This window comes from Podarcis vaucheri (genome assembly GCF_965113315.1).
Source record: "Podarcis vaucheri genome assembly, chromosome: 6".
Classification (NCBI taxonomy): domain Eukaryota; kingdom Metazoa; phylum Chordata; class Lepidosauria; order Squamata; family Lacertidae; genus Podarcis; species Podarcis vaucheri.
In genome coordinates, this window is record NC_138764.1 from 60004174 (window position 1) to 60148352 (window position 144179).

General features: G+C 45.6%; 3 protein-coding genes and 1 long non-coding RNA gene across 11 annotated transcripts; 1 reads left to right on the forward strand and 3 right to left on the reverse strand.

The window, feature by feature from the left end:
* Window positions 1-429: 429 nt before the first annotated feature.
* On the reverse strand, window positions 430-2555 carry LOC309535319. Its single transcript, XR_014221180.1, has 2 exons — window positions 2487-2555; window positions 430-1657 (listed from the first exon to the last, which is right to left on the reverse strand). It is a non-coding gene; the product is annotated as an uncharacterized lncRNA (long non-coding RNA).
* An 11340-nt stretch (window positions 2556-13895) lies between these two features.
* Window positions 13896-58268, reverse strand: TBC1D22B (TBC1 domain family member 22B). The gene is made up of 13 exons (XM_082228223.1): window positions 58000-58268; window positions 54556-54612; window positions 51011-51312; window positions 49194-49373; window positions 48391-48461; window positions 47562-47690; window positions 46935-47000; window positions 36965-37079; window positions 18667-18773; window positions 17451-17526; window positions 16868-16995; window positions 16520-16615; window positions 13896-15993 (listed from the first exon to the last, which is right to left on the reverse strand). Exons 1-13 carry the CDS (start codon window positions 58053-58055, stop codon window positions 15865-15867), a joined length of 1512 nt encoding a protein of 503 aa, XP_082084349.1. The 5' UTR covers window positions 58056-58268; the 3' UTR covers window positions 13896-15864.
* On the forward strand, window positions 57549-63913 carry TMEM217 (transmembrane protein 217). 8 transcript variants are annotated; one of them, XM_082228262.1, is made up of 3 exons: window positions 57549-57570; window positions 59224-59319; window positions 62978-63913. In XM_082228262.1, exons 2-3 carry the CDS (start codon window positions 59317-59319, stop codon window positions 63569-63571), a joined length of 597 nt encoding a protein of 198 aa, XP_082084388.1. In that variant the 5' UTR covers window positions 57549-57570; window positions 59224-59316; the 3' UTR covers window positions 63572-63913. The 8 variants fall into 8 exon arrangements, with proteins under 8 accessions (XP_082084388.1, XP_082084387.1, XP_082084390.1 ...); XM_082228261.1 differs by having other exon boundaries at window positions 57570-57592; XM_082228257.1 differs by lacking the exon at window positions 57549-57570 and adding an exon at window positions 58432-58770 and having other exon boundaries at window positions 59220-59319.
* A 7454-nt stretch (window positions 63914-71367) lies between these two features.
* PIM1 (Pim-1 proto-oncogene, serine/threonine kinase) lies at window positions 71368-76245 on the reverse strand. The gene is made up of 6 exons (XM_082228548.1): window positions 75976-76245; window positions 75629-75735; window positions 75376-75426; window positions 74858-75224; window positions 73203-73379; window positions 71368-72728 (listed from the first exon to the last, which is right to left on the reverse strand). The coding sequence occupies exons 1-6, from the start codon at window positions 76055-76057 to the stop codon at window positions 72571-72573; spliced, it is 942 nt and encodes a 313-aa protein (XP_082084674.1). The 5' UTR covers window positions 76058-76245; the 3' UTR covers window positions 71368-72570.
* Window positions 76246-144179: the final 67934 nt, after the last annotated feature.

The following is a 144179-nucleotide window of genomic DNA, read 5'->3' on the forward strand; positions in this document are numbered from 1 at the left end:
CTAAGGGGGGGGGTTGTATATGTGTGCATCTGTGTATGTGGCTGCTTATGTTGTCCCATGGAGATCTGCTGCCTGCTGAAGGAGTGCCTGCTTCCCTCCACTGTGTCGTGCTTCTCTATAAGTAAACAAAATATACTCTCTCTCTCTCTAGCACTCAGTCACCCAAAAGAATCCAAACCCTGCAGCATGTCACCAGCACAGGGGTGCAGAACCCAGTGCTGGATTTACGTATAAGCTAAACAAGCTATAGCTTAGGGCCCCACTCTCTTGGGGCCCCCCAAAAAAATGAGTGTGCAAATGGCTTTAGATACCTATTAGGTCCTTAAATTACCATATGGCATATATTCAACACAAAAAAACAGTGACAATTTGTTGTTGACAAAGGACAGCTGGACATATAAAGGGCCTGTCAGTGTTTGTAAAAAAAAAAAAAGGAAAGGGTTCTGACCTCCCTTTGTCTCCTCAGCCTGGTCCTCAGACCCTTGTCGGCATAAAAGAGTCCACAAGAATATACTTGCAGAGTGCTTTCTGCTTTTATTCTTAAAAGTCTTTGTGCAAAAGCGACTGACCAACTGTACACACCTCAACACTACCAGCTTTCACTAACTAACTAACTAACCAACCAACCAACCCAACCAACCAACAAACTAACATTTCTCACTCTATATATACAACCTGGTGCAGGCCGCTGACTCATGCTGACCCAGCTTTATTCGCATTAAAGAAACAGCGGCCATTTTAGCCGTGACAGGGCTCCATTACCCTCAGTAGCATAGGGCCTCATCAAACCTAAATCCAGCCCTGGCAGAACCTGTTGCCATCCAGATGTTGATGGACTCCAACTCATCACCAACCCCAGTCAAAAGGGCCAATAGTGAGGCATGATAGGAACTGGAGTCCAAAAACATCTGGAAGGCCATAGATCCCACATCCCTTCCTGCTCTGTGACTTCTCACCACTCAGAAACCAGGGGGTATATAACACTGTTTAGATCCTAAACGTTAGGGCCTGTAAATGAGGAACAGACACATTTGGGAGCACTTCTGATGGAAATGATATGACCCAGAACATCTTTGTGAAGAGGGAGGTAAGATTCAAAAGCCATGAGTGAGTATTACTCAACAGGAGCCCATCAAGAGATGAAAAGTTCACCGCTCTGGCCTTTGGGACTCCAAGAAATCGAGGTGTGGGGATGAAATGGCATAACTTGTGAGAGGAGATGAGAAGCTTCTTGCATGTCCGGCGACAGGTCGTGGGCCAGGTCTGCAAGCAGAATGACCCCCCTCACCCCCCCCAAGGTGGCCACACACTGAGTCTTAGGGAGTGTCAGAGTTAGTTAAGCTTTCTTCGTAGTGCAGGAAAACAAACAAGCCAGTTTCCATGACAACCCAAGCAGAGGATGGTTTCAAATGACAACAAAACAAGATAAAATTGCTACCAGAGGAGAGTGGAAATATCTGAGGGAGGAAGAGTGAGGGGGAGTGAATCAAAGTATTCCACTAAACACACACACAAACGTACATACATGCAACAACAAAAATGGGGTCCTGTCAACTATGTCGATTGAATGCATGTTGAATTCTGTTGTGTAGCCGTCAGCTTTCTATAGCACTCCTCAGTTCCGGGGTTGCCAAAGGCCTTCACATCACTCATTTCCCTGTAAATGTGAGTCAGAGATAAAGAGAAATATGACAAACTCCCATTTAGGCAGCATTTCCCATTAGAAACTGCTTTGTTCTGAGTTGAGCACAGAAATGAGATAGGAGCTCTTTGCCAATTTGGCTCGCCGGGGTGCTTCCAGACAACTTCTTTATTGAGACTTCCTTCTGATTTGTTTGAAGGGAAGTTAGCCAACAGCACCCCACACTTTCCAGCATATTTCCCTGTCACTTTCCTTACAGCAAAAAGTCTGATCTTCATTGGGGAGTAAGTTTGTTGAGCAAGTTCTCCCCTGAACTAGAATTGCACAGCCTGAATTTGCTGGTATGTGATGGAATTCCACCCCAAACCACCAGCAGTCTGGAAATGCCCATAGCGTAATTTTCAAAACTGCAGGTCTATCTGTAGTGGATCTTGAGACTTGCAATGCCACACACTTTTCTAGTGGGATCTTTGTAGTTTGCCCTCCATTTCCCCCTAGCGACCTGAGCTGGGTTCCTCTGAGATCAGCTACTCCCTACAGTAGATGTTCTCTTCTGCAAATGCTACATACAACAAATGTGGGTGGGTGTTAAAGAATCCCTGCTCCCAACAAAAGACAAATGTGAGAATTTGGGTGATCTTGGGCCAGTCACTGCCTCTCAGCCCAGCTTACCTGACAGGGTCGTTGTAGGGATTAAGGGAGATAGAGGAGAACTATGCTGGGACACTCTGATCAGCCAAAGGAACCAGGAACACCACAGGCTATTCAGGCATGAGCACTGCCAAGGGAAGATTAGCCTTGCCTTGAATCCCAAGATGGATTTAAGTGCCCATTTATAGCTCACCAATGCATTCTGGCCTGAGTTGAACTGATCTCCTTCCTCTACCTATACTCTCCATTCTCCTCCCTTTGTGCGTCTCTTTCTCCTAATGGATCCGGGCCACTTTGGGAGACAATAATTGCCTGCAAAGCGGGAGAAAAGATTACACTAAATAAATAAACAAACGAGATCTCCAACTACCTGCTCCATCTCTCATTAGTAAAAACAAGCAGCTTCCAGGGCTGGAGCTCCCTGCGGCAGGAGCGCAACCCGGCTCTGCGCTGTGTTACACTAATTTGTGCTGACCAGACACTTAATCCGCAGTGTTGCTGTGAGCCTAACACAGCCTGACTCTGATGCAGTGGCTGTAAAACACATGTTGGCACCGCTCCCAGGCTAGAGCTCTATCCTTTGCTTGACAGGGTCGGACTCTGCGCAGAGGGGCGGACCAGGGGATTAATAGGTGTGAACAGTTATTTTCTCAGCTTGTCTCTTTCAGGAATAATTGACTTGACTCGCCTCCGTACAAAAAATGGTCCCTGCTTCATAGCATCTCTGGCACCACTTAACACAGTTGGGCAAGGGCTAATGAAGCAGCCTGACCTTCCTGCCCAGGAGGATTGCGGGAGCTTTTTTTGCCTGCAAGGAAGCTGCAAAATGGGGAGAACCTGGACAGTTGTGGTGTTCCCATGGAAACATCACTGCCTGTGCATAATGCTACCTCCACACACAACAAAGGTGTAACTCTTGTTTTAAAGCAGCGGTGGGCAACCACTGCCCCTTCAGAGATTGCCCCAGTTCCCATCGTCCCTGGGCACTAGCCAGGCCAGCTGGCACTGATAGGAGCAACATCTGGAGAGCCCGTCCTGTTTCTAAAGCAACTCCAAAGTTGCCAGAAAATAATGATGTTTCATTTCATTCTGCTACTAAAAATCCAGTTACCTTGTTTAGACAACATGGTTAACTTGAAAACCATGGTTAGCTTGCAAGTGCTTTGCAAGCTAACTATGGTTTTCAAGTTAACTATCTTCCTATCTTCATGAGAATCCTGTGAAGTATCATTCCTATTTCACAGATAGGAAAATAAGGCTCGGGGATGGTGACCAAAGGAACGCAGGAAGCTGCTTTGTGCTGAGTCTGACCATTGGTCCACCTAGTTCAGAATGGTCTGCTCTAACCGGCAACGCATCTCTGGGGTTTCAGGCAGGGAGTCTTTCCTAGTCCTGCTTGGAGATGCCAGGGGTTCTCCATGAAAAGCAGATCCCTTATCATTAGGCTACAGCCAGTCTCAGACCACACAATGACAACATTTGTGGAGGGTAGCTTTCGGAGTCAGGTGTGTCTCAGGTCTAAGCAGAACCATTTATCCATTGAAATGCACATGTAAGGCCTTCTGATTATCACTAAAAGTACGAAGCTACAGTGGTACCTCAGGTTAAGTACTTAATTCGTTCCGGAGGTCCGTACTTAACCTGAAACTGTTCTTAACCTGAAGCACCACTTTAGCTAATGGGGCCTCCTGTTGCTGCTGCACCGCTGGAGCACGATTTCTGTTCTCATCCTGAAGCAAAGTTCTTAACCTGAGGTAATATTTCTGGGTTAGCGGAGTCTGTAACCTGAAGTGTATGTAACCTGAAGTGTATGTAATCTGAGGTACCACTGTATTTGCTTGTTGCATTGCAGCCTGGACACTCACTCCCCCCCCCACCAATACACACACACACACACTCTCTCTCTCTATATATATATATATAAATGCATGATTTAAAATAAACATTAAATGTTTTTAAGGAACAATTCTCTGGCCATTTGGGTAACTGCCTTCTCTCAAGCCACAGACCTGCAATCCCTGGACCCCCAGTGCTTGCTGTGAGGTCTAATCATGAGATCTCAATCATTTTCTCCCCTGGTAAGTGATTAGCTTATTTTAATCAGTATTATCTTTCATAGCCTTCTTCCGCTAGCACTGCTTTTCCCTCCTGGTCTTTTCATATATTCAATTTTCCAATGAAGAAAATTAGCACTCATGTCATTAAAGGGGGAAGAAAATCTCACTGGGCACAATCTGACAAAATGCTTCACTTTGACTGGATCCTGCTGGTAATGCATTGCCAGAAAGCCAAGGCGCAAAAGAGACACGTGTGCGGCTGCCATTATCATTCACACGCAATCCATTTGTACATTCAATTGTAAACGCTTTTGCTGGGAAAAGTAGCATGGGAGGCAGGCATAAGTTGGGTGTGAAGCCCTTGGCAGTGGCTACAAGCCAAGACTGAGCTGTCCACTGAAGCTCGCTGAAATTGTAGCAGGAGCCTTCAGGGAGGGAAGAGCGTGAAGATGGCCAGCAGTTTGCTGAGCAGACAGAATATAGTCCTCCCTGCTGTGCTCTGTCAAGAGTGAGATCAGGCACTCTCAGCCAACCCACTAAGGCCCTGATGACTCTGTGAGGGTCCAAGGCATTTACGCTGCCCCCCCCCCGCCATGGAAACATCAGGTAGATGCCAGCATCATCCTGGGAGGGTGCCAGATAGAAGGGATGGCATTTGGAAACCCACCCATCAGGATCTGACCTTTAATAGAGAGCAAGGCTGACATTTTTAGCATGTCAGAAGATATCAAGCCTGCTTGACTAAGTGCAGGCGGGGAAGACGCGGGCCGAAATGGCAAAAGAAGTGATGCTATGGGAATGGAGAATGAAACGGGTGGGCACCTGCCATCTTTGGGCCCGGAAGATGAGCATTAGCTTACACAGCAGGGAATTTCAAGGCTATTATGACTTCTGGTGCCATGTAAGTGGGCTCTGATCCTGTGTTCTGCAGCGGTCTGAAGACAAGTGTTTGATATAGTATGAGCAGGCTCACCCTGGGTCCCCTTGTGCTTATTTATTTCTGATTTGATCGGAGTAACCTTCTGCCGAATGTCTCATTCTGCCCTGAAGTGCTCGTTTGTCCTGCGATGACACCTGGGTAGGTGGCAGGGCTGGCTCAGGATAATGCCAGTTTCCCTGAGGGATTCCCTTCCCTCTCACAATATGGATTTCCTGCACGCAAAACACTCCCATGTAGAAAACAGCACAGAACCTACCTACGTGCAGATTGTAAGAGCAAACGAAGAGTCCTGGTGGATGAGGCCACAGCTCTGTCTAGCCCAGCATACCCTCCAACATTTCTCTGCAGAAAATAGGGGCGTCCTAAGGAAAAATGGGACATTCTGGGATCAAATCAGAAACCAGGATAGCTTCTGTAAATCTGGGACTGACCCTCGAATATAGAGACGCTTGGTGGGTCTGCCATCACATACCGGAAAATTCATGTATATTAAAGTATTTGGGCATAACAAGTTGACCTTTTAATTTTTTAGGGAGTTTGCACGGTAAGGAAAATGGCAGGCAAATGCTCTAAAAAGTTCAGGATCATATAGCCACCACACCAACAAATCAGGATGCATGCCCAGTAAACAACAGATGTCACATAACTTCTGGACAGACTTTGTGTGAACCAAATCAGGATGGGTGTTCAATAAACAGGTCATCTGGAAGCTGACAAACAGGCATTTTAGCTAGGTTCAGCAGCACAAGCAATGCATAGCAGCAGGAAACCAATGAGACACCAACTGGTGAGGAACAAAGAAGCATCTCAGAGCCAGCATTCAGGATAAATGCCCATCGATCTGTCCGTGGATGGCCTTCCTGGCCCCTGTAAGTCGCTTTGATGCCTCTTGCTTTTGAATACAAAATTCCTTTGTCGGATGACGGTTAAAAGGAAAAAGAAAAACCCGCTGTTAGAATGCAGTTTATAACAAGATCACAGAAAAGCCAAGCAACAGAGCCAGTACATGTTTACAGCGAGGGTCTCGGAAGACCAGAGTTCAAAGTCTACTTAGGGCGCCATCTCTAAAGCACCACTCCCAGCTAGCAAGCCACGTCCACAGACCAACCTTCCATGGCAGCAGCAGCAGCAGGAGGTGGGGTGGAAGAGGATGACTGGCCCGATTGCTGGTAAACGGCAGGTGACGGCAACAAAACCAGCTCAAGATCCAGCAGATACTGGGCTGGTTTGGCACCTCCACCAGAATACCCAGTTTTGTAAGAGAGCCAATGGCCCATCCAGTCCAGCTTCCTGTTGTCACCATGGCCAACCAGATACCTGTGGAGAACCTGCAAGAAGGATGTGAGCACAAGAGTGTTGTCCCCTCCTGCAGTGTCCAGCAACTGGCTCTCACAAACAGACTGCCTCTGGCTGCGGAGGCAGAGCACAGCCATCATGGCTGGTAGCCTTTTATCTTCCATGAATTTACAGCAAGGACTTTTTTTCTGGAGTCTGGCTTAGCTGGCGGAGCTGAGTGGAAAGGCACGAAATGTCCTGTTGGTGCTGGATTGCGATACCAGCCATGAAACTCACTGGGTGGACCTTTCACTGTCAGCCTAACCTACCTCACAGGTTCCAGTTACAGATAGGTAGCCGTGTTGGTCTGCCATAGTCAAAATAAAAAAATTCCTTCCAGTAGCACCTTAAAGACCAACTAAGTTAGTTCTTGGTATGAGCTTTCGTGTGCATGCACACTTCTTCAGATACACTGGTATAACCTCACAGGGTTATACTGAAGATAAAGGCAGAGGGGAGGACTAGGCACATGACCCTGAGCTTCTTGGAGGCAGGCTGCAACAAGAGGCAGCTACAACAAAATGTTGTGGTGTGGAGTACTCCCGTTCCAGGTTCCAGCCAACCAGCCGTGGCATCTTCCAGGAAACTCCCTTTCTCCTCTCCCTCATTCTTCCGTTCCCCCACCCCTCCAACAGGCAACCAGCAGTAGTCACTGACCATGCTGGCCTTATTGGGCAATTCTGGAGAGTTGCTCTCCTTTAAGGTTTTATTGTCTAAAGATTTACAGTACTGTTCTTTTGTTGTTGTTGTTGTTGTTTTAAAATGATATTTATTAAGAGTTTAAAGGTTACAGAAAAAGAAAGAGAACAATAGAAAATTAAACAAAACAATACAATACCTTACAATATATCAAAAAAACAAAACAAAAACAAAAAACAATACAGTAAAACAACGAAAAAAAAGAACAAAAACATTTAAAAATACATCCAACCTTTCCATGTCTTTACCTTTCATATACTTGTTTCATCGACCTCCTCACACCTCCCTTTTTTGTATTCTAGTTCAATTAGCTATTTCAGCAAGTCCTTTCCATCTTTCTCAATTTTCGTTCTAAAATTTAACTTAAGACAGTCTAACCTTAAATTTTCCACTTTGGTCCATTAACAATCTATTTTTACTTAGTTCTTTATAACATTTCTGCTAAAGCCATATAACTTCATTCCAGCATCCTTCTAACATTCATTAATTTTGCAATATTTTTTTCCAATCTTCTTCCACCGACTCTTCTCCTTGGTCTCGGATTCTGCCAATCATTTCCGCCAATTCCATATAGTCCATCACCTTCATCTGCCATTCTTCCAGGGTGGGTAGATCTTGTGTCTTCCAGTACTTTGCAATAAGTATTCTTGCTGCTGTTGTGGCATACATAAAAAAGGTTCTATCCTTCTTTGGCACCAATTGGCTGACAATGCCCAGGAGAAAGGCCTCTGGTTTCTTCAGGAAGGTATATTTAAATACCTTTTTCATTTCATTATAAATCATCTCACAGAAGTTCTTAATCCTTGGGCGTGTCCACCAAAGGTGGAAGAATGTACCTTCAGTCTCATTACATTTCCAACATTTATTATCGGGCAAATGGTAAATTTTTGCAAGCTTGACTGGGGTCATGTACCACCTGTAAATCATTTTCATTAAATTCTCTCTTAAGGCATTACATGCCGTAAACGTCATACCTGTGGTCCATAATACAGTAGTGTTCTTTTGCAAGGTTAGAAGAACCTCCAGCCCTGCCCATAGCTTTCTCTTGTGCATTGATAGTTCTGCTTTTGGTTACATACAGACCTGTATTTGGAGAATGGATATATAAGGTTTCCTCTCGTTTCTCAAGCTTAGGACCAACCTGTCTTCTTAAGTCTGCCCCCTGTGGGCCAAAGACAGAGAGCACTCAAAGCCTGGACCATTGCCTGACAGCAAGCAAAGAGGACAGTGAGTTTTTCTCCCTGGGCAATGGAGATTAAAAATAAAGTTGGATACATATGACATCCTATCAAGTCTCATTAGCTGGAATGAGAGTGCTACTTGGGCTACATTAAACTGAAGGGTAATGCAGATTTGCTTTCTTTTCTGCCTTATTTTGTTCATTTCAACAGGATTTAAACTGCCTTATTACATTTTTATTTTGTTTTATACCATGCATTGCATCATGTTTTTCTCAATGAGAATCAATGGCTATGCAATCCCAATGTGATGGCAATAAAATTTCCATTACTGGCTATGTTTCATCCATTGACAACTGTTTTGGGGAGCAGTGAGTAGGGGGAATTAATTTAGTGGGGAGAATTTGTTCCATCTCCTAGAAGCCTCCAGGTTTTTCTTCTTGGCAATAAGCAGAATGGCAGCTAATGCACAAAACTAGATCGATAGAGGCTGAGTTGTTGTTGTTGTTGTTCACAAAAAATATACTGTACTGAAGTGGCTGTGTGATTGTTAAACCCTGGGCTGATTTATTTATTGCATGTATTTATTGCATTTCGATCCCACCCTTTACTCCAATGAGCTCCTCAATTAATCCCAACAACCCTGAGAGGTAGGTTAGGCTGAGAGGCAGTGACTGGTCCAAGTGGGGATTTGAACCCTGGTCTCCCAGATCCTAACATTCTAACCGCTGCATCAACAGAAGCCTAAGGGGAATAACTGCATAGTACAAGCAGTTATGTGTAGGAGAGCCCTAATGCAATTGAATTTGCTTTGGGAGAATTCAGAGTGAAGGAGTAAAAGGACAGGGGACCTTACTCCCTTTCCAACTCCCCACTGCAAACCACCATGGGGTTATAGCCATGGATATAGTGGAGCCTTCTCCTTGTCATGCTAGCTTTCTATGATGTCCTGCCCCCCCCCCATGGAGTTGCATTGCCCCATTTGCAATCTGAAATTCTACAGTCCAAGCAGAGGTTCACCACCTTTTCTGCATTTTGTGAGAATGGGGCATGAAAATGGTTTTGGAGGAAGTTTTCTGCAGGTACCTCCAGCAGTTGTCAGAACTGGTAGCTGCTACCGTCACCCAGAGACTCAACTGCTAGGGGGCTACCATCACCTGGAGGCTTCTTGCAACATGGTACATTGTTCAGCACTTTCCGTGTGACCCCACAAACTCACAAGTATTATATAAAACAAAAAGATCACCATGTGTTTTGTACCTAACTGTGTCCTTCAGGAGAAATATGAACATGTTGTAAGGTGGAGACTACTCTGTTGCACTCCCATAATACTTTTTTTGCGGGGGGGGGGAGAACGAGAGAGAATCACAGAATTGTAGAGTTGTAAAGGACCCCAAGGGTCATCCAGTCCAACCCTCTGCAATATGGGGATCCCAAGTAGATCATACATGACAGATGGCCATCCAACTTCTTCTTAAAAATCCCCAAGGAAGGAGAATCCACCAACTTTCAAGGGAGTCTGTTCCCCTGTCAAACAGCTATTACCACCAGAAAGTTCTTTATGATGTTTAGTCAGAACCAATAACTTGAAATCAGTGGTTCGGGTGCTACCCTCTGGAGCAGGAGAAAACAAGCTTGCTCCATCTTCTATGTGACAGCCCTTGAGATATTTGAAGATGGCTATCATATCTCCTCTCAGTCTCCTCTTCTCCAGGCTAAACATACGCAATTCCATCAACTGTTCCTCATAAGGCACGGCTTCCAGACAAACATGGGCTGAGTATTGATCTAGGTGTAGATCTCTGTACTGAAGCAAATACCAACTGCTGAACTCTACAAAAAATCTACTCAACTTGTATTCGCCATACATTATTCACATCACATGAATTAGCCTCAGATCTGCTTACATTACCTGAGGCATTAAGTGAGGTGATCCTTGAGAAATGGCCAACTCATTCTTGGGCATACCACATAAGAACATGATAAATTTGGTGTTAGACCACAGGCCCTTGGCCAGTCTACGCAGCTCAGCTCACGATTCTGCTACATGGTACAATCCCTTTTCTTCTCTACACGGAGTTGTCAAACCCACAACTAATGTCATCTGCCATGATGATCTTTCCTAGTAACACTTAACCCACTTTGTGCTTCTTTCCTCTGAAGCGACTCAATTTAAATTGTCACTGTGTCTTTGCTCCTACTTTGACTCTCTCAAATAAACAATTAATATTACATTGTTCTCTCTAAAGCATTCATCTCACTTCCTCTTTATCTGACACTGGCCTTGTACAAATAATCCTTTCTTTATAAAATGAGCTCCGCTCTGCCAAAGGAAAGCAGTGGCAGACATCTAATCAGTTATGAGATTAAAAGAACATGATTTGACTGGTCTTCCATTTTCTCTCTAAATAGCTCTATGTGCATACCTTATTAGGGTCCCATCTCACACTCATCAAATGTACAGCTGATGGGGGACAGATGGCAGTCAGGGGAGACTCAACTCTGCCTCAGTGTGTGATGGGTGTTTAGATGGAACACTCCTAATGAAAGTTCTATATATTTTTTAGGATCAACCAGAGTTCACAATGAGGTGAGCAAGTTTTCGAGTTACACAGTGTTCTCCTCCAGGTTACAGAGTGTTCCTTTCTAGGCTCAATGTGAAAAAGATTGTTCTGGAGGGAAAGCAACCTCTTAGTTATTTCCCAGAATAGCTGTCTCTGTAGTAAGACAAAAGGGACAGAAAGCACCCACACATTTTTCAGATTGAATGGTTTGCTACTCAGGAGCAAGGGATTTCTCAGCATCCGGTGGGCCCTTTCCCCCACATGCATGACCAACACTTGACAATTGCAGCATCAAGTGGAAGCTTGAAAAGATGTATGAGCACAGATGCTGCCAACTAGATTCACATCATTGCTCAAACACAATGGCGTCAGCTCACGGATTCAGCTGCACACTGAGTGATGAAGAATCAAGCTATATACATAAACATGTGAACTACCCATAGCTGGCAGACCTGGTAGTGCCTGGGGGAGGGTCACAGATTAGGTGAAATTCAGTAGGTGAACAGCAGCGCACAATCTTACCTAATTCCTTTCTCTTCGAACAGCAAACCTGAATGCTTGGGAAGACCAACCTTAAAGACGGAACTAAACAGTAATAGGCAAAAAGAGGAGAGTAGGCAACCATCGCCAGACAATGCAATTTGTGAGACCAAAGATAAGAGCAGACAGATGACACAGATATGGAATGAAATGGGTTGAAAGTGAGAAGGATCTGCTTTGCAGGAGAAAATAGAACACACCACCATTAGGCTGGCAAGGCAATCAAGCCTGCAAACTCAGAACACTCCAAGGATACATCTAGGTATACACAAAAAGATCCCAACAGAGGCACCCGACCAGCGACAATTGCAATCAGGGCTGCTGGGGGGGCGGGGAGAGCCATTTCAAACTGGAGCCTGATTTTTTCTGTGGGGGTATTAATTAGATAATTCCAGAGTGAAGCAGACCATTAGCAATCAATTACAACAAAGCACTGGCAATAAATGCAGATAATTAGGCTCCCAAAAAGTAATTATGTTTGTTCCACTCCACTGAACTTTTTATTTTAATAGTAATTAACTTAGGGTGGGGGAGAGAAAGTTTGAGTGACCTGCTGTGCCCGGCCCCAGCACACATGAAAAATGGAAGGATGGCCAATTCTAGCTGTGAACTCATCGGAATAGACCTCTTGGGCAAAGGAGGAAACTAATGCCTTTTTGGCTTTTAAACGGTGATAAATCAGAAGGGTTTGCCACAGTGTAACAATGACTTGCCTGGTTCATCTGTTCAAGCATGTTTAGATCTCTTGTTTGGCTGAATCATACTTTGTGTCATCTCTGACAACAAATGAGATCAATGGGAACTGCTATTCTGAGCAAGGAAATCCACGGTGAAATGAACCATTACTAACTGCTATGCTAAAGAGGCAACCCATCAGTGGCTTCATCCTTCCCATCAGATGCCCTTTGGAGACCCTACTGAATTAGGCCACAGTCAGGCCGCCAGTCAGGGACGCGGGTGGCGCTGTGGGCTAAAGCCTCAGCGCCTAGGGCTTGCCGATCGAAAGGTCGGCGGTTCGAATCCCCGCGGCGGGGTGCGCTCCCGCTGCTCGGTCCCAGCGCCTGCCAACCTAGCAGTTCGAAAGCACCCCCGGGGGCAAGTAGATAAATAGGTACCGCTTACCAGCGGGAAGGTAAACGGCGTTCCGTGTGCGGCTCTGGCTCGCCAGAGCAGCGTTGTCACGCTGGCCACGTGACCCGGAAGTGTCTCCGGACAGCGCTGGCCCCCGGCCAATAAATGTGAGATGGGCGCACAAACCCCAGAGTCTGGCAAGACTGGCCCGTTTGGGCAGGGGTACCTTTACCTTTACCTTTACAGGCCGCCAGTGCCCCAGAACTGTCTTTAGTAAGAACACTTTTCCGTTCTGCAGTAACGTCTCAGACCTGCCTGAGGAGCCAGTTGGCCTTTTGCTGCTGCAACATTATTGAAACTAGGCTGTGGTCCAGGATCACTTGAGAAGACCAAGCCGACTGGCTCAGGGAAGTGTCAGATAACACCTTGGAAACCCCCAGGCTATACTGAGTACTTCTTTGCAACATAGCCACCTCATTGGCATAATTTATGCTGACCTAATGCAAAGACAGAGAAACCAGACTTCCCTCTGGCCCCAAAAGACGCTATCCTCGCATGTAAATTGCCCTGGCAAGCCACCCGTGAGGGAAGACAATTTGAATTTCTACTCTCCTCGCAATTCTCTCCCTAATTATGTCCCACATCCAGACTGTGCTTTTGGAGTGCCCAGAATTTGAGCTCAAAGTGGTAATTCTAAAACAGGGGTCAGCAAACTTTTTCAGCAGGGGGCCGGTCCACTGTCCCTCAGACGTTGTGGGGGGGCTGGTCTATATTTTGGGGGGGAGGGGAATGAATGAATTCCTATGCCCCAAAAATAACCCAGAGATGCATTTTAAATAAAAGCAAACATTCTACTCACGTAAAAACACCCAGCAGGCCCCACAAATAACCCAGAGATGCATTTTAAATAAAAGGACACATTCTACTCATGTAAAAACATGCTGACTCCCGGACCGTCCACAGGCTGGATTTAGAAGGCGACTGGGCTGGATCCGGCCCCCGGATCTTAGTTTGCCTACCCATGTTCTAAAAGGTGACAGAACTAAGCATCATAAATTGGGGAAACCCTGCTTCAGGAGAAAGGGCAGAATTAGACTGGAACATCTCAAAAAGAAAGAGGAAAGCAATGGGAGATTGATTCAGGAATGCGAGGAAGTCCTCAAAAGGCTCATCGCTCCTCATCCACAAACCCACCAAGAATAAAGATCAGCAACAAGGGATGGTTTTCTCTTTTAATTAGTCATGTTAAACTAATGACCACCAGGTCGCTGTCTCGGAGGAAACAACAAAAGGCACACACACAAAAGAAAAAAAATCAAATCAGAATGCCTGAGAAAACAATTCCAGGTTAGGGAAGCAACATGAGAGACACTGCTGGGGGTTTGAATGGTGGAAAGGCCCTCACCCTTCTCATGCCTTCTGGTGCCTTCACTGGACGGCTTCTCTTTCTCGGCCCCAGGAGGAAAAAACAAACCAAACCAAACGGAGGTGGGCGCAGTCTGAAGCCTGATGAGAAGAACAGCAAAGGTTGGCCCAACACAAGGAGAGGACCTCAGCCTAAGGGAGCAGATCTGCCCCGAGAGGTCAAGGCTTGGCACTAATGAGGCTGCGCCTGCTGGCTGGAAGAAACGGTTAAAATGAAAAACATTCTCCATTTCCCCAATGAAAATCACATTGAGACAATGGTGGGGGAGAGACAGAGGAAGGGAGCTTAGGAGAGAAGCCATCTCCTACCTCCTCTGAACAGTTCGGAAGCCTTGCAGCAAGATGCCCATCTGTCTTCCCCGCTGCTCAAGCAAAGGACTAGATTCTCGCTAGGGCTGGAAGAAGGAAAGCCAGGAGGTGCTGGCAAGGACCCTTTTCCTCGCTACAGCAATGTGCAAGGGAGACTTGCTACAGCAATGTACAAGACTGGTCTCCGCTGCTGCTGCTGCTGCTGCTGCTGCACTACTTGAGAGCAGAGGGCTGCCATGCTTGTTATAAGGGCATGCTGGAGTGTGGAGGGGGTAAGGTGGGTGCCTTTCAGGTCAACTTCCACCTGGTCCAAGGTGCCTGTTCCAGCAGAATGTGCCTCTCTCTTCAAACCCTTCACTTCCTTGGCACTGGAGGTCGTGCAATGCTGCTTCGCTTTGGAGTCAAGTTTCCTGGACAGAAACAAAATGCTTATATTGGGGGTTGGGGGTGGAAATGAGCTAGTGCAGATGTGCCGACAGCTCTGACACCCTGGTGACCGGGGGACGCAGCAGGCCCACTGTTATTTGCAACCTAGGCAGCCTTTATATGCTTGGGACGCACTTTATAAATATAAAATCATATCTGCTACAAACAGAAGACTTATATTGTACATCTTTTACCCATATACACAAGAACACAATATACACATAATGCCTTGGAGGAATGTCATTGTCACAGAAAGGATTTCCTTTTCGAAGCACAGCTCCCCCACCCTGACGCCCTCCGGTTCAACACACACAGTAGATCAGTCAATCAATCAATCAATCAAGTCAATCACAGGAGGCGTCCTATCACTTGTGTCATTCCCAACTGTGCGTGGACAAGACAGCCTTGGAACACATACGAGCCCCCGTATGCAGAGGGGTGCGATTGCGCAGGAGTGGAGTGTTACGCGAGAGTGTGTGTGTGTGTCTCTTGTTAACCTTTTGAAATGGTGCACTTCTTCAGACATGTGGAGTGAAGCTAAGCCCTGAGAGCTTCTTGTGTCCAACGGCACTGCCATCCCCTGGGCAGGACTCTTTGTAAGGCATCTTCATTGGGGACTTTGATTGAACAGCATCTGAAGAAGGAGAAGAAGAACACAGGCCCAGCTGGGAGTGTGTGAGTGTGTCTGTGCTTAGGCGGGTTAACAAGAGGCTGCAAGGCTTAGATGACCCACGCTGGAGCTTGGAAAGGCAGTCAGAGGCTCAGTTTATTCTTACAGCCCCTGCCCGCCCACCCTGCACCCTGGGCTCAGGTCACCGTCACAGCACAGGACACAAATGGTAGTTTGAGTGGCACATCCACGCACAGAGTGGTAGGCAGGCACACGCAAAGTTAAGACAGAGGTCCAATGTGAGCTTTTTACAGCAGAGTGGCTCCTTGTCAGTGGCTCCGAGGACTCGGGTGATGCAATGCCACAGTGATTGGGATCGGGCCAGCATGATGGGGAGCAGAGGCGGATCCCTGGCCCCTATCGGCGGTAGTGATTGGGCGCATCTGCAAACATGTACTTGAGTCTGTAGGCTTCGGCGAGGAGGAGTCCAATCTCTTCGTTGCCCCAGTGTATTGTGGGAAGGTTTTGTAGCAACATTAGAAGGCCCTGAAATTAAGACAGAAACTTGGGTACCCAGAGAGAAGCAAGATGTGGCTCTTGGTTTTTTGTGTTTGGTTTTTTTTAAAAGCAAAAGCCCTTTTTGTTCTGTTGTGGTTTCACGTGTTGAGATCTCTACAGCTATGGCAGAAACCTATATCTGTGCAGTCTTGTTTCAATTAAATATGAATTACAGCTACTGATTTACTGATTTTCACTTTAGGGGGAAAGAAAAAGTGGTGATTTTGACAACAGGCAAGGGAGAATGTAGTATATTTCAAATATCCAAACACAGAATACTTGTGTCTTCCTCTAACAGGTGACGCACTAAGTTTACTAGATCCCCCAGTCAGGGAAAGCTTTTTTTTAAAAAAAGCCTGGATCTCTGGATTGGGGAATTTCATGCCCCTAATCACATGCCAGAGATATCGTTGCTCATGCTGCCATCTGTTGCCTTACTCTAGACAGATACATCCTCAAGCAGGATAATTATGCGGCATCCTTTCCCAAATGTAGCTGCCTTCTGAAGATTTACCTGGAAGTCCTCTTCATCCAAGATCTCTTTCCTCCACTTAATCAAGAATGCAGCGCAGACATATAAATGGAAATGAGAGAATCCCTCTGGCTCAGACTGGAAAAAAGACACTTGGGGTTAAAAAGAATGGAATTAGCATGGGTTTATTTATTTTTATCACGGCTTCTCCTCAGTTTTATGGGGCTGTATGGATGTGACAGAACTCTTTTATGTCTTCACATGAGTATACTGCCACGCAAAAGCTGGTTTGTAGTGCCTGCTCCCGTATAACTTTTTCTGGGAGAATCCCTACTGAGCACCATTCTCCAACCACAAGGCTGGACAGTAAACAAGCCAACCCACCCGTACCTGGTAAGTGTCCCAAAGGCGGATGGTGCAGCGAAGAGGAAGCTCCCGCATCAGTAAGTTGTTCATCCAGCGGAAGGCGAACTGCAGGTATTCCACTTCATACTTCCTAAAGTGATTGTGTACCTGCTCTGAAACAGCACATGCCATTTACACGGCTGAATATGGAGTGTGGCTCATAGGCTGCGTCTCAGGAAGCTCCAACCAAATCCCTCCCACATAACAAGCCCACGCCAAATGCCTCCCACAGGCACCATTCAGATGCTTCAGCCCCCTTCTTCTGATGAATCACATATTCTCTTGTGTGCCTCTCGGCTCATGGCCTCTCACCCACCCCCTTTCCCCAGCAGTGTCCCATTTCCAACATCCCTTAATGGCATCAAGCTAACAGATTTGACCCCCTCATCTGACTACCACCTAGCACTGCCGCCAGGCTAAAGAAGCTTCCAGAAGCCTGCTTTCCGCTTCGTGCATTCCACCCTCAACGCCGAGGTGAGCCCACAATCGCTGCAACTCGGTTGGAGATGTGAACAATTAAGAACTTGGCAAGTTCGACTTCCCCTCTGGTAGCTTGAATTTCACCTACCATCGATACGGCTGACAAGTTCCTCCAGTGCTTTGACTTTCTTTTGGATCCCTGGCTGTGCAAACGTGTAATTGTCCTGCAGCAAAACACATGGTGAGTTTAAGAGGAGCAAGTCCAGCAGATACATGCGCCATTGTTTCTCTTAGCCCAGGGTCGTACATGGTGGAAATGCCTTCTGAGGGCAACAAGAAATGCCAAGAGGTGGAACCTGGGACCTTAAGACATGCAACTTTTCCTCAGCTAGGAAACACAGGTGCTATAAATCTCCTGCAGGGTGAAAGAACCATTTGGATGGTAGCAGTGGTTCCTGAAGGAGGAAAAATAAAAGAGTGGGGAGGGCAGTGACAACCATTTTTCTCTCCAGTAACAAGCCCATTTTCTCAGGAGTTTGTTGAAGTAATACAGCAAGATAAAAGCAAGGAGAATGAGAGAGGCAAGGCTGATTTGGTTTGGGGGCAAGTCTGCCTGGAAAGCTCCATTCCTCATCAGAAAGTGAGGAAGCTCTTTTCTGTTGGCAAGCGACCTCTAGATCTACAAAGAAAGGGAACCATTACAGCTTCAGAAAAAGCCATTTTGAGGTGGAAACATGCCCAATCATATGGAGGAAATCTATGCCAACGTTTGTGAGAGCTTGAGGAAAACGACGCAGAGCTCACAGAGCAAAATTTCATTTGGATGAATGCATAAATAGGAAAAGGAAGCAGGAGCCTTTAGCTTGAAGCTTACTGGGAAGGGGGGATCCTCAATGAAAATAAAGGAGAAATAAAGGGAGGTGTCTTGGGCACTACTGAGAAGTAGGCTGAGGAAGGAAGGTTTAAAACAGGGATGGGGAATCTCGGGACCAGGGCTCAAATATGGCCCTTCAGACCTCTATGAGGCCCTTGAGGTTCTCCCTAGACCACACCCCTCACTGGCCCTATGGCAGACCCTCTTTGAGTGTTTTTGTCTGGCCTGGATGCATCCCTAATCATCCCTAAGCAATAATACTTGTTGCTTCCCTGGATGGAGGATGGGGAGTTGTGTGAGTGTGTATAGAAACTAGCTTACTATACAAAGGTAAAAGTCATGTTTGGATGCTCCTCCTGAAGTGTGGGAGAAGGAAACATGATCGGGATGGTTAGTACTAAGATGATAGGGAATGCAAAGACGGAGTTATCAAAAGTATAGAGAGATGCAGAGAGGCAAAATAAGTGGTGCATAAGAGGAAACTCCTTACCTGTATCCCATCTAGCAGTTTGCTCATACACCAAAAGCTGTCTGCTTCAATGCTCCGCATCACATCCTGAGACAGGTTTGTTACATCAAAATTTTCCACGTCTTCTTCTGAAAAACAAAGGGCGGCAGGCTTTGGGGAGAGAGCAAGGCCTAGGGATTTATTTATTTTTTAATAGCTACCCCACTCTTATTTATTTACATCTCACCTTTTCCCCCAAGGAGTTCACGGTGTCTTACATGGTTCTCCCCGCACGCCTCATTTAATCCCCACAACGACCCTGCGAGGTACGCTAGGCTGAGAGTAACTGGCTCAAAGCCCCCCAGTGAGCTTCATGGCTGAGTGGAGATTCAGACCCTAGTTTCTCTCAGGTCCTAGTCTGACACTCTAACCCAGGCTTCTTCAACCTTGGCCCTCCAGATGTTCTGAGACTACAATTCCCATCATCCCTGACCACTGGTCCTGCTAGTTAGGGATCATGGGAGTTGTAGACCAAAAACATCTGGAGGGCCGAGGTTGAGGAAGCCTGCTCTAACCGTTCTGTACCTGAGGTCCCCAGATGTTGTTACACTACAATTCCCATCATGCCTAGCTGGCAAGGCCAATGGTTGGGGTGGTGGGAATTGTAGTCCAACAACACCTGGGGATGCAAGGTTGAGAAAGGCTACACCACACTGGCTCTCTTCAGCTGCAAAGGCTTGAGGAGTGGCTTAAAGAATATATGCAGGGGGAAAGCAAACTCGGGTGCTTATGTTTTAAGTTACATAGAACCACCCTGGGATCCTTGGATAAAGGACAGTATACAAACTTGGGGGGGGGGAATAATCAATGCAACTGACCAGCTGGGATGGAAACAGTTCTGGGAGAGGAGCCAAAAGGAGCTGGTCTCTCAGAAGAGCAATGAGGTGCCCTGCTTCCCATCGCTGCTTTTGCCACAGCCTGATGAAATGCTTAATGCCAAGTGCGGAATATCTGTCTTCTTTGCTTTTTAAAAAAGCATATATGAGCTGCCAGCTGAGAGAGCCACCCAGAAGTTTGATCCAGAGTTACAGCATGATACTGAAGGAAAACCCTGAGTCAAGGGAAAGGTGGTGGACACAGGCCAGTTAGGAGGCTAAGAGAGGGTTAAAAGCTAGGTGTGAGCTGGAAGTGGGGTGGAGTCAGTGTATATAGGGAAAGGGAGGAGCAAAAGGGAGGAGATTTTGAAAAGGGAGGGCTGAGACTCAGGTGGTATCCGAGTGCTGCAGCTATAATTGGCTAATTGCAAGGTCAGAGCTGGAGGCTGAGCAGACAGAGACCATTTTAACTGCATCCTGACTAGGTGAGACAGCAAGAATGGCACTTAATGCCCCCTAGAAGTCTTGCAGGAACTTAAAGTGGGGCACACAAGGGCTGCAAGATGTTAACTGGACTCAGTCTCACTTGAAATGTGCCTGCATTCCTGTTTATTGGAATACCTCTGTTCAGTTGCTGGGATGAACCAATCTTTCTGCATCCATTAACTAAGCTCAGGCAGGGAAACCCCTACTAAAATGAAGGTGGTTTTTCTTCTCTTTTAGCAAGGGATTCTTGAATCAAGAAGAGGTTTGCACTGGAATCCCCTGATAAAATTGGGGGGGGCATTTATAAAGCCCTAACTCCAAAGCATCTTACACCTGATGTTGTTGTGATGTCAGGTGATTGACAGGTGGGTTCACCAGACCAAGCCTGATGGGGATCTGGCCTGTGGAGCCCAAACGGTTTTTCACCCTTTTTACAGGGACCCCAGATATGGAGCTCTGTGATGTTGAAATGCCACCTCCTCAAACATGTACCCTCCAGGTCCAGGTTCACTGCGACACGCAGAACTCACACGGTCCTACCTGTGACCAAGGTCGCCCCAAGGCACACAACAATATGGCTCCCTAGAGCATTTTGTACCAGCAGTGGTCAAACCAATTCCATCATCACCATGATGGAAGCTTCAACTCAAAAGGTGGACAGAATGGAGTGCACAACAAGTTCACAGGGACAGCTCTGCTGCCAGCTTGCAACTCTCTTTAGCGCACTAATTCTGCACTTGTCATCTCTCCCACACTGGTAATGAAGAAAAGTGAGACAAGCCTGGGCTGCTGATAGGGGAAATATGGACCAAGGGTCAGGATGGCATCTGTGTATATTCACTCTTTCAAACAACAGCCATGGAATCCGGAGAATCTGAACTTTTATTTCCAATAAAAGACAGAGAAATTGAACCTACAACTCTCACCATCTGATCCTCCTAAATTTCAGGTGTATATGGGCTGGGCTTAATGTTATTGGGGAAACACACTGTAGGTGTTCAGGGGCTCTGTTTTTTATTACTTCACATATTCCAGGATTGTAGTATGGCATTTATGAAAGGTTTCCAGCCTGAGCCTTGATGAGTCATGATTACAAAGCAAAATCTGAAATGCTACGGTCAGTTCCTGCTAAAGGCATAAAGTCTAATCTCATGTGATTATTTTTTTTTTTTAAGGCTCATGAGAACTCCTGGAGTTACATAAGTTTCTGGAAGTACCTGATAAAAGCTGCATGTACCTGATAAAAGACAAAGAGCTGTACATGGATCAAGTTTTACAGAAATAACTCTGGAGTGCATAGGTCTTTGGAGATGAATGAGGCAGGTATAATCTTCCCTTTTGCCCCATTTCTCTTTCTATATAAACCCTTCTCATGTTATGGTTCTAAAGACAGATATTATATTCAGCAGCACTGCCCAGTTCTGATTCTCAACAGGGCTGGTCCCTTTCCCTTCCACATTCTAAGTTCCAATTTTCCATTTCATGCCTGGGAGTGGGGTGGGAATGTAGGCCAATGGTAGCTGAAACCAAATTCTATAGTACCCCCTTCTCCCAAAAAATATATCCAAACAAACCAATATGTTGAAACGCCATAGTGAAACGATACTGCATCCTTATACGTACATTTTTAATAGCAGTTGATTTTGCAGTTACAGAATTGGAATTGTTTCTTAAAATACACTTCCAAATTCTTCCTACTTTTTAAGGGCAGGATTCAAGCCAGAAATTGACATTCCTTGTCAATCAAGACCTATTGCTCCCCACCCCCAGCCCCCTCTTGCTCCATCCATCTGTGCAAGAGTTCCGTGGTTTCTCTGATGCCAGGATACAATTGTCAAATCCATTAAAAGGCAGCAGAGGAATACAAAACTGGCCACTCTCTGCCTTAGTGGTGGCTGCCTTGCTAATGGATATCACAGAACGTCCTTAGCAAGAGATGCTTTGGCTAGCAGCATTGAACAGGAGGTTACGCTTCACCCATGATTCTTTTGAAAAGCCAAGGACAAGCCATTCAAACCTCCTACAGTGTTAAGAGCTACTGCTGAGCAACTGGCCTAGTTCTCTGGTTCTAGGAATTGAGGGCTCTGAGCCCAGGAAGGGCAGCTACTCTGGGATGCAGATAGGCAGGCACCGAACTCTACAAGCTGTATTCAGAGCAGGATTTGTGAAAGTCGGCTTTGGGCTCTGGTACCTTCCATTAGAGTTCGCAGCCCCATGGGAGTTAGTTTTGGAATAGATTAGCCTCCATTTCAAAAAATAAAATCCTTGCAAGAGGAAATGCATTGAGCTATTCCTTTAAATGGGACGTGGGTGGTGCTGTGGTGTAAACCACTGAGCAGTTTAAATCCCCGCGACGGGGTGAGCTCCCGTTGTTCGGTCCCAGCTCCTGCCAACCTAGCAGTTCGAAAGCACATCAAAGTGCAAGTAGATAAATAGGTACGCTCCGCCGGAAAGGTAAACCGTGTTTCTGTGCGCTGCTCTGGTTTCACCAGAAGAGACTTAGTCATGCTGGTCATGTGACCTGGAAAAACTGTCTGTGGACAAACGTCGGCTCCCACGGCCTATAGAGCGAGATGAGCGCTGCAACCCCAGAGTCGTTTGCGACTGGACTTAACTGTCAGGGGTCCTTTACCTGCTTCATTTGAAACCCAGGAAATTTAAGGGACATCATCAATAAGGGACAGCAGTGGGACACAGCGCTGGGATAAAGGCGTTTCCCACCAAATAAGGGATGGTTGACAGCTATGCAAATAGCTGAGGAAAGCACATAAGGAGGCTGCCTTGCCTAACGGTAGAACTGGCCCTGGAACAATGAGTAAAACTGGAATAAGTTTGGTATGGCGTGAAGGAGCAACGGCATTATTGATTCAAGAAGCAACATAGGAGTGTCAGAAGCTGCCTTATATAGAAGTCAATCAAGTTCAGTAATGTCTGCACTGAATGGCAGCAGCTCTCCAAGATTTCAGACAGGGACCTCTAACTAGCCCTATCTGAAGATGTCTGGGATTAAACCTGGAGTCTTCTGCACAGAGATGCTCTATGGCAATAATGTGTAATAGCCCTGCCAGCTATTTGGAGCTTAAAGTATTAATTGCTGTAGATGGAGGGCCACAAGCTTTTGTCTTTACCCTCAGACCAATACCTCTCCCAGACACCACCATTCCAGCTTCAGGGTGGGAGTGGGAGCCATCACTGAACAGCAGGAAGGCACCAATCCTGTGGCAGCCCAGCAGCAAGCAGCGTATGAGTCACATTAGGGTAATGGAGATGGCAGCAGGCGACTAACTGGCAATGGCAGTCAGGGAAGGAGAGATGGGAGATTCTCCCAGGCAGCCCACCCTGAGTCTTTGAAACGCACATTGTCATCAACACTAATTGCAGCTTCACGAAAAGACTCTGCAGACTCTCAAAAGCGTAACAGCTCTTAAACAGTTTCTTACCCATCAAAGGTCTGAAAGTTAAATCTAGCTCTAAGCAATTAGTGTCGGCAGTGATGATGGACTGTCTTCACATAAAGAGACCCCTCCGCTTCCCCCATCAAACCTGAAAGGAACGCACCATTCACCGCATCCAGCCTAGCGGCATTAAAGGAATCTCACTGAAACAGGCTCTTCCAAGTCTTTTCAGCTCCAGTTAATTTTGGACCCCAGCAGGAGAGGAGAGCCCTTTTTGCAGAGTCAAAGGGAGCAGCGCTAGCTCAAGAAAGGAGTGTGGCTAAATGCATGTCTGCTGTGAGGTAGGTGGGATGGTTTAACTTGCGGCTGCCTGCCATTCAGCAATGCACTTGATCAGTTGACTGCCTTTTAATATTATCAATACAGCACTATAGGTGCCATTTTGAAAGCCGAAGCACTTGAGAGAGAACATACACTATGATTTCATTCAAAAAGCCTACCACTCACAGTTAGGAGGGAAGGCCCTTTTTTATATTTTCTTTTCCATTACCTAATACAGTAACATACCTGAATCAAAGTGGTCTCACAAAATTAAAAAGTGCACCCTTTGCTTACAGTTCCATGGATTAAAAATCTACTCTAATTAATATTGACGCCCTCTGAATAATAAAAAAGCTCCCATTTAAATCAAAATTCTAGGGTGGAACAAACTTTGGCAACTTCACACTACAAGGTTTATTTTAATCAGCTAAAAGACTGGAGACTCTTAAATATGTAACACAGGGAATGACCAACAGTATTTAGGAAAACTGTCCTATTCTTTTGAAAAAAGGCTGGAGATGGTAGTAAAACCTAACAGAGAAGGATTCTGGGCAGGATGTTATTGAAAGCTGAACTTCCCCACTGGATGATTACCATATTTTTCGCCCTATAGGACGCACTTTTTCCCCTCCAAAAATGAAGGGGAAATGTGTGTGCGTCCTATGGGGCGAATGCAGGCTTTCGCTGAAGCGTGGAGAGCGAGAGGGGTCGGTGTGCACCGACCCCTCTGCTCTCCAGGCTTCACAGACCTCTCCGCAAGCAGCAGGAGCGCTCCTGCTGCTTGCGGAGAGTTGCCTGCATGCTGAAGCCTGCGCGCGCAGAGCTCAGCGCATCCAGGCTTCGCAGACCTCTCAGCAAGCAGCGGGAGCCAGCGCTGGGCTCCCACGGCTTGCAGAGAGCTGCCTGTTTGGGGGCTGGGGTCGGGGGAAGCTTGGGCTTCCCCCGCCCCAGCCCCGCGCCTGGGGGGAAAATAATTTTTTTCTCTTTATTTCCCCCCCAAAAAAACTAAGGTGCGCCTTATGGGACGGTGTGTCCTATAGGGTGAAAAATACGGTATGTGCTGATCTCAAGCAAATCTCAAGCAAAAACTTCTTTGTTTCTCATTCTTGGTTTACACTCTATACTCTACTGTACTTAGCTTATTCTGTTTCCTCTCTGTTTATTTGTGAAATAAAGAGAGCTGTCATGGTGAATGAGAGAGAGAAAATTGATGTGATGCCCCATTTCAGACTGAAATGTCTTATGGAAATCATACAAAAACTTTTAATTTACAGATCTCTGTGTTTGCAATTTTCAAGTTTGCACACTTAATTATCAAGTAGAACTTCAGGCATCTTAAAATTTGGTTCAATTATTTCAATGGGCAGGACCCCACAGTGGTTTAAGGGCACCTTGTTGAGTCTGGGACCAAAACCTTTGGCTGTTGCTGGTCAGATGTTCCTGCAGAATGAAGCCAGACTCAGGTTAGTAGTTAGTGCAATGGCTAAGAAGCAAATGAGCATTCTATGCCAGCAGCACACTGAACACACTCTAATACCACTTTAAGAGTCATAGCTTCCTCCCAAAGAATCCTGGGAAATGATGTTTGTTAAGGGTACTGAATACAATTCCTACTCTGGTTTCACCTCAGATCGTATAAATCTTTCGCCTTTTATCAATTCCTAGCACCCTTAATGAACTACATTTCCCAGGATTCTTTAAGGGGAAACCATGACTGTTAAAGTGATATAAGTGGCTTTCAATGTATGGTACAGATGTGACTGCTGTTTCTAGCCCTTTAAGGTTGGAGTAGATTCTCAGTTGCCTTGTGGCCTATTTCTGGTAAGCCTCCCTGTAGAGTAGCTTAAAAATGACTGATAAGGTGGTATATTAGGTATGCATTTGATAAATTTTGTAATTAGACAGTGCTTTTTTCTTTAAAAAATGTTTAGGGGCACTCTCATTTTGACTCAAGAAAATCACCATTTTATAGTTCAAATCGGGGAAAATAAATACAGTAAATGGACAAAAGTACAAAGATTCACAAAATGTTTAGGGGTATGCATCCCCCCAGAAAAAAAGCACTGAGCCAAGAGAGTAAATAATTTTATGTACTGTAAATCTAGATATGTAAGGGTTTCATTGCCTTCTCATTGCTATTACCATTTGTATACCTCTCTGAAAAGTGATGCTACTGTTTAAGCTTAAAAATCCTAATTGTTGGGGGAGGAGGAGGAGGAGGAGTTTGGATTTGATATCCCGCCTTTCACTCCCCTTCAGGAGTCTCAAAGCGGCTCACAATCTCCTTTCCCTTCCTTCCCCCACAACAAACACTCTGTGAGGTGAGTGGGGCTGAGAGACTTCGGAATAAATAAAACAATTGATTGCATTACAGAGTATTTTTCTTCCTTGTCTGAAGTATATTTTAGACTTTAGCAGAACAGTTTGTAAAATTCCATAGGCTGAATTTTTTTTTGCAAAGGACCAAACGGACTATCTATGAAATGGGTGGGAATGAAGCTAGTTCCTTTCTGGAGGATGGGAACTGGAATGGGAACTAATTCCTTTTTAGAGGAGGTAAAGTGGAACCAATTTATTTTTAAAACGAACTTTCCAAGCACTGCTCAGCAGTTACACTCACTTGTGGGACTAATGCGTAAGTAGGACTATGCAAAGGAGTCCCACTGCCTGACATAATACACACCAACAGTGACATGGCATCCACACACCCCTGGCATCCCCCTCTTTGCAGAGGAGGCTCCCTTCTTCAAATATTTGTGCTGCGTGCATGGATACCAAGAGGTAGGAACTAGCGGGTGTGCAACATAGGAGCCAAGGCTATTCAGTGCAACCTCACTCTCTTGCATTGCTCTTTTGCATTGTGTATAACTTCTAAATGGGGCTTCAGAGGAGGAAAAGGTTGTACCACCATCCTTTAGGCATTCAGCATCATTTAAAAGGGTCAGGGCCGCAATACTTCAAGGACCACCTCTTCCCATACAAACTGACCCAGATCCGGCAATCATCTGATGACCACAAGAGGTCTGGGCCTTTTCTGCAGTGGCTGCTGGTTTGTGGCATACTCTCCCTAGAAAGGCTCACCTGGCACCTTCTTCACATATCTTTAGGAGCCAGGCAAAAACATTCCTCTTCTCTGAAACCTTTCCATGGCCTTTTAAACTGTGTGTGTTTGGGGCGCATTATTGTTTCGTTTGTTATTATGTTATATAATCCTTGGATGAAGGGCAGTGCATAAATTTAATTAATAAATAATACACTTAATCACAACTGTTTATACAGGCAAATCCAAGGTTAAAGTTAAGTCGTGGGCTCTGGCAAACCGTAGGCAAAGAGGGAAACTATGTCAGTACTATTTCAGACTGCAGACAAGAAAATCAAATGATGGAATGCTCCCTCTATGCAAAATAAAATGGTAAAACCTTACACAGAGAAAGCTAGCATGCCTAGGAATATTACCTCCAACATGCTATGTCTGATTGACATGTATTAACTTTTTTTTAAAAAAAGAAGGAGCAAGCATTTCATCATGTGAGCCCAACTGTAGCCTGAAGTAGTTCAGTCCACTGAAAGCTTTACTGCCACATTTATTGTCTGTAAGAACTGGACCACAAAATAATCAAGGGCTGTTTTCTCACTGCAGCATCATTGGCCAAGGAATGACATTGGTGAACAGATGATGGACACTCATAGCTTATTCCATTAATCCATGAGACAGCGACCACATGGCACTTTGTGCAATATGCACCCAGAGCTCTGGGGTCCCATCTCTCATCTAGACATCTGGCGCAATGTATGGAAGAATGTCCTGACAATCTATGGGGAGAAAGACCCCCAAGAGTGCAAATAACTCACACGGTAGGTCTCCAAGTTCCCTGTGCTCTGTGGACCTACACTTTCTACATTATTCTGGGACTCCCAAAGCTGGGGTGCAGCATATCAATAACCTGAGTGAAGGTAAAAATCCTGAATTAACAAGCCCCATGGCAGTAGGACTGTAAAGCTTAGATAGGCTTCACATGCCCTATTTGGCTACTGCAGTATAGCAGCATTTGTCATGGAAACAAGTAACACATAGGAGGTGGGAAGTGATGCTGTGAATCTCCAAACGCTCCATGAACACTTGACAGGGAGCCACGGATGCTCCCGGTTCCCTAGTGCATGTCTACTGCATCTCCACATGTGCAGGGGATGTGTGCCACATTCCTTAACACTTTATACACACGTTACATACATAGAGATGCACACACAAGTGGAGCAGCCCTTAATCTTAAGAGTCCACCCCTATCCAGAATCTCTTTCCCTTAATTTAAAAAGTGGAGGCAGTGGTTAATTAACAGATTTATTGGCTCTGCATTTAGTAAGGAAAAGGGTTTCTGTGCATTGGCTTGTTTCTTCATGAGTTTTAGGGTCCAGCTCTGGTGGAAGCTTGGATCATATGAAATCTTCTTCAAGTGAACAAAAGTTGCCTGCCGGTGTAAAATAGTGGCAAAGCATGAACCAGGATGCCCTGGTTCAAATCATAGCCCGGCCACAAACTTTCCAGGTGATCTCAGGTAAACCAGTCTCTTTGGACCAGATTAAATTAAATCGTTGTGCTAGCAGGAGCCAGCACAATGAGTCCCACCAGTGCAGCAGGGATTCCCCTGCCCACCAGATCAGCTCTGGAGTGTTTGCGGAACTGGTAGAACAGGTTGTGGAGGGAGGAGGTGGTGACAGTTCCATCAGACAAGCAGAAATGCTAGCATGGAATGAGTGATCTCCTTAGTGCTACTTTGAATTCCATGCTTAGTTTTAACCACTACCATCCCCAATATGAAATATGGGGATAATATTACTGAGCTGCAGTTTTAGGGAGCACTAAGAGCATTCTAAATCACTATTTTTAAAACCCAATAATGTTCAAGGTTTATAATATTCTGCACTATGGTTTACGCAACAGTTTATTAATTCTAAATAGAGAACTGCCTTATTTAAGAATTTGTACACAAAGAATACAGCTATAGAGGTGACTATAAATAAAAAATGTTCAGTATCTTAGAAACTTTGGTTTCAGAACTCGGAATAACATCTTAAACAGGAGCAGAAGAAGCATTTTTATTTATTTTCATTCCAGTTGCAAATGGTTAAGACATACTGATTTCTTTGTTACTACTTTGCATTTTATACTTTCCTGGAAACAAAAACTTGCACAGAGACACAAGCCAACAATATGGTGCATTGGCTCAAAAGGCCAAGGCTATGCTAGCCTGCATTAACAGGAACATGGTTTCCACACCTCAAGAACTCAGCTTCACTCCATTTGTCACTGTTAAGGCTTCATTTGGAGTGCTGTGTTCACCATAATGGATCACAGTTTAACAAAGGCGTTGAGAACTTGAAAATGTTTCAGCTACGAAAAAGCGCTAGAAAGAACACTGAAAAGAAATGAAGCCATTTTCCTTTTACAGTCTTTTCAGACTACTTAAGCAGAAAGCCTGAGAACACAAAAGAAGGTTAAGGAAAGTGGCTTGGGTGTTCAGTATTTAAGAATCTCAGAGGAAGCGGGGTAACAGTTGTTCTCAAATGTTGCTCTAGTGAACAGGAGAAAATGAGTAAATGACAAAGCAGATTTACATAGATAGATAAAGATATGCATGTATGCATATAACCTTCTTAACTGTTAAGGAGAGTTCTGCAATGAATTAAAATTCCCAGGGAATGTGGAATCCCTTTCTTCCAGACTTTTCAGGGCTGTATCAAACACAAAATATTACGTCTCAAAGAAAGGGGTTTGACTTCAACTCCCAAGATCTAGAGGGCCACCCCCGATTTAATGGATCACCTGTTAGATTCAAAATTCCTCATGGTAGTAGGTAAAGAAAGATCCTCTGTATCAGTTTAGAAGATGCCTGCCCAGAAGCTAAATCTAAGAATGTGTTGAACAGGACAAAAGAAACTGGGACGTGTAGTGTGAAAATGAACCATTAGATCAGAGGTGGCCCTCCAGATGTTGTTGGACTCCAACTCCACAGACCTCCACCCACCATGGCCAATGGTCAGGGATGAAGGGGGTTGTAGTCAAACTGTGCCCTGGAGATTTAATATCCTGGTTTGTTCCAAGTCCGGTAACCAGGGCTTCTTGGTTCAAATTACTTCCTGGTTTGATTCCTACAAGCATCAAGGGGAGGAGAGGTGGGGCTGCATATGTAAGCAAAAACATTGTGCCTATCTTATTCAAACATGGCTGGTATCATCTTCTTCATCTTAATCAATGGAATCATCTAGCAAAAAAAACATAAATGGGCCAGTTATCAGTACAAAGAGGTAGTCAGCAAAACAAGGAGGTACATAGCTGTACTACACCTATGGTGGTTAAAAACCCACTTCATGGGTTGAGCTTCTAAACTTACAATAGGCAAACCATTACTTGGAGAGCTCCTTGTCTGGTTTCATTTTCTCTGCTCAGAATGCATCTTTGTTCAGTTCACACCTCTCTCCACATGATGCAGTAGCCTCTCGAGACAGAGCATGGGTCATAAATGTGGTTTGTCAATTCAATGTCATAAATGTGGTTTGTGAATTCAAATAGAATGGAAAACCACAGTTCATGCAAACCAGCTTCAAAACATGACTTGATATCTTAATTTGGTAGCCATTTGCAAACCTTGGTTTGAGAGCCGAAGCCAACTTGGACCTTTATCATTTGCTAGGGGTTCAAGGGCTACTTGTTTGTGCATGTGAGTATAAAGGCAGGGAGGTCTACCTGTCCAGAATGGATGCTACTGGCTAACGTTTATTACTTTCAGAACAGGTTGCCTCAATTTGCTTGCTTCTAACTCTTTTGTATTGTGTCTTTTAGATTGCAAGTCTGCAGGCAGGGACTGTCTTTACCAATCTCCAATCTCCAATCTCCACCCAGCACTTAGATGCTTTATTCATGATATACCACCATGGTTTGGTGTGAAATCTGAAAGTAGTGACAGTGGTGTTTATGGAAGACAGACAAATGCTGCAGTTCACTTCCATCTGAGCTCCCCACTCCCCAACAGAGGCCATCAGTGAAAAGAGCACAATCAGCATTGAAAAACCTGAGCCAAGAGTCCTGGCAAATGAGGAGCTTTGGAAAATTCTCTCAAGCATATTGCTCAACACAAACATCTGTTCTGTAAGACCCTTCGACAGGTCCCACATAAAGAACCTGGATATCCAACATATGGCTCCGACAGGAGCTGAAAGGCAGCCAACAGCTTTGCAGCAGTCACTTGAGGCTGGCATGAAGAAGTGTCTAATGGGGCTATGATTGACACCACATCACAGGGCACGCTGCAGCCAGGTTAGGAGTAAATTACTATCCGCATCTCTGGCTCACAATGTACGTGGCTGCCAGGGAGAGGAAAGCTCTTTGGACTCAGATTCAACCAACAAGCCCAAAGATCATACTGGGAACTAGCAAGTGGAGTTAACTGACACCAGAACCAGAGCCCAGTTTTCTAAAACATACAGGGCATTGCCAAAGAAAGGTTGTACTGTATTTCTTCCTGCCTTACTGGGAACGCATCCACTGCTCATTTAGACTATGACATCGCCACAGATACGTATGTTGTTTTTAAAATGATCTTTGCATTTTGAAGGCATCGACTCAGCTGGCTTTGTTTACTTTCAGTTCAGCACAAAAGTGCTGAACAAAAGTGATGGCTCAGGATGCTGCCAGATGGGCAGGAACCGAGACAGCTATACAGGCAGGCAAGCTGTCATTCTAGTATGAATACCTGTCCTGTACACCAGCAGCAGATAGTTGTGCCTACCAAGGCACCAGAAAGAAGGAAAGGACAATAGAATTTGACTTTTCAAATGTAATTTAAGAGTGTTTAGTTTCTAATTATAGACACAATTAGGTGGTTAGAGCAAACTGGAAGTAACAATGAGGGCAGAAATGCATAATAGGAAGTAGTTTCCATACACTACAGTGTCCCTCAGCTTTCCCCCACTCCACCCAAAAACAAAAGATCGAATCAATGCAACATTCTCTTCTTTATAGTACTTTGACTGGGGAATTTATTTTATTTTATTTCTTCTTCTCTTTTACATTCTCGCATCTTGCGCGGTCACAAATATTCCTTTTTTATAGAGACATTGGAGAATTTATGGGATCTGGAGTTGGGGGAACATGGACCACACACAAAAAGCCATTAATTCTCAACTGCACTGGCATTTAATTATTGTAATTTAAAAGGGCATTAAGAGAGTCCTGATTCTTTGAATTGTTGCTTTGGGGGAAGAAAACCTGGACATTTTGTACTCTTCCCCAAGGATCAGACAGCTGAATTAAGTGAGTGTTACATTTAGGCATATTTTAAGACATACAAAGAGCCCTGCTGGATCAGGCCCAAGAGTCATTTATAGTTCAGCATCCTGTTCTCACAATGGTCAACAAGATGCCTATGGGAAGCCCACAAGCAGGAGCAGAGTGCAATAGCACTCTCCATATTTGTTATTCAGATGCATTCTGCCTCCAACAACAGAGGTAAAACAGTTATGGCTGGTATCCATTTCAAAGCCATAAAAGTTGGTGGTGGTCACTGCATCTTGTGGGAATGAATGTCATAGTTTAACTATGCACTTCCTATATTTTGGTCCTGAATCCTCCAAGATTTGGCTTTACTGAATGACCCTGGCATCCAGTATTAAGAGAGAGGGAGAAAAACATCTCCCTATCCATTTTCTCCACACCATGCCTAATCTTATGCACCTCTACCATGTTGACTCTTAGTCGCCTTTTCTCTAAATTAAGAAGCCCCAAATGCTGTAACCCTTTCGTCAAAAGGGAATTGCTCCAACCCCTTGCTCATTTTCCTGTGCCCCCTTTCCTACGCTGCATGATCCTTTTTGAGATAAGGAAATCAGAACTGCACACAGCATTTAAAGAGTGGCCTCAACATAGGTTTGCATAGTGACATTGCCGCTTTTGTTTTAAATCCCTTTTTAAACAATCCCTAATATGGAATTTGCCTTTTTCATAATGGGTTTCACAATGGGTTGACATCTTAACTGAACTATCTACTGCAAACCCAAGGTCTTGTTCTTGGTTAGTCACTGCCACTTCAGACTCCATTAGCATATATGCAAAATAAGGGTGGGGTATTTCCCCCCCATGTGCATTACTTTACACTTGCTTATAGTGAATTACCATTTGCCATTTTAATGCCCATTAACTCAAGTCCTTGATTCCCACCAACACACACATATCCCAGCAGACCTACCTTGCTTTTGCTGGGCAAGATGCTGTCTGTGCTGGAGATCACTTATATATGCCTCTTTAAGGCAACCCTAAAATCTCTTCCAAATGACCACTATCCTGCCGGTTTAGGACCTTTGGCAGCCTGCACTAGCTCAACCTGTAGGATGCTAAATATCCTCTGCAGCTGCAGCCCTGACAACTCCCATAAGCCATCCTGTCAGACAGCACTAGCTAAAACAAGCAGTGCTCAGCAATCTTGAGCTAAAACCATTGATCTGATGGGAGCATCAGACACTCCATATATAGATCTGTCCCTGGCAGAGGCCCAGAAGTCTCACAAAGACAGCTGGGCTTGTGCAGCAAGCAAATGGTGTTCACCTTTGGAAGAGGCAGCATACAAGAGAAAGAGGAAATGCGCAGGGGACAGAGTTTGCTGCAGGTCAGTGGTCAGGCGACTCACCAGGAATCATGGAAAGGCAATTTCAGAAAGGTGAAAGCAGCCATGACCACTTGTCTATATTGTAGGGCAGAACTTCCTAGAATCCTTTCCGTGTGTCCTGTCTAAGGACAATGGCTCCATTGCCTTGTTCCGAATCTTCTCCGGTGCTTTTTGGAAGAGGGCATCCAGATGTGCCCAGTTCACAACGCAGAATATCTCATTGATAAAAGCTCCACAGCAACCAATATCTTTGGGTGCTTTCCAAAATGCCATCTTCTGTCAACTGAACCGTGTTGCCCAGCTGTGTGTGCTTCAAACTCCTTGTATGGCTCTTGAATGACTGCCCCCCCCCCGCCAAAAAGCAACAGTTGGCCATACACATGTATTGAGAAGCAGACCTTTCCGTGAGACACTTCTCAATCCATCGCAAAAATTGGCTGAGGGCATCAGCTGGGAACACAACACTTACCCCCAGCAGTGGGGGGTTAATGAGTGGCAGTGACCTGGACAGACCAAGGTTAATGCATTGCTGAGGACAGATGCTACGAGAGACCAGTAAATCCAATATTAAGAGGCACAGGTGTCAGCACAAATGCATAAGCAAGAGTTTATTTGGAGATAAGGGCTTAAGAACTCCTGTCTCCAAACAAAGCAGTCATTTCCCACACAAAATGCTTCCCTGGGGAGATCCTGCTGGCTTGCTGACTCAGCCATCTATGCTACAGGCTGTGCCATTGGGGGATGGATGTGTACAGAAACAGCTCAAACCACAGATAAGAAGCAGCTATTTAAGGAAGCCTGTTACAGGCAAGAGTAGCCAAAAGAAAAAAAGAAATGGAAAAGTTGCTAATGTGAGCTGCCAGGGAAGCGGCTGGTATTTAGAACTTAGGAGCACTAGTTTGAATTCTGATGCTATGGATGCAACTCTAGATGAGAATAAAATGGATCAATAGAATCAATCTGGTATCAGGCCCGGATCAGGCACAGAAAGGCTTGGGCTGCTTATTGATGACCAAATTGGGAGAGAGACAAAGAGAATGTGACTGCTAATTCTTCTGGGCCTCTTGGCAGCTGGATATCCTTCTAGACAGGCTCTCCAGGTTGGGTCCTGGCAGTGTAGTATTCCACTGGTTCAGTTTATATATGGAATGCTGATTCCAGAAGGTGGTGCTGAGGGGATACTGCTTGGACCTATAGCATTAATGCTATGGGGTGCCATACTGTTCTATCTTGTCTCCCATGCTTCTCAACATCTATATCAGGGATGAGGAACCTGTGGCTCTCCAGAGATTGCTGGGCTAAAACTCCCATCAATCCTAACAACTGGTCATGTTTGCTGGAGCTGATGGGAGTCAAACAATATCTGGCTAGTTATGAGTTCCTCATCCCTGAATTTGGAATGAGTGAAGTCAGCATGACAATATAAAAAACAGGGAGGAAAGAACATAATGAAAACCTGAAGATGTTTTTAGTATCCACATTTATAGCATTAGCAATCAACAAGGATGCCTATTTACTGTATGGCCAACTGCACCAATAACCATGGAACTTGGTTTTTGCCATAGTTACCAACTCCCCTGCCCTTACTTACTTACTTACCAACCAGCAATTTGTGAAGTTCCATTTCATATTCTCCTCTGATTACAACTAGGTTGGAGTATCTAACATGGCCTCAAATCCTCATCTCTACCAATATTCAATGGCCTCATTTGTGCTCAGATGTTTGCACAATATTTGCAAAATACATAATTTATTGCTCTCACTGTGAAGCTACAGAAATTGGGTTTCCATGTTATAAAAGGCTAGTCTTTCGTGTGCAGAAGGTGGTTCATGACAGCTATCAAGACTAGCAGGTCAAGGAGGAGCATCCACAAGCAAAAGTACAGGGAATGGCATGCAGTTGAGCCCAAAAGGGGCAAGAGTACCGGTCTATCATGGCTTTGTTGTCCCAATATTTCTTAGCCAGCTCCTTGCTTCAGATGCAAAACCCAATCTAGCGTTCCTACCTTCAAGCCTTTAAAGCAGAAATTCTCAAACTCAGAAGCCCAAGCCACAGGTAGGTAGGTTCTGATGGGTTGTAGGTGGGTCACACAACATGGAGGTTCTCCTTCGTTTTCAGAGGCTTACCCCATCCCAAAAATTATTACTGCTATGCAACCCCTTTAACTTATTTCTAAACTGTATTTGGAAAGCTTCACGCACCACATAATCAAAGAGTTCTTTAAATGGTGTACACAATAAAATTTTAGATAAAACCCAGCTAAAACTCACAAAACTGAAAAAGCAAATAGATATAAACTAATTATCACTGCTACAGAGAGGTAAAACCAGTAAATCTTTCAAAACAAATATAGGTAATTTGATTAGATGTTTGGGTAGACTTGCTGAAATAAGGACGTTTTCAGTAGGCATCAAAGACAATATAGCAAGGATGCCTGCCTAATGTCAATAGGCAGGGAGTCCCAAACCACAGCTGCTCCATGCTAAAAATTAAAGAATCCTCATAAATGCTGAACGAACATTCTGTCGCACTTGTAAAAGTCCAAGTTTCACTGATCAAAGCAGTCAAATGGGCATGTATGGGGCAAGACATGTTACTAGACAGGCTCATTCACTCCTTTCCTTCATGTCATGCTTAACTTTTAGGATACAATTCTTAACACAATAAGGGTCCCCACAAAATAACTCCATCACCCACAAAACCCAAATATTTACTAATGCACACACTTTTATGTATTAGGATCCTGTTGGTGGTTGAAATGTATAAATTCTATTCAAATACCTACATCTCTAGATTTAACATTAAAAATGATTTTAGCATTGAAAATGGATGTTAACTACAAACATTATGATGTTCTTTTGTTGCTTCTGCAACAGAATGTGAAGGCAAGGTTCAAAGGTGGCGTTAGTAGTACACAAGTGGGTCCTGAAGGTTAAGTGTATAGGAAGGCCCCCCTTCAAAACATTTGAAAAACATGGCTTTAATTGGGTTTTGGGGGGAGGGGGCAGACAACACATTCTGCTCCTAAGACAGATCATGGTAACTGGCTTACCATATGAGGCAGTTGTACAAGACAAAATGAGTTAACATCTACAGGTGTCACAACACAAAAATGCCTGGGATAAAAGTATGAGAGGTGCATAAGTATGGAAAATAATCTTGGCCATTATGTCATTTTGTCAGCTTTCTAAAAATTACAGGAGAATGAGAACGGCTTGCCTTGGACCACAGAAATGCAGGCGTTTCAATGCATAAAGCATCGTGATTGAAAGATGCCGGCATCCTTGGCAAAGTATTTAAATATTTTTGACACAGCTTAGCTATTTCTCTTAGTGGCATTTCGGACACTAATGGCTTGTTTTGCTCTTCTAGAAATCCCAGTTAGAGATGCATTCAAAACCATACCTGTTTTCACTGTTAAGCACAGTATGCAACTGATGAAAGCCAATCCAGGGCAGAAGTGAGAACAGATTAATATGCACTACTAGCTTCTACAGCAGCCAACAGCAAAGCAGTTCTGGCATGACAGAGCTTACCCAATGGTGACAATTTGAGTATTCATCAGCAAGCACTAAGAGCACATTGCAGCCATCCAGCATCGCTTACCAACATATTCAGAGAGGAACACGACAAAAAATGGAGTGACCAGGTCATTAATCCCCTGCACGTAGCCGCTGGCTGGGTGTCGGATGGCCCAGATAAACAGGATTCGTTCAAAGATCTAGAGAGGGAGAAGGAAAGCCAGGTGCTCGAGTTAGCCATGCCCAGGGGAAAGACAGAAGTGGAAAGGCTGACAAGCACAAGGGGGGAAGTGTGCGCGATAAAGAGTTAGAAATGCACACAGCTTAAGGTGCAGAGAGACCCAGTATGAAGTATAGACTACAACCAGAGTGGCTACACTTTTGGGGCCCAAGAACCACATGTACTCTTGGGTGAACTCTCCAAAAACCACATACCAGTGTTGGGTATGACCACCTTAAACTCCCACATGCGTGCACACACAGAGGACACAGGGTTGTTGCTTCTTTTTTTGCCACTGCCACTCAAACTGCTGGGATCTTTGGGGGGGGGGCGGCAGAAAGATTGCTTGGGTAGCTAGGTAACACCTTCATGTTGGGGGTTTGCCAGCCAGGATATACATGAACCAGCATAATATGCTGCATGTAGGCCAGTGGGAAGTCAGAATTACCATCCTTTCCATGAGAGCTCTCTGCCCTGAAGATGTTTCTGCAGAAAGATGTTTCCGTTTACTGCTCTGCCATCAAAACAGAGGGGAACGAGATGCAGTCTGAGTATTATCTAACTTTGCTTTCACCATGTTCACATAGTGGCAGATGGTAGGCCAGAAGTTTTTTCCCTTCCCTTTCTCCCCAAAATAACTGTAGCCACGGGGAGGAAAGGGAAGCCCTGTGCCCCTCCCAGAGATTTAAACTTTCAGTTCTGCATAAAGAAAGCATTGTAAGTTTCCATCTCTTAAACAAAAAAGAAAGAGAAACATACAGACAGCAGTTCATCCAAGCACAGAGTAAAAAGGGAGCTTCTATTTATTTATATTCATAAGCCACCCTTTATCCCAGAGGATCCCAGGGTGACAAGCATATGTAGAATAAAAATTTATCCAGTGTTGCCCTGACACAATGCCACACAGTTTTTTTGCCAGCTTTCATTTATTTGATTTTCTTCAAGATCTCCTTCATATCTGTGGTCTTGCTTGAAGGGAACAAGTGAGATGTTACCCAAATTACGGGCTATTTGAGACCTCATGCTCCAGCTGGAAGCGCTTGCAACAGGTTCATCCCCGTTTGCATAAGGAAAAATGCCATGGATAAACAGGATTTCAAAGTGCCCAGCAACTGGAGCAGCTTTTAGCTGCCAGACCTTACAGCTTTTGGATGGATTAGCTTGCTAAATATGCTTTGCCAAAACTAGTTAAAGGGTGCTTCTAGTAGGTGGAACTGGGAGGAAATCAACACAGCATCACGGCAAGTGTTCCATCAGTGCAACAGCTTGCCAGATGGAATGGTCCCCTCCCCTTTCCCCCTGCATGTTGCTCTGGGGTTCTCCTGACACCCACAGAGCCAATCTCAGGGGCTGCTGGGGACACAGGAGGAGGGGGGGAAACCCTGTTGCGCTAGTGGGAGCCCTCATTCCGGTTTCCACTTACGAGATTCAAGAGCTGAATCCACCCACTACCTAGGCTTCCTCCCTCTGATTTTGCTAAACATAACATGCCACATTTTTCTATAATTCAAACCACTCTGTTGCAGAAAATATCTTGAGAGATGGTTAAACTAGAGAAATGACTACATGCCACTGTGATCTGCCATTGAGTCAGTCACTGGCACCTCCAGTTTAAAAAAGGATCAGGTAAGCAAGTAGTGGGAAATACCTCTGCCTGAAACCCTGGAGAGCTGCTATCAGAGAAATAATGCCCAATGAATAAAAAGTCTGCCCTGGTAATAGCCCAGTGTTCCCAGTTCAACACACTACACCCCCCTCTAGCATGCAAGTCAGCCTTACCAAATCACTGCCAATATATTTAGGGCCATACTGTATTTAGCTAATTTGCTGTTAGCAGAAGCCACCACAGTGGGACTTCAGGAGAACCCCCAAGACAGTGCAGAGGGAGAGGAGAGGGGAGATTGTTTTGTTGGGTAAGCAGTAATTTGTTGTACTGGTGGAGTTATCTCATTGGCACTATGATGAATACAACCCTTAGTCATCTGCTACCACACGTGTCAAGAAACACAAGTCCAAGTTCTTCAAAGAAAACAGATCATTTGAGTGAGAACAAATCACAGCAAAGTTACAAAAATTACACCTAAAGATGTCCTTTTTGTATGTTTTATTCTGAATGCAAAGGGCTATAACGGCAGGAATCAGGCATGGCTAAGGGGCAGTAATTGTTATGGATAATGGAACATAAGAAGGTACAGTGGGGAACGGGCAATGGGGAACTAGCAGCCATACAAGGTGTGCATTCTGAACACTGGGATGGGGTGGGGATTTTGTTTTCTTCTTGTTTTTAGTTGCCTTGGCTTGCATGTTTTTGAAATGTTATGTCCACAACCATGGGCAAGGAACATGCTGTTCTTCACTTAAGAAAGCTGAAATCCACAAGAACCTAAGCTATGGTTGAAGTTTCATACAGTTCCTACATATGCACTTCCAAAAGATGAGGAGCCCTGCCTTCAGAACACTGATGGGCTGCTGGCTGGAGCACCTCATTCCATTTGCATCCACTAGGATCAAAATTTGCAGGCAAGCAAAATGTCAGATTTAAAGACTTGTCCTCTAACAAAACACAAGAGAACAAATCCGGAGGGCATTTGCCGCTATTTGCAAAAAAAACCTTGCAAAACTGTTATAAAGACGGGTGCCATCCTCATTACCTTGGACATACATTTCTTGGGGGGAAATTCCTTTAAGGAGCCTGCATATATTCATTTTACAGTTTAGCAGATTGGTCTGCAATGGCGTTCAGCACAATTACAATAGACAGCTCTCGTTAATCATACTCTGAGCATGACAGTTTGCTTTACAGCACTACCACCTACGTTAACAATGAAGTATTCTAGGTTTCAGGCTGAACAATGCTTTAAGCCACAGGCTGAACAATGCTTTAACCCCCAATCTATGAGCCATTGTCCGCTAGAAGGAGAAAGGAGGCATACACCAGCAAACAAGCCATATTACAGTAGCAATGACAATGTAGCTCAGAACAGTCATGAACCTATTAATTTCAAGACAACAGCACAGGACTTTGTTGAGTTTCCCCCCCAATGGGACACACTGTGGGCTTCTGTGCTCCAAAACCCAGAAAATGTGAATCAAGCTTGCATGATAGCAGGGCCTGTGGCTTTAGACATCAATTTTCATAAACTCCAACATCAGTCAATTACCGGTTCTTTGCAAACCCTGCCTCTCCGCTATGCAGAAGGGACTTGGATTAAGTCCACTCAGACTTGACTGAACTGGCATGCTCTGCAAGCATCAGTAAATATTCAACAGGATTAGGTCGGTCAAAGGATTTTGAGCTTATCAGGGGATGATTAGCTGCTTGTGCTTAAAATGGTGCCCCTTCAGAGTTTGTGCGGCCCCACAAACCTCTGTGTGTGACAGAGCTCCTCAGACATGTCTGCTCTAGTCACTATTAGAGTCCGACAGTGGCTGTTTGCGGAAACGCCTCCAACAAAGAAGTTCCTTAACGGAAACACGTCTCCTGGACTCACGACGTGACAGCTTCCGACGAAGCATGGGTCTCCCTGCAGTTGCTTCTGACACCTCCCCACTATTTTCGCTGGACGTGTCTCTCACCCCTTTCTCTCCCCTGCTTCCTGCCTGCGTTGCTGCGTCTCTCTCAGTATTACTGAGATCCTCCTCCAGAGACCCCGCGCTCCCCCTGCTGGTCCCTGCTTTGGCTGTTGAGTCTCTCCCCGTCTCTGGGAGCCCTATCACCTCCTTTCCCTCTGATGTCAGTTCCCTGACATCCACCTCCCCTCCAGGGCCCCCTTCCCCCCCGCCCCCTCCCTCTCCTCTGGGCGGTGAGGAGCTGAAACCCCGAAACGAATCCTCTTCATCTTCAGACGTCTCGAACATTTCCCTCCATCGGTCTTCGTTCCGACTCGCTGAATCCTCCTCCACCTCGGAATCAGAGAACCCCTCCAACTCCTCTTCTTCGTCGGTGGTGGCGAAGTATTCCCTCCGGAACCTCGCCACTGGCTGGGGTTTACGAGGGAATCTCTGATGAAAAGTTTCAATTAGAACCTCGTCATCTACATCCTCTGCCCTGACCCAGGTGTTTTCCGACTCCGGTTCCCCTTCCCACATTACCAAATACTCTACTTGCTCTCCCTTCCACCTGGAATCTAGAATCTCCGCTACATGGTAGCTGTGTTCTTTTTCCTCCATCGCTGGTCCCCTATTGACCCTCCCCTCTCTGTCCCCTATATACGGTGACAGCAACGATCTGTGGAACACTGGGTGCAACTTCATGTGGTTCGGTAACCGGAGTCTGAAAGCCACTGGGTTGACCTGTTGCGTGACTTCAAATGGGCCCAGTCTTTTGGGTCTTAACTTCTTACAACCTCCTTTAAATGGTAACCCTTGGGTGGACAGCCACACCTGGTCTCCCACCCTAATGCTTTCCCCTTCCCTTCTGGTTTTGTCTGCCTGCCTCTTATATTCCTCCTTCGCCCGGTTTAAATTAAGTTGGAGTTGGCGATGGATCGCTTCCATTTCTTCAACGAACTGTTCTGCTGCTGGAACGCTCCAGTTCTCCCCCTCCCCCCCTGGGAAGGCTCGGGGATGACACCCGTGATTGGCCAAAAAAGGGCTCATCCCCGTGGACACGTTCTCTGCATTGTTGTAAGCAAATTCTGCCAACGCCAGCTTCTCCACCCAATCATTCTCTCTGTCATTAACATAACACCTCAAATATTGCTGGAGGACACCATTAGCTCTTTCCGCCTGCCCGTTGGTTTCTGGATGACGGGCAGTAGAGAAATTAACCTCTACATGCAGTAAGCTCATGAGCTTCCTCCAGAACCTGGAAGTAAATTGTTTCCCTCGGTCCGAAACCACCCTCAAGGGGGCGCCATGCAACCTAAACACATTTTCCACAAACAATTTGGCGGTTTCTTCTGCTGTGACCGCATGTGAGCAGGCTATAAAGTGGGCCATCTTGGTTAACAGATCTACCACCACCATAATGGCTGTTTTCCCTTTGGACCTGGGCAGATCAGTCATGAAATCTATTGCCACTGCCTCCCACGGTCTTTCCGGCGTGGGTAGTGGTTCTAATAAACCTGCCGGCGCCCGCCTCTCCCCCTTGGCTCGTTGGCATCGGTCACACCCTCTCACATACTCCCGTACATCTTCCCTAACCTTGGGCCACCAGAATTCCCTGGTAACCAGCCACATGGTTTTGTGTTGCCCAAAATGCCCTGCTGTGGGGTTATCGTGCAGTTGCTTGAGTACCTTTTCCCTCAATTCCCCTTCAGGTATGTATAACGCTCCCTTGTAGTACAACGCCCCATTTCTCTCCTCAAAACCCCCGGGTTTGTCTCCCTCCCTCCTAAGACTCCTGAGTTTGTCCTGGGCGTATTCATCCTGCCCCGTTCCCTCTACCAGTTCCCTTTGCCCCACCAATGCCGCCCCACACACCCAGCGGTCCTCGGGAATGACATGGGTCTCTTCGGGTGCACCCTCTCCCTCCAAATATTCAGGTTTGCGTGAGAGCGTCCGCCCTAACGTTCTCCGGGCCTGGTACGTAACAAATCTCAAAGTTAAATTTGGAGAACTCCTGGGCCCATCTCAACTGCCGTTGGTTGAGCACTCGCGCAGTTCTCCAATACTCTAGATTCTTATGGTCCGTGCACACTTGCACCTTCTGTTGTGCACCAATTAGTAGGTGCCTCCATCTCCGGAAGGCCTCATAAATTGCAAGAAGTTCCCGGTCGTACACCGTGTAGTTCCTCTCAGACTTGTTCAGCTTTCGCGAAAAGAAGGCACACGGTCGCCACTCTGACCCCTCCTTCCCCGGCTGCAGAAGAAGCACCGCCCCTATGGCTCTGTCCGACGCGTCTGTTTCGACCCTCAGCTTTTTTTGTAAATCCACATGTAGAAGTTGTTCGTCAGAGGCGAAGGCCCTTTTCAGTTCCTCAAACGCTCGCTCCGCCTCCCCCGTCCAAACAAACTTCTTTTTGCTGCTGAGACAGTCCGTGATGGGCGCCGTCAGGTGGGCGAAGTTTCGGATGAACTTACGATAAAAGTTTCCAAACCCTAGGAACCTCTGCACATCCTTCTTGGTCTTGGGTGTTTTCCATTCCAGCACCGCTTGAACCTTGCCGGGGTCCATGGCCAACCCCTTATCTGACAAGCGGTACCCCAGGAATTCCACCTCCTTGGTATGAAACTGACACTTCTCCAGTTTCACCCACAGTCTGTTGGCTTGCAGCCTGCTCAACACTTCTCTGACGTCTCTCACATGTTGCTCCTCATTCTCCGAATACACCAACACGTCATCTAAGAAGGCCACGCAATTCTTGTAGAGCAAAGGCCCCAGTACGTGGTTCATGAAAGCTTGAAAACACGCGGAGCCTGTTTGTAATCCAAAAGGCATAACTAAGTATTCAAATGCCCCCAAAGGGGTGAACATGGTGGTCTTCCATTCATCCCCTTTCCTTATACGTATCAGGTTGTACGCCCCCCTTAGGTCCAGCTTTGTAAAAATCTTTCCCTTCCGCACCCTGGTCAAAATATCATCAATCCTGGGCATAGGAAAAGCCGCCGGCTCGGTCACTGCATTTAAGGCCCGAAAGTCACATACCAGCCTCGGCTTGTCCGTGTGTTTTTTGTCCACAAAAAACACTGGGCTACCCCCCGCTGCCTTGGACTCTCTGATGAAGCCTCTCTTCAGGTTCTTGTCAATGAACGCTCGCAACTCCTGCATTTCCCTGTCTGACATGGCGTACAACTTGCCTACAGGAAGCTGTGCTCCGGGGAGTAAATTGATCTGGCAATCAAAGGGTCTATGCGGAGGTAGTTGGTCAGCTTCCTTCTCGCTGAACACGTCGCTGAGATCAGCATACTGTGGTGGCACCTTCCCCTTCTCCATTACTTCAGTCCCTGCCAGGGTGGCTTGGGCCCCTGCTGACCCCTTTTCCCCCCTGCAGTGTTCTAAGCAATGTGCGGAACCGAAGGAAACCACTCTTTGATGCCAGCCCACCAGCGGATCATGTAGGGCTAGCCAGCTCATTCCCAAAATAATGGGAGCACCTCCCAAGGTGGCCACATTAAACGCTATCAGTTCTGTGTGCCTTGCCACCCTCATTATCATTGGGATGGTCTGCAAGTTGACTCCTCCTCCCAACAGTTCCCTGCCATCGATCGTGGTCACCTGCAGGGGGTTGCTTAAAGGGATAGTCTGTATCTGGTGTTCAGCAGCAAACTCCTTGCTCATAAAATTGCAGGAGCTGCCTGAGTCCAACAGTGCCTTTATTTTTAGGGGGTGTCCATTTTGCAGCTCTAGCGACACTTCAATCACTAGAGCAGGTCGAGGAGCTTCTGGCACTGGCACTTGGGGAAGGGGCACTTTCACTGCTCTTTGGCCTGGCTGCAGTGCCCTGATGGCAACCAGGCGTTGGCTTTTACCTGCTCCGTTTCTCCCTGCTCTTCCCCCTCAACAGCTCCCACCATTCCTTGCCATTCCTTCCTCTGGGGGCAGACTCTGGCAAAGTGGCCTGGCTGTTGGCAGAGATAGCATTTCCGGGCTCCCTTTCCCTCCTTCTTCGCCCCCTCACTGGGCTTTGAAACTGCGCGCGCGCGGGCTGTTCCGATTTCCATCGGCTCTGCCGGCGGGAAAGCTGGCTCAGGAATGTCTGGAATGCGTAACTCCTTCCAACGTTCCCCTCTCCCTTCCCGCCTCTCCAAGGCTCTTGCCTCCTGGCGCGCTCCAATGGTCAGCGCAGATTTGGTCAGCTGATCCATAGACACCGCCCTGGGGCTCCTGGCCAGCTCGTCTTTCACAGCTGAAGAAAGACCTTCTTCAAATAGCATCTGAATGGGTGCTGCCGATAAATCCCACCCCAATCTGTGAATCAGCATGGTAAATTCAGTCCAGTACTCACGGACAGATCTGCTTCCCTGCTTGCAAGCCATTAACTGTCTGCGCACCACCCCTTCCTCAATGTCGCTGGAAAACATGATATCCATTGCACGAAAGAATTTCATAGTGTCCTTTAGGATATCGTTGTGCGTTGCCATCAGGGGTCGAACCCAGTCTCGCGCGCCCTTCTCAAGATGCCCAATTACAAAAGCAACTCGAGATTCCTCATCAGGGAACTCATCAAACTGGACATTCAGGGCATATTGCATTTCAGTCCTAAAGGCATGGTAATCCTTGGGGTCCCCCCCAAACTTCTGCACCAATCCTGGTACCTTTCTGGGGAACTGAGTGGTTCTCCCCTTTTTGTCTGCATCTTGAGCCCTCCTCTCCTCGAGCCTCGCCGTCTGCAGCGCCAGTTGGACCTCCAATGCTCGGTATCTTTCTTCCAAGCTTGGATCAGCTCCTCCCCCTGCTACTCCGGCTCCGGCTGGGTCGCTCATGATGCTTTCTCCTGCACAGGCAGCGTACAGAGACTGTCGGACTGCTATCAGGGGATGATTAGCTGCTTGTGCTTAAAATGGTGCCCCTTCAGAGTTTGTGCGGCCCCACAAACCTCTGTGTGTGACAGAGCTCCTCAGACATGTCTGCTCTAGTCACTATTAGAGTCCGACAGTGGCTGTTTGCGGAAACGCCTCCAACAAAGAAGTTCCTTAACGGAAACACGTCTCCTGGACTCACGACGTGACAGCTTCCGACGAAGCATGGGTCTCCCTGCAGTTGCTTCTGACACCTCCCCACTATTTTCGCTGGACGTGTCTCTCACCCCTTTCTCTCCCCTGCTTCCTGCCTGCGTTGCTGCGTCTCTCTCAGTATTACTGAGATCCTCCTCCAGAGACCCCGCGCTCCCCCTGCTGGTCCCTGCTTTGGCTGTTGAGTCTCTCCCCGTCTCTGGGAGCCCTATCACCTCCTTTCCCTCTGATGTCAGTTCCCTGACAGAGCTATACTGCAAAAGTCAGTTTTCATTATTAATTCCTGCAATTCTGTCTGGTTCAGACAGAAGCTGTAGCTCATTCCTGGCTCTGCCACTAACAAACTATTTAGCCTCTGGCAAGTCACATTGTTGCTGCGAAACTTCATGCACAACTCTGCAACACACACACTGATAGTGTGCCTTTGGGATTGAGAGGATATCTTGCCATAAGCACACTTGGCGTAACAGGCTGGCAGTCTCTGTTCCTAGGAGACATCAACTCAAATTGTGGAGTCTTATGAAACTGAGCCCAGAATTACACATTATGGGTACTGCATACCTGCAGATGGAAACAGCAGTCCCACATTTTTCCCGCCTCTGTTCCCTGCATCATCTAGTAACACAAAATATAGGACATGCTGTCACCATGTTATGAGTTTCTACATCCCTGCAACCAGCATCCAATGATGTGTAGGGGGATAAAGAAAAATAATGGGGTGAAGTCTTGTCACATATTTTTTATTACCAGATATTACCAAAGAGAGGGAAAATGAGATTCAAGGCTGAATCTCAGGGACAGCCACGCATCACCTCTAACGTCTAGTTCTATCGTTTCCAGATAGGTGTGGATCTTGAAGGAAAGGGCAGTTCCTGCCACCCCTAGGGAACTGTAAGTAAAGCATGCAAACTGAGCTTGCTCCTGCAAAAAAAACTTGCATTTCAGCTGAGAGTTCAGCTTCAGCACAGAATTTGCACAAGATACCAAATTAAGAAATGGGTGGCAACTCTGCTTTTGGAATGAAATGTACAAAATTTCACTGCTGAGGTTGAAATCAGCTATGACTTTCTTTTTTAGAAAAGCCCATGCATACAGCAGAAAGCAGCTGACTGGGGAAAAATGCTAGATATTTGGGGGGGGGCAGGAGAAACTTCCTGCCCATCAACACAGGCTGGCAACTCACACTGCAGGAAAGCTAAAAAGAAAAGGCCCCTTTTACCTCCTGTACTAGTGGCTGCTGGAACAGAGGGATGAGGGGGTTCGTCCGTGGAATGTCTATATGGATCTGAAAGACAATTGTAAAATATATATGTATCAGAGAACATTAATGGTTGCCAAGCTGATCAGCACTAGAGGCAATATTTCTCTGGCTCAAGCCAAAGCAGAACTATGACTTAAGGTGGAAGAGGTGATATTGATTCATTCAGAAATCCCGAAGAACTGTTTTGCTCCTCCTTCTTCAATAAAAAAGAACATGCTAGCCTATCATCCAAAATCCTTTCAACAGAGGCTGCATTTAGAACACAAAGCAGAGTATCTGGAATGCTTGAAAGCAGAACACCTTTTAAAGGCCACTTCAAATACCTGGGTAAATTTTTAAAGTATTTCTTCTCTAGGATCTCTTGGCAGGTCAAGAGCTAACATCTGCTCACTTCTGACCACTAACACCCACAAACACTGTTTTGTGTAGGATGGGTCTGCCACGGTAAGAGACAAGGTTACAGGTAAAAAGCACACTGTTGCCACTGTTAGTGGAATGACTAAGCCCTGTACCATGGAATCCTAATGTACCCTAGATGCTAAGCGAAAGAAATGGCAGGCAGCAGGAAGTAGGGGGTTTGGGTACCTGCCGGTATGTATCTTGATGGTGCTCCTCATTTCTGGAGTCGTAATACTGCTCAATGAAACCAAAATACTCTTCTCGTTTGCGCTGCAAAGTCAGCTTCCTTCGCTCCATGCTGGCAGGGAGGTAACCCTGTAGGAGAAAGAAAAGCCTGTCAAGGCTGGTCTCCTTTTCCTCTGCTGTGCTCAAAGTCCTCAACTTCCCTACACACATGCATGCCTGAAAGTAGTTTGCAGGGGAACTGTTCTAACCAGGAGTGCAGGATTCAGTAAAAGAAAAGTTGGAGCCATGTAAGAATCTCATAGAAGGTTAAGCAAAGGCAACTCCTTCTATCCAAGTGTGGTGGAAGAAGTGGCAACTGCCAGAATCCCCCCATCACTCTTACGGGCATTCAAGGCTACCTTGCATAGAATCCAACAAACTTGGTTTTAACACTTGCTGCTACAAAAAAAAAGGTTTCTGAAGCTAATCATCATATCTCACTTTTTGCAGAAGTGGCTTTCTGGAATCCAGCAGCATGTTTGTTTTTTCCAGGTATAACCAACACAACGTACAGGCAACTCTTATTTCTAAGTCAGGCAAATCTTATTTCTAAGTCTCCATTGCTTTGATGCCTAGTTTTTAAAAGGTAATATTCTCTCATGTTTATGGGAGGGAGACGTTCCTCTCCCGTTAAAGGATCCCAGGTGTCTAGGCTGAAAAAGACCTGAAGAACTCAACCGGGGCCTAGTATAGCTGACATGTCTCCCTAGAGTCCCGCTGTGTCGTTTGCATGTATTCTATAGATTGCAAATGTACGCAAGTTGCCTTAGCTTGGGGAAGCAGCACTCACTGATAGCAGTCGCCACGTCACAGGCCGGACCTCTCTGGGGACCCCTGGCCAGCTGCATTTCCTCAATTCATCTGCAAATGGAGAGCAGTTAAGTTTATTCGCACGCAGTATCTTGGCTGGCATTTCTACACTAGGGAGGAAAAGCAACTCCTGCCAGCTTGGCAGGTTCCAGAACCACGAGAAAGACTTTTTTGCTAGATATGTAGGTTTCTATGGTGATGGTGTCTATGATTCCTTTTTTCTTTCTTTTTTTGTAATTATAGGTTTTTAATTGTATTTTTATCAAACATTTATGTAACTTGCACTGCAATTCCATACGTGTCTACCCAGAAGTAAGTCTCATTGATTACAATACAGCTTTCTCCCAGATAAAGGGGTGTAGAATTGTGGCTCAAATACATGGCATAAGCAGCCTGGAGCACTGGAAAAGGTTTTTTTAAAATAAATATATTCCATTGATTCTGAGTCGCACACCACTCTTTAAACCAGGGGCAGCCAATATGGTGCCCTGCAGATGCCATGATACCTAACTCCCATAATCCTTGACAACTAGCCATACTTACTAAAGATTATGGGAGTTGTATTCCGCAATGCCTGGGATGACTTCCCAATTTAGGCAGTGCTTATTAGCCGCTCAACAAAACAAGACATCAGTGTCACACTTATCCTAGTTACTGAGTACAGTTTCAACGCAAAACTACTTCTAAACAAGAGAAAGGAACCAAACGGGGAGCACACTTCTCTCCCCTCTGGTGATATCCCTGAAACTAACAGGACCCTCTGAGTTTATTGCCTGGACTCACCTAGATCTGTGTTGTGGCTAGACAGAAGCTGCCGGAATTTCTCCAAGCGAGTTTTCTCACGCACCGTCATGGGAGGAGCCCCTGAAGCGTTTTGGTCAGAGATGCGAGCAACAAGCGGAATGATGGGTCGGAGTGGGAGGGATTGCTGTTTGTGGAGGGGGTTGCGCACACAGGCATCCTCTAAAAGAGTTTAAAGAGGTCCATCAGGCCATGAGCATACTGGGCAGCGGCAAGCACTGTCTGGAGCTTCCAGAATCCACTACCATTCCCAAAAAGGTCTGCACACCTTCACAAACATGCACGACGAAGAAAGGCTTCACACCTGTGAAGTTTGTCCCCCATCACTGAATGGGGACAGAAGCTCCACCAACTGAATTTTTTCCTGCCACGCTATTATTAAAAAGATACAAATGCAACCTCAACGAGCAGGAAATATAAACTCCTGCACTGCTGCTGGGAAGCTACTCTGCTTCAACTGCACGTTCTGTGGAACAGAAGGAATCCCTTTAATGTAATATTTGGACTTTCAGTTCAACTGGAACAATGCTTTAGCAGCACAGGACAGTAGTGATCCAGGAGTCCTGCTCACTTTTTCTGGGCTAATAAGCAGTGGTGAAAGAAAATACCACATTATCCAGAATAGGCATCACTCAGTGGTTTGCATGGATGGCTCTCGGACCATTTTTGTTGCATAATTACTGAGGCAAAGATTCATCTGACCTGTCCTCCAACAATAAACACAGCTAGGCTCTCACTGCTCTCCATCCATCATCTCCTCAAGGTCAATCCTTTTGCTCCAATTTTCATGCTCTCCTTCCTTCCTTCCTCTTCTAACATGCTGGACAGACAACTCAACACATATGGGAGGAAGCAGAAAAACACAAAGGCAGTTTACTATCCCAAATTCCACTGACACCTCTATGCCAAGTGGCCAGTCAGTTTCCAGCAGATAACTGGACGTGAGACATGGACTCTGGAGCCATCTGGTGGTGGTTCTGTGATAGGAAGGCTCATTCTCAGAGCTAAAAAGTAGAGTATGCTTTGCTTACTCCACTAGCACCATCACAAAAAGGTCTGGTCCATATTATCTAAACTATTTTGAGTACGTCTTGCATGCCTGTTCCGAAGTCCTTAGTGCAAAGCTCTAGGTCCCACCCACCCCCATCCAGTAAACCCTATTCAGATTGGTTCATTGTTCACTAAGAAGGCTTACTCATAGAAAGCTTGCCCCAATCACTTGCAAAAGGAGTAACACAAGAACTGTGCCCAATAGTGGGCCTGATTTGACAGGACACTAGGCTTTTATCCCATGGAAGTATACCAGATCTGTGCATACTCTGCAAAAGTATATGTGTTGTAAAACTACACCAAGGTAACCTATACAGTCTGTGCCAACGAAAGCAAATTTCTACTAGCTGAATAAGAAGGATGCTACTGGATCAGACGAAGGATTCACCTATCCCAGAAACCAACCAACAACAGTGTCCACTAATGAGAGTTATGAAAATCAAGAGAAGTCACATATTATCAGCATTAATTTATTCTGCTCCTGCTAAAATGAGGCAAACAGGGAGCTCCATAAAGCACTAACTCAACCCCTCACCAGCTTTCAAGGTGTCAACAGGAATTGACCACGCATATTCAAATCTATTTTTTCAGCCATAAGAGAGAGATCATCCACATTCCTTGGCTAGAATTCAAGATCCTCAGAATGCTAAGTTCTGCACTTGACTCCCAAAGTGACCCTTGTGCAGACCTGTAGAACCCACACACCTTTGACAAGATCACATAGGGTAAAAAGGCCAGGGGGCCCTTACCAGGCGCTCTGGACAGCTGGGCCTCACTATTGGACTTGATGACCTTACAATTGGTTGGTGCTTCATTCAGAGCCACCTGGGGCCAGTCGGGTTTCACACGCAGCCTGCTGTGGTTCTCCAGCACCTGGGCTGCTGTGGCCTTGGCCACCTTAGAGTTCAAAGTCTGGAAAGATGGGAAGTCCTCATCTTCATCATCCCCAATGTCCCAGGCGTCACTGGTGTCGCGGGCAAACTCGTGAAAACTGCTGGCCTTCTTATTCTTCATGGGTAGCGCGCTGATCTTTGACCGTTCCTTGATGAAGCTACAAAATAAAGGAAGCTGGCATTAATGCAATGTGGTCAAACTCTGCATCGCACCTTCCCCTGCCTATAGCCTAATTTGCCCTACTTGATTCCATTTCCTCTGCAGGTCAATTCCCCACTGCCACTTCTCCATCCCATGGTACAGTTCCTTTCTCGTCTGGTCAGGGTAAAGAGAAGGAATGCAAAGTCTTCCTATAAGCTCTCCACCAAGTGCAAAGTTCAATGTCTGAACCAGTGAGCTTTGCAGTCTTGGCACATGGGACAGTGAGGAGAAACGCTTCTGCCAAATGCCTCGATGAAGAAAGGTTGCCAGTCTGAAGTATTGCTTGGCAAGCAAAGCAAAGGAGGAGACTGGATTCAACTTCAGGGAGCACATATGGAATCCCGGAGAACAGTAAAAGTGCAGGCATACAATTTGAAAGTAGCCACAATAACATACTGCTTTGCTATCAGGTTAACATATACATAGAAGAGAGGCATAATCAGGCACAACTATTCTTTCATAAGCTGCATTTGCTTTGTTCTCAGTTAAATGAGTCAAAGTCCTTGTGCTATAAAGAGAAAGTTCATGTCCGAACAAGAAACTCAGAAAGCACATGAACTCCAGCAAGGTTAAGGAGACCAAGAGAGAAGCTGAGAACAAAGAAAATGGAAATGTCTCAAAACTACTTCAGAAAGCCTGGTCAAGAACAGCATGTTCAAGAGGTAAGCCAGACAAAGGAAATACAGAAAAACTAATGCTATTCCTTGAAGATGTCTTTGTTGAAGGGGACCACTTACATCCAAGTTACACTTTTTCTTAGAATTTTTATTTGCAAATGAGTCAAAAATAATAAAATATCATCAGCAGAAACTGACATTAACAATGTTTCATTCATTTAAATTTACACATTTATATAGTCAGTCCAAATAGGCACTGAAAAGAGATTAATGAGTATAAGCCACACATTCAAATGCAGAAAGAGCAGTGAGATCTTCAGACCCATGAGATATGCTTTGAAAATGGTAAAACTTTCATAAAGTAATGTTTCTGATGAAGGTGATCAGGACATAATCTGTTTGCATAAGAGGCTTGAATGAACTCAGATGCAACAATACTAAGCCTACCCTAGCTGATCACTAAAATCAACAGCAGTCAAATTAAAAACAAGGCCTCAAGGGAGAGAGTGTTCCAGAATTCAGGGGCCACCACAGAATAAACTCTGCTTCTAGCTGACAACAATCTAATGTCTGAAAGAGATGTCACCTGGAACAGGGCTTCACTGGCAGATTGCAAAAACCCCTTCTCCACCTCCCAAGGTAGGAAGGGGATACACTCTTTAAAACAACAGAAATTTAAGATCAGACTCAATTAAACTAGCATATTCTCATCAAAGGTTTTTAGTCAAGATATCGAGAAGTGGTCTTCACTCCCAAGCAGTGGCGTAGCGTGGGTTCTCAGCACCCGGGGCAAGGCAAGTAATTTGCGCCCCCTAACCTGTGGATTTTAGCACTCGAGTCTCTTCCGCGCGCCCCCCAGATGTTGCGCCAGGTGCGGCAGGCCCCCCTGCACCCCCCACGCTACGCCACTGCTCCCACCACAAGTCTTCAGGACAGCCATCCGAAGGCTGGCGCGGGGAGAAGGTCTCTCCGCCCCACCGCCAGGCTTCGGAGCAGCCTTCCGAAGGCTGGCGGTGGGGCGGAGAGCCCTCCTCCCGCCGCCAGGCTTAGGAGCAGCCTTCCGAAGCCTGGCGGCAGGAGGAGGTCTCTCTGCCCCACCGCCAGGCTTTGGAGGAGGTCCGAGGACAGTGGGGAAGACGCGCTGCGCTTCCCCGCTGTCCCGGAGATTTCCCTATGGACTTTTGTCTTGCGAAGGGCCGGCCAAACGCACCCCCCCCCAATGTTGCGCCCGGTGCGGCCGGCACCCCTGGCACCCCCCACGCTACGCCACTGCTCCCAAGATATCCCTCCCTCTTAACTGGCACTAACTAAGAAGAATCTATGATAGACAAAAGGCTCCAAAGTTGTTCTATAATTTTATATTCATCTTGCAATGGCCCCCTTCAAAAACAAACACACTGGGCTAGAGTGTCATTGATTCGAATGAATATAGGATTGTGATAGTCAACAGTTGAAAACCGCTATCAAAATGCATCAGTATTAGCAAACATTGTGATTTAGGGAACAATGTATTTATAAACTCCACAATAGCATGACGAGAGCAAGGTGTTCAGCACAGGGGAAGGCACATGTTAGATTTATAATCATAAACTGCCACAATCGCTTATATATAAAGACAAGCAACACATAAACTAGGGTGGCTCTGCATAGCTTGGATAGCAGCATTAAAGTCTTTGCCCTCCTTTTTTCCCTTGGAGAATCCCCTCTAGAGACTGACAAGGAGGTTAGACTCCGTGACTCATGAATCCCTTGGGATATAACAGCAACAATTGTGATGGGAATGTCTTCCCATAGTGACTTAATAATGGGGCCACCAACTCATTACATGCCCATTACTCAAGGGCCAAAAAACAGGTAAAGCTCAAATTGGTGCCTGATGGGGAATTTATTGGTCCAAATGGCATCCAAGGCATCTAAACAAAACATCCCTCATTGAGGCAATACTTGCAAGTTCTCCTACTCTAAAAAGTTCTTCCTTAGAGTTCACAAAGGACATCGTGTAGTTTGTAATTCTTGGTCCCAATGCCTGTGTTTAGCTCAAACACATTAGGTGGTAGTTAATTAAGTTTTGCTCAGAGTAAACCAACTGAAATTAGTGAACATGACTTGTTGTTGGCATCTGTCTGTCTCGAGAGACAATGGAGTGCACCTCCATGGGTGATGTCAAACCGTTGCATTTGCAGCACCTAAGTGACCTCCCTGGGGTGCAAGCCTGGGCAGTGTGTATGGAGATCCTGGGCTGGAAGGAGGTGTACAAGGTGCCATCATTCCCCTGACTAAGTCTGTTAATTTCAGTGGGTCTACTGTAAGTAAAACTTAGTAAAATTCCAACAACACAGCAGTGTATGTTAAGCCATTAAATTTCACTTTCAGCATTTTTGGTGCTGCTCCCTTTCTCTCCATCCCACTTTTCTCCTTCTGCAATAGCTCCTGTGATCACCAACTAAACCGAGGCCTTGGAGGCTGGGAATCCACAGGAGAGAGCAAAATAACTGGACGAACGAAACAGACTTCTTCCCAGGGCAAAGCAGCACCATGTGGTGATGAGTGCTAAAGGTCTGAGAACCAGGGAAGCTACTCACTTTTTAGTAAGCCGGGGATCCAGTGGAGGATGCTGAGCTCCATAGACAGGTTGAATGCTGAAGGGGAAACAAGAGACTCAAGTGATTTGTGAGCAAGTATTCTAGCCTCAGCAGTGAATGTATCATGGGCCACATACAAGCAACGTCAATAACTCCCAGGTATCAAAATCACAGGAACAAACACAATCTGCTACCTAGAAAAGCAAAAACAATGTTGACAACCCACCCTCCTAATTCTTTTCTTGGCATCCCCTTTGGCCAGTCCAAAGAACACACATGAGAAAGATTTCCCATTTCGATAAGCAGCTCTTTGAGAGTTTCCTCTGCCCCCTGGCCCCAGTCAAAATATCTCCATCATTCTTTGCAGACTTAACAGAGGCAAAGCCACATGACTACATACAAGCTTAGTGCTTGTTCTTCTCAGCATGGATTATACAGCACATGGGGTGAAGAACGGGTAGTAAGGGCTATTGGTCACAAGGACAACTTTACTTGCACAGGTTAGGAAAACTGTACTCCTAACAAACAATTCAGACAACTGAGCTGGGGGGAAAGTTATGTGGAGGGGGCCCCAGGAGTTAGCCCTCATTTCACTCATCTTCTAGCTACATGTGCTTCAGAACAGAGAAATAGGTAGAGGGCAAGACATAGGCTACAGACTATTTAAATAAAAGAGTATGTGCACCCACCTCCCCCTTCTATTGGCCTGAGCTATCACAGCAGCCTATTGACTGGCAGGCAACGTACACATCAGTGAATAAAGCTTAAGTTCATTGGTTGGGCTGAAGTTCAAGTTGGATCATTTCTTTTCCCAAAACCGGTTTACCTGGTTTAGTCAACTTCACTGTTTAAATTAGCTATAGATGGAAACAACATCTTGATTTAGAGAGGCAGAAACACACAAGTGAGCAAGCAGGATGTGGCAATGAGATAAGAAAGCTAAGATAGTGAGGCACCAGCACACTTGCAGAAATAATGTTTGTTATTTCTTTTCTTCCCAAGTACGTATTATAAGACCTTTAGCTGTACTTTTCCCACACATCCAAACTACCCCAGAAAGTTGGTAGAGTTTGACAGGCGGAGAGATGGATGACATTAGAGGGAGAAACAGAGAATTAACTAGCCTGGCAGGATTTAAAGCCAGCTAAGCATTCCAGAGGCCTCGCGGTGGTGAACTGGCTTGGGACAGCAGGGTCAATATGAGGTTAGAGAGCATGTGAACAATATAACACAGGGGTGAGCAGAAGATAAATTAGGATCTACTGAGAGATCTGAAGTAGATCAGCAAGGATTTATGACTCCCAATTGTTTAACAATGGGAACAGCAAAATGATTCTGCATTGCACTCCTGAAGGGTGGGGTGGGGGTAACCACAAGTGGATTTTTGTGTGGAAGGATGGTATTCCAAACAAATTCCTCAGCTCAGAGTTATTTAATCCCAAGTGTATAACTTTTGCACTTAACTCTGATTGTGAACCTTGGTATTCTAGAAAGCTTGAAGTCTAATGCAACAGCCTCATGAATTATACAGCCTTTATCCCAAACCTGAGGCCAAGATCACCTCTTAGGTCTTACCGCACTTTCTTCAGGGGCACATGCTCCTGAATCATCAAAAGAGGAGAGTTATCGCTCAATCTCATTCAGAGTGGTCAAACAATTGTTCAGAGTTTCCTCAAGCTTTCAAGTGCCTTCTTAATGAGTGAGGAAGGAAATCTAATCAGAATTGAACACTAAGTATATAGAGAAAGAATGTATTCCAATATAATTAGTGTTAAAAGTATAAGAGTTTGCACATGGGTGGGATGTGAAATCTCTCTTTAAGGCTGATAGCAGATCATCCCAGCTTGGCCCTGTCCAACAATAGCTAGAACCCTCCGCCAACAACAGTTTCCCCAGCAGCCATGTTTCCAAATAATAAAGTGATTGGAGCGGTGCTGAAGAGAAACATATGAGCCTTTCAGGGTCAGACCTATCTAGTCCTGCATTCTGTTCCTGGTGGCCAATCAGATGCCTATGGGAAGCCCAAGGAAGAAGAGGAGGAGTTTGGATTTGATATCCCCCTTTATCACTACCCGAAGGAGTCTCAAAGAGGCTAACATTCTCCTTTCCCTTCCTCCCCCACAACAAACACTCTGTGAGGTGAGTAGGGCTGAGAGACTTCAAAGAAGTGTGACTGGCCCAAGGTCACCCAGCAGCTGCATGTGGAGGAGCGGAGACACGAACCTGGTTCCCCAGATTACCACTCTTAACCACTACACCACACTGGCTCTCACAGGACAAGAGGGCAAAGATACTCTAGCATTTGTCTTCCAAAACAAGTAGAATATGACGCATGGTCCCTCGGATACTGGAGATAAGTCTATCAGTGATGGCTATAACTTATCAAAAGGATGCACACACCACCATGGTTTAAACTATGGAAGAAATGGGGGGAGCTTTTATTAAACTCCACACACCTTACCTCTAACTTCATCCATTTTAGGCAAATCACACACATCCCCAAACAATGCTAAAAGCAATAAATATGGGAAGCATCCCATCACACTCCACATCACCCCTTTGTAATTTAAGCACTGCAAACTCCCTGTTCACCAGCTTTGGGGGTGGGCACATTAAGGAGAAATCGTCTCCGGAATATGAAGTCTAGGACTTCTGCTTTCATATTTAGAAAGCCAGCCTTGTGTGTCCTGAAGTTCTCCAGAGAGTTTTCTTGGTATAACAAAGCAAAGACTCTCAGTTGCCGAGTTGCAATAGGCGTAATTAGTTGGTGTTTGCTTTTTAAAGCCTGATTGATTCTCTTCGCCACCCGGTTTAGAAGTTCACTCCTATCAGAGCGTTTAAGCGCCAGCACGATAAGGAAGCCCATACGGACCCACGCCGATTAACCTATGCAAATGAGGAAGTGACTTCTGCTCCTGGGCAAAGTAGCAACCCAATGCACCTGTCCGCTGAGCAACCTGGCTGGCTCCGAAATACAAACGGCCCCGGGACAAGGGAGGACGGAGGCACCGGCGAGTTTCGTCGTTCCCCACGGCGGGTTTAGGAAGATGGGAGCCTAGCAAAGCCCATTTGCCCCGCGATCGCCAGCCTCGCCTCTCCGGCTGGCGATGGGCTTCTGACTGCAGCTGCTGCTGACTAACCGGGCCAGCCGGCGCTGCAGCGGAGAGCAATCGTGGCGCGACCGCAATCCCGAGCTTCACCTCACGGGCATCGGGGGACCCACAGAGGTCCTCTTACCAATTGCCCTGCTCCCTCTAGATGCGGGGAGACTGCTAACCGGCTTCAGGACGAGAGCCGCGAGCCCCCACGAAGCACCTCCCTGCGATGAATGGCGGCGGGGAAGCACCCGCTGGAACCGGCGCCGCCAACCGGCTCCCGCCTTCCCGGGGCACGGCTGCTTGGTGGGCGCCCACCCCGGAGACCGAGCCTCATGCGGCCGCTCACCTGCCCGGCAGCTTCGCGCTCCGCTTCCAGAACTGCTTGCTGCTTTCCGCGGCCATGGCTGGGGGGGCAGAGGCCGAGCACCCCGCCGGCTCCGGGAGGGAGGGGACGAGCCGGAGCGGTGGGGCCCAAAGCCTCCGGCCGAGGCCGCTTCACCGCCTCCCTCCGGGAGCCCCGTTGCCAGGCCTCAGCGCCGACATCTTGGAGTCGGGCGGGCGCGGCCCAGCCATTGGTTGCCTGAGCCAGAGTCCCCCTAGCTGGCCAATCCTGAGTCAGATTCCTAAAGCAACGTGAAGCATAAGCTAGGTGGGGGGGGGGCGCCGCCGAAGGGAGGGCGGGACCAGGAGCCGCGCGCAACGCGCGAGAGGCGGGGCGATTCACCTAGTGATGCACAGAGGAGGGGGCGGGGGAGGAGGAAGGCTGCGGCGAGGGGGCGGGGGGAGCCACGTGCAGTTTGGTCGAAGCGGGAGGCGGTTTAACTGTCAAAAGTGGCCGTCCTCGCGGAGAAGCGGGAGCGGAAAGCCAGTGAGGGAAACCAAGGCAGGCTGGGGGCTGCCCCCTCTCTCAGGGAGGAAAATAATAAACAACACTTTCATATCTAGGCAGACTTTTTTAAAAAATCATTAATTATTGGGAGACTGATGGTTCGAATCTTCCATTAAAAAGAGGACAATTTTTGCAGAGCTGCTACTTTTATGTGCTTTCTTCAGCAAAGACACCTTCAGCTCCTACCTGAAACTCCTCAGAAGCCCTCAGATTGCCCTCCCTTTTAATGTAGGTATGCTGTTCTTCACAAGGATAGATTTTAAACTGCACATTGGTGCGAACAGAACACCCATCAGATCAAAATGAGTCCGGTTTATTCAATAGAGAGAGAGAGAATGCAAGAACTTATTTAACTTTGGCATGTTCATTCCTTTAATGTTGTGGGCACAGTCAGGATTTATGTTGGCGCGTGGCAGAACATCCACCTGTCATCTGCCTGGCTCTGTCTAGCAGATTCGGAATGAAATGTCACAACGACAAGTTGTTTTAAATTACTTCCTTTTGCCCCCAAGTGCTCCGAAAAATCTGTCAAAATCTTTCTACAATTTCTATTTTTAGTTAAGTATTTGTATTTATTTACTTGAGGGGGGGGGAGGCAGCTATCTATCCACTTGGACAGATAAGGTATCAGCATACGGATATTTCAAGTGTGTTACTCCTCCAATGTTTCTTCACAGGAAGCTTGCTATAAGTGGCATTGTTTTCTGATGCAGCAGCAATCCTTGGAAGAGATAAACAACTGGGGTCACAAGAGATCAAGTGAACAGATTCAAAATGGTGAGAAGAAATGTGCAGTATGATTTACCTTTGGCAGCAGTTAACATCAATACAAGTGCAAGTACAAAGCAAGTACAGAACATACCAAGGCTGCTCCCTTGTGCTCTTCATCCAGTGCACTTCTACTGCTTGTCAGAGAGGGAAGTGGTGACCACATTGCCACAATTCAGTCATGTGTATTACTTCAATTGGGAAACACATTTTTAGCATTTATCTTCTTCCCCATCAATGCTGCTATTCTATGCTTTGCAACCACAAGCCATTCAAATGTTTTGAACTGTATCTCCCATTAACCTCAAAACATGTACATGGCCACCGGCCTATCCTGTAGCCATAAAATGTGCTTTTAAAAATGAAAAATAAAGGCCTGTCTGTCACCACACTAGCAATCTGCCACTGGGCACAGTGGGGCTGGGCCGGACTGCAGGGCACTGAACCTCAGCCTTGAGACACAGTCCTAGCTGCACCACTGAGAGTGATTGATAGCTGTTCTGTGCAACTGCAACACTATTTTTAAGGACTAATAATAATAATAGCACTGAGGCAGTAACACATAACCAATCATTTAGAAAATAAGGTTCAATGAACTGAACTAAAGAGAGCATCAGTCACCACCAGAGGTCAATAGAATCCTATCACAGTGTCTGGCACCGGTTCATTTCTTCAGCTGTATTCCTTGTGCTTGTCCCCTTTTTATTTTTCTGCTAGAACTTCTTCTTAGAAACAGTAAGATTTCAGTCTGTCAAGAACAATATAGTAATGAAATTGCTTAAATAATTAATAATTAATTCCTATTTGACTAATGAATTTCTTAGTGATTTCTTTCCTCCCCTTACCTTTTTTCTTCTCCCTTTCTAACTTTTATTGGGTTCAACATTCTTTGCTGATAACTAAATGATATCAGCAAGCTTGCATTAGTTACTTTTCTGGATATTATAATCATTGTGCTGGAAAAGCAAGCAGAAAATGTACAAATGAGATGGAAGCACATTTTAAGACTGGGGGAAATACAGGCTTTCAAAATGGGTAAAACAGATTTTAAAATAGAGAAGGTGGCATGCTCAGTACTAGAACAATTAAAACATTATTTTACTAAAGAATTTGAAGGTGATTATTTTAAAAAGCACAAAACTATTTTAAAAACTATAGAGGAAAATGGATTGCTGTAGAATACTTTGTAACAAATTCATTGAAGGAAAGAGACAAGGAGATTATCAATAAAACAGTAAGTCTGTCAAATTTAGTAAAACAATTAGAACCTAGATTTACAGAAATAGAGAAGAGAATTAAAAATCACACAGAAGAAACAGGAAAATTAAACCTTACACTTCCAGGAATCTTTTGAGATTGTGACCTGGATATACTCCAGAGTTTGGTACCACAGGAGTTAATACAGGCAACAGAGATAAATCAAAAGTCAGTTTTATTATATCAAAAGGGAATTAGCTGATTGCCTCAGAAAGGAATCAGCACATTTACTAAACATATTAAACAAAATCAATAAACAGCACACCAATAATAGAATGAGGCTTGGGAAGGTTAAAACCATGCAAGAGTTATTCTTAGAAGTGTTCCTAGGAACACATAGGAAAACTATGATGTGGTCAGGGAAAGAGATTGGGGGGGGGTTTGTTGGCTGAAGAGGTTAAGGTTGTACTAGAATGTGGGGGTGGGAGCTGGCTTGAGCTGTTTATTTGCAGGAGAGAAGGGGGGTCAGAGGAATGATTGGGAAGGGCTTTGGGGGAGTTTTAGGTGAAAATCAGAAGAAAAATGGAAGGCTTTGGGACAGTGGCTAAGATTACTGAGCATAGGGAGATCTGAGCTTTTCGGGTGAGAAAATTAGGGAGGAAGAAATTAGCGTGACAAAGGGAAAAATGAGAGACTGGTATCCCCAAGAAAGAGGAATCTGATTGGTTTTCAAAGTGTAAGGTAGAAGGGGAGGGAGGTGTTGGACAGCTGATGGGCTTTCTTTCTAAAATTTAACGCCTTTCCTAATTTTGTGAGCCTGAGGTTCAGTGTGTTGAAAGCAAGAGTACCTTTCAGCAACAAAGGGGATAGGGGGAAGGAAAAGTGGGTGGGTTGGGGGAGTCCATCAGAAAATTCCTTGACAATGAGATGAGATCCCTTTAGTACCCAAAGGATTCCTAGCTAGTAAAGTGAAAAGCATCACCTGTTATGCCTGAGTTAGTCTCAAAAATTAGCATAGAAACAAATTCTCTCTTCCTGATAGTGAATGGGCAGTGTTTGAAACTCCCATTGTTCTAGGCCATTTTACCATTTTGCAACAGGGAATTTCATTAGTGTGATTAGTTTCTGAGCTCTGGATGCAGTTTTTGTCTGAGATTTCAGATTAAAACTTCAGAGAAGAAGGAAAGGACGACCTTTTTCTGCCTCCCCACTTCTAGCTATTCTCTGAAGACTGGAGAAGAGACGCTCTTAAGAATATTAGGGGGTGGGTGGGCAGGGGAAGGACTAGACCACATGAAAAATGAGCATAATATTTTAGCTGCTGTTCATTCATTTTCAGCTTTGTATTCTTGTTATAAAAAAGTGCACCTAGACATTCTATTGTTGTGCCCATAATCTAGGTTTAAGGTACCATTTAGCTCCTAGCTTTCATATCTCAATTTCTAACACTGTGAATGGGTGTTAAAAAAAAGAAATTACGTCAGCCAGGAAGAGCTTGTTTTAAAAAAGTTTGCAAAATGATTTCAAGAAATGCATCTTATTCCTCTGCTCTGGTGAGATGGAGCTTGACATATCTTTTGGACTTTTCAAGCAAAAGCCTCAGACTATTGAAATTTATTGCTTCCTAATTTAAGGAGAGAGTGGGAAGTTTGATAGCTAGGTGCCAATAGCTTAGTTTGATTTGGTCTTTTACTTACTTCTGATTTACAAATGATAAGGAAAGAATGCCAGAGATTTACACTGAAAGGAAACAATACATTTTAGAGGCGCTGTTACAACTGGGCTGGTTTGGAATATGTGAGCCTGACTTTCTGTAAGGAAGACCTCTCCAGGCCAAACTTATTTCTGAGTTGCAGGCTATCATAGCAATACCTGGATATTTTTAGAGGTGCTACATAACACTTGGTGGGATGGTTCTGCCTCTGCAGATATCTATGCACTCTTTTGGATTCTTGAAGTCATGCTGCAAACATGCAATTTCATATGTTCCTGTTGCTTGTGCATCCAAGGTCATCTTCATGTGACCTGCTTTCTGAGCCTTCATCCTGATTTGTTTGCACAATTTTTGTGAGGTAGTTATAAATCATCCACTGTTTGTTGCACGTTCATTCTGATTTCTTTGCTGGAAGGTTATACAGTACAACATTGTGTTAAGCAACTGCTGTTATCCTACATGTTCCCATCACTTTCCTTACAGCAAAAGGGGTGAGTGTGTAAGTGGATTTGTTGACAAAGAGTGCATAATGTACTTAAATTGTTTTAACATGTATTTCTGGTAAACAACTGAATCCTGCCCACAAGACAGGACAGTCTGGAAGCAACCTAGGTGTGAATCAGTATATTTGCATTCTCTCCTACTCTGATGTTTTGTATTCATCTCTAGTTTGAACATATCTTTAAGCTTTCTCAGAGAATTCTGGAAACATTTTCCATATCCTGCACTACTAATTCAGTTTTACTTGCCTTTCAGGGGATTTTTGGAAGTGAGAAGATGATCTTCTTGTTTGCAGGTGGTATCTGTGGTGTAGCTCCAAAAGCAGGATCTCTTCTAGCTGGTGTCTACATGATTCTGACAACCAATATGTACCTGATCTTTGAGGCTGGCCACCTAAATCGCTCCCTAGCTCTGATACAACTGCATCAGGAAGAAAATTATTCAATTGGAGCGATGTGGGTCATCCCATATTACTATTACACTGCAATTGGCTTGGCTGTTATAACTTATCCTATATGTTTCTACTTCCTCTTATCCATCCAGAGGCGAGACACTGTAGGATTGTTTATCTACATTGTTTGGATCATCTTCTATGATCTAGCCAACATTGTCCTCGTAGTTCTAACAGCAAGGGCAGCTCTTTATTCAATAAGTGACTTGGAATGGTTTGGACTGGCCACCAGAATCCCCACAGACTGCTTTTGGCTTCTCTTTATCATAACATATCTTCTGATGATTATTGAAGGCAGAAGCACAGGGAGGATGTCACTGAAGACAAGGCGGATATCAAGACGTGTGTCAGAGCCTCCCAAGTTTAGGCTGGGTATCAATGCTAGGAGAGTTCAATAAGAGTTGTCAGGTAATTTGTGCAAACTAGCAGGCTTGCAATGCTTGGGACATAGCAAGATGAGTACAGTTCATCAACCTTGTATTGCTGGCCACTGGGAGCTTTAAAAGCCTCTGGTTATTGTTGCCTGCCTGGAACTGCAAGAACAGAGGGATTGTCAAACACTCAGCAGGGCCGCAAAAACATGGGTTTGTCTTGCCAGAGTTGCAAATCTGGTGTATAAATTCATGCATTCTAAGTGGTGCTGCATGTGGTTTGACTTTTGTTTTGGGTTTTTTTTTTAAAATTCTTATTACCTTATTGGATTGACCTGATGTCCTTAATAAACATATATTTCCTCTCCATTGTATTCTGGATTATTCCCCCCCCCCCCCATACACACAATCTTGTTTTGCCTGATTGAGTTATGAAGACATGTGAACTGTATCATCAGAATATTTGGGCAAGGCAATAGTTTCCTTTCTAACTCATATAATCACAATGATATGGCTGTGGAAAACTGGGATCATGAAATTCCGTGGAAAAAGCTGATGTCTCTAACAACATATGTGCTTGGATGTGAAATGTCACAGTGAAGATTATTTATTGCTAGATTATTATTTTTAAAGTAGTGTTTGCTCCCTTTCTTTGGCCAGAATGACACACTGCCTCAAGGTTACTAAATACCGAATTTTTCGCCCTATAGGACGCACTTTTTCCCCTCCAAAAATGAAGGGGAAATCTGTGTGCATCCTATAGGGCGAAAAATACGGTAATACAAATGCAGAGATGGGGACTTTGCAGGAGGAAAGCAGTTGGTAGTGCTTAACCACTCACAACTTTTCCCCAGTAGCTGGCTTGATTTAACTGGTCCCAAGATTGAAAAGAATCCTGGTGAGGCAGAAAAGTCAGCCTAGGGAGAGTTCAGGGAGAAAGTGGCAGGAAGAGGAAGGATAGAGCATTCACACACACACACACACACACACACACACACCTTCCCTGGCAATGCCTGCCTCACAATCCCACACTCACGTTTTTCAGCAAACACACTTTGGCAAAGTTTGGTGTAAGTCAAGTAGTTGTTTTTCTTGAGCTTCTTTCATTTCCTTAACCAAAGCGGATGTGTGTGTGGGGGGGAGGAGCGGAACAGTGGTGCAATCTCTGGAGGTATAGATTTTCCCCATCTTTTTCATAGACATGGTTTTGTTATCAAATGATGTTTTTGGGCAGTCAGGTCCACTTGCCTCTTCACAACTGCCGTTTTATTTGGCAACATTTTAGCAACAGTGTTTAAAAAAACAATATTGTAATTGGCACTGAAAAATAGGAAGGTGACAGTTCAACTTGGTTTCATACCCAAATAATTCATCTTAATAGTTGTGGAAATTAGAGCATAATTCAAAAAACAAAAATATAACCACAAGGGACATGTTTCTCTATTAGTTACTACTCTCTAGTGTATGGCTAGGAAATCTCAGGCCTGGGGGGCCAACTGCAGTCCTCCAGGATTGTCACCAGACCACATCCCTTCCCAGGCCCCACTCCTCACTGGCCCTATTCCATTAACTCCTTGTGTGTTCTCACCTGGCTGGAATGTGTCCTCGAACTGCAGTAATGCTTCTTACTTACCTGGATGGAGAGAAGTGGGTATAGAAATCTCTGAATTGCGCATGACTTGAATGTTGCCCACTATACAAAGGCCAGAGGCACTACAACTCGCCTTAGCCCCATCAAACACAGCCAATGATCAGGTTGTGGAAGGTTCCTGTACATCAAAACAAGACAGAGAGGTACAACTGTGTCATTTGCACACTGATGGCACCGTACAACAAATGCCTAGACAACACAGCTCTCAACTGGAAGACCTGCACCCTGCCTTGCTGGCCCTTTCCCATCTGGCCTGGGAGAGTGGAGTGCTGACTGACTCCAACTACAAAAGCTGAAGCCGTTGAACAGATTCTTGGGCTGGAGTATTGTTTACAGGAGGTTGAGAGAGCTGTTGCTGTTATTGATATTATTGTTGTATCTTTAGCTTTAGATCTTACCATTTATGTGGAAATTGTTTCCATTTGGTTGTGTACTTTTTGATGTGTTTTATTTATTGTTTATGACTTCTGTTATGTTTCTAATTGTGTAAATCTTGTCATGTTGTAAGCCGCCTTGAGCATAGTTTCAACTATGGAAAGGCGGCATACAAATAAAATGATGATGATGTTTCAGATAGGTGTCTGATAGCAAAGGACATAAAATGGACCTTGTAGGACCCCCCTAGTACTACTTTCTGGTCATGACTCTGCAGGTAGGGGTTAAACCACTGTAATACAATGCCTGCAACTTCTATCCCCCTGGGTTCAGAAAGAGACCATGGTCAATGGTGTCAAAAGTCTTGAGAGACTGAGGAGAACCAACAAGGCTATGGTCCCAATTGTCTCCTGATATTCTGTCATTAGTTGGGGGAACCGGGTGTTTTAGTGGTAAAAGGAGGCTGAAGCCAGATTGAAATGAATCTAGATAATTGCTTCGTCCAAGCATAACTGCACCTGCCAGTGGCCACCCTGTCAGCCACCTTGCTCAAGAAGGGAATATTAGAGACTGAATAGTAGCTTTCTGAAAACCCTTGTCTCTTCAAGTACAAGCCTTACCACTACCTTTCCTTGGGTGGTGGACATAATTCCCTCTCATAATGAAACATTAACCAATACCTGGATTCATCCAATCAATCCCTTCCCCTACAAAAAGTTTTAGCCATCATGGACAGAGTTGGAGAGAACAGGTAGCTGGCCTCACTGGAGTGTTCTGTCTATGTGAACAGGCTGCAACAACTGAAACTGATCTGGCAGTTTGAAACACTGCAGCTGGCTGGCAAGAAGAAACATGAAGGAATTCAAATGCATGCATGCTGTTTGCATTGTGGGGTGATGATTTTAAAACTGTGTCTCTCTGGGTACTAGCCTGCTCCCACCCACCCACTCCAGCGCAGCCTACAAATTTGTAGCAAACAGATACATAAAAACACAAGTCTCTAGCATTCTCTTCACAAGGTAACTCTATAATGGTTGTCTATGAAGTTTCCTATATAATGCGAAACACCACACAGCACCAAAGTTGGTTACATTATGTTTCCATAACAAGCCAGCAGATGGTGCTGTTTCCATGTAAAAAGTTAAAATGGGTCTTGTTTTCGTTTCGTTTCGTTTTGTTTTAAAAGCAGCTATGGAAAGTGGAAATAGCAACAGAGGAGGGAATTTGATCAGGAAAATGACACAGGGTTAGACATCACCTCCCCCAGCGCTGTGGCTTATTTCAAGCTGACAAGCAAGCCACAGCGGCATTTACATATTTTTTTTTTTTTTAAAAAAGAATTAGGTGGTCCAATCATGCAACTCTCACATATAATTTGACACACTGCCTATTTGGGAAGCTGCTTTGAGAATAGTAGGTTCATTGCTGTGCTGACTGATGAGAAATGTAGTTTTGGAAACATTACCTGCAATTAATTTTCATATATTGTTTCATGCCCTTGTGGGACCCCAGTACTCATACAGCACTTATTTTTCTTGTTTGAAAGGCATTTTAAGACCCTGTCCTCTTTAAATTTTGTTCGTTTAATGGATATACAGCTGCCACTCTTCTATAAAGCCAGCACTGATCATCCTAGATTGATTACTAGCAAAGATGGGAAAGGGTAACACTCTCCATTCCCAATTCATTGAGAAAATAAGTTGAGTTAGTTGTTGTATAGAGTTGCAGATAACTCTTTGCCTGTTCAAATGATACATCACAGTGTTCAAATGACACAAATCTGGGGAGGAGTAGGAGTTGGTGTTGGGCTCATGCATTTCTTCCCTGCTGAAAGAATATCCCAGGCAAAGCAGGAGATACTGCATTTCTTTGAACATAGGCCCTCCCTTACTCTGTGAGATCAAACATCCTTTCATGAGGTACCCGCCCTTAGCAAAATGATACATATGGGAGTATGTCTCACAAAACACCTTGGGAATGTCAGGACTCCTAACACCAGTTGCTATGTAACAGTAAGCAAACACCTTGCATGGTGCTAATGTTGGTGCTTCTATTTCCTGTACATGCTTGTCAACACAAAGTGCATTCATCTCATAGCGATAGCAGTTGCATCTGGTGGTGTTTGGCAGTATGCTTGCTTGCTGAGAGGGGCTATTTCTCCATGAGTCTTATAAGAATGGCAGGAACACTCAAGAGTTGGAGAGGGGCTTTAGCATCCCATCCTATCAACATCTGCCTTAGCCACCCCACTGCTACAAGCTGAGTCAGGAATCATCTATCTGGACCAGTGAAGAGATGCCCCAGCCTTTGGATGAGCATAATTCTCCCCCCCCCAAAAAAAAAAAATGATTAAAAGTCACACACTAGCAAGCAGCCATATTTTTAGATTTGACAGTGGGGCAGTTTAGGAAGTGTTGCTTCTGCCACATCAGAATGCGTTGTTAGAACTAATAGACACATGCAATGATGCCCAGGGAGAAAATGCAAGCAGTGCTAAGGTTCTATATGCCGTGTTAAAGGGTGCTGCTTTATTCCAACTTGTTCATTCAATTCAGAGATACAAAAATAATCTGAATTTGAATTGAATATGGATGTGAACTACATATAAGTAATTAGAAACCATGTTCATTGTGTCATCCTATGCAAACACAATGGACATTGGTCCTTGATTGCCATACATGGAGAAAGAATGAGAGGGCAATTCCCCTCCTTAGTCCTGCTTATAACTGCCTGTTAAAGTCTCCTTCAGATTATTATTCAAAGCTTTTCTCTCCAACACAGAAAGTAGAATAGAAACATTGAAGCTTAGAGTTGGAAAGGACCCAAGGGTCATCTAGTCCAACCCCCTGCTATGCAGGAATCTCAGCTAAAGCATCCATGGCAGATGACCATCCAACCTCTGCTTTAAAACCAACAAGGAAGGAAAGTCCACCACCTCTCGTGGGAGTCTGTTCCACTGCCGAACAGCCCCTACTGTTAGAAAGTTTTTCCAAATGTTTAGTCGGAATTTCCTTTCTTGTAACTTAAAGCCATTGGTTTGAGTCCTGTCCTCCAGAGCAGGAGAAAACAAGCATGTTCCCTCTTCCATGTGACAGCCCTTAAGATATTTGAAGGTAGTAAACAGCAATAGAGGCACTGCAGTCTGGAGCGCAAAGACTACAATTTTGGGAAGTTTCTGTGAATGCCCACATGAAGACAAGATGAGTAAGTCAGTCAAGTGTTTGTGTTGTGTTGTGGAAACCTTTCGTACTTTAGGCCAACTGCCCCAGGGTTAATTCATACACCATATTTTCTGGTGTGCTTGATAATCATAGCAACAGGGTTGTCCATGCCATCATAGTTATAGTGTTGTATGCCTACCTCCATAAGTGAACAAACCCATGCAAACTTAGTTACAGGTAGGTAGCCATGTTGGTCTGCCGTAGTCGAAACAAAATAAAAAAAAATCCTTCCAGTAACACCTTAGAGACCAACAAAGTTTGTTAGTGGTACATGAAAGCTCATACCTATAACAAACTTAGCTGGTCTCTTAAGGTGCCACTGGAAGGAATTTTTTTATTTTGTTTCCATGCAAACTTGTGATTTGTGCTTGTGATAGACAATTCTGACTAAAAAACAATGAGCATTCTGCAACCCAGAGTGCAGGTTGGGTGCATGGAAGGTGCCTGGTGGCTCGTAGGATTGTTATGTTCACTGAGCCAAAGATGGCGGTACATTAACTGCATGATGGTGGCTGATGGCAGATACTGCATGTCTACTTTCCCCGACTTTAACATTCAGGTTGTGTCACGGTCCTGTGTTTCCCTGACATCTACACACATACACACACTGCAACCACATTGCTGTCTGTGGCTGGGAGACAGGATGTGCTGAATGCTGTCAGGTCACAGCACCAAAGATCCCAGACCTTAGGAAAGATGGAGAATTAAGTGTGTGGTGGTCATTTCCTATGTGACATTTGACCCCGAGTTTCAGTGAACTGGCAACAAAATTCTGCCACAACCATTTGTTGAACAAGCTCAGTTAACTACAAACTCCCAAATCTGGTTTTCCCCCTAAAACCTGTGGCAAAGTTTTGAGCCAAATGTCATGTTTTGTGCTGCTCCCACAAGTGTATATTGACTTGTCAAATAAGGTTTCATAGTTCACCACCCACAAAGTTAAATCCACTTCAAACCTCCTGCTTTCTTCCATGCTCTTCTATGGGCCTCAGCTTTTGAAAATAATGTGTATGTACTTACTTACATATGCAGTGCAGGGCCCAATGTGCTGTAATTTTCATATTTCATTTTCCATGGGATCCTTGCTGAGTGAGGAGACTCATCTCATTTCCCTTACTGACATAGCAAAGGGTGGGGGAAGATAGCAACTTCCTACTGTGGCTTGTTTCTATCATTGGATCAGCCTCTGTGCAGCTTGACTTTCTGGTCACTTTGTCTCCGTTGTGGGAAGTTTTTCTCAGAATAAGTAACAGTCAACCAACCCTTACGGGAATAAGGGTGGGCCTATGGCAGTCTCACTCACACACATAAGCGCAAATTTAATTGAAATTCATAGGACCTGCTTCCACGAATTGCATTTAGGAGGCAAATGTTTGAAGGCAAGCAGGCTGGTGTTGATAGCTGAACTAATTTAAGGGCCACCCTACATGGTATGTGAGATTTCTATGATCAGATCTTCTGACATTTTAAGAAGTGGAATACTGCATAACTGCAGTGGATTGCAGCTTATTTCAGAGCCATGGTATTGTGTAAGTAGCCCTTTTCCCCTGTGCCATTTTCCCAAAATTGTCCCACTGAAACTGCAAGCTCATCCTTTTGGAAAAATGGCACCAGGAGAGGGTTAAAACCCCCTCTTATTCAGAAGGCAACTGCTCAGTAAGTATTTAATTGAATTTTTTAAAAGCCCACAAATAACTTTGCATTTTGCAAAGTTTGCCTCCGAAGAAAAATGGTATATAAAGGCCATTTACCCTGCTGTAAGATTTGGTGAAAACCAATTTGGTGTTCACAAGAGAATTAGGAAGCACTGGAAGCTCGGTATCTGTATTTGAACCTGTATCTGCACCTCCTGCAGTCAATGTATTAAAAAGAATTGCAGCTAAAACTATCACTATTTTGGAGAGCAAAAGATTGTGCACTCTTTTTTTTAATGAGCTTTGCCTCTTCACAAAACAAATGGTAACTGTGGTACAGAAACACCCTTCAGGATATAAGCCTGTGAATATTTGCCTTAGAGTAAGGCCCCTGGAAATCAGGGGACTTCACTAAGCCGAAATGGAGTTAAGGTTGCAACTTAAATAATACACCGACTGCTGGTGTAACTAACATATAACCCATGTGAAAAACTCCAGTCACACATGCATGCACACATACATGCATGCAGTAACAAAAATGGGACAGTCCAATGGGTTTGGCCATTGTAGTGGCAGAGCAGAAATCGTCAGATGTGGGAAAGTGAGGAAAATATAGGGTTAAATATGCAAGGCATTCCCCAACTTTCTCTTCTGACTCATTAACTACCCTCACCTTCTCCCAAGACTAGAATCCACATTCTAGGTTGGAGAATTTATGTTGCAATATAACTGAAACATCCATACCCAAAGTAGTTTATTGGTACCATTAACCCAGCATTTGCAGGTTAATGCAACCTTCTGTGGCTTTTTTCTGCTGACATTTTCTAGCCGGAAATAGGGCTACAAAAATTTTGAGTTAAACATTTTGCAGTAACAGTGTGAATATGAAACAAACTGTGCATCCAAAGTCTAGTACTGCCCATTGAAGAGCCAGACATCCAATTAAAATCAAGTTTTCATTTTTATTTAAAACTGCATGTATAAAAAAAATAGCAATTCTGAATTCCCTGTACAGTATTAGCTATTAACAAAACCAGCAGACTACACACCAAATTACTTATAGAAGCTTGACAATGTTGAAGTCCAGGGTATCTCGCTCCACTTTAAGTAAGAAGAGTACTATGTACATATGCCCTCCCCCCACCAATACCTGTGAAAACATGTCTCAAACATTCGGGGAGGCTGAACAGCCACAGCTGGAACTATTTACAGATGGCTGAGTGGCAGGTCAGCTACTCCATACAGTGGCAAGACATCAAACAGAGCAGAATAGGCAGAAAATAACCCAATGGAGGAAGGAAGTTGGGAAAGGGGAGGAGAGGGGCAATGTGACAGGATATCAGGTCAGCAGCTGTAGCGGTGAAGTGTAGGCTAAGAACCCACATGATTCATAAATAAAATAAATAAGATCCTAAAGTTAGGATATTCCATTAAAAAACCCTAGAAATAAATTAAAAAAACAGGAGTAAAAACATTATAAACTGCAATCTTCTGTACACCAAGCTTTGTTCCTGTATTGATCTGTACAAATTTACAGTTAATTGGGTTGCATTGTTTGTGCACTTGAGGATGCCTTCACGTGAGAGGTGGCAAGAGCCAACTCAGAGTTCATATTGGACAGCACAGAGCTAGGGTTTGCCAGTGGATCACCCACAGCCTCTTTTCAAGCAGTTCTTTTAGAAGGTGGAACAAACCAAAACCCAGGTAAATCTTGAGGCAGCAGCAAGGAAGGAACGCTCAAGTTTTTTCTTTCCCCCAGCACAGCTCAGTTGCAACTGAAGGCACTCAGAACATGGTGACACAGTGAAGACAGGGGCCAGTCCAAATCGGTGTTTCCCCATCCCAGATTCCCCCAATTGAGAGTCTGCTCTAGTTGTCTGCTCCACTTGTTTCATATTCTAGGATTCAGCAGGTTATGAACACGCATGGAGTTGCTCAAGTCATCTAGTGGCAAGGAGGTTTGCAAAGCGGGACCCAAAGAGTTTAAATCCACTCAACCAGGAGAGATGGTTCTTTCAGGCTTGGAAATGTCTCCAGGCAGCCTGTGTCTGCAATGAGATGATGGTATTCCTGTAAAAATCCCCACTCAGCCAGAATCAGTAGGGCAGAATTCTGTTTTGCACCCCAAAAGGATGAGACACACTGCTATTTTCTAGACTCGTGCAGTAGACTGTGCAGGTGGATCTCAGCTGTTTCCTGAGACAGGAGAACTTCTTGCATCCAAGAATGGTTCAGAATGTCTTCAAAGGATGGCCGGTCAGAAGGCCTCAGAGCTAAACACCACTTAATAAGATGCTGGCACTCTGCAAAAAGAAAGGACAAAGTTGAAATAGGTGCATTGCTGAGGAGAATCTACAAAACAGGACACTGATGATGCAACAAAATCTCAACCTGCTTATAAAACAAGACTGTTTTACATGGCTGAAACAATGGTTAACTAATGTTTGCTTTGCTATTCATACCAGGGTGTGTTGGCTTCAAGTATGACATCAAGGGAATGATTCAAAATCTGACTGGAAGCCCAATAACAGTGTTTTGGAAACACTTGCTTCTGCAATTTAAATGGTAACACACCACTTAATTTCAAATTCTAGGTGTGTCCCCCCCCTCAGCAGCTGAAGTGCTACTTGCATGCTTTAGCATATAGCAGTAACATCTAATATAAAAGATGTTGGGGATCATCAGAAATACTTCCAAGTACTGTCCCTCAAAGCAGAGAGTGGATGAGCCCTGTCCGCTAAGTTATCCCCTATCTCATAAGAGCAGCAGACACTTACCAGGAGAAATCCTTTGCCGAAAATAAACTTGACCTCTTACGATCTCCTCATCATGTTCAAAGGGGATATCACCACAGACCATGTCATAGAGCAGTACTCCAAGCGACCAGACGGCAGCAGATCTACCATGGTACCTGTGGTAGCGAATCCATTCTGGAGGACTATATACACGAGTCCCTAGAAGAGAAAGAAGAGGAAGGTCTCATCATGAGGTTTAAAATTCCTACAAATCACCTCAGAGCTGATTTTTTTCAGCGCTTGGACACACTGATCAAAGGACCAGGAACATCAAGTGAACTAGTTTTCAACTATGACAATGCAGTTAGTAAAAACCCGGCATGGACTTCTGAAGACAAGCTGCTTAAGATGTTGACAAAGATTGAATGTACAGTATGATGGGGTGGCTTTATCTTTTAGTTCTGCATGTGGTGATGCTGAGATGCAGCTTATTTGCACCACTGCAGTAGCTCTTGGCACCCTTTGTTGCAGTATCTGATCTCTCTCCCCCACCCACCTCCTTGCTGGCAGGAAGCAAGGATACTGAGGTCAGAGCTGCTAGTCTGGTTTCCAGCCACGTGACTCTTGTTTACAAACTTTGGGTTGTAAAAAAAATCCTCATGATCCACCAGGGGGCACCAGAAGCTTGAGTAATTGTGCAAGAAAGAGGGCTACGGAGGGAGGAGCAAACCCACCCCTGGTCATTAACCGTTAAATTAAAAACAAAACAAAAAATGCAAGGCAGCTCATGCCACTCAGGAACCCAGAGGCAAAAAAACACACAAACCAAACTGAAAGCCAGCCGTGATTTTTTGAAAGTCAACAGCTCATGAAAAGAGTCGTTAGCAACGGCTAGAAGCTTGGTTTGTTTTCTGGAAACAATGTCTGTGAGCAGCTCGCATTTCTATTCAAATCTTCAACACTTGAATCTCCTTTCCCCCACATGCACATTTTGTTAAACAAATTATTGATTTGTGCTTCTTAGCAGGGAAGGTAAAGTGAGATGAATGTAAACAGATCTCTTCCAGATTAGATTTCACAACATTCATGCCATGACGAAAAGCAACTTTCCATTTAAAATGATTAATTTAGTGAGGTGGCAGAGGCAGCAGATCTTAGTAACTACCTCCTCCGCTTTTTTGTACTCTGCTCTTCGTAGGGACAAACTACAAAACCCTTTCAGTCATCTATCAGTTTTAGAAAGATAGAAATCCACGTACTTTAAGATTTTCCCTTTAGTTACAGATTTTTAGAATTCAAGGTTTTGAACAGTATGCCTGCAAACATGTTTACATTCAGCCTTGCACTTCTGCACTCCCTCACAAGTGAATTAGTAGCCACTCAGATTTACAACATATTTACTGCCTGGTTCCTTCACTTTCTATTTTCACACCACAAATAAGACAGTAGGTTCAGGCTCATAAAAAAAAAAACCATTAGCAAAGTCTAGCAGTTGATTGGAGTTAAATCGCCTATCAACAGAAACTGTGTAGGCAATAGGCAATCAGGATAAAATGTATTTCATAAGAAGAACAAGTCCTACAGCTCAGAGGAAGAACATGTTCCATTGCTGCAAAGCACTCAAACCCCGGGAACACAGTGTTTCAAAGAGGAAATTCCCTGGCTCGAAGCAGTGAATGGAAATTGACAAGACTCACCATCAAAGTCAGTGTACACTGTGTCCTTGAGCAGCGCTCCAGATCCAAAGTCTATAAGTTTGAGCTCTCCACTGCTCAGGTCAATCAGGATATTCTCGTCCTTGATATCCCGGTGCAGAACCCCACAGCTGTGACAATGTCGAACCGCCTCCAAAACCTGACGGAAAAAGCTGCGAGCCAAGTCTTCGGGCAGAGCACCCCGCTCCGTGATGAAATCAAAGAGATCCTGCACGGGATCAGGCCGTTCCAAAACCAAAATAAAACTGTCTGGCCTCTCAAACCAATCCAGGAGCCGGATTACGCCCCGAAAGCCAGAGCCAACCTTCTTCAAGAGCAAGATCTCCATCGGTACCCTCGTTCCACCAGGCTGCAATGTGGGTTTTTTTGAGGGGGGGAGAGAGAGAGAAAACAGGATTCATGAATAGGAGAATCAATCGACCTGCATTGTGGCAGATCACTGAAAGCTGAAAGAGATTCTCTTGAGCATCACGGGGGCATTCCTCCGCCCAAACACTTACCAATTCCCCCCATTCCGAAACCCGGTCGCGGGACACATGCTTGATCGCCACCTACGAAGATTAAAAAAAAAAATTTGGAGTGAGCGAACAGGACCGGTAGAAAGAAATGCCATGGGTGGCGGGGAGGGAGGAAAGGGGGCTGGAATGAATGGAAGAGGAATTTTTTTGGAGAAAATTGGGGTGAGGGTAAAACGAATTGGGAGAGCGATGGGGAGCAAATGGGGGCACAATCCACCCGCGGCCAAGCACTCACCGGAGCTCCATCCGCCAGCCGGGTCCCCGAGTAGACCGAGCCGAAGCCGCCACTACCGAGCAGCGGGCCCACCTGGTACAACTTCTCCAGGGGTTCCTTTTCTTTTCCTGCGAAGGGAGAGAAAACGAGGGATGGGGAGAGGGGGGGAGGTCAGTCCATTGCGCCTCCTCAGCAACGCTGCTCTCCCTCCCGCCCGATCTCTCCGCATCAGCCGCTCCCCAAACAAAACAAACCCCTGGCCGCCACCCCAGCCCCGCCTTCGCCTCACGACCCCGACCGATCGTGAGGGGCGCCTGCAGGCCGCCCAACCCCCCCCATCCATCCTCTGCCCCTCCGGTGTGGCTGACCTGGCAGGGGCTTGACCGGGTGCAGGTCCCCTCCGGGCGCGGAGCACAGGTGGGCCAGGGAGTTGATCTTGGAGAGCAACATTCCCGCCCCGTCCGCGTGTTCCAAGCAGGCCGGGACCGGCGGCGGCGTCTCTGAGGCAGCTGCTGCTGCTGCTGCTGGGTTGGCGTCTCCGAGGCACGGGCGGGAGCTGCGGGCGGGGTCGTGCCGGGCCAGCCTGCTCCCTCCCGTGTGGCGCGACGGCCCCGGCCTCAGCCGCCTGTAGTAAAGTGGGAGGGAGCAGCGCTGGGGCGGAGCCGGGGAGAGCCGGCGGGCAGGTCTCCAACAGCGGCGAAGCTCCGCCCACCGGCGCCGAGCCGGCCAATCGGCGCCGCAGCCGCCAGCCCGCGCCTCGGCTCTCCGTCAGAATGGAAAGAGACTCGACGTGGCGGGAAGGAAAAGGCGCCAAAGAGAGGGGGGAAGGAGGAGGGGGCGGCGGAGGGGGGCGCGAGGCTTGCTCGGGACCTGTGGCGGGAAAAAGGGAGAAGACAATGAGCCAGACAGGCTCCCCGGGGGCTGCTCCGCTCTGGCAAAGGGCAGTCCTCCTCTCTTAGGCACTCGCTGCTCGCCACAGATATAATATGCCCTCCATCTCCCATGCGTTGGTCTCCTTCAAGGAAATAATTCCCCACTGCCACCTGCGCCATTCATTCATTCATTCATTCGCTGCACGGTAGGCAGAAATTCAGCAGGTGCTGATTTTCCTATCGTTGCAATATTTTCATTGGCAGCCTTTTCAATATCTGCCTGTCGTGCAGCCCGTTCAAGCACAAATGCCTCTTCACGGGGGCGGGAAGCATGGCGACTGCCAATCATGTTGCCACCGCTACAGTTTTTTCATGATTAAGTTGTTCAAAAAAAGCTGCGAAAGAAATAAGTAGCGTGCTCAAGTGCAGGATTTCCCCCTCGCCCGCTTCCCCCGCTGCTGGGGAGTGAATGGCAGCCATGTGATGGGCTTGGGGTGTGCATTTGGAGAGAGTGGCGTGGTGGCCAAACCAGCTCCTGGTTACTCCGAGGCCTGGGGAGGAATGAAAATTGTTCCATGTTCCGCATTGCTACACATGTACTTTTTGCCATCGAAATGAATGGAACAATGGTCCTGTATTTGCATAAGCCTTTCCCAGGTTCATTTCTTGGTTACACAAGAATGTAGCAGAGAGAGAGATTCCAGCACGAGACTGATAGATACATTATGAACAACAATTACAGGGCCATTTGCAAGATAATTGGTCCAGCAATTAATTAAAAACAACAACAGCCAACAGAACATGGATACTGATGAGGCACGGGAGGTTTTGAGTTCAAATATCGGCCCTTACCAGTGATCAAACCCTTCCGACATAAGTTACCAAATATGCAGAATATTTGGAATTCAGTTGGAGGGACCTTAGAAAAAGCTGTATGTGGGGTATTCAGGACAGACAAAAAGGAAGTGCAGTGGTACCTCGGATTACATACGCTTCGGGTTACAGACGCTTCAGGTTACAGACTCCACTAACCCAGAAATAGTGCTTCAGGTTAAGAACTTTGCTTTAGGATGAGAACAGAAATCCTGCTCCGGCAGTGCGGCAGCAGCAGGAGGCCCCATTAGCTTAAGTGGTGCTTCAGGTTAAGAACAATTTCAGGTTAAGTATGGACCTCCAGAACGAATTAAGTACATAACCCAAGGTACCACTGTACTATTATACACAGCTCATGATGGAATTTGCAAGGTGTAGGGATGGCTGCAGCTGGCTTTAAAGGCCATTGGAGAAATTCATGGAGGACAGTGCTATCAGTGACTACTGATCATGTTGGCTGTATGTACTACTTGCCAGAGCAGAGGCACCATGACTCTGAATGTCAGTCATTGGGGAACATGAGGGTGCTTGTGGGCAGGACCTATAGGCATCTGGCTGGACAGTGAGACCAATTCATGCTGGACTAGAAGGGCCTTTGAGCTGATCTGATAGGGCTGGTCTTATGTTCTTATTTTCTCAGGTAACTCCTGATACACTATCAGTTGAGCTCAGGCACTTGTCTCTGGAATAGAAAGTGCTAAATGATAGTAGAGATAAAGGTAAGATTAGAACACATGCTTACAGCAGCCAATTAGGCCATGAGGTGTTCTGTTTGAAGCAGCAGAGTATTAACATCTCATCTGATACTGGCTGTATGTCCCATAGGAAAGGAATTACTATACTTCAAGAAGGACAAGTCACATTGTCAACAGAAGTTTGTTTAAATTTGATCTTTCATTTTGGAGAAACTAGCATAACAAGAGCATAGCAACTGTTTCGATACACTTTGCACTGTGGTGACACTGGAAGTGTACAAGTGTAAAAGTTTCATAAATTCCTATGCTATATTGCATGAATTCCAATTCTGTTGGAATGTAATTGTATGCAATATTTTGTAATTGCACCTGGCAGAAAATCTCATGAAGTTCCTTTTATTGACTGCTTTTAACAGCTGACACTGTTCCCAGTAAAGATTTTTGCAACCTTTGTCCTGTTCTGGCAGAGGATGATATGTGTATATTGTGGTACAAAGGTAAAAAAAAATGCAACCTGTTAAAGGGTGACTGTCAGAACAAGTTTTGCCCTTGTTTTTATTCTCCATAAGTAAGCTTGCAGAAATAATTAAAAACAGCAAATCATTTTGCAACATTTTTCTTTCCTGTGAAGTGGAAGGGAGCAGCTGTTTAAAAAACAAGCAAACACCAACTTCCTCGGAAGCCAACTATTGTAATCTGAAAGTGAAACTCTCTATAAATACAAGTGAAACAGACAGATTTTTGTCATGTAAATGAAACTCAAAGAGAAAATGCAGCTTGACTTAGAAAAAGAGCAAATACTTACTCCTGGTTAGTATCTTCAGTTATTTAAACATTTTAGTCAGAAGTGCATAAAATGTCCTCAAACCTTGCTATTATCAAGAAAGATAAATTAATGTGCAAGATGAGGGCATAGCATAATATTGTTTTTATGTTTCTGTTTTCAGCGCTTCTATTATTCTGTAGCCATAAAACTGTATATATCCATACCCAAAAGGAATAAAACAATCCAAAATAGGCAAGTGACAATATTTGTAAAAGGAACATAGCTGGGATTCTTATTGTCTCTTTACTTATGAATTAAATTTATCAGAAGGCTTCTAAGAAAAAAATGACAGAATGAAGCAGGGTGATTACAATTGCCCAGTGTGATATAGGTTGCTACCCTCAAGTAGTATTGATAAGCTACGAATCACATGCAGCTTCCCTTGGGGCTAATATTGTAGGGGATGCTGTCCTTCTCTGGACCCATAAAAACACTTTCTTGAATGACAAGTGTTTTTTCTATGACCCAAAGAGCTCCACAACCTACATAAGAACATAAGAAACCATGGGCGTGTAGTCAAGGGGAGGTAGGGAGGCAGCTGTCCCCCCATCAAGTAAAACAATAGAGATACTTAACTAACTGACCAATCATGTAGGTTCTGCCCCCCCCCAAAGTCCTGTCCCCCCAACGAAAATCCTGGGTACGCCCATGTAAAGAAACTGCTTTATATACTGAGTCAGACCACTGGTCCACCTTGCTCAGTATTGTCTACATTTGACTGGTAGTGATTTGAGACAAAGTCACTCCCATTCGTACCTGGAAAAGGTGGGAATTGAATGTGGGCTTTTGCATAAGCTCTACCACTGAGTCTCTGTCCCACAACTTTTTCAAAGCACAGTTATGCTTCAAAAACTCAATTCTTTCTTACTCAAAGTTTATTAAATGCATAGAATACATATATGCATGTGACTGTGTGTCTGCACATTGCAACATACATATGTAAAGACAAGTACTGCAACTTGCCCCCATCTTGCAAAAGATGCTCCGTACAATGTCTGTGTTGCCTGCAGAGCAGCAGCCTGTCTCTGCCCCCAGCACAGTTGCCGTATAGGATTTCTCTGTTAGAAATGGCTGACAGCGTCTCTGAAGAAGTTCTTCTGTTAAAAGTAGATTGACGTTTCATTGGCTCAAATCCAGGCTTCAGTGCAAGAAGTTACATTACTTTTGGCAAGCACTAGAGGCTTTCTGATAATAACAAACGCCTTCGTCACCGTCCCAAACTTGACCTGTTTGGCTGCCATGGTGAAGTCAGCCCTAATTGAATTTTTCTGCTAATCTTGTCATGACTTCATCTCTTCCTGAAAACATGTGCATTGGCAGCTACATCTGCACATGCTCCCAAACACACACACACAGCCTCTTTCCTTGGTAAAAGTAAAAATTCCAGCCGGGAACTCTTGACCAAAGTACCTTTCAACAGTATGTTTCTATAGAAGTTGCTGGATGAGTTGCTTTCCTGAGTTCCAAAGATATTATAAATAATTTACCAGTAGTGGGTTCTGATTACTCAAGTCTATTAACATTTAGAGCAAAGAACTACAGCCAGTAGCCTCTAAATTATTACAGAAGACACCAATCTGTGTTCTCTTCTTTTCTCCTCCCAAACAGACTGGGAGCTCCCAGCATCCCACACACTTGGGAGGTGAATTGCTTTGGAATTAATGGATCTTACTGGAAATTCTAGTGATTGTAGTTTCAATGTTTAAGTTGTGCCCACGCAGCTGTTCAGACTGCTTGTGAACTGAAAGTATCTAACCATTTTTCCAAATTCACACAGAACTTGGCATTCAAACCTCAGACACCACTGTTGTTCCATAAGAGATTTCAGGAGAAACAGTGGGGAAAAAACCACATACAATGGAGATGTCATGTTTTCCACACTCTGTCTCTAATCAATATACTATTACGTACAGCAGAGAAGCAAATGTTTAAATCCGTCTATATATAATTTTGAAGTCATCAAGAACACAGATAACAAAAGAGTCATTCCTGGGAGTTGTTGTGTATATAATCCCTCTTGGAACATTTGCAACTATAAAAGGTGACTCATATTCTGATAGGATGAATGGAGAGAACATGTGATAGGTAGATAATGGAAGAAGTGCTCTTTCCATTCATTAAGATACATACATCCCACACTACATTTCATCAGGGATCCCCGCCCTGCATATGCCAAATTTAACTCCAATAACTTTCAATGCACTCCTGATTTCTGGAAACATATTCCTTTTTAGCTGAAAAGTTCTTTAAAAAACACGATTAGCTTTTTTGTTCTTAGTGGAAAGAAATATGGCAACTATAAAAGGGTGGCCTGGGAAGTTGTGTACTGTACCTTGGTTTATGTATGGACAACTTATTTATATGAATTCTTAGAGCAAAGAGAACTGATTCCATATTCTCCAACATTGGAAAACAGTGGCATAGTGCTTCATGCACTATTTCTTTAGTTTATAGCAACCTCTCCTGGAATCATTCAAGAGTAAAGAGGTCATTTGTATCTGTGGTTAAATTATGTACTTGGAAAACATAATTCTCCTGTAATATCCACTATTCCAAAGAATCTCACTGTAGGACATGAAAGAGCAGGTTATACATGCATCCTGACAAACCCTACCTCCAGTCTGCCGGAGATTTGAGCATCAGTGTGGGGTAATGGTTAGAATATCTGACTTAGGACTTCAGGCCCTCATGTAGCTGTGTCGGTTGCTGTGTCATCTTGGGCCAATCTGACTGCCTCTCTGTTTAAAATACATCACGGGATAATTTGGAAGCGGCTGTCATATACACTTTCCAGAGCTCCATGGAGGAAGGGCAGAATAAAGGGGGGGGGAGGAGATTTAACTTGAGGACATATAAGGGAAGGACACTGAACAAGCAGAATGACAATTCCAGCAACTCATTCTAAGATTGTGGCCAAAGGTACATACTGTTGCATGCCACCCCACTCTTCAAATGGTGCAAGACCCCAAGGGGTCCAGGTGCTTGAATGAGGGGCAGTGGAGACTGTGGTGTCCTTAGGATATATGGTTTATTTACACATATATACAACCTGAGCCTATGGTGGAGGGTCTCACAGCATTAACACCCCAAGAAGGTCTGGCTTCTCCTGTAGCCACAGCCTTGGAGTCAAGCAGAAATCAAATATTTCTCTCCCTCTCAGGTTTCTGCCTGCAATCTGCTTTTAACCCAACTCTGACCCTTCTCACCAACAGCTGGGGAGGCACGCAAAGGGTGCCTGCCGAGTCTCCTTGCTTACAGGCTTCAGCGCCTGTAATTTTAGGGGTCCCCCACTCGCCGTAGCGGGTCAGACCCGAACTTGCGAAGCAGTCCTCCCTCGGAGCTCGAGGCAAGGACCGCCATTAAGCACTGGCGCCGACCGGAAGTCCCATTTGGCCTCTGGCACAAAGCCACTTTCTTTGTTACCCTAAGGACCCAAATTTAGTGGGCCATTAACTCAAGCTGGCCTGACTATACCAACAATTGAATCCTCCATTAGAATTCAACCCTTGCTGGATCCAGGAATTAAAGGGGCCCCAGGCATACAGTTTAAGGCCTGCCCCAACTCTAATCTAATCAATTTGAGGGTGTGAATGAGGTGCAAGAGACATGACTCAATCTGTGCTCAATGCATTGATCAGTATGTCTATCAAAAGCCTTGCAATGGGTGGGAAAAGACTCTTTTAAAGAGATCTATTACATGCCCTAGCAAAACTGTAAATGAGATGTCTGAAAATGACCCTAAAGGTAATAAGAAGGAAACCCAGCCAAATGGGTGGGGTATAAATAATAAATTATTATTATTATTATAACTATTCTCAATGGATAAATGGCAGAAATGGGTTTGTGTCTGGTATGTAGGCTCAGTTATGATATGTATGCGTTTCTAGTCTGGAAAGGATGGATGGGAAGACAGCCCTGTCTTTTATATTTTTTCTAAAAATATAAAAATTTGGTTGTCAATGTAAATCATATTCTGAGATAGCAGTGACTGTTGATTTTCATACTCTCTGTAGAAAACACCAACACAATAATGTATGAGGGTTGTATTCAGTGCAGTTCTAAGGAGAGCATTCTGTGAGAGCAAGCATTCCTCCTTGCACAATGGAATGTTATCTCCCTCTGCTCCCACTGCCAAGTATGTCTTTTGGTTTCCCCAACCCTATAGAGCTGATATGGGAATGCATGCGGAGAGGAGAGCAGGGAAAGTTTTATTGCACATATTTAGTTGAATAATACCCAAAGTATTATTCAGCAGCAGCATTCATTCAATCTTCTCAGAATTTCACTTGCTTGTATACAGTCCCTAGCATGTTTGGGGGCAAGTGATCCTATCTGAATGGTAAATGAAAGAATTGAAAATATTCTGTTTTCTCAGGTTCATTTTGCACCTTGGTGTTTACCAGTAGCGGCTCCATTTCTGTTGCCACCAGCTGCCTGACACAGGCAAAAACTGTTAAAGACAAAGGAGCTCTGACAGATCCAGGCAGCTAGTTTCTCCCTTGGTCCAGAGTGCCCACTTCTAACATTATTTTTAATGTGTGGGAGCATGACATACAGAAAACAAGGGGAAGAAGAGACCGTGCATGGCCTACAGAGAAAGGAACAGTCTCCCCAGACACATTTTGGAAGCAGATGTTCTGTCTCGTCCCCTTCTTTCATTATGGTCTGGTTAAAAACCCCCAGCAAGAATGGATCAGAACTAATTAACCTGAAAGCTAAAGTCATTCAACCCTGACAAATTCCCCCTTCCATTTTCTTAAGTGAAAAGGTACAACCATAAATGATAAACATTTATTTCCTTAAATGACCTGTCCTGCTGACTGAGATTTCCTCCCCTGTTAGCTGATTACCAACGAGAATGATTTGGTTGTTTTCAGTTCTGCTTAGATTCTAGCTTTCTCCTTGGTGAATGGGGTTGTGAGAGGGGTTTCAGCTGTTAGTCCACACCACAGTTACGCATGTCTCCACACTCTTTCTGGAGATTTGGGCCTCACATGACCCGTTCACCTCAAGCAAACGTCAATCTGCTATTTAGAGTGTCCAGCGCTGCACTCAGCAGTCATGTGAATTAGTACTAAGAAGCCTGCATTCTGTTCTGAATGGATTATCGCTGAATTCTTTAAACTGATGGCATAAGGTGCCAAGCTGGCAGCCCTAGATCTAATCTTCTCTGTTTACAAACACTGGACAAAGCTGCCCTATTAACATGCATCGTCTAACCTGCAGGGATATACAATCAACCGAAAGCTGTCTGACTCTTTCCATGATCTATATGTCGAAACTGATTTGTGTCAACACGGAGTGGTGATTTCAATACGACAAGTGATTAGAATGAATTTGTGGCTGGTATCATTGGGCTTTGGTGTGCTGAAGGACATGCAGTTAGACTGATCTTGCAACAGGCAGAGCAGAAGTCTGTGTACCCCAAGGCCTTATTGCCTCTGGGCATTGACCCAGCTGCAGCCACTAGTTTCAGATGCAGCTGTACAGAAGCTTGTTATTAACAGACAATGCTACTAGTTGCCCAGCATGTTAGCCTTTGCATCTTGTTTGCACAAAGATCAGAATGAATCTGAAATTCAGCACTTAAAGAAGGAAGTTTCTAACCTTTGCCCATCCAAGTGTTATTGAACTCCCATCTCCCATCAACCCCAGCCATTTTGGCCAATAGTAGGAGATTATGGAATTTATAATCCAACAAAATCTGAAGGACCACAGGTTCCTGATCCCCGGCTTGAAGGAAGTAACTGCAAACTGTGCATTTAATTCCCACCATTCACTGAAGGCCAGGTTTTCTGTGGTTAGCTGCTCACACCAGGCTTTTATTTCCCAGGGCTTGTTCACATACATAATTGTCCTGAGGGAGAACAATAATTTAAGACTCAGATTTGTTTGAGGTGTTTGATGGATTGATCAGAGAATGCGGCAAGAGAAAAAATACCTGGATATCTATGATTTTCAAAATTTCCTCTGTTTCTGTGGGTTATGTGACCAAATAAATCAGTCGTTTCTTATTGGGAGATTAATGCAGCTAATACACTGTCAGCACAGTCCTATATAACTCTGCTCAGGTGTCCCAACTTCCTCCCAGGTGAGGTGGTTATAGGACTTCAGCATATCAAAATCCACATGCTTACCCAAGGATTGCAAGATTAATGCATGGAGTTCCCATGCAAATAAAGATTAGAGGCCTGCATTCAAGCTTTGGGCCAGATCCTCCAAGTGTCCCTATTTTCAGGGACAGTCCCAGATTCACAGAAGCCGTCCTGGTTTCTGATATGATCTCAGAATGTCCCACTTTTCCTTTGGGCACCCCTATTTACACTGGAGAAATATTGGAGGGTATGGTAGGACGTCCCTATTTTCAACAGAGGTATGTTGAAGAGTATGGAGTTATGCGACCTCTGAGCCAAAGAGATAAGTAACTATACAACCTTTAGAAGACATCTGAAGTCAGCCCTGTATAGGGAAGGTTTTTAAATGTTTGATGTTTTAGTATGTTATATGTCGGAATCCACCCAGAGTGGCTGGGGCAACCTAGTAGGATGGGCAGGGTATAAATAATAAAGTTGTTGTTGTTGCCGTCGTCATCATCATCATGGAATAGGATGGCCCTACTTTCATCAGAGAAGTGTTGAAGGGTGTGCTGGGCTAGTAAATTCTGAGGTGTGTGACTCTCTTCCTGCATCTATCCCCATTTGCCATCTAAGTTCCAAATCAATGAGAGGCACTCTTTTCCTCTCCTGTGGTGCTTTCTGCCCCCACACCTTCTTCCTCATCTTGGTGTCTCCCTTGCCACTTTCTCCCTTCACTCTTTTTCTCCCATCCATCTCTGTGTCTTGTCTTATCTCACTGACTCGGTCTCTTGCACACATACTTATATACACACACATTCTTGCCCATCCCTTTCTTTCCTCCTCATCTCTGTCTACCTTCTTCTCATCCTTTCTCTCTCCCCCCCCTCTCTCTTCCCTACCCCTGCCCTGCCACAATCTCCTCCAGGACCCAAGCACTGTTTGCGGTGAGGATTCACTGCCACAGCCACAAACATGATACAGCATTGCTTATCCCAGAAAAAATAACCCCCCTAAATCAATAAGCTGTGAAACACTGACAGATATATCCCTGGTTGCATAAACAAGCTCTCGAGGAAGTCAATTTTCACACAGGCACCAAATGGTGATATTTCCCGCCCCACGAAGACGATGAGTGAGCACTCATTCTTGCTTGTGACACCACATCTAGCCAGGTAGACAGCAAAGCTCTCCGCTGAAATTTGATCCCAGTAGCTACTATAGAAAAATGATTGCAAATTGGTCAGCGACCCAGGGGAAGTTCTTTTGTCTTGACATCCATGAGGAGAGGGAGGCACAGGCCTAGCAAAATCAAACTGTTACACGTCTCTTGTCCCTGATACAATGGCTTTTCTTCAGAGTGGTTACCAGAAAAAAGTATTTTTATTCCCCACATGGAGTCAATTGTGCGTAAATGTCTCCTTCTACAGAAATCAAAGCATATTTGATTTCATTGAATATTTCCCTCGTTTCACTTTGGGTTTCATGGTTCCCTTGTTTAAACAATTAGAATACTCCAGATGTAAAAAAAGAAAGAGGGGGGGGGGGTTCCAGCTTGCTCCCTTTCTTGTGCTTGTTTAGAGTAACCTACTTTCCCAGTTGATATCAAATACCCCTCCTCCCACTATCACCTCAAGTTACAGTACAAGCTGCCAAGGATATCAGATCCTCATTAGTTATTGCAGTTCACTTTAGCACCTTCTTCTGCAGGGTGCTTCTTTGCAGTTATATTTTTGGCTCTCGTGTGCATTCATTCAATGCACTTGAGAGATGGAAGCCACATAGTGCTCATGCTTAATCTGCCTTGATTCTCTGTTTGTCCACAGAGCACACCTGCGGAACCTCAGGCTTTGTAATGGATCCCCTGGTCCACACATGGGGAAGTGCAGTGTCGGTAGTGCAAGATATCCAGTGTTGCTCACTTCTGGTTTCTCTTTAAAGAATGAACTAGTTGTGCAGGAAGGAGCCACACCACTTTGTTGTAACCCCTGCAAGTGTTTCCTGCTTTGCTGAAGATCAGCACTTCTGCCAGTAGGAATCCTTTCATTTGCTTGTGCATAAAGTTTGCTTGTAGTTTTTGCTCTCTCAGACTCATACCTGGAGCAAGCATCTAGAGCTCTGCCAATGGAAACTGATTTTACGCTGGTGCAAACTGGAACCCTTCTCACTTTGAGACTGGCAGAAGAAGCACAAAATAACCTGTAAAGAAAGAGAGTAGGATGAAAGATAAAAAGAAAAGTTAGGTTTTCTTGTGAAAAAACATTTTTCTATTCCAGAAGCCAGCATCCTCTCCCTGCTCTGTTAGCAATATGTTGTGTTCGTATAAGATCACATTTTGCATTTGCAACTAATTTTTCTGTCTGGATTCCTCTAGACTGGTGTTATTTTTGTGGGTGCCTTTTGCAACATGTAATTGATGCAGTAATAGTGCATTAGTGGTGGGTTTATAATGGGCCGTACACACTTCGTTCTGCTGGATTTGTTCTGCAATCCCCAGTGTTACCACATTGTTGCTGTCTGGAGGCGCACTCCTGCACTATTGTGCAGCAAAAGCAGGACACACACACCCAGAACATTGGTTGTATACAAAGTCATAGATTTCAGCAGGAAGCTAAGGGCCATGCACTGATTGAAAGTGATGCGGCTTGGCCACCCTAAAACGTCTGCAGGGGCAAATGGTATTGAAAGTGGAATCATGTATAACCACCCCAATACCATCATGAAAACAAATAACCATAAATCCACAATAAAAGAGGACCTCTGGAGTGGCCCAAAGTATGCTCTGCTGGCTGAGAAGCAGCCTCCGCACAAAGGGTCAGTCCCCAGCACTGCAAACAATCCATCCAGTTTTTCAGTCTCTTCAGCTGCATTCCAATCCAACCAGAGCTGCCTTGCATGATAATCAGGCCTAATTACTGCTTTATCCCTTGATTGTTGTGCTGGGCCTTTGGAACTGCAGTGTCCCTTACTCAGCTTACATGCATATTTCTTTCTTCCCCAACTTTCTCTCACCCTCCTCTCTTGGGATTCTACTATTATAATTAGTGAATCAGGGTGTTTTTTTTGTGGGGTGTTTTTGTTTTTTTTAACGGTTGGTATCAAAACCAGCTTGTGGTTTCAATTCACTGAGCACAAATAACTGGAGTGTCTTTCCTTGGCTGTCAGTACTGGGCTTGGAATGCATTCTGTCCTGGGAGCTTGCTGGGTTCGTTACTAAATTCTGCGTTAAAACAAAAATAATTCAAGCAGGCTTGTGCATGCTATAAAATATGAGCATTCTGTCTGGTACCATAACATTATAAAAACTTGAGCCTTGGATTCAGCAAAAGTCAATACATGTTAGATGTGTTCTAAATGATTTTCCATGGCCAGGCAATCAAGGGTATCATTCCTTCTAATTTACTCTTGCAAAGGAAGGAAGTTAATTGTAGCTGAAGTACAAGGCTGAGAGCCCCCAAAATGCTAGACACATGGAAATGAGGAAGGATATGCTAAGGGTCAGTGCATCCTCTCTGAAGCCATAAGATCCATGTTTTATCCCCAGACTATCATTGATTGCTCTGTGATCTGTCATATGTCACTCTACCTTTTGCGATATCCGGAGTATTGCATTCATCAGCAAAATCAGTTAATGCTTCTGTATCTCCTAGGAGATTGTGAGTACATAACACAGCATTTGTTTGAAGCTGCTGAAATATCAACACATATGTATGTTTATTTTGGGCTGTTCCTGAATGAAAGGCAATATGCTCCCCCCCCCCTGCTTGTACACAGGAAACAGAGACAGAGGTTAAGCCTGTTTCAGACATTATGGGTGGTATGCAATGCTAGTCCTACTCAGAGTAGTTCATGAACATGACTAACTTAGGTTTATTCATTTCAGTGGGTATACTGAGTAGGGCTTAGCTGAACACATCCCACAATTTTGTAGGCTGGCAAAATAAACACATCATTGATGAAAGGCATCCATCCACATAATTTGCAGCTCACATGATTCACATCAACAAGCTGCCTGAATGGGGCTGAGCCCCTGCTCAAGTTTGATCGTGGGCTAAAACCACAATGTATGTCTCTGCACATCATTCGCATATCTACACACATGTATATTTTGAACTAGGTAGCTGGTTTCTAAATATCAAAGGTAAAGTCTGAAGCCGCTTTAACAGCACCTTTATGTGGGGTAATTCCTGCACTGTACTCTGTTCTGAGACCATACATTCAGGTATTAGAATGGTACTAACTTGGAGGTTGTCAGTTTGCCAGATAGAGGCAAGCAAATTATTGCTATTGCCCTAGAACAGTAGTGGCTACATAAAGGCCATCCAAACCTCTGCAGGCTTCCCAAACTGTATCCAACAATAGTTAAATTCAGAATAGATCCACTGAAATGGACACGGTTAACTTAGGTCCATTAACTTAAATTGGTTACTCTGAGTAGAACTTAATTGGAGATGACCCAAAGCTAGGTAAAAGTTTTGCCCACCATTTAAACCTGTCAGAAAAAAGGAAGTTGTTTTTCAAATTTGTGTTTGATTTTCGTTATCTATTCCACTTCTCCAAAGAAGTCAGGACAGCATGCCTGGCTCCCTCCCTTCCTATTTTGCTTTCAAAACAACTCTGCTGTGCTGAGAGAGAGCAACCAGCCCAAGGTCACGGAGAGAGCCTCATGGCTAAATGGGAGTTTGAACCTAGAGGTCCCCAGTCCTAGCCCAGCTCTTTCCACTGCATGTTGCTGGCTTATATGTAACACTTTGGTTAGCATAACGTTATTATACAGTTTGATCATCCAGAGAAGAGCTAGATGGTGCAGCAAAATATACCATGCTCTGGTGGGTAGACTAGCCTCTCAAAACCACAGACTCTGGCCATCTCTGCCTTAGACTTAGAACAACCGGCCTTCATGTCAACAGATTGTGTTCAGGGCGTTCTGGAGCAGTGTCAGAACAGAGTGAACACCATGCACTTGCCTGGGAGTGAATGCAAGAGTAATGTGTGAGCTGTTCTTGAGCAGCAGCTGGCTAAAGGTGGCACAATACATCTGCAGGAGAACATGGAAGAACACCAAGTTCCCCCACATCCTAGTTCCTTTCCTGCTTCAATTAGCTCTGTTCATGAATGGGCAATTGTCAGACTTGAGCAGTCATATGGAACTTATTGCCTTCCCGTTGTTGCTGGACTTCATCTCCCTTCATCCCTGACCACGGCTCATGTCAGCTGGGGCTGATGCGAGTTGGTAACTCCACACCTGGAGTGTTTGCATGTTCCTCATCCCTATATTAGACTTTGAATTCAGTCTTCCAATCCGCAACTGACATCAAGGAGATGTGGGAAGGAAAGCAAGTGACCAGGAACCCAACACCACCACTAAAACTTTTTGAAGCCATTAAATGTAATTACTCCTCAGCTTCTGTCTGTGGAGCATGAGGAGATGAATATCCGTCTCCCAATCTGGCATGTTTGTTTGGAAGTTGAGTTCAAGGAGATGATATGCTAAAGACTTCATACTTAATCACTCACAGATTCTCCACCCTGTATTTTCACTTTCGGTGCTGGTAACACACAACTCCCTATAGCCAGCATGAGTTATGGATACACAGCACTTTTTTACTTTTTTTCTTTTGCGGCGGGGGGGGCGGGCGCAAGCATTAAGCTTGAGCTCTTAAAAACCAATGTGCTTTTAATGAGAGTGATTATCTGCTGGTACTGCTGCTGTGCTTTGAACTTTCTGGACTTGCACTTTTTTTGTAGTTGTCCACCCTTTTGCATGCCTTGAGATCTCCTATAGATCATGATGCCACCACTATATTATTTGTTGGGTGTGTAAGAATGCTTGTTATTTGCCTTTCAGGATTCTTTCAGACCAAGGAAGAATTCTGAATTCCATTCCTTGTGATAAAAGGGGAAGCCCAGTTTAAAAGCCAAGTTTCCTGTTCGGGGATGGAAGGATCACAGAGAAGTTTTCCCCTGATGCTGCAGAAAAGGCATAGTTTGTACCTGGGATATTTCCTATAGAGTGCTTTTCCCCTCTCCTCTTTTTTCTGGGGGGGGGAGGGGGAGGGGGGAAGGGAAGAGTTGTGGGGAGAGGCTCAATGGAGGCCTTCTTGCCATTGCTAATCTGCTTTGTGAATGGAGCCACATGGGGGGTTGGGGGATGGAAAGGAAGCCACATGCCTGGAATTCCTTTCTCTGGGTGGGCTCCTTCTCTCCAGACTCTCAGGATGTGGGAAATGGAAGATGAAAGAAACTGCATTTCCAGCCTATCGGGTTACAATGCCTAAACCAGAAAAGGATGAAGAAGGGGGGAAGGGGTGGATATGCAGAGGGAGAACCCTGCTTTATTGGAAAGTGTCAGAGAGAGGGGGGCAGGGAGGAGAGAGAGAGTTTGGCTGGGACTTGGGATGGCAGCTCATGTTTTGTTTCACATCACCTCAGAGCTGTGGAATTTCCTCTGTTCTAAGGGTGCCTTGCAGAGAAGGGGCAGGGTTTAAGGTTAGCCTGGGATGAATAATCGTCCAGCAGCAACCGATTAAGAGTGTTACTAAGTGACTGCTGTTTACAAGCAAAACCTCCTGCAGCCTGGTGAGGAAAGAGAGGTCTGGCTGGGTGTGGAAGAGGCACACATACTTGTGCGATTTGTACATGAAATCCATATGATGATAATGAATGGGATCTGTGTGTTTACACCCATATACGTGTGTTTGTACACACACACACACACACACACACCCTCCATCTATGTATTTCTCCTTTGCCAACTCAGTGCCAACTCCCATCAACCCCAGCCCTAACCAAATGACTATAGGTTTGGGGTTATACCCAGTCGTGTCCATGCAGAAGAAGAACAGATTGCACAAGCAGTCCAATATTGCACAAGCAGATGTCCACTCATGCAATGGGACTTTCCCTTTCCCTCCCTTCCCCTTGCATGTCCTCTAAATCTACTCCAAGGGGTCAGGGACCCTCCAGAGTAGTTTTGAGGGGAGCAAGGGGTGGCAAGAGAAGAAGGGGAAGTCCCAGGACACGAGTGGACATCTGCTTGTGCAATATTGGATTTGCCCAGTCAGAGCTCAGTATCACCCAATCACATCCTATTAACTGTGTGCTAATTATAAGAATTGCATCCAAGTAAAGCATCTAGACTTGCAGGCTTTGACAGCAATCCTATACTCACTTGCCTGGGAATAAGGCATGCATAGGAGTGCACGGTTTGTTTCGTTATTATTTATTTGAGATATTTATATGCTACTTTTCAGGCGAGCCTCACAAAGTGGTTTACAAAAAAATATAAAAAGAGCTAGAAGAAATTAAACTATGTAATAGCTTCCAGTTTCATCAGATACATGAAGTACTCAGTTTACAGATATGGGTGTGTGTTACAGTAAGCAGTGAAATAAGAACAAAATAAAAGGCAAGAAGTATCCAGTGACAATTGAATTAAGCTTGGAATGTATACAAAATAAATACAGTAACCTTTGACAACAAGTGACAGATGATGGAGTAATCAACTTTAAAAGGTTGTGCTAATTAGTATCTGTAGTGTGTGATGTGAACTCATTGTTGCTCTTCAGGCCTAATTAAATAGAATTAAAAGATCTTGATGAGCTGTCTTGCAGTTTCGCATTGGAGCCTCCCTTTGACATTCCTTTGCTCAGGTATTGTCACCTTCAGATCAGAAGGGCAGTGTACTGAGTGCTTGAGATGTTTTCCTACAAGTCATTTCTAATGGCAGATTTGTAGATGTTTATTGTCCTCCATAGGGACGCGGGTGGCGCTGTGGGTAAAAGCCTCAGCGCCTAGGGCTTGCCGATCGAAAGGTCGGCGGTTCGAATCCCCGCGGCGGGGTGCGCTCCCGCTGCTCGGTCCCAGCGCCTGCCAACCTAGCAGTTCGAAAGCACCCCCGGGTGCAAGTAGATAAATAGGTACCGCTTACCAGCGGGAAGGTAAACGGCGTTCCGTGTGCTGCGCTGGCTCGCCAGATGCAGCTTGTCACGCTGGCCACGTGACCCGGAAGTGTCTCCGGACAGCGCTGGCCCCCGGCCTATAGATGTGAGATGGGCGCACAAACCCCAGAGTCTGTCAAGACTGGCCCGTTCGGGCAGGGGTACCTTTACCTTTACCTTTATTGTCCTCCATAGTGACTGGGAGGTTTGTCCTATGGAGAATGTAGAGTGACACTTGCAGCAGATTTTTGTGTGTATGTAGCCTCGGTTTTGTAGCTTTAGCTTTCACAGGTCACTTTTACAGTACATACATGAGTGGTGGTTACATGAGCAGAGTCAGAAGAAGAGAAGGGCAAAGAGTTTTAGGAAATAAATCCCTGAGACCAGGCCAGCAATGCAAGAGATAGGTGTGCCCCATTTCTGATGCAGAGTTAAATGCAATCAAGGCCAACTGAAAAGGAGAAAAGGTTCAGTAAGAGTGGGAGTGACGCACCCCCAAGTGATAAGGGAAAGCTAAAGCAAGATGAATAGTATACATAAACACATCATGAGCTAGCCACTCCCAGTTTCTATTCAGTCCAGATCTGATAGTGTCAAATCTGCATATGAATCCCAATTTGGTAGTTTCCCACTGAAATCTCATTCATCATGGTGAAGTACGGCGGCTTGCAAATCTGTTTCTTACTGAATGACTAGGGGGGATTGAAATGATTTTATCATTTTAACATCTGTTTTGTGCCCATTGTGTAGAGGCAGTTCAGTTTGAATGGAGATGTGCAGGCAAATGAACCCTTGATGGTATGATTGGTGTTGTTTGGTTCCATAATGGTGCTATTACTCAGATAGATATGGCGGTCCGAGTTTGCATCAGAGTTTGTTGCAGAGGCTGGTTCTGGAGTTTTAGCTTCCTATCTCTGTGAAGTGGGCCACTTTTGGTGTGGAGTTGCTTCAGATGGGGCGAGGAGGGTGTTTGTCTGTTAGCAAGGACAAACATTCCCTGCAAGGACTCCAAGGGCACTTCAAGACTGTTGACATTTTTAGGTAGGATCCAATCACATTCTGGCAAATTCACGTTGTACCATTAGCATTGATTTGGGTCTCTTGTGTGACAAACTTGCTTCCCCAGAAAACTGGGCTTTAGGCAATAAGGATGGAGTGATAGAAAATGCACTGGAAAGTGTTAGATAACAATTGCTTCATGCAACAATGTATAACCTCTCTGCAAACAAATCACAGTAAATCCTCAATACATTGGAAGGAATGGGCCATCTTTCAAGATAGGATGAAATAAATATTTGATGGTGTTCAATAGGTGTTTTATAAGAATTCTAAGGTGTCATGAAATGAATTTTCATAAGTGCATAAGGTAAAAACACATACATAAGTATATAAACCACATGTCTGAAATAGTACAGGAGAGCAATCCTGAAACCATCTTGACTCTTAATGATCCCAAATATTCCTCTGCAGAAGGGAATATCTTGGAAAAACCTCTCCAAATGAGCATATTTAGTGTATGAACAGGGTAGGCCTGTGACCTGGATTCAAGAACTAAGGTATTTCCCTTCTCAGAAAAATGGCCCAGACTAGCCAGGTAATGCATCCAGTGACCATTATCCATCTGCCATTATCCATCTGCCTCAGGAAACAATGGAGGGGTGTGCCTTTGGTGGTGAAGTCAAACTGTGGAAAGCTTTCAGCGCCTGCTGTGGCTGTAGAGACCAATATGGGAGAGACATGTTTTCTTGCAGCTAGGGCAGATAAAGGCATCTGGTTGTGCTGTTGCAGATGCACCATGACGTATCTTCTCTCTGTGCTCCTCCCAGCAGTCATTCCTCCTTATTAGTTTTTAGGTCTAAGGTCTCTCTCTGAGTGCTCACTGGAAGGACAGATCCTGAAGCTGAGGCTCCAATACTTTGGCCACCTCATGAGAAGAGAAGACTCCCTGGAAAAGACCCTGATGTTGGGAAAGATGGAGGGCACAAGGAGAAGGGGACGACAGAGGACGAGATGGTTGGACAGTGTTCTCGAAGCTACCAACATGAGTTTGACCAAACTGCGGGAGGCAGTGGAAGACAGGAGTGTCTGGCGTGCTCTGGTCCATGGGGTCACGAAGAGTCAGTCACGACTAATCAACTAAACAACAACAACAGCAGCATGGTGTTCAGAAAGTAAAGAGGAAAGTATTAAAGTTCCAAGTGCCACAGGAGTCAGTTGTTTTTATGTAGATTGATGATGCCACCTACAAAAAAAGAAATATTCCTCCTACCTTAAGTTCAGCAAAAGCACCAATCAAACTAGGCTGGAGCTGTGATTGTGAAACAGGTATAGGCTTAAGAGACACGAGCTTGATTGATGTCAGCTGCAGAGCATCATTCTGAGAGACACACATTTTTCTAATGGATGGGCTGACTGTGCTCAGTGCCAGGCCTAATTAAAAGTAGCGGTAAAGGTAAAGGGACCCCTGACTGTTAGGTCCAGTCATGGACGACTCTGGGGTTGCGGCACTCATTTTGCTTTATTGGCCGAGGGAGCCGGCGTACAGCTTCTGGTTCATGTGGCCAGCATGACTAAGCCGCTTCTGGCGAACCAGAGCAGCGCACGGAAACGCTGTTTACCTTCCCGCCGGAGCGATACCTATTTATCTACTTGCACTTTGACGTGCTTTCGAACTGCTAGGTGGGCAGGAGCAGGGACCGAGCAACGGGAGCTCACCCCATCGCAGGGATTCAAACCACCGACCTTCTGATTGGCAAGCTCTAGGCTCTGTGGTTTAGACCACGGTGCCACCTGTGTCCCTTAATTAAAAGTACCTTTACACATATACCAAAAAGATCTCATTGCATCTTAAAGTAACGTATGCATTATGGCACTTGTTAGTCTTTAAGGTGTCACAAGGCTCTTAGTTTTGTTTTAGCAGACTGCATCTTGTGAATTTTCATTTAAAAAATACGTTGCCTTGGGTCAGATTGACCCCCATTGCTGCTCTTCAGACAATCTGAGCACTGAAAGTCAGTTCATCATATTGCCTTCTAGCTGACCCAGAAGCAATCTAGGTCAGCTCACTCATAGTGTGAGGTTCGGCAGAGAAATAAATATATGTGGGAACATCATAGAAAAGCTTCCAGGCTGAAGCACAGAATCAGTTTGACCCAGTCTGGGCAGCTGTTATCTTTTAACATGTGTCCAGTAAAAGCTCCCTTGGTCCCTGTACTCGATCTATGTATTCCAAACCAGCCTGCATCAACCACACGTGAATAGGAGTGTGTCACTGCAGATAATGGCATGTGTAAAAAGGTTGGCATACCTTAACATGACAGGAGATCCCCATTATGAACTTTCTTGATCCTGCTACCAGTCTTATCTCAAACGTATCCTGGAAGGCATTGAGGAGATATCCTGAGCTCCTAATACCTTGTATAAAGATCAGCACATGTAATCTAGTTACCAGTAAAATCTAATCAACACCTCCTGTTAAAGAATGGTTGCATAAACAGAAAAATAACTTTACGACAGGAAGCAACCAGTTTAGTCCTTCCTCACTAGGATTATATTCTTTCAACTTTTAAATAAGCAGAATAAACAAAATGGGAAATAGGTAGGGAACTCTGGGAAGAAACAATAGAAATACTGGAATTATAGGGATTGCTCATCTCAAAGGCTGCCTCCTTTCTCCATTAGTCAAGATCATAGTCATAGAATTCTCGAGTTGGAAGGGACCATGAGGGTCATCTAGTCCAACCCCTGGCAATGCAAGAATCTTTTGTCCAATGTGGGGCTCGAATTCATGACCCGGAAGTTAAGCGTCTCTTGGTACACCAACAGAGCTACTTGTCTATGCGTTGGCTAAAATTAGTACATAGCCCCTAGATTTTCAAAGGTTAGTTAGCTCTCCAAGCTCAAACAAGGAACTTACTCGGCACTTTCAAAGAACCAACACACACTTTGCCTTAAGGACAGGTATACCCACTACCCTTTACCCTCCATTTTTCATTTTTTTGATTTGCCATTAGTGTGGGTTCTGTGGCAAAATTGTCACACTCACTTTCTGTAGGCTTTTGAGAGTAGAGATTATTTCACTCTTTAGATCAAGGTGTGTATGTGTCGTGCACATTTATACATTCTGTCAATTTCATTTCATACAATACAAGAAGTGTTTTTTATTTCTTTTGTGTAAGAACTTATTGAGGACCTGGGACTGGGGCTAAACACAAATTCATAGCGGACATGCATCATAACTCTAGCAAAAAATCCCAGACCTCTTGGTATTGTGTGAATGAATACACACGTGTGCTGCACACAGATGTGGGTTCAGGCATATACTTTGTGACACAGGTGCCATCAAGATTGGAGATGATAGTGATATAAGAAAAAAACTGCTCTTTTTCCCTTATGGGGTACCCAAGAGCCCATATAGAGTCCTCTTTTTAGGTTCTCTCTTGGTAGGAGAAAATAACAGAGGCCAAACAAAGAATATTGAGAAGCAAGGCAGCTAGTAAGCCTGATCTTTATTAATGCTGTTGCAACAGGGTGCTCCTCCACACACAGGAGAGAGGAGGAGGACCCAGAACAAAGGTGTGCCCGCCCTTATATAGACATTTTAAATTGCCCGCCCTGGAGTCAAAGACCACCCCCAGAAACATCATATATATATCACTGAAGGGGTGTAGCCCAAGACGACCCCCCAGACACATCATACCTACATCATAGAAAAGGCGGTCTACAACAGAAATCTGAGTGCGTTGTTTATCTCCTGTCTGGCAAGTTACCTGATTGCATTATCTTGGTTTTGGCCGCTCTTTGTTATGATAACTACTTAATTCCTGAATCTAGGTCACAGGTCACAGGCTCACACCCTGTTCATATCTTGAATATGCCCTTAAGACAGGATTTGCGAGGGAAAAGATAATGGGGAGGTTTCCCACTTTGACCTTGCAGAGAATATTTGAGGTCAATTTGTTCAGGACCTAATCTGTGGGGTTTCAGACATGTGGTTTATATATACAGTTATGAACATTTAATTTTTTAATATATGACCTTAAAATTCTTATAACAATAGGAATTGTAGTCCAAAACATTTGGAGGACACCATGTTGGTGAAGTCTGCTCCAAACAGTGTTCAAATATCTGACAGTTCCCTTTGCAGTGGCCATCAGCAGTAGTTTGAGGCTTCAGAAAGCCTACATTCTCTTTGGGTTCTGTTCGCTCAATATTGCCTTGTGCCAGACCCTTTCCCAGAAAAGTCCCAGTCTTTCCATACATGTCTCTAGATGAAAACCTTTCCATGGCAATGTGAAGAACTCATTTCTTCGCTCTTAATCTGCTGGACTGTCAGCCTGCCTGGATGAAGTCTGTGATTTACAGGTAAATAAGAAGCGTATTATTTTACACTTTTCTGTTTTAATGATATATGACACTTTAAAAAAAATTGTCTCTGGATGAAAAACTGGTCCAAACCATGCTTTATTATGTTTCACTGGGAGAATTCCCAAGGGAAGCAGCCAGTTTTGACTCCTACATCTCATCATAGTGACTGTTTGATCATCAGTCATCAAGCCTTAAGCCTGGATTTCATGCAACATTTCCCGGCTACATTCCAGCATCTTCCCCCTTCAATGTCACAGGGAGCTCCACATTTCCTAGATGCCTCTGGGTCTAGCTGTCTTTCCCCTTGCCTGCCCATTCATTTTCCCCCCTTTGAGCGCACGGCCACTCCAGGCTCAGCCTGTTCAGTGGAGACTAGACAGTGGAGTGGTTCAATTGCTAGGAACAGAGTTCATTCAGAAAGAGCCAGCTAGCATGTTGATATGGTCAGCTTCTTCAATGGGATAGACTCTGCCCATGCAGAAAATCAGAGTGTCAGCATCAAGTGCTGTGCTAGAGTAACAGATACACATACACACACCCCACCTCACTAACTTTGATCTCAGGGAATTTCACCCAAACAAATCAAAACAAAGCATAGCTTGGATCAATATTTCTAGAAGGGAAAACTGGAATATCATATCCACTTAAAACAGGCTACAGGTGGTTGAAAATGAAAGTTCAATAGGAAAATGCAGATTGCATTTGCACAGTAAACGCTGAGCGCCACCCATCTCAGAATGGCCTTCCTCTTTTCCAGTCTTATTTATTTACACAGCATTTTTTACCATGCAAAATGTTATGTAGATTTATTGATTCACTACAACGGGGATTCTTTAGCTGTGATTCCTGCATTGAGGTGTATAGGGTGTTAGGGGAGGGGTGGTGTCTCTGGTGGGGGACACATCATGGTCCTTCTGGGGTAGTTTGTCCACCTTTGGTCCCCACCCTCCACTCAGCTCTCACTTGTAGATCCTAGAAGTTGTCAGCAGGTGACAGTGGCCACACCCTGGGAACAGCTTTGACTGGCCCCATAGGCGCCGACTCCATGGGGCTTGAGGGGGCTTGAGCCCCCTCAAAAAAATTTTGGGGGGGGCTCAGCCCCCCCAATAATCTTGGGCGGGCGCCCTTCCAGCAGAGCGCCGCCGCCGTCCCCCGCCTCCTCCTCACCTGCTCCTTCGCCAGCCAGCCAGCCGCGCGCCCTAATCGGAGGCACTGCCGGAAATCCCGCGAGAACAGGGGAATCCCGACTGGCCACACCTCCCAGCCAGCCAATCGGCTGGCTGGGGGTGTGTGGCTTGCCCTATTTAGGGCCGGAGCCACTTTATTTGCATATTCATGAGCTTATTTATTATTCATGAGCTTTCCCGCCCCCCCCCCAATATTTTTTCTAAGTCCGCGTCCCTGACTGGCCCACTAAACCAGATGAGGGTTGCTAGTGGAGCTCAAACCCTTGGTGAGGTTAGGGTATTCCCCTGCATACAAAGACAGGCTCTGGTGAATTGAGCAGACAAGACCAATACTGGGTCCAATGGTCAAGAAGGCGGTTTCTGCACTTGCTGTAGAGGGAAATGAGGGGCAGATGGGGCTCATCAACCGGAGAAGGTAGCCCATCTAGGAAAACTCTGATCCTAAACCTCCGCTGCCTTGCAGGATATCTTCAGTAGAAGAAAAGGCTCAGGAGTAAACCCTACACAAATCTAGAATGGACTCCCTAAGATGGTTGGATGGTGCCTTGTATGCCTCCTTCCGGCAACTCCTGCAGCCAAGCTGGTGCCAAATGTATTACTCTGCTTTCCTTTGGACCACATAAGCAAGGCTGAGGGGGTGGGTCTTGTTGTCTGGGCCACCCAGGACCTCCATACACACTGTCCAGACTTGCACCCCAAAGAGGTCACTTCAGTACTGCTAATGCAGCAGTTTGACTTCACCCTCAGAGGCGCACTCCATTGTCTCTCAAGAAAGACTTATGCCAACAGATTCTTGTATTGCGGGGGGTTGAATCAGATGGCCTTTGAGGGTACCATTCCCACCCTGCAATTCTATGGTTCTATGATTCCCACACAGTAATATTGGTCAATAACTTCCCCTTTTTACAGTGAGTATATGAGACAGACAGGTGACTTGACCAAGGATACCCAGGAAGTCCATGTGTTCCGATGTATCAGGATACAGTTCTCCTGTATCAGCAGAGCTGGTTGCACAGATGTAGCAAGAGCTGGGTTTTGGTTTATGGGCATAAAAGAAAAATAAGAAAAGAGCACAGCAAAAGGAGTGGGTTCCCCCCCACCCCAACATATGCATCTGTGCTCGATGGTGTGCATTTGTGTGCATTTGTACAGGGGCATTTTGCTCTGTGGCTGTTAGCATCCTACCTAAGGAAAGGATGGAGTGGCTGTCAATTATGGGATGCTTGCTGTTTCATGAGATAGAAGGCATGAGCTACAGCAAAGACTTGGGAAACGGTGGCGTGGGTAGGCAAATCACTGGCGGGAAGAGATGGACTTCCTGCTGCTCCTGCGCAGGGGCCTTGGCAGCTGTCTGGGGCTGTGCAGTTGTGCGCGCCACACAGCCCTCCGCACCAGAAGCTCACCAGCAGCCTCCACCCCTCTCTGATCAGGGACGGGTCAGTTTTCACTGCATGCCGTTGAACTTGTATTGGATATGAGCAGGGGGAAAGTGGGGCCCCCAGCTTGCAGTCATTGAAGCAATGGCCCTTTGTGATTGGTGGGAAATGATGTCATGTGCAGGAACCCCAGACTCCAGTAGCAATTGGGGTGGAGAGCATAGGGTGGGTGTGTGGAGGAGACAGAGGAGGGGCGATCTGCCGTGGCTGCTTCCTCTCTCTCTCTCTCTCTCTCTCTCTCTCTCTCTCTCTAGTTCGACCTCAGCAGTCGAACAGTCAGCAAGTGCGAGATAGGGAAAACATTTTCCCCACTCTGAGATCAGCCTCTTCTCTTTATAAAAGAGGTAGCGGTCCTAAAAAGCATCTCTAGAGGAGCTTGCATATAGCACTGGTGGTAAGTGCTTGCCTCTCGCCTTGGCTTTGAGCCCCTCCCTCCAGAGAAGGAATCCCAGCAGGCCCAGAGAATGGCCATTTCAGGGGCTGCTCCCTTGTTTATCCTTTAGGGTGGGAAGGAAGATAAGAAGCTGCTCTGCTTTAAGCCAGGCTCTAAGGGGAGGGGAGGGAACCTGTGGCTGGCCAGATGCAACTGGACTCCAACTCCCATCAGCCCCAGCCAGTATGGCCAATGATGAGGGATGGTGGGAGTCATAATCTGACAGCATCTGAAGGGCCACAGACTCCCCACACCTGTTTCAGGGCTAAGTCAGGGGTCAGCCAGCCAAGTAGGTATATGGTTACAGATGCTCCTTTTATTATTTTTAACGATACCATCCTTCTCCAAAACAGAATGGGGCTTATTCCCAAAAGGCTGCATTTAGCATCAGTGCAGGAGACACAAACTCCATTTCATTCCTGTCGTCATTGAAGGCACCATGCTTGAAGTCGTTTTTTTTAAAAATGCCAAAGTGCACATGCTCAGGATGCTCCTTTTCCCCATCAGGATTCACAAATTCTCTGTTGCTGCTGATAGATATAGCGATCTAAAGTGGGGAACCGTAAGACCACTGATACTGTTATGATCAGTGACTAAGATCACCTCATTGTACCACAAGCCAACTATACTGTTGTCAGAGGTGGTTAGCCTTCACCATCATGGCTCAGCAACAGGCATTGAGAAGTCATGCTGCATATATTTAAACAGTAACTGAATGGTCTCAGGCTGTACATTTGCATTTCATTGCCATTTGTATCCAACGTTTACATTTTTAACTCCTTCACACTCATTACCCCCTGACAACTGAGGATCACATTCTATGCATCTTATGAGATCGGCTGGAACTCCTTGAAGGCTTGTGCTGTAATAAAATTTGTTACATCTTTAAGGTGCACAAAACTCCCTGTAGTATGTATGTATTTATATCCCACCTTTCCTCCAAGGAGCTCAAGGTGGCATGCATACTTCTCCCCCTGCTTTTATGCTCACAACAACTCTGTGAGGTAGGTGACTGGCCAAGGCCACCAGGCAGTGGCGTAGCGTGGGGGGTGCCAGGGGTGCCGGCCGCACCGGGCGCAACATCTGGGGGGGGCGCAAGTCCAGAGGGCCCAGCCCCGTCGTGCCCTGGGCCCGCCCCTATTGTCAGAGCAGCCTGCCAGCCTCTGCCTGCTTCTACCTTGCCCACCCGAGGACTGCGGCAGCGCCCGCCCCCGTGGCCACCTACCCCCGCCTCGCCCATTGGCTTGCCTCCCTCGGCCTCGCCTCTCTCCGATGGCCGCAGGGGTGTCCTGCTCGGCGCCGGCGCCTTTTTTCAGGAGGTAGGGAGGCTGGACGGGGAGGTGGGGTCGGAAGCGGGCAGAGAAGGAGGGGAGCTCGTAGCCAAAAGGGCTGCACCGGCCGGCAAAGGGCCGGGGAAAGTTTGGAGAGGAGAAACGCACCGTCATGATTTCCCGGTGGAAGCGGCAGAATTAGGGATGGCGAAGCGTAATTACGCACGAATTTCGCTGGGTGAGAGCTTCGGGGATCGATCGGCGGAAATGGGAATCAATTGGAATATGAGAAAGAGAGAGAGAGAGGGACCATCATTCATAGGCATAGATTTGTAGGGTTAGGGAGCGCAAATCCACGGGTTAGGGGGCGCAAATTACTTGCCTTGCCCCGGGTGCTGACAACCCACGCTACGCCGCTGCCACCAGGTGAGCTTCATGGCTGAGTGGAGATTTGAACCCTAGGCTCCCAGGTCCTAGTCCAGCGCTCTAACCCATGGGTAGGCAAACTAAGGCCCAGGGGCCAGATCCAGCCCAATCGCCTTCTAAATCTGGCCCACAGTCCAGGAATCAGGTGTTTTTATATGAGTAGAATGTGTACTTTTATTTAAAATGCATCTCTGGGTTATTTGTGGGGCATAGAAATTTGTTCATTTATTTTTTCAAAATATAGTCCGGCCCCTCACATCTGAGGGATAGTGGACCTGCCCCATGCTGGAAAAGTTTTCTAGCCCCTGCTCTAACCACTACAGAGCACTGTCCTTTTTTTCTTTTCTTTTTGCTGCAATGCAAATTAAGACAGCTACCCTTCTGGAAATGATCCTTCTATAGTCATTGAAAAGGGCTTTGCAAGACTGCTTTGCAAAAAAAGAAAGAGAGAAAGAGAGAAAGAGAGAAAGAGAGAAAGAAAGAAAGAAAGAAAGAAAGAAAGAAAGAAAGAAAGAAAGAAAGAAAATACTGCTATGCAACTGGACCACACTTTGATAGAGCCATATGGAAAGGCCCTCAGCATGGGTGGGGACTGATCAATTCACACAACAGACTCGGCTGAGAAGCTGTGGGCATTTTCACCCTCTGAGTTTAGAGGGAATGGATCTCGCGGCATTTCCTTTTCCTATTAAATGTTTTCCAAAGTGCTTCGCAGAAGCAGCTCTTCCCACCTTGCGCAAAGGGGAGCTGAGCTTGCTTTGGACAGCTTTTATATGTCTCTGCATGTCGCCTCCTGGAATGAAAGGAATTGCTCATTTCTCAGGTGCGTTCCCCACATTCCTCTCTTTGTGAGTGCCCAGGCAGGAATGCTGACCTCTCTGACCATGGGAAAGCCTTGCTCTCTGCTGTAGGGAAGCTGTAGGTCCCAGAGATCAAGAAGGGGGAGGAGGAAGTCAGAGCAAAAGGGTCTTTCATCTTTTCATGCTCTCTTGCTACATGGATCCAGCGGCGCAAGCAGCTTGGGAGGCCCCCACGGATGAAACCAAAGCACACAAGGGGAACACATTCCTTTTGCTCAACAATTCTGGAAAGGGGATTGGTTGGCTGAGGCCTGGGGTCCCACTTAGCAAAGCTTTTCCTTTGGGAAACTATAACTCATCCCAGGTTTAGTGACCCAAACCACTCGGTGGGACTGAGCGCAGCAAAACTCCCATGGGAAATATGGTTTAAAGTGTGGTACTTCCTCTCCCTGCTGCTTTTGCACTGCCCCTTGGCCTCCTGACTGGTACATATCATAGAGTCTTGACTAAAGTGGGAAGGCAGTGATGGTGGGAGGGAACTCTTGAGCTTCAGAATGTCTAAGAGGCAAGTATCTTGCAACATGCAGCCTGTAGATGTCTATTCTGAAATGCAAGAGAGCCTGGCATTAAGAACGCTCAGACAGGACATTGGTATCTATCTTTCAGTTTTCTAGCCCAGCTCCAAAAGGGGCTCATCCACACTTTTGCTTGATCCATAATTTGCTCATGTTGTGTTCCAATTAACTCTCCCCCCCCCCCGTCCAAGAGCTTTTCTTGTTCTTACTAAAACCTGATCTTACCTGCTGAAATCAGATCTTATCAAATGTGCGGAAAATCCAAAGAGATATTTTGCTTGACCAAGCTTCAGTTCAGCAGGTAAGATCAGATTTTCTCAAGGCACAGCTATGAAACAATGGGAAAAGCTCTCGGGCCCAGAGGAAATAATCTGTACACCATATGATCAAAGTACCAGTCAAGCAAAGTGTGGATAAGCTCGAGGTGTTAGGATAGCTACTATCCACATTCGAGTATAGTGGTGCCTCACAAGACAAAATTAATTCGTTCTGCGAGTTTTTTTGTCTTGCAAATTTTTCGTCTTGCGAAGCATGGTTTCCCATAGGAATGCATGTATTAATGGTTTTAAGAAAAAGGAAACAAACTTGCAAGACGTTTTCATCTTGCGAAGCAAGCCCATAGGGAAATTCGTCTTGCGAAGCAACTCAAAAAACGAAAAACTATTTCGTCTTGCGAGGCATTCGTCTTGCGAGGCATTCGTCTTGCGAGGTACCACTGTATGCAGCATTTAAAACATGAAATAAAAACTACCAGAAAAACCACAAAGAAATACAAACACACATGTGCATCTGTGACTACATGTCTGCATATACACACATGCTAATCCCTGGTTGTTAGATGTATGTCTGAATTGAACAAAAGATTTACAGTGTTTTTTCAAAAGTCGGAAAGTTCATGCCTAGATAGGAAGGGTCAATTCAAGACATTTTGTTACCCTGGGAGGTTACTTAATCTGCCATTCAGATTAAATAATAGGATGTCAAAGTTGGTAAACAGCAGGCACTCCAGATAGAGAAAGACTCAGACTAAGGGGAGAAGGATTTGTGTGTTTATTTCAGATTAAGCATTCCTCCTACAATGGCATGCCTTCTTGCTAAGCTCCCTATAGCTATTCTCCCAACCCACAGCTGCCTCCAGATTCTCACCCCTAGATGGGTGTTTTCTTCTATGTTTCTTGGTGTACTCTGCAACATGCCATTGACTCATAATAATGCATTAATGATGGGTTAATATTCGACTGTCCACACACCAGTCCACTTTATTAGTTGTTCTGTGATACTTGCCCAATGTCACTGCATTATTTTCATCTGGAGAGGCACTGCAGTGCAGCAAAAGCGGGGCAAGCAAATATCCAGAACATTTGGCATATGCACAGGGACTGGTTTTCCATGGGAAGCTGCTACAGGCAGTATGACTGCCCCAAAGCTTTTACAGGGGCAAACAGTATTGAAAGCAGAATCACATATAAGCATCCTGATACTCGCATGAGCACAAACTATCATAAATGTGCAATAGAAAGGGGGTCTGAAGAAACCACCGTCTTGTTTCTAGCTGCACAATCAATAAGAGACTCATAGTAAAAGTTTGCAAGTGATCAGAAATCCAAAGTAACACCAGGGTTCTCTTCCCACCCTCCCTCAAAAAAGAAAAGGGGGGAAAAAGGGGGGGGAGAGAAAACCATCATACACACACACACACCCATGAGCCACTCTGGGTAGCTGTTCCATCCCTCTGCTCCTTTTTGCTATTTTCAAGTATGAAGTGGTGCAGCTCTTGGTTCCCATAAGAGGAAATGCCACAGAATGAATGGCAAAGGGCATTTTGCGCTTGACCTGCTGCTGAATGTGAGCCTGGGAGAGGAAGCGGACCGGTGCCATGTCCTGAAACTGGAGAGTAACTATCAACACTTTATAGTCACGCTGCAGTCAGTTACATTGTGATCTGGTACAGATGCTGCTGGCATTGGGTTGTGACGTCTCCAAGGCACACTTTGCACCTGCCTCGCGCTCCCGTTCTGCTGTCCTGATCTGATCCTATGGAACGAGAACAGCCTTTGCCAGCCAAGAGAGAGCTGATTATGTGCAAAATGGCACCCCAGGGTTTGCTGCCAGGCTACCAGTCCTCCTTCTTGACTGCTTCCCTGAACAGAAATTTCACAAATGCAGTGGGTTCCCTGGTGAGTGATCTGGGAAAGAAGTCTCAGGGCTCAGGCTATGAACGAGAGGGAGAGAGGGAGGGAGGGAGAGGGAGAGAGGGGGGGGGGGGGAGAGAGAGAGAAAGAGGGAGGGAGAGGGAGGAGAGTATCTACGTGTATGTGACAGCTGTGCTATTGTTATGCCGCTGAAGCATGTCCCAGTTCTGGGATGTCTGTGCGGTACCAAAACAGTACAGCTTGTCCTGGAGTCACATGGCCCACTAACCAGTGCTTTGTCCCCCAAGCAGGGAACTGGATGCTCAGCATGCTACAGACACCTGTATGAGATGCAGGTGATCTAGCTGAGAATGACTCTTGCTCAGCGATGGCTCTCAGGACCAAAACAAGATTATTCCCCAGCCTGGTTTCCTAGATACAGGGCAGTGTTATAACAGTTGCTTTACATACACACACACACAGTGAGACTCTCTCTCTCTCTCTCTCTCTCTCTCTCTCTCTCTCTCTCTCTCCTTTCTTTTCCCCACCCTGGAGGTGTGCATCTCACAGTGACTGGACAGAAAGAAGGAAAAGGGACCTAGATGTCAAGCCCGTCCCTGGCCATGGGCAGGGATGGGTGGATATTGCTGTGTGTCTAATGACCCGAATGCTGCTAGCAATTCAGTAAGAGGGAAAGGGAGTCATTCACAAGCTAGGCTTTCTTTGGGGATGGAAGGGATGTGGCAGCAGTGCTCAGGATTCCCCTTAAGGGAGTAAAGCTATCCGGGGAGCCCTTCCCTGCCACAGCTACTCACAAACGTAATCACCACAGGCTTCTCCCACCTGTTGCATCAGGAAGCGGCTTCTTTTGTTCTGATAATGAAACCATCCTACAGCAGGTTAGAAACCATTGCAAGAAGGATGCCCTGTGTGGGCCTCATATTGTTCGGCAGGCCTGGCATGAAGCCTCTCACCACAGGGAGTCTTTCTCTTGATTAAGTTTTGATTAAGACTAGCATCTCCCTTGGTAAAGGTTAATCATGCTGAAGGCCAAGTTTGGGGAGAGGGGAGGCTCATCCTCTAAGCTTATTGATATTGTTACAAGCCATCCCAATCTCCAAGCAGTGCAAGCTTCCAGGGGTCCACGTGCTTACCTGGGATTCATATGGAAATGAGGCACAGCAGAGATTGTGGTGTCTTTGTGGGATATGGTTTATTTACACATATATACAACCTGAACCTATGGTGGAAGGGCTCCCAGCATCACACTCCAAAAAGTTCTTCCTTCTCCAATGGCCACCATCTTGGATGCCAGCAAAAATCAGCCATGGCCCTCAGTCCCTCATCTCAGCTTGCCGCATTTAACAGTGTGCAACTATTTTTCCTCCAGCCTGCATCAACCCCAACTGCAATCCTCAAAAGAACTTCTTTCCTTCCAACTCTAAAAACTACTCCAAAGACTTTAGTCTTTCTTACTAAGGGAGGTGAGGGAGGTGAGGGAGGGCCCCCTCCCATTTGCCCTATGGCACAGAATCTGTCCCTTTGTCCCACTAAGGACTCATATTTAGCAGGCTATTGCTAGGCTGACTCCTGGTCTGTATTTTAACATGCTAAATCCAGTGTCTGATTAGTGTCTGATTCAGGAATTAGAAGTGGGGGTCAGGAAATAACAACAAAAACGTTTGGACCTACTTCCCATAATGTGTATATATAAAATAAGACACGTGATTGTGCTCTTCAAGAGGCACACTTCACATGCTTAGAGGCACTGTGCCCTTACCATTTTTAAACCATAATTTCTGTCTGAGAAGGAGAACATTCCTACAACAGCAGAAGCTGGCTCATTAGGCCAAATGGGGCACCCCACCCCCACCTTAGTCTGCCCACGGCCAGCCCCCACTTGCCTACCTCCTTCCTTACAACAAGTCTTGAGAATGGCAGCTCCTTTCAGCTTCCTCCTCATCCCCCTTAGTCTCAGAGTTGCCTCTTGTAGAACTCAGCAGGCAGGAGGATGGGGAACATAACTGGTGTGAGTTGGCTCTCTGCCCATCATTGGCTCTGGCTCTGCCTACTGGTGGGCTCCCTGCCAATCCTAATGGGCACCAACCACGTCTCTAAACTTGCCCTCAACACCATCCTGTCCTAAGTCTCCCTTTGCTGCTCTTATCACCTTTGGAAATCCATGAATGAAAAGTGATCTCTGGGGAAGCGGAAAATTCGTGCTCTCCTTTCTGTGCTGCATTCTGTATAGAAACTATTTTGCTGTAATTTCTGATGGTGGTTGATAGAATTACTATGCTGCTTTCCTTCTGAAAGCCTATTCAGGGTTATGTAGATTTAGCCTAAATTTATTATTGCATGCTGCTATGTCCTGCCAAACTTTTTATTGTAAGCTCCCCGGGGCGGGGACCCATCTTTGCTTGAATGCTTTGCAGTAAAGGTGTCAGTACATTGATGATGCCATATAAGGCTGCAGTCCTAAAAACATATACTGAATTAAGCAAATAATCATAGGATTACAGCCCACATAATATCTACTAATACTGATGATACTTTTAGGATAACTGTGATCTGAGTAGCATGTGAATATCCTCTCAAGACTTCAGCAATGCAGAGGTGTTATCCAGTGTCAGAACCTCAAACCCTGTGAGACTGAGTCATTTTTCTCAAGGTCACACACAGGGGCTGTAGCAGAACAAGCATCGAACAACTGAGCCAGCTTTCACAACTTCAGTGTCGCTGTGAAGCCAGGGTCAACAGGAGGCCATCCCTTGGCTGCAGGAACTACAGTCCACTTGTGCCTAAGCTGGTTAAAGTCAGCTCATAAGTAAGGGTTCTGAAGGCCAGAGGAGATATTTGTCAGTCTCATTTTTTAGAAGTCTAACGTAGCAGCACAGTGTCCCATCCCTGTGTTTGGGAACTTAAAATATCAAGGACCTTCTAATCAAGAATTAAGGCCAGGGACTTGTACAGATGCCACTCCAGGTAATGAATCCCTTGAGGGTTCCTGAGCACAGCTCCAGAGTTATTTGGTACCCACACTTACCCTTTAGAAAGGGGTTGTCTTTCTAGGTCTGGAATTTCCCAGACATAGACAGGATTTGTCTGTTGAAAAATGGTGTCTGGGCAGAATTTTGGGAAAGCAGCTAAAATATCTGGTAGCACATATGGTAAGTGTTTTTGTTGTTGTTGTTGTTTTGAGATTTCCCCCCAAAATAGTAAAGAAGAAGAAGAAGAAGAAGAAGAAGAAGAAGAAGAAGAAGAAGAAGAAGGAGAAGCAGCAGCAGCAGAAGCAGCAGCAGCAGCAGCAGCAAGCAAGCAAGCAGCAGCAGCAGCAGCTTGGATTGTGTTCAGATTTTCACTTTTTGAAATATGGCAACCCTAGTTGTCTGGCAATTAGCAGGTGAAAATCAGCTTCCTCAAGATCCATCCACATCACTGAAATGGGAGCTGTGAGATTTACAAGCACTTCTAGGTATTTCTAGGTATTTTAGTGATTGGTGGCACAGGCTCAGCATAAAACAAATTTACTAAAGGAGAAACCATAGATCACTGGAAGATCATCTGCATGCAGAAGGTCCCTGGTTAGTCTTCGTGAACCACCTTGAGGGCCTTTTTGGCCCAAAAGTGGCATATAAATAAGTAGAGCTTGGAACATCCCCTCCAGAAACCCTGAAGAGTCACTGCCAGTCAGAGTGGACAGTCTAGACCTACATGGTCCACTGGTCTGACTTGGGATAAGTCAGCTTCCTGTATTGTCCTCTTCGGGGCAGACATGATGGTGGATGGAGTCTCAGGCATTCTTAAGTTTCTTAAAGAATTAAGAATTTTTTAAGTTTAAAAAGAGGAAAGGAGTGGGAGATTCAGAGCCAAGTGCAAAAGACTCAGGGCTACAAACACATCATACATTTAAAGCACATGCAAAGCTCACTCCAAGAATCCTGGAAACAACAGTTTGTTAAAAGTGCTGGGAACTATAATTCTGTGAGGCGTCTACTACAGTTCCCAGAATTCTTATAGAGAGAGAAAATGTGCTTTGAACACATGGTATGCACACAGCCTTGGGCATTCTAGGCTAGCAATACCTCTGTTTCCAGGGCATGACCTTTGATTCACTGTTCAGATGAAAATTGACAGCTTTTGATACTGTACTTCTAACATTAGGCCTCCTGAAAATCTGCCCCTTGGGTTTTGCCTGAGAGCTAAGAAAAAGGAATACCCTGACATTGGTAGTCATATGGCTTAATTTCTGTCAAATGCTGATGTGCAAGCAGTTCCCACTGTTGCCTTTCACAGTCTGACAGGCAGAGAGGCACCCGACCTTGTTGAATGTTGAATGTCCAGACAAAGTGACTGGAGTGCGTGTGGGCTGGCCACATTGTCTGGTCTGGTGCACGTCTTTCCTATGACCCGCTCACAAGAGCTGAAAGCCCTCTTTCCCTGATAAACTCAGCAGTGCTAATGATATACTTTCTCTCTCGTGTGAGCAGAGCCCATCTGCGGTGGTGACAGAATATGTGAGAGCAACTGCTCTGTTGAATGTCTTCCAAATTCTGCATGGGGAAGCTGCCATTTTACTCTCTCTCTCTCTCACTCACACACACACACTGTTGTTGACATCCGTCTGTCTCGAGAGACAAAGGAAGAGTGTGCCATCGGGGATAAAATCAAACTATTGGGTAGTTACAGCACCTGCTGTGGCTGTAGAGACCAATATAGGAGAGACATGTTTTACTGCAGCTGGAGCTGCAGATGAAGGTATCAGGTTTTGCTAGTGGAGATACATCATGGCGTTTCTTCTCTCTGCGCTCCTCCCAGTGGTCATTTCTCCTCTGGTCATTGCTGTGCATACATGGCCTGACTGTTTGTCTCCAGGCACTGTGGTTGTCTGCAAGGGGTTCCCGCATGGTGAGGTTAATGTTGCCAGCTTTCATGTCATGTTTGCAGACATCTTTGTAGCAGAGCTGGTCTGCCAGCAGGCCTAGTGCCTGAAGTGAGCTCCCCATTGAGCTCATCCTTGGGGATCCTGCCATCTTCCATTCTATGTACATGACCCAGCCAGCACAGACACTGTTGAGACATAAGTGTGAACATGCTGGAAATGTGGGCTTGGAAGAGCACATCTTTGCTTGAGACTCTATCCTGCCATGTGATGACCAAAATCTTCCTGATGCAGTACATATGGCATCGTTCCTGGTGGGTGTAAGTTGCCCACGACTCACTTCCACAAAGCAGCATGCTCAATATCATCTACCATCTCAAGCATGTGGTCACCAATGGTACGCAGGCTGAGACCCCACCTGCCTGCAGACTGTCTCACCAGAGTGGTGCATGCTCTAGTTATCTCTCGCTTGGACTACTGCAATGCGCTCTATGTGGGGCTACCTTTGAAAGTGACCCGGAAACTACAACTAATCCAGAATGCGGCAGCTAGACGGGTGAGTGGGAGCAGCCCCCGAGACCACATAACACCGGTCTTGAAAGACCTACATAGGCTCCCAGTACATTTCTGAGCACAATTCAAAGCATTCGTGCTGACCTTTAAAGCCCTAAATGGTCTCGGTCCAGTATACCTGAAGGAGCGTCTCCACCCCCATTGTTCTACCCGGACACTGAGGTCCAGCACTGAGGGCCTTCTGGCAGTTCCCTTGCTGTGAGAAGCCAGGTTACAGGGAACCAGGCAGAAGGCCTTCTTGGTGGTGGCACCCGTCCTGTGGAATGCCCTCCCACCAGATGTCAAGAGAACAACTACCAGACTGTTAGAAGACAGCTGAAGGCAGCCCTATTTAGGGAAGCTTTTAATGTTTAATAGACTATTGTATTTTAATATTCTGTTGGAAGCTGCCCAGAGTGGCTGGGGAAACCCAGCCAGATGGGTGGGGTATAAATTTATATTAAAAAAAATTATTATTATTACTACTAATATGTGTGTAGTGCTGGCAGCATCCTGATCCAATATGTTGATCTTTGTCAGGCTGAAGATGAGGTCAAATTCCACCCAGGCTTGGGCAAAAAAGAGCTTCTTCAGAGTGTCAGCTGCAAGTTGAAAGCTCTGATGCGGCATTAGCCAGTAGTCATTGCCACATTGTATAGCAATCCACTGGGCATTGCTCCTTGCCTTTCTCGGTGCAGCAAGTGTCTTCTCTCAGGGCACAAGCTTGTAGTTCGCAAGAGCCTTGCACTCTTCAGTGATAACAGGCTCCATGTCATTAATGTGAACTCACACACATTTGGTAAGAGAAGGCTCCCCACCTCCACTTTGCCAGGATCATTCACAAACACATTCTCAGTTTTCCAGACCCTTTCCCCTACACAATTAGTGGGAATAAATGAGCTCTAGGGTGAAAAGCAAGGCAAGGCTGAAAAAGTAGACACAGAAATAAAGGCACCTCCAGATGACCAATTCATTCCGCATTCATTTTGATTTGCTTACACAAAGCTTCCATGGCAGTTATACCATGTCTGGAGCTGAGCCTTTATTCTGTTTGTGGGGAGGTTATGCCACAATGAGAAATCATTCTGCATTCATCCTGATCTTCTTGTGGGGCGTTCATATGCCTTCGGGTCAATCCTTTGTTCATCCTTCCATTTCAATATATTTCCTCATCACTTTCCAAACTGCAAAAAGTCCCTTGTTGCGCTAGGCTGACAGAGGGCTTTAATCCACATTAATTGCACCAACCTGAAGCTCCAGGATGTGCTTAATTCCCTCCCACTGACAGTCTGGATGAAACTGAGCAAATGCTCTAAAATAAATAAATAAAACCATTCCATACCACAGACGTGGCAAGGGTTTAGCAGCAAGCTGAGTTCCCTTGACATTCAGACAAAAGAGGAAGCCAGACCAAAAAGTTGTGACCTGCTCTAGATTACTGATGTCCAAGGGTCTTTTTACAGGTCTGATAGCCATGTTGGAGGTCCCTCCTGTGGACATAGCTTGGTGGAGATGCACAATCTAAAACCCCCAACATCTACTAGTTTCAGGCTAGAGTCCAGGCATAACTCAAGCAGAATCAGCTGCTGGTGAACAGCAGCTCCAAAATGTTCTGATGGTTGTGCCTGACAATGAATATCAGTTTGACGAACAATCCTTTGCCCCACTGCCAATGTCCCTTGTCCCCTGTACCCATTAGTATCCTTGCTTCTTCTGACTTTGCCAGCATATTTCTACCCAAAGGGCCGTGCTTATACAATTGATCTTCCCTGGTGGCTACAACAGCAACTCCTTGTCTTTTTTGTATATACAGATACATCTCTCTGCCCTGGTACACTTAGAAATGATATTATCATGCTAGTGCCACATTAATAAAATGAGCACATTTCCTATGCTCCAGACTCCTTTCTAAGACACATCCTAGGATGTCTGCATGAAGGCTTTAAAGAGGGAGGTGGATATGCCTCTGGTGCTCATCCAAGCCCTAAATCCCAGAGATGCCTGTGTGATACCATCCCCATCTTCCCAATGCAAGAGTGGCTTCCCTGTCCTCTTTCAAATGTCCCAAGTACATAATCTGAGGACATGTGATGCAGCCACCTTGCTGAAGCTAAGCCAGTCAGGGTTTGGCCAATGCCTGGATAGGAGACTACTTGGGACCTTGTGCATTCGTCTTTGAATTCCCGTGGACAGGAAAATAATCGAGAATGAAGATTATGTCAGAAAAGAACCTAGCTTCTTATGCATAGGAGAAGGAAGGTAATAGGAGGCAAATGTTGGGCAGGGTTGTATCAGGGCAGCATCCAATCACAGAAGGCAATAATATGGAACATGCAAAACTGATCAACGCATGGTGATCAGGAGAGGGGTGGCACATACAATCCTGCTGCCTTGTATTTAGACTACACACATTTCAATGGGTGTAAAGGGCTCTTGCCTCTCAATGTCAGCAATCTTGATCTTCCTAGTTGGGTCTCCATAGCACGTGGCCCCAGAGGGGAGTTCACACGGCCCTTTATTTACTTGTTAAAAGAAAGTATGTTACTGGCAAATATTTAACAGCATGGTGGTGCTGAAAGGCCAGTGAGAAGCAGAATCTTCTTCTTCGAAGCCAATCTTTCTTTCTTTTTAAAAGTACTTCCCTAAAGAGTTCACCATGGAAGGAAAACCAGAGAAGCGGGAGGTGAGAAGACAGGGACTGATCTGGGGAAATGGGCTACCTACGCTTCATCGTTCTTCCTGTAATGAATGTTCTGACAATATTTCCTTTAGGAAGATGGGCCTGCATAGCTGGGCATCAAGGACTGAGCACCAGGAACTGTGCCAAAAGAACGTGTCTCAAGATAATACAGGGCTGCTGCAGGCCAGGAAGCTGCAGACGATGAAGAAGCAGTAGACAGAAAAGGCCCCACCTAGACCATGTCAGCATTAATACTGGGAGAAGTAAGGTAATAGAAGGAAAGCATCAGGCAGGGTTATGTCAGGGCAATATCTAATTACAGACAGCAACAGTAGGGAACACATCATCATAGCAATTAATACAGTGATACCTTGGTTTTCAAACTTAATCCATTCTGGAAGTTCGTTCCAAAACCAAAGAGTTCCAAAACCTAGGCGCGCTTTCTCATAGAAAGTAATGCAAAATGGATTAATCTGTTCCAGACTTTTAAAAACAACCCCTAAAACAGCAACTGAACATGAATTTTACTATCTAACAAGACCACTGATCCATAAAATCAAAGCAATAAACAATGTACTGCAGCCACACAATCAATCAGTAGCTGAACTGGGTTCCACACAGTCACAAAAAAAACCAAAAAAGCCGCAAAAACAAAACCACAAAATAAATGGCAAAAACAGACAGACCTCAGCATAACACTCAAAATGGAATTGTTGCACTCAAAACGGAGCATGTTCAGCTTCCAAAAAAAGTTCGCAAACCGGAACACTTACTTCCGGGTTTGCAGCGTTAGGGTTCCAAGTTGTTTGAGTACTAAGGCATTTGAGAAACAAGGTACCACTGTATTGTTACCAATGTGGTACGCCAACCCCCAACCTCGGCTGGCCGGTAGCAAGATTCCAGGGGGTTGGAGGCACTCATCCCAGTGTTGCGTTTCTGCTGAGAGTCAAGACATGGTGGAGACAGTAGTGGCTTTAAGATATCTAGTTTATTTGCATATATACACCTGAGTGTGTAGGTGGAGGGAGTAGCAAATCTTACAGCGTTGTCATGTCCAAAGGGTCTCTTCTTGTTTCTCTCATGGCTTCGGCTAGTTTGAATCTAGAGCAAGAAGCCATGCTTGGCTCTGGGTTGTAGCCTCTCCAATCAGCAGCCAAGATGGTTCTGGTCCTCCAGCCCCGCCATGGAGTTCTGGCCTCTCCAGCAGCTGCTCTGTTCCTCTTTCTTCTTCCCAGCACACCTTGGTCAAAAACCCAAACCTCCTTCCCATCACCTCACACCCATTCCAGTCACCTTGGTAACTTCTGTTTTGCACAGACCTGGGGGATTCCTTCTGAGGTGATAACAACTGTCTATTGTTTCATAATGACTTATATTCAGCCACCCCAGCCAGACTAGTTTGCAGAGGCTACACCCAGGAGAACTGCTGCAACCTGTATTTTCCTTACAACAACAGTATCTTGGGAGAGCTGGATGTATATGTAGTGCACATCCAAGCCTTGCTACCAACAAAGGCCATACTGGAAGTGGTAACTGCAAAACCAGATGCACTTTGAGCAAACATTTAACCAGTTTGCTAACCCAAATACGTGGCGCTTTGTGCATCTTTTCTTTTCAGTGAATCCTGCTGTGCTAATTTTTTATTTGTCGCAACCTACGTCAGTGTTAATATTGAACTTCAAATTCATTCTGCAGTTCCAATTGCAGATTATTATTATTTTTTAATAATTATTAATTATAATTATTATAGTGTGATTATTATATAATAATTTAATAATAATTATTTTTATTTTATTATTTTTTAGGGACGCAGGTGGCGCTGTGGGTAAAACCTCAGCGCCTAGGACTTGCCGATCGCATGGTCGGCAGTTCGAATCCCCTCGGCGGGGTGCGCTCCCGTCGTTTGGTCCCAGCGCCTGCCAACCTAGCAGTTCGAAAGCACCCTTAAGTGCAAGTAGATAAATAGGGACCACTTACCAGCAGGAAGGTAAACGGCGTTCCGTGTGCTGCGCTGGCTCGCCAGATGCAGCTTTGTCACGCTGGCCACGTGACCCGGAAGTGTCTCCGGACAGCGCTGGCCCCTGGCCTCTTAAGTGAGATGGGCGCACAACCCTAGAGTCTGGCAAGACTGGCCCGTACGGGCAGGGGTACCTTTACCTTTACCTTTATTATTTTTTACAAGTAAATTGCAGCGATCAGACAGCACTAAAGAAAAATGATTCTTTCTCTTTGTAACCCCTGCTAGAATGCATGATTAGAGGAGTCCTTCCCGTTGGGCTTTTATGTTACAAGGCCCACTTAACAAACAGAAGTTGGCATATGTCTAGCAACGGGAATTTTGTCTCTTAGGGAAAATTTATTGGGGAAAGAGAAAACACCCGCCTCCCAAAAAAATTTGCAGCTTTTCTCCACAGATTGGCGGTGTCATGTCCTTAATAAAGTGGTGTTGTGAGGAATTCCATTGCAAATTCAAGGCAGATGGAAAAGCAGGGACTAATAAGATCAAAGATTAATCCTTGCCAATAATTCCACTGTGTATTTGTTCATAGGAGAGAAAGGTGCGAAGCAAACCATTTCATGACTTCTGCTTCCTCTCTTCACATCAGTCATTGTTATTATTACTACAAGGGATGAGGTCAGGAGCCAGGCCTTGAATGTATTAGTCAGGTAATATGTACCAGAACCATGCAGGCTTTGCTCCCAAAGAACTTGGGCCAATAGCCATGAATGTTATTAATGTGTGGCCCTGGATGCCTAAGGCCAAGGCCTTTCTGTTGGGCCCTGGATCTCCTGCACCTTTCCTTTCCTTCAACACCCCTCCCCCCCAAAAAGAAACTTAAAGCTTCTTGTAAAAAGATTACATACTTTGTTGACAGGCCAGGTGGGTGTACTACAAAACATACAGATGGTGAGACCCCACCTACCATGATTCAGTGTAAGGCTGGGATGAACATCCTCTCAGTGCAAGCATTTTAGCTTTCCAGATGGAACAATCCCCTCTCTTCTCTCTCTCTCTCCCCGCCCCATGTGCTTTTTGGGGTGAGGGGTTCTCCTGACCCCCGGAACCAATTTGGGTGGGTGCTGGGACTGCGGAAGGGGTAGGAGAGGGAGGGAAAACCCCATTTTGCTGGCACAGGGCTTGCACTGATGAAACTTGTTAGGCAAATCCCACCCATTGCAATTAGAAAAATAATAATTTGCTTTTAAAAGCAATCAGAAATGCCTATAGGTACTGATGGTGACGGGGGAGGAGTTCCCATTTCGCTAGTTGGGCATCTAGATGTCACCAAACCCAGTGGTTGCGCTAATAGGGATGGTGGAGGTAGGAAGTGGCGAAGCAGCATTTCCCAGCAATTCGGTTTACTTTGGTGGTTTGGCTGTTGTGAAAGCATTGTTCCCGCCGTGGAAATGCTTGCTGGTGCAATGCTGCCTGAAACATGCCTATATACCTCTTAAGGGGTTTTGATGATGGAGCAGCATGTAAATCCTGTTCACTAATTAATTACTTAGCTTCTGCACAATCCCTGCAAAAAAGCACTGCTCTGATTCCAGAAGGAAGAGACCCATTCTCTTTTAGGATGGCATCCTTAGCTAAAAAAAAAAAAGTGGAACAGGTGAGAATCCCTTACCTTTCACCCTAAAATTCACACTCTGCACTGGAAAAGCCCTAAAATGAAAGGGTTGTTTGGGGGACATTTGTACAGACCTTGGCACCTGTGCAACAAGATATCAGGAAGTCAACTCATAAATATGTAAGCACTACAAGTGCCATGGAAATATTCAATCCTATGCAAATGTTCAATAAATCAGCATTCTTGATGACACGTAGCCTCTTCAGCAGCTCTTTGGCGCCACAGTCCATCTATGCATCCCTGACCGATTTCCTGTTTGTAGGCTTGCAATTTCCTGAGTGGGAAACATATTCACAGCTTTACTGCTTTATCGCCGATACATTCATGCTGCCCCTTTGCAAAGGGTGATGCTGTGGGACTGAGTGAGATCTCTGAATGCATTCCAAAAAGTGCAAGTGCACAGCCCAGAGGATTCTTTTCTGTTTCACCATAAGACTTTATTAAACATTTTCCATAATGCAAGAAAAGAAACTAACTTAGATGGAAACAAAAACAGAGAAAGATAGAAGAAAAGAAAATGCAGATTCCTTTTTCCAAGATAGATCTTAATCCTTGTCTCACACAGAAGGGGGTGGACCCTCCCAGCTCTCACCTGGGAGCTTCCTTTTTCTTCTTCCAGCCTCCCTCCCTGGGAGATCTTCCCTTCCCTGCCTCTCAGAGTCCTTCACCAACCAACCATCACCTCCATGGTGGTCCAGACGATTCTTGCAAGCAGCCACATGGCACAGTTGCACACAGTGCATGGCCAAATAGAGGAAGGAGCAATGGAACAGAGGAACAGGGTGGGGGGAAACCACACTGACCACATCATACCCAGTCCTGGCCCGATACATCAAAGCCAAGGTGTGTGGAGTTCTGGTTCAGACATAATTGCTTAGGATGTGATCATAACAGAAAACGTGACACATGGTCTAGTCTTTGCCCAAACTGCTGCCCTTTGCTCTCTAAAAGAGCCCTCTGAAAACCTATCTTCTTCTTCTTTGGTGATCACTCATGGCCGAGTAATAGTGTCTTCCATAAACACAGTTTTAATAGTGAGTCTGTAAGTGACTGTGGAGGTCAATTCTGGATCCACACCTCCTTCCACAGTTTCCGGGCAGGAGTTGATCACAGTGAAGGTTTGCCAAGTGTTCCTTCCTCTTAGCACGTTTCTCCCTTTCGTCCTGAGTTCAAGCGTCTTCAAAGCCCATGACAGTAAAGGCTGTAATCCAATTGGAGCACTCACAGGCCAGTGTTTCCCAATTGTCGGTGTTTATACTGCATTATTTTAGATTTGCCTTGAGAGAGTCTTTAAACCTATTTTGTTGACCACCAGCATTACACTTTCCATTTTTAAATTCGGAATAGAGTAGTTGCTTTGGAAGGCAATAATCAGGCTTCCACACAGCACGACCAGTCCAACGAAGTTGATGTTGAAGAATCATTGCTTCGACACAGGTGATCTTTGCTTCTTCCAGTACACTGGCATTAGTTCACCTGTCTTCCCAAGTGATTTGTATTTTTTTTTTTAGGCACTGTTGATGGAATCTTTTGAAGAGTTGGAGATGGCGTTTATAAATGGTCCATGTTTCACAAGCATACAGCAAGGTTGGTAGTACAATAGCATTGTAAACGAGCATTTTGGTTTCCTTGAGAATGTCCCAGTCCTCAAAGACTTTAATTGGGAGAAAGCTGCACTCGCAGAGCTCAGGCAATGCTGGATTTCAGCATCAGTGTTGGCCCTTGTGGAAAGATAACTGCCCCGGTAGGAGAAGTGATTAACATTTTTCAACGGTACATCATTGAGTTGGATTTGTGGCACTGCAGAGGGGTTGTTTTGTGCTTGTTGGTGCAGCACTTTATTTTTTTGGCTGTTGAGCGATAGGCCAAGCTTTTTGTAAGCTTCTGCAAAGATATTTAGAATGGTTTGGAGGACATCCTCTGAGTGTGGACACACTATGTTGTCATCAGCATACTGAAGCTCTATGATGGAAGTTACATAAAGCTATAGGCACACCCAGGTCCCATGAATATCAGTGGATCTTAAATATACAGATAAAAAATGGAGGCATGCCTACTTTTCTATGTATCCCATTCGCTGAGTCTAATCAAGTGGGTGGCATGATGGATAACATGTGCATAACAAAGGCCAGGGGGTCAGGCCCAGTCTCCCTTTCATGCATAGTCATAATACCACGTATTTCAGCAGAAGTGGGAAAGCAACCGATCTGCAGAGGGTGTACAGAGCAGAGAACCAGGCCAAATTGAATTACTCCTAATTTAATAGAATGAGATTCCTTCTCACTGTCAGGGGAGACAGGGTCACTTACATCCCCTCCCATTCATAAATGGCAATGAGTTAATTAACCAGGCAAGGGGATCCAGCCAGCTCGTGCTGGAGTGAAAGTATTTTTAGTAAAAACCGAAAGGTTCAGTAGCACATGCAGGGTCACATATTTTCCCTATTGACACACATTCCTCTACAGCGCATACCGCTGGCCTTGTTATCTATCTGTGTGCTTTGCTTGTTTGCTGGAAAAGAGTGTAAGTGGTGACCCAATGCTTCCTTCCTTTCCTGGAAGCTGCGTTTTCTGAGTATTACGCTACTTCTCTGATAAGTCTGTTTCACAACAGGCAGCGAAAACAGTGGACTTGGGAGGGGACAGAAGGGAGGGGGCATTGAGATTCTTTTCCTGTGCCTTGGGCATTGCCCAACTCCTGAGAGATACAGTTAGCTGGGAACAGGTTGTGGTTTGCTACTGCAGAAGGGGGGGGGGGTAATTATGGCCCTTCAAGCCAATTGCAAAAGCTCAGCTGCTGGGATGGTGGCTGGAAGGGGCCTTGCTTCTCAACAAGAGTCAATGGCCAATTTAGATATTATGGCTTGGCTGCTGAAAAGCCCATCTGCCCATAAGGAGTGATGTTTACAACTCCCCTTGCCACGTGCATCACCCCATCATGCGCAATGTTGGCTGTTGCACATCAGCATGTGGGCAGGTAGTACACTCTGCACATAACTGGATGGCACACACAATGGAGAGCACCTAAATGTTACTGCTTTTGTGTGCAGAACTGCCAAGGATAAGCAACCCAGCAATTGTATCTAAACCAGCCTTTGGAGGAAAGGAGCTCACAGTTCAAGCAAGAAGTCAGAGAAAGAAAGAGATCCTTCTGGAGTTTTTTTTAAGATGGAGTTGAACTTTGGTTGGTCCCTGTCGGGCTTATGAATTGCTTCTTGCCCTGTTATTCTTTCACTTGTCCTTAGTCTTTCCTAGGTCTGTAGCACCTAATGAAGTGAAACCCTCAAGGGAGCTAAATGTAAGCAACTCATATGGTACTTTTGGTGGCTGGTTTCAGTCCAGATCTGCTTGACCTGCTTAGTTAAATTTGTAGCTATCAGAGCCTTTTCTGATGTACTTCTCAGGAAGTGGCTAGCACCCGAGACAAGCTTTCAGATGTTGAAGACTGACATAGCACTTGCTTACACAATTAGAGAGATAAGTTGGTAATCGTTGTGTTCCTGTTATCCTAAACTAACAGTGTTTCTATCATCTGGGTGAGCAGAGAACATTGCCATACATTGCCAAGTTGATGATTTCCTTTTTCCTCATTTCAATATCTGAGCCATCCTTCAGATATGCTTACAAATCAGAAGCTGAAACAAGGAAAGTGTTGGCTGTCCTAGGAGAACTGGTGGTATAAACAGGCTTATAATGAACCCAGGGCCAAACCAGGCATGACTCTGAGCCATCCAATGAAATGGAAAGTGGAGGAGTCGGGACAGACAAAAGAAAGCACTTATTCACATAGCACATTGTTTATCTATGGAACTCACTGCTACAGGAAGCAGTGGTGTCCACTAACTTGGATAGCTTTAGAAGAGGGTTGGACAAATTCATGTAGGACAAGGTTATCAGTGGCTAGTAGCCATGATGTCTCTGCTTTACATCCACTGTTGGAGGCAGTAAGTCTCTGAAACCAAGTTGCTGGGAATCACAAGCAGAGAGATTGCTGCATTGCAGGGGTCTGGACTAGATGATGCTTGGGGTCTCCTCCAACTGGTTCTATGCACCCAGATCCTGCTTGCAGTCTTCCCACAGGCATCTGGTTGGCCATTGCGTGAATGGGATGGTGGACTAGATGGGCTTTTGGCCTAATCCAGCAGGACTCTTCTCACATTGTGATGCTGTGTGTAATTGTTTTTTCATGGCCTGCTAGACACAACAGGACAGGGACACGGGTGGTGCTGTGGGTTAAACCACAGAGCCTAGGACTTGCTGATCAGAAGGTTGGTGGTTCGAATCCCTGCGACGGGGTGAGCTCCCGTTGCTCGGTCCCTGCTCCTGCCAACCTAGCAGTTCGAAAGCACGTCAAAGTGCAAGTAGATAAATAGGTATCGCTCCAGCGGGAAGGTAAACGGCGTTTCCGTGCGCTGCTCTGTTTTGCCAGAAGCGGCTTAGTCATGCTGGCCACATGACCCGGAATCTGTACGCCGGCTCCCTCGATCAATAAAGCGAGATGAGCGCCGCAGCCCCAGAGTCGGTCACAACTGGACCTAATGGTCAGGGGTCCCTTTAGACACAACAGGAACAAAGCTTCCATTGGCATCAATGGGAGCTTTCCTCCCATTTCATATAGTACACAGGAACGGGGCAGGGATTCCGATTAGGCACACTCAGTATCTTAAAGCAAGGTAACACATACTTAGAAGTTAGCATCCCCAATGTTATTGGATGGGGAATGCAGGTCAAAGGCCATCCCAAAGCTGTTAATGGCACAAGAACCAGCCCAGAAGAATAGGTGGCCACCTTCCTGAGAAATAAGAGGCGAGATGGTAGGAGGAGAGCAATTAAAATAGCTTGCTGAGTCAAGTTGTAATCCCTGGCAGCTTGACCCAATTGCAACCACTTCCTACATGTAACCTCTAGCTTTTGATCAGGGAAAACAAGCTACACTTGTTTCACATTAAGTAAACAAAGGGATTGGTGCTACAGTAGCATGCTTTTGTTTGGATTCCGGTTGCATTCCCCATCAAATAAATTTGGAAAAATTAACTTCAAAATATCTATTTCTCTATGGAAGGGGTTGGTGCTTTGAAACCCTGGAGAATCGCTGCTAATCAGGGTAGAGAATACTGAGCTAAATGGACCAGTAGGTCTGACTCAATATAAGGCAGCTTCCTAGGTACCTACGATGATAGGAGTTGGAGTTCTAATGACTTGAATTGGGTTGGACTAGATGACTCTTGGGGTCCTTTCCAACTCTCTGATTCTATGATTCTACGGCTTCTGGGCTATCTGCTTTGGACCACACAGATTGCTCCTACCCTACAGTTTCGAAAGCTTTAGAATTGATACTGTGGGTGCATGTATTTAGCACGCCATACAGAATCATTCACTTCATTTTTTTCTAGCATGCCACACAGAATCCAGAAATGTTCAAAATGTATAGCAATGAAGAAAGACATCTCATGACAGCCCAAGCATTAGGTATGAATTCATTATTAACCAGCAACTGGTACACTTTGGCTGTGTACACATTATAACTTCAAAGCACATTCTTTCCCCCCAAAGAATTCCGGGTGCTGTAGTTTGCTAAGGGTTGCAGGAATTGTAACTCTGTGACGGTCGAAGTACAGGGCTCGGAACTCTTTGAGAGGGGAATGTGTTTTGAGTGTGCTTTAAATGTATAGCATGTACCTTTCACCGTAGGGACATATCATTAGTCTATCTACAAAACCAGCTCTGTTTGAGGATGTTGAAATTCTCCTAGAGCTTCTGTCTCAGGCTGCAGTGCAGGAACATGAACAAACAGCAACAGGTGTATGGCAATTAAGCACCCATAGACGCTCCTCAAGGTGACGTTATTGTTCCTATTGCTTTTTTAAAAAAAACAACTATTATTACAGTACCATGTTTGCATGGATACAGTCCAGGGTGTGCTAGCATTTCCCCTCAAGCTCATCACTCTGGGATTTTAATAGCTCCATTTCAGGCAGAGTCATTTGAGGATAAGCTGTGTTGCCTGTTTTATGACTCCTTAGGATTAAAGAAGTTATGTTTAAATGATCTCCGTTCTACTAATTTCCTGCAAAGTGCATGCCAAATAATGGGAGCTCGCTTTTAATTAACACATCTCTCATCAAAGTCATGGCCTAGGTTTAAGCTGAGATAGGCTAGAATGTACCCTCCAGATTCAGTGGCCCCCAGTGTGAGATGTCAGGGCAGCCTTCTCCACCTGGTACCCTCTGGCTACACCACCTGGGACTGATGGGAGCTGTAGTTTGAAACATCTGGAGGTTGGGGAACCAGGTTGGGGAAGCTTGTGTTCGTGCATTGGTGGTATGAGCAGAGCCCTTTGGGCAATAAGACTCCACATGTTTGATGCTTTGTCATGGAAAACTCTTATCCCCACTTTAGCCTAAGAGGGCAACACATAGAATTAGTGTGAATGACATTCCTTTGTCATTTAGGATGCTGCCAAGAGATTAGGCAGAAAAATATGTCATTTTAGAGGGGTGGTGGGCTCTCTCTCGCTAGAGGTCTTCAAGCAGGCAGCTGTCTGCTAAGTGATACTGCAGCTCTAGATTTCCACTGAGAAGGGGGTTTGCCTAATTAAGCTTCTGCCAACCTGTTGCCCAAAGTCTGGCAGACAAGACTGCTCCCAACTGCATGGGTCTGCAATTCTTTTACACGGCCAACGTCTGTGACTGCCCAGGATCACACAGTAAGTCTGTGGCAGGGATTTTCAATTCCATCCTGAACCTGTAAGCAGAAAAGAATCATTTCCTTCCTTCCTCCCTTCCTCTAGGGCTCTTTGCATTCTTTCCATCCTAGAGCACATCCAAATGAGCGCCAGGTGCCTGGCTTGTCACAGGGTTAAGGTACAGCATGCGGGTGAATCAAGCTCATTGCTTTCTCCACCCCTTCCCGGAGTCACAGACCCAGCCAGAAACTCCAGCCTCCCTGTTTACTTGACAGCCTCACTTTCGGATGAAAGAGAGTCGCAGGTTTCCTCTTAACCCACATCCCTTTGAAGCATCTCCTAGTGTGGAAGCGGAAGGCAGAGTCACAGGTGAATCACAGATAATGAGCAGGTAAAAAGCCTTGTGCAAGTTCCCTCCCTGAGCAGCACAACATGCCGTGGCCTGCCTTCCAGCTGGCACTGCACTTCTGCGGCTCGGGACAAAATGTGCAGGGTTAAGGGCCCTACAGCTTACGGGGCAGGCAGCTCTGCTCTGCAGTGTTCTCCCTCCCCTAAGAGCAACTTGTCTCCAAAGTGCGCCAGACACATCCATCTTCCCTCGCCATCCACATTCCCCCAGGGCTACAGGGACATCAGCAGCATTAATAAGCTCCAGCGCTTTGCTTTGCACAGAGTATCAGCTCCTTCCGGGTGGATGATTTCTTCTTAGTTAACCCACATGAGGCTTTGCAGAACAATGTTTTTTTTTTGTTGTTTTGTTATTGTGATCACCACACATCGCCACAATGGTGATACTTGGCATGGCATGCTGCCCTCTTCTTCTCCTTCCCCTTCTCCAGGGCCGGCACAACCATTGGGCAGAGAGGGAGGAAGACAACCACCTCAGGCGGCAGAAGCTGAGGGGTGGCCGCACCTCCACCTCCTGGGCGGTTCCCCTCTGTTCAGGGTGAAGCAGAAGTGCCAGCACTGGTCTGCACTCAGCCAGCTCCCACCTGCCTGCTTTCCTATTAACAACCACTCCAGGAGGCGGCCCTGCCTGTCCTTTTCCTCCTCCCTCCATCTCTGTGTTGTCCCTTGCGGAACTGCAAAACTACAAAGAGTTGGCTTTACTTCTGCCTCTCATTGGCTTTGGCAACCCATCAGTTCTTCTAATCAGAATTCAGAAGAGGATAATCCTTGTTGACCTCAGAGACGAAGCATAAATTGTGCTGTTCAGATAAGTGCAATGCTCTTCAAGCTCACGAAGGATGAGGCTAACAATGGCTACTGCTCCTGATGGCTATATCCTGCTTCACAGGTAGCCAATGTTGTGTCCTTCATAAGTTGTTGGGCTAGAACTTGAACCATCCCTGTCTGTTGGCCATGCTGCCTGGGGCTGATGGGAGCTGTCATCTATAGCTTCTGGAGGGTACCATGTTAGTTACCTCTCTTCTGCATCTCGTGTGTCTGTAATACCGGTTTCTAGTTATGAGAGGGAGAGGACTATTGTGCTCATGTCCTGCTTATCATAGACATCTGGTTGGCCCCTGGGAGAAGAGATTACCAGGCTAGATCGGGCCTTTGGTCTGATCTAGCAAGGCTCTTCCTATGCTCTTAACTGCTGTCTTTTATATTTGCAATCTATTTGCCATTGCTCCTTCATCCTATCATGTGTTGCAGCAACCTGAGCTCTAATCAAACTTCCAGCTGCAGGAAAATGCCTCTATATTCTATTCTAAGATTTCTGCAAACTGCAGGCTAGGGCTTTTCATTGTGACCAGCAGGATCTTTCCTCTCTGCCTTTCTCACTACTTGTTTGTTTGTTTTTTTAAACCCAGCCTGAAGAACTATTCTAGGGAACTTGAAAGCTTATGCATGACTTTGTGACCTCTCAGTTGATCCTCATAAATATATTTGGCTACTGTTAGAGGTCCCTCTTGCCTCTAACAGCCCAACATGGCTTCCTGTATTTTCCAAAGCTACTTAGATTTGTAAGTAATACACCTAAAAGTGTATGGAGATGTTTGAAGATACTGGCATCAGATAAGTACACTTTCATGAATGCAAGGACTGCCACAGAGAACTTTTAATTGTAAACTCTGGATCTGTATGATAAAGCCTTTGGGCACTTCCAGACCATTGCTGGTTTTGGGTGGGATTTCATCACATACTGGCAAATGCAGGCTATGCAATTATAGTTGACTGGCAGGTCTTGTGTAGCAAACCCACTTTACCAGAAGATCGGACATTACTGTGACAAGGAAAGTGTCCTAAAAATGCGCTGGAAAATGCGGGATTGCTTTGGCACAGTATCATCTAACCTCCCCGCAAACCAATCAGAATGAATGCACATTAAATAGCCAATGTCATCCAATCTTCTTGCAAACAAATTGGGAGGAACGCTCAATAAATAGTCAGGTACAGCTGGAGTAATGGGTGGTGGTGTTGTGGAAGTGCTGTGTTTTCCACACAGAATGAAGTAGCAGGGGCAGCTGATCTGGCAAACATGGGGCATGATCAAGTGAAAATTGGATGCATTGCCTGTGGGTTGAATCAGGACAAAGGGTTTTTTTCCACACTACATTTGGTAATTAGCTTACTAATGCCAGGATGTCTGTTTTACCACCAGCTACCGTTTTTGTGAATAAGTACTGTTCACAACATAATTATCACTGTCTGAAATGTCTGCATTACACTTTCCTCTGACCTCACTGTTTACAATCCCCCACCCACAACTGAAGTGTATATATTCTGTATTTATGAAAGTGCCTCATGTATCTGATGAAGTGGACTGTAGCCTATGAAAGCTCATGCCGTAATACAGTAAATGTGTTGCGATGCAATCCTAGCCATGTCTACCAGAAGTATGTACTACTGAACTCAGTGGGTCTTACTCCCAGGTAAGTGGGGTTAGGATTACAGCCTTCAGTTGCTTCCAGATTACCTGTTTATTGAGCATTCATCCTGATGGCTCTTTATTGTGAATTCTGGTTGGTTTGTGGGGAGGTTATAGGACATTTCCCCACACTATCGAGTGCATTTCGTCATCACTTTCCTTATTGCAATTACATTTTTAAAAATCTGATCTTTGGGGGAAGTAGATTTGTTGTGCAAGAGTTCCAAATAAACTTTCATTGTGCAACTTGAATTTGCTGGTATGTGACTGAATCCCACCCAAAACCAGCAACACTCTGCAAGTGCTTTGGCTCTATATTAAGGTGCTATATGACCTACATGCTGGCTTTCAAACAGATGAACATGACTACCCCTCTGGAAATAAACCCCATTGAAGTTGGTGGAAACAAGGAGCTCTGCTCTTAATTTCCATTGCTACTAATGGTACCCCGAGACACCCTCTTTTATCTGGATTGCACCAAAGGAGTTGCAAGGATGGGTCTCTATTGTACACTGCATGTGCAGTGTCTAATTTCCCAGAATTCGGAGCCTTTCCTTTTCTCCTCTTCGGGGAGCAATAAAGCGGCTCCCGGGGCAGGGTCTAAAATAATTAACCTGAGCCATTCGCTTAAAGGCCTTACAACTGAGAGCTGTTTAACCGTGACCTGCAGCCTCCCAGTGACCTCTAGAACCTACTGGGAAATCTCTGAGGTGAAATGGCTGTTTATAATAAACAGTCAAGGGGTGGGAGAGTTCTGGAAAGGCTGAGCAGCGTCGGCCACTTTTTCCAGCTGGTCAGTTTGCTACAATCTGACCTCCAGAATTATGTGACCCCAGGACATCCTGGGATTGATTCTAGTTGTCATATCCCCCCCTGCCCCTCCCCTGCTGTGTGTGCATCTCTGGTCACTTGGTTTAGTCAGGAGAAGAGCATTGTGAGATTGCAGTTATTCATTATTATTTAGCTATTCCATTTTGGTTTTATATTGTACTCTCTCTCACTCTCAAGGGCTAGATGATATAACAGATACATTAAATATATACATATGAAGTCAACATTTAAGCATACAAAAATAAACACAATTAACCTCCTAGCTGCTCAGTTAGCTACTGAACGACAGGCCAGGCAGAGAGGTTCTGCATTGCTTCTGGGATTCCAAGTGTGAAAGGGCAAAGCTCTGGGCAGATTTATAAAGGGATTTGTAAGTCAAATCAGCATCTAGAGCTGCGTTTGTTGGCATGGGTGAATATCCCTTTAGATAGCTGAAGAAGCAGGAAGCACCAAGCCTTCTTGCGCTCGTTCTCCATAGATGACCAACTCCCATCACCCCAGCCCAAATCATCTGGAGGGAGCCAGACTGGCAAGAAGCTGGGCTAGGCACTTTAAAGACCCACAACATGCATCTGCATCTGCTAAATTTAAATGTATAGACACCAATTTAGGCCTCTGAGCAAATGAAGACGGTTGGTGAAGTCTCACTGGCATTGTGCTTTGCAGCATGCCTGGTTCACCAATAAGCAAGGGAAACAGGATTATTATTATTAAAAAATGGGGTGGGAGGAAGGGCAGAAAGCAAATGAAAGATCTGGGGTTGCCCCACTCTACCCCACGCTCAGCATCCCCCTCACAAATGACCTTGTTATGATGGTGCTTATGTAGATTATGGAAATTTGGGAGTATTCCCTAACAATTCAATTTAGTTTAGCAATTTTGAGATATCCCTTTTGGGGGTAAAGCAGTCACTTTCATTTAGTTTCACCTTCCTTTCTGTTCGTGAGTGATTGGCAGGCAGGAACCAGAAGGAGCATCCATTTGGCTCTGATATCAACCCTGTGGGAATATGATGATCATGAGGCCTGGAATTTGCTGACAATGGAGGTGAAGTTAGTGGTTAGCACAAGACCCTGGAAACAGGGTCAGTACGGGATATTTTGCATACTGTCCAACTTTTTCAGACCCAAAACCGGAACACACGTCTTCCAAGGCGAGCTCCCAGATGAGTCACATGACCTGTGTCTCACTCTTGCCCTGAAAAAGTGCTTTTACCAGGGTGAGATCTCACGTGGCACCCAAAAATGTGTGTTTTAGGGCACTGGGCAAGATTGTGGCCCCACCCCAAACACTTTTTTAGGGTGGCAGTACAGTGTTAGAGTGTGTGAGATTGCGGCCTTCAAAATGGCTGCCACCCTCTTATGTGAAAAAATTGGATGTCTCGTTTTTTCCAGGGCACTTGGCAGGTGTGTGTTTTGCTGGCTGAGGTGAAGGAAATGACAGCATCACCAACCCCTAAACAGAATCCAACTAGACTGGGAGCAGGTTAGTTTTGGGGGTTCAGAATAGGCTACTTTGGGGGACTCCAGTGGAATCATGGAGGGCTGCCACCACCTCTGGCATCTGCCACCTGAGACAACTGCATTCCTCTGCCTAATGGGTTGGCCCTGCCTGGAAATCATGCAAATCAGCTTCTGTATCAGCCACTCATTTGATGCTTATTGGACAGGTTTTCCTTTACCAGGTTCTGACTGTTGACACCAGTGAACTGACAGCTATTCTATGCAGGCCAAAGCTCATGAGTTTGTGATGACAGGAATCAGAACCAAATTTATGTCCGTCTCTCCTTTACATGCTGTTGGAGAGGATTTTGCTGGTTGTGCCAGATGACAGAAACAGTAAACTGGGGGGTAGACAAGTGCTAAACTCTCATGGAAGGACCCATTCAGCACCACCAAAGCATTACCAGCTGGCTTCAGAAGACCCACAGGACGGAGGCAACCAATGTTTTGCCTTCCAGTTAGGAGAAGCTTCTCCATCACCAGCAAAGTCGGTTATTGGGGCCTGTGACTATTCCACTCTCCCAGAGATGGATCAGGAGCAAAAACCTGTTAAGACAGCTAGACATTGCTACCAAGTAATCATGTATAAGATTGGGACATTACAAGGCTGTGTGGATTTTTGTGCAGCCTGATCCATGTTCAGCCAGAAGTCAGTCACCCTGTGCATTAAGGTGACAGGCCTAAAGGTGCAAATCTATTGCACTATCTGCGAAGAATAAACCCAGGAATAAATACAGTGGGACTTCCTTCTGTGTAAACATGAATAGGACTGCAATGAACATTAATTTGCTGATTCCCGCCCCCACCCCCTGAAAATCTAGGTAACAGCTTGGTTGTGGGATGTTCAGCTCCTTAGAGAATCAAGCTAAGCTCTTTGAAGGTTTCCTGAAACTGGTTATTGATTAGTTCTTTGGAAAAAGCTAGTCTTGCTCAATGATGCCTTGTCTTGCTTCAAAATGCAGCATTTGAAAACATTTAGTCATCCAGGGAGAAACTAGCGTGGAAGCATTGCCAAGTATTTAAAGGCTTCAGGGCACAGGTCCACAACACAAATTTGAATAAATACATATATTTCTGCCTCTGGTAAATTAAGTCGGTGGGTGGCTGGGATCTCACAGGCACTGTGATTTGTAGCACAACTAACTGAGCGATGTAGCTCAGTTGCAGACTATCTTCTTGCTTGTGGAAGGTTCTAAATTCAATTCCTGGCACCTCTAGGTAGAGTTGCAAGAGAACTTCTAAGTGGCAAAAGGCTGAGGAGCGAGGCAGAAGATCTGGGGTCCTCGGCCTCCTGTAAAAAAGAAAGAAGAACAACTGAACTGTTTCCAAAGCCCAAAATGAGAACATTGTTCTGTTTGATGAGTGGAGAGGGGCTTGGAAGGAGGTATGGTCCTGTTTAGAGAGGGGTGGAATTGAAAGGGAACCTAGATTGGAAGGATGGGACGGCGCCATGTCACACTCCATGAGGGAGTGAGTGGGTGGATGATGAGGAAAGGCCACCATGGGTTGTGCAGCTCACTCCCTCACCCTCTGGCTCTCACAGCACTGCTTGCTTATTGGCATTGCTGCCAGAGTCCTGGGGCTTCATCACGTCTGGGAGCTCCAGAGACATCTTCACTGGGCCTGAAGGCCAAGCCAACAGTCACTGAGGCCTTAGGTTGTGCTGACTGGCTGGCGAACAATTCTATTCAGCTCATACACCATACTCTTTGGCCTCTGTGAAGATGGACATCTTTCTAATGATCTGATGTCCTCAGCCTGGTATACCTGAAGGAGCGTCTCCACCCCCATCATTCAGCCACTGAGGTCCAGCGCTGAGGGCCTTCTGGCGGCTCCTTCACTGCAAGAAGTGAGGTTACAGGGAACCAGGCAGAGGGCCTTCTCGGTAGTGGTGCCCGCTCTGGCGCCCTGCCATCAGATGTCAAGGAAATAAGCAACAATCTGACTTTTAGAAGACATCTGAAGGCAACCCTGTTCAGGGAAGTTTTTAATGTTTGATGTTTTATTGTGTTCCTAATATTCTGTTGGGAGCCACCCAGAATGGCTGGGGAAACCCAGCCAGATGGGTGGGGTATAAATAATAAAATTATTGTTATTATTATTATTATTATTATTATTATTATTATTATTAGTCACAAGATAACCTGCAGCTGCAACCTCAGCACAGACCCCCCAGAGAGAGGAAGGAACTCTGGGCCTCCTATTAACAACACCCCCTAATCTCTAGGGCAGGAGAAAGAGTTAGAAAGCTCTATATTAAAGATTTCCCCCCAAAGGTCCGGGCTACAATCTGTGGGGAAGGGGGAATTATCTCCCCCATCTATTATGTGCAGGCATGGAAGAAGGTGAAATCAATGCAACCTCTGTGACATGGTAATATATGAATCATTCTGTCTTGCATAAGCTGGGATGAACTGAGGCCTTGTGGCAGATCCTGATTATTAAGTCCAATGTTGCCAAACTGTAAATTCTTTGGGACAGACTCTTTTATCGGGAACATCACAGCGAGGATGGGAAATAAAGGATGGTGACATCACCCTAAGGACCAATGAGGATCTCCCAAGTGGAAGTGTTGTATAAGCCTTTGTCGGTGTCTTAAAGGCTGCCCTACATAGCCTGTCGGATACTCTTGGATCTCAGATGCACCTGTGAAATGATTGCAGGTGCTTGAAGTGGGCGTGGAGGTTTCACAACACCTGTCTACAGCATGCCTGTGACGGGGCACACCAGAGCTGGAGGAGCTAGGATTACAACATCCAGCTATGAAAGCAATTCAGCCACAGGGAGGTTGGATAACCTAGTATTCCCCATCATCAGTACCACCATCAGCATCTTTTCCCAGCCCAGGAGATGGTTCATATCTTTGACTATTTGATGCAGGACTATTTGCTTCTCTAAGGGGCACATTTTCCCCACTCTGAAGATAATAATATAAGAATCCTTTCTCCTTGCCCAAATTGATATCGTTACAACAATACCAATGTGAGAAGGCTTAGCAGTTAAGGCTGCATCCAGGCCAGCCTTTTACTGTTGACTTCCTAATGAAAGAAGTTTGGTGTTAAATCTATTTGCCAAATGCACTGATGGGAATATCTCAAGCAGGGCCAATCCAAGGTCTGTATATTTATTTACAAACAAAATGTTTGTTTTTCCACTATCCTGAGCAAATGGAAGTTTTCTTCCTCCCTCTTTCCCTTGTGTCTTGCTGAATGTTGAGCAGCAACAAAATAAAAATGACAAATAAGGAAACAGTATGTGCCAGTCATCTCAGGAATTAGCTATACGCAACTCTTCTCCACATTAGTTACATCTGGCCCAAGGGTGCATAATCTGCGTCCCTCCATCTCCCATCAGTCCCAACAGGCAGTCAGGAACAATGGGGCTGCAGTCTAGGAGCATCCGGAGGGCCACAGGTTCCCCAGCCCAGAGGCAGAGTAAATATGGCTGCCAGATTCCTACAAGCTATCATTAACATGGATTATAATTCTCATTTCCTCCAGAAGTTTGCTTGAAAAAGGAAAAAGGGCAGGCAGTAGCTCTTTTCCCAAGGCTTTTATGATTTCTTTAGCTGAGGCAGAAACCCCATAAATGTTGGCACCCTAGGCCTAGTTTTTAGACTCTTAATTATCTTAATTAGACACTTAATTGGATGCTTAATTCTCTTAAACCCACCCGCTTTTCTAGATGGCTAATGTATGTTACTTCACTTACTTGAATTACTTCAAAATTTGGTAATCCAACTCTTCTTCACTTGAGGGCTCTTCTGCTCTGGCACCAGCCCTGACCTTTGGCAGCTGGCTAGCTTGCTTCTGTGGTTGGGCCAACCTTGATCTCAAGGGCGACCACAAGTGGTTCTGGAAACTCCTCAGATTTGGAAGTGATGACAGTCACAGCACCATAGTAAAACTCCAGCATGAAATTAGGCTTTCAGGTTTCAGCCTAGGCCTTCTGAAAGACCACATTCTCCCATACTATCCTGCCTAGATTCATGGGAGGCCCTTCTTCAGTCCCACCACCCTCAAAAGCATGCTTGGTGGGAACATAGGAGAGGACCTTCTCAGTGACTGCTCCCAGATTTCCTAGAGAAGCTAGATGTCAGGAATCTGGCTCCCTCCTTGTCCTTTCATCGGCAGCTGAAGATTGTTTTGTTCCGAAAGGCCTTTGGGAAATGACCACTTTTTGAGGAAAGGGCTTAAATAATGCTCTTTTGTTTTCTTTATCTGTATTTTAATAGATTTTTTTCCCTATTGTGTGAATTTTTAAGAGTTTAATTACTTTTTATAATTATCTTTTTATGGTTTTAGCTTTTGTATTTTATCTGTGTTGTTTTAATTTATATAAGCCACCTTGAGTTGCAGTTTTGGAAAAGGAGGGATATGAACCAATCTGGAACCAGCCCTCTGATCATCATTTGAGGTTCTTCTTCATGTGCCCTCTCCATGGGAGATTTGGAGGGCGGTAAAATGAGAATGGGCCTTCTCAGTGGTGGCTCCCCATTTGTGGAATGCTATCCCCAGGAATGCTCACCTGGTGCCATCATTATATATCTTTTGGCACCAGGCAAAAACTTACCTCTATAACCTGGCCTTTGGCCTCTACTAACTGTAGCCTTTTAGCAGTGGGTGGGATATTTTTAATGTATCCCCCCACCATAGGTTTTAATGTATCTGCAGGTTGGGTTTTTTGTTTGTTTGCAAGTCAGTTTCAATTGCCACAGGCAAGATAATGTGACTAACAAATTTATTATTTATTTATTTATTTATTTATTTATATAATAAATATAATAATTAGAAAATTGTGCAAATTATGAAGAATCATTGCTAGAGCTGCATGCATAAAGCTGAAACTCCAAGCTGCTTGCAAGGGGTTTCAGTTGCCTGATACATAAGTTTCTTAGCTGAGCATCAGCTGTGGGAGGCTGGAGGGGTACGAGGCAGCTCCCAACCAGCTGTTTTTGACCTGACGCTCAACCAGGAGACATGCAAATCTCCTAGCAGCATTGGTTGCAATAAGCTGGTGGCGATGCCATTTGGTCCCTCCCAGACAACACTGAACCGGGTGGCCTGCCCTGTAAGCCTTTCCCCAGCCGGTGCTCAGCTTGGAACTTTGCATGTCTCCAGCTGAAGGCTGCTGTGGCGGAAGCTGGCAAGGAGCCCAGTTGATTCCTGTCAGCCAAGCTCATGCTGCCAGTTCACCTGTGCTGCCTTCTGGGAAGCAGGCCGAACGTTTGCAAATGTGAGAAATGCAACTGCTAGCCATCGCGCACAGCCTTGCTAGTGATACCGGAAGTGGCTGCAAGGTGCAGGTGGAACGCGGAGCACAGTAGCTAACACTGTGGTTTCTGTGGCAGCAATATAAGGTGCAACGGGGAGGGAGGGGAGGGAGCAAGTGTGAGAAGGCCAAGTTTGATGGCAGAGTTCAATCTGGCTTTTTTAAAAGCCCTGCCAGGTGTCTCCAGCAAAGAGGTCCAGGCAGTAATAAAAAGAAATCCTCCAGGGCAGACTGGTTCCCTTTGGATGTTTTGAACTACAACTCCCATCAGCCACAGCAGCCACATTAGCGCACCCTCCTCGGCTCCCACCCTTCGCCCTGATGTGCTCACACCTAGTAGTGGTCTGCGGTCTCTAGCCCCTTTTAAAATCAGGTGCTGGTTTGCAAGGAAGAAAAGGCTTGTCGGCATCGTGCATTGTTATGAACCAAATGTGCCAAGATACTACTGTCTTCCAGTTACTCAGCTCCCCTACACCCTGCCCTGAAGGTGTTCCAAAGCGCTACTGCCCTTGCAATACTCTTGCCATTCCAGTCCTGCTTCCTCCCACAGCCCTGACAGACTTTCGCCATCTTCTCCACCCTCTTCCCCGCCCCGCCATGGCGACAGTGAACTTCAATCTTGATTTCCCACAAAGTCTGCTCTTTTCCACGGTGACTCATCCCTGTTTCTCCTCCTCCTCCTCCCTCAGTTGTGTACATTTCAATGAAACTTAAAACACACACATTTGGGTGACAGGGATGCAAGAGAGAAAACTGCAGCATTTATTGCTGAAGATGTGGTTCTGGCCCTCTTTTGGTATCTGCCAGGAGGTCCCAAAACTTGGGTCAAGGGAAGCTCTCTGCACAAGGTCCCAGGTTCAATCCCCAGGGTCTCTAGGCCCAAAAACTATCCCTGGCCTAAAAGCCTGAAGAGCCATTGCTAGTCCCTGTAGACAATACTGAACTAGATGGACCAATAGGCTGGCTCAATATAAGTCAGCTTCCTCTGGGACATAACCAACTAATGTCTACTCAAACTAAACCCATTGAAATTAAAAGCTACAATTCTCAGAGTGCTTTAACAATCCACCCAGCTTCCTAGGGAACTCTAGGAACTGTAGCTCTGTGAGGGGACTAGGGGTATCCTATGAATTCTCAGCACCCTTAACAAACTACAGTACCCATGATTCTTTGGCAGAAGCCATGGCTGCTTAACGTGGCATCGTGGTGTATAGTGTCCATAGCGCCTGAGTGAGACATTTCTGAGGAAACACACACAGTATCTTGTTGGGCTACAAGGAAGTCACAAGCCTAGAGAGGTGAGCAAGGTTACCCAGCCAGACTCCTGCACAATTCAAATGGGAGTGAGGGGTGCACACATGGCATTGCTTAGCAGAGAAATGCTGCAGTCTAGGCACAACATGCTGAAAGCTGGAAAGTATCCATAAAACGTGAGTGCCTTGAAGCATGTGCGGAGTGTTTTCCCCTCAACCTAATTACAGCTAAGCCCCAAGCATCCTTCCAGGCAAGGTCATGCACTAGCATCTCCGCTTTTAGAAATTAAGCGCTGCCCTTGATTAACAAAATTAAACAACACTAGTGGCATTTTACTGGAAACACTGTGTGTATGTAGGTCTAAATAAATAGTCCCTGTATGTAAGACCTCCTGCAGCATCCAAACAACATAGGAAGCTGCCTTATAGTAATTCAGGTCACTGATCTATCTAGCTCAGTATCATCAATACTGAGCCGGGTTTCCGATAGGGAGTCATTCCCAGTCCTACCAGGAGATGCTAGGATTGAGCCTGGGACATTATGCATGCAAAGCAGATGATGAGCTAAATGGCTGCTTTCCCATTTCCTAATCTATATGCTCTATCCGACTAGGTAAGGGTTATGGTCAGCAGAAAGCACCTTCCCCACTAAATGTTGCTTTCACGAGTCCTGAATTTATTGGCTACAAAGAGGAAGCAATGGGTAGAAGATAAACAGAGCAGATGTAAGACCAGAAGGATCAAGGACAGAGAAAATAAAAGATTGCACAGGTTGGACTTGCACTTAAAACAATAGTGGGCAATCCTGTCGATGCATCTTGGGCCTCCCCATAGGATATTGGGTTTGTGGGATGGGTGCTCCTCATGCATGCCTGGGTTTTTGAGTAGCATAATCCATGCAACATCATTGGCATGTGATAATAACCTGTTTGCAATACAGTAGTAAGCCTCCATCTAGAAGCACCTTTACACAAGTGTCGCTGAAGTTCTGTTGCTCCCTCCACCGCTAGAAACACAGATATCTGCTTATTTAACTGTTGTAATCTTCTAGGTATTCTTCATTCACCTAGATTTGCTGCTGGACCTGATGACATTTCCCTGCAGAAATGCTTGGAAACAATGATCTAATTGTTAAACAAAATGTTTTCACACTGTGTGCAAAACAGAGTGGTGGGGAGGGAGAATTGCTAGGACAAAACTACTCAGATTAAATTCAGCGGAGCAAACCACTGTCTTATGCCTCTCCATATGTGTCTGGTTTGTCTAGCCATGAAAGAATGTGACCACACAGGAGTGAGAATGACTTTCTTTGTTGCAGTCATACTGTGCATGCAACCTGGAAATTTATGGCAAGCCCGACAGGCCAGAATCTGCCAATATAACCACCATGTTAATGAAACCAGCAATAAAAAGTACAGATCAAGACTAGATGGGCACTGAATATATGGCAGGGGGAACCAGGAATAATGCCCTGTTAAGGGAAGGGCACAAGTTCACATTAGAGTTAAGCAGTTGGATGAAAAGTTATCTGTTCATAGAAGAAAATAGAAAAAGATCTATTCTTGGATAAACCATTCATAAAGGAAACTGACACCAGTGACATAAAAGAGATCCTAATCTTGACATCTACACTTAATTACAAAGCAGGGCAAATCACTACAAATGAAGAACAACCAACCCATGGAACTCTCTGCCTCAGGTTATTGTCAAGGCAAGGAGGCTGTGAGATTCAAAGGAGAGTGAGTGAGATGAGCACCCTCATATTAGTTGGGATGGGCACTGCAAAGGCTCTGGGTGTTCAGGCTTCAAGCCATTTGGTGATCTCTCGCCATCTGGGAGTCAGGGGAGCAGTTCTCTGCTTCTGACCGGATCTCAGCACACAATGATGGGCTTTTATCAAAGCTTTGCACTTCCTCTAAACCCTCCTGCACAGAGTTACCGTATTTTTCGGACTATTGGACGCACCGGTCCATAGGACGCACCTAGATTTGGGGGGGGGGAAATAAAGGCCAAAAAAAAATTATCCCCCCCCGCCAGGCGCGGGGCTGGGGCGGGGAAGCCCGAGCTTCCCCCTCCCCCAGAACGGGACCCAGAGCCATGCCGAAGCTGCGCGCAGCTTTGGCATCGCTCTGGGAACTTGCGGGGCTGGGGGAGGAGGAAGCCTTTCGCCAGCCTCCAAACCATGTCGGGAGACAGCGGGATGGCGCGCTGCGCCTCTCCCGCTGTCCCCCGAGTTTGCAGGGCTGGCGACGGGGAGGAGCAGGCTTCTTCCCCCGCCAGCCTTCTAGACAAGTCAGGGTACAGCGGCAAAGGCGCGCTGCGCCTCTCCCGCTGTCCCCCGAGTTTGCGGGGCTGGCGATGGGGAGGAGCAGGCTTCTCCCCCCGCCAGTCTTCTAGACAAGTCGGGGGACAGCGGCAAAGGCGCGCTGCGCCTCTCCCGCTGTCCCCCGAGTTTGCGGGGCTGGCGACGGGGAGGAGCAGGCTTCTCCCCCCGCCAGCCTTCTAGACAAGTCGGGGGACAGCGGGAAGGGCGCGCTGCGCCTCTCCCGCTGTCCCCCGAGCTTGTGGGGCTGGCGGTGGGGCTCTCCTGAAGCCTGGAGGCTCCCCCCCCCCAGCCTCCAGATCAGGTCGGGGAATAGCGGGATGGCAGAGCGCCGCCATCCCGCTTTTCCCCGACCTGATCTGGAGGTTGTGGGGATGGTGGGGGGGAGAAGCAGGCTTGCTTCTCCCCCTCCCCAGCCTCCAGATCAGGTCGGGGAATAGCGGGGTGGCGGCTCTGCGCCTCCCCGCTGTCCCCAGCTTTTGGGTGCAGGCTGCTGCCCGCAAGCCTTGCGAGCCCGCGGGACATCCCGCCGGGCTTGCAAGACTTGGGATAGCTTCCTGAAGCCTGGAGAGCGAGAGGGGTCGGTGCGCACGGACCCCTCTCGCTCTCCAGGCTTCAGCAAAAGCCTGCATTCGCACCATAGGACGCACACACATTTCCCCTTCATTTTTGGAGGGGAAAAAGTGCGTCCTATAGTGCGAAAAATACGGTATGTCAGAGACAGGATGCAAGGCTAAGCTGGCTCTCGCTCTCTTCCAGCCATCGCAGCGCTCCTAAGAGAATGATTCAATATGCATAATTACTTTTCCAAAAGGTGCTTAGAACCAATAACCTGTCAGGCGTAAATTTGATAATACTCTTTACGGTCCACCTCTTCTGAGTGCACCCAGTTGCACATAAATCAGTTGTCTCTATGTCAAGATACTTTTAGGGAGGGCTACGTTTGGCCAGAGTTCCACATGTTTTTTGAATATGTTTTGTTTATTCCTCAGTACAGGCGACCTTGTGTCTTTGTTTTCCCTGCAAATGCTGGACTTACAGGGAGAAGCCCCTATACATATGGGAACCCCATAAGAAAATAGACCTTTAGGGACATGATCCCTGTTGAGAGGGGGCTCCCATTTTGAGTCTTGGTTTTCGCTTCACTAAACAGTAGGAAAAGGCATGGAAATGTATAGATACACAGGAAGACATCATACACTGAGTCAGACCACTGGTCCATCTACGCTGCCTGGACACCATCTCTCCAGGGCTGGGGAACTTGTAGCTCTCCAGATAATACTGGACTCCAGATCTCATCTGCCCCAGCTAGCACAGTGGCCCAGGATGATGGGAGTTGTAGTCCCAGAACATCTGCCAAGACCCACAGCTTCCCTACCCTGGCCTCCACCTTTCTCTAGTAATAGGCAACAATAACCATTGCTCAGTGCGTCCTTGTTACCACTCAGAGACGTGCTGCATAAAGATGTGGCCAAAGCTTTGCTATAAGATAGTGTCTTTAACAGATGGGGCATTGGTAGGAGATATTCAGATGTATAAGAGCAGCACAGACTCTGCATGTGCTTTAACAATATTTAGCACCCGGCAGGATCTGAGCCTTTGCAAGATCCCATCAGGAGCCAACTGGGGGTAGATATATATATGATTACTGTATCAGATTGAGAGGCAGCACATTCCCTTGGTTTAATTGAAAGCTGGTGCTGTGGGTTTGGCTTAATCCACCCTCCTCCTCCCTCCTTCATTAGATAACGTCTCGCTGAAACCACACTCTGCAAGCTCACAGCATTCCAATCTGCTGATCCCAAGTGGCAGCCCGCTGGGGCTCTCTGCTTATGTGAGCAATACATGTGCTGATGGGGCAGAAACAATAGAGCCAGGCCCTTCTCTCGCTGCTTCCCAGCCTCGCTCTCTCCCTGCTCGGGGCGTGTCCCAAAGTGAGGCACAAAAGCAGACAGGAGATGCAAGCGCTTCGAAAATCTGGGGAAATTCGACCCGCCCAATGTGGGAAACATGACCTCTGCCGGGAAAGCAGGTCACTGCGAGGAAACAGGAAGGGGGGGGGGGAGGAAGCAAGGCGACCCTTTGAGATCGAACAGGGAGAGGAAAAATAAAAATAAAAAACAGGATGGAGAGACGGAAGGCATGGGGAACTGGATGGTTAGGAGCACGAGTCTCCAAGAGGCACAGACTGGGGGAATTCGCTTAACTGGCACAATATATACCTGACAGTGCAGGTTCGTGTTGCACAAGAGAGGCTGGCATGCTTGGAAGGGAGCTGAGGTGCACAAAGCTGGAGCAGGATCTTTATTTTCAGCTGTGCTCCATAGGCAGGCATCATTGTAGGCCTTTCCAGACCAGAAGGGCGGTTTGTTTGTTTTTTCCAGGTGCCACTGACACTACAATAATGCATTAGCGGTGGACTTATCCTGGACTGTCCACACAACTTTATGGTTTATTGGTTGTTTTGTGATACTTCCTGAATGATACTTCATTACAGTATTGCTGTCTGGCAGGCATTCTTGTGCCATAGGCAGTGGCGAAAGCAACACACACACACACACACACACACACCTGGAACATTAGTGTGAGAAGTTACAGAATTTCAGCAGGAAATTACAGGACATGCACCGATTGGAAAGGAAGCAACGTGTCTGCCCTGGAACTTTTGCAAGCTCAAACAGTACTGAAAGCAGGTTTGTGTATAACCTACCCATTGCCATCATGAGCATAAGTCACCACGAAGGCATACAATTTAAAAAAAGCAGCTGGAGAAGCCCACAGGGAAAGATTTCCCCACGCAGAATCTCCCATGACCTTGATGATGTCCCAGACTGTCTGTATCAGATGGTGGGCCTTCCAGATGTTGCTGAACCATAACTTCCAGGATTCCTGACTGCTGGCGATGCTGGAGTACGTAACAACATCTGGGGGACTACAGGTTCCCCATCTCTGGTGTATTTGAGAAGAAGGCCCCTTGTATGGTAACACCCTCTTTTTTCTACGTTCTATTACTGCTCTGATAGAAGCGTAGATGTGTGGCTATAGATCAAAAGGTGCATGTCTGGTGGATAGACAGACTTGGAACCTAGAAAGCTGAACTTTTTGTGGTGAATTGACTGAGTGGCTTTGTCTCTCAGCTTCAGTCCCCTACCTGTGATGCAATATGTGCAAGACACTTTGTAAACAGAGGTTGCAGTCCTTTAAATATGTGCCTGGGGAGTTAATCCCATTGAACTCGGGGGGGGGGGGTATTTCAGAACAGGCATGTTGTAAAAATGTTGCAAATGGTGATATGTAAATAAGCACTAATAAAGACTGTTATTTCCAAGGGTGCTTGTGTTTTTGTGGTTTATTCTATTTTTCTCCTGAACATTGCTTCGATGGCTTCGTTTAATGAGGCGATTAATAAATTTGTTAAATAAACAAACAAATGAAAATAAAGAAAGTCACGTGGAACTGTGTGTAATGTGTGGTTTGGCTCTTTGGCTCTGTCACACCAATTTTACTTTCCAGCCCCTTAGTGGCTTGAAATATTCTTTGTACGTTTCCTGTGCATTCCATGTTTCCTTCTTTTGAAATTTTAATGCTAAAGGGGTTTTCCAGCCCTTTTAATTAATAAATGCTGAATTTGCACAATTACAACTTATAAATAATCATGAAGAGGGAAACCTTGAGAGAGATGGCGAAGAAGCTAATTTCTGAGATTAAGGAAGAGCCAAGGTACTGGGGTCCAGGTTTTTAGCTTACGCTAGCAATCAATATTAGTGACGTGCTCAATTTCTGGATAATTGGATGAAGTACCGAAGCTGAGTTATGTGCTGGAACATTGCTGTCTTGATAGATGCCGGTTAGAGTCTCATTTGGCCTTACGAAGGATGGCTACTTCCATGCCACCAATCTATACACAGAGGTAGCACCAGCTCCAGGTTTGGGAAGGATGGCAGGATTTTGGCAAGATGCCTTCAGCGTGTTCCCTCTCCGAGTTGGCCTACCTCCTCCTCCTTGCTGTCACTGATGCCCATTTGTTGCCCACAAACACAGTGCCCTCTAGGCGTTGATGGACTCTGTCTCCCCAAACATCCTTGGCCAGTGATCATGCTAGCCAGGGATGGTGGGATTAGGATTCCAACATCGGGAAGGCACGCTGTTGCTTACCCCTGATCTAAAGAGTTCCTCCCTAGGATCTCCTTTGACAAAGCAAGTGATCTAGTGGTGTGCCCCTTCGAACACTGATTGCTTCTCTGGTACCTTAAACACACTGCTGCCCAAAGCACCATCTTGCAGTGGTGCCTGGTGTCCCTTGAGATTGGTTGGGTGGAAGGTGAGCTGGAACCAATGGCATAGGGAGCCCATTAATTCTAGGTCTCTACCCAACTTCTTCCCTGCCAAGTATGATGTGGACAGAACTGAGATGGAGGAGGAGGAGGAGGAGGAGGAGGAGGAGGAGGACGACGACGACGACGACGAAGCCAGGTTACCCCCAGGGCTGTCGGTAAGAAAGAAGGCAGGCCAGTTGGGCCTGAGGGCTGATCAAACTTTGTGGGGCCGTGTCCCACTTGCCCTAATGGAACAGCCTCCAACTGGAAATAGTTAAACTATGGAATTCACTGCAACAGGAGGCAGTGGTAACCACCAACTTAGATGGCTTTAAAGGTAGATTAATCAGATTCATGGAGGAGAGGGCTATCGATGGCTACTAGGCTCCACAGTCGTTGTTTTTTAATGTATTTTTATTGGAGATTTTCTTTGTTTACAAAAGTATGTGCAATGTCTCTTTTTTCCCAAGTAACATTTTTTACGGATCAGTTTCATTTGTTGAGACATTAGGAAGAAAAGGGGGAAAGAGGTGGAGGGGGGAAAGGTGAGTGGGGGTGGGGTGGGGTGGCGATGTTTCTATTTTACTTAATATATGTGGGGTTTGGTGTCAGCGTCACTTGTGCAGGTTCTCTGCTGTTCACTTGTGTTCCTTTGGGGGTGAGAGAGGTTGGGGTTGGCCTAGGGTGTGGTTGTTCGTTTGTGGTTGGCTGTGGTGGTCTTTGCTTTCATGTGTGAGTGGGTGTTTTGGATCAGGTTAGCCATATTGACTAGGCTCCACAGCTGAAGGCTGCAATGCTTCCAAGTACCAGTTGCTGCAAACCACAGGAGAGGGCTTGTGCACTTGAATCCTGCAGGCGGTTTTC

Excerpts from the sequence above, each read along its gene's own strand:
- TBC1D22B (XM_082228223.1), bottom strand. The coding sequence starts at position 58,055 with ATGGCCGCGGAAAGCAGCAAGCAGTTCTGGAAGCGGAGCGCGAAGCTG. Across the intron at positions 54,613-57,999 it reads AGCGCGAAGCTGCCGGGCAG|CATTCAACCTGTCTATGGAG; the intron begins GTGAGCGGCCGC and ends TTTCCCCTTCAG. Across the intron at positions 51,313-54,555 it reads GATCCCCGGCTTACTAAAAA|CTTCATCAAGGAACGGTCAA; the intron begins GTGAGTAGCTTC and ends TTTATTTTGTAG.
- PIM1 (XM_082228548.1), bottom strand. The coding sequence starts at position 76,057 with ATGTTGCTCTCCAAGATCAACTCCCTGGCCCACCTGTGCTCCGCGCCC. Across the intron at positions 75,427-75,628 it reads GGCTGGCGGATGGAGCTCCG|GTGGCGATCAAGCATGTGTC; the intron begins GTGAGTGCTTGG and ends TAATCTTCGTAG. Across the intron at positions 73,380-74,857 it reads AGTGTACACTGACTTTGATG|GGACTCGTGTATATAGTCCT; the intron begins GTGAGTCTTGTC and ends TTTCTCTTCTAG.